This window comes from Mastigoproctus giganteus, chromosome 12, assembly GCF_048544385.1.
Source record: "Mastigoproctus giganteus isolate SK-2022 chromosome 12, ASM4854438v1, whole genome shotgun sequence".
NCBI lineage: Eukaryota > Metazoa > Arthropoda > Arachnida > Uropygi > Thelyphonidae > Mastigoproctus > Mastigoproctus giganteus.
Window position 1 is genome coordinate 164,351,381 of NC_143586.1, and position 121,896 is coordinate 164,473,276.

At 36.3% G+C, this 121,896-nt stretch overlaps 2 protein-coding genes across 3 annotated transcripts in view; one reads left to right on the plus strand and one right to left on the minus strand.

Annotated features, from left to right (window-relative positions):
• LOC150077566 (BBSome complex member BBS2-like) overlaps positions 1 to 21,019 on the minus strand; it is a 196,657-nt gene extending 175,638 nt beyond the window's left edge. Inside the window, exons 1-3 of the mRNA XM_090386874.1 lie at positions 20,903 to 21,019; positions 8,265 to 8,486; positions 4,449 to 4,574 (exon numbers count right to left, since the gene is read on the minus strand). Coding sequence (XP_090243000.1) covers positions 4,449 to 4,574; positions 8,265 to 8,486; positions 20,903 to 21,019 — 465 coding nt within the window. The remainder of the gene's footprint in view (positions 1 to 4,448; positions 4,575 to 8,264; positions 8,487 to 20,902) is intronic.
• Positions 21,020 to 32,158: 11,139 nt separating this feature from the next.
• On the plus strand, positions 32,159 to 119,176 carry LOC150077567 (F-box only protein 30-like). Of its 2 annotated transcripts, XM_090386128.1 has the most exons (10): positions 32,159 to 32,199; positions 47,311 to 47,493; positions 57,994 to 58,175; positions 66,635 to 66,928; positions 83,662 to 83,982; positions 92,976 to 93,380; positions 94,656 to 94,897; positions 105,550 to 105,694; positions 108,539 to 108,712; positions 118,931 to 119,176. In XM_090386128.1, the coding sequence occupies exons 3-10, from the start codon at positions 57,996 to 57,998 to the stop codon at positions 119,159 to 119,161; spliced, it is 1,992 nt and encodes a 663-aa protein (XP_090242254.1). In that variant the 5' UTR covers positions 32,159 to 32,199; positions 47,311 to 47,493; positions 57,994 to 57,995; the 3' UTR covers positions 119,162 to 119,176. The 2 variants fall into 2 exon arrangements, with proteins under 2 accessions (XP_090242254.1, XP_090242255.1); XM_090386129.1 differs by lacking the exon at positions 92,976 to 93,380.
• Positions 119,177 to 121,896: the final 2,720 nt, after the last annotated feature.

A 121,896-nucleotide genomic window follows, 5' to 3' on the forward strand; every position in this document is an offset into this window, starting at 1 on the left:
ACACCCTTTCAAGAAGCTTAATGTCTTTCTTTAGGTGCGATCTCCATACTTGAACACAGTATTCCAAGTGTGGTCTAACAAAAGTCTTATATAATGGGATTATCACATCCCTATCTCTACTTGCAAAAGTTCAATAGATCATCGATAGGACACCGTGGACCTTCCTTGCAACCTGTTACAATGCTCAGAGAATTTAATGTCTCACTGTATTGTAACACTCAAGTCCCTTTCCTCCAGTACTGGGTTTAGCTGAACTCCACCAAGTGAATAAGTTATTTTGGGATTACTGTTTCCCAGGTGTAATACCTTACACTTTGTTGGATTAAAGCATAGCTGCTATTTTTCTGACCATTCCTAAAGTCTATCTAGGTCTCTCTGAAGAAGCTCAGCTTGACAGTGATCATTAACTACTCTACCAATTTAACATCATCTGCAAATATAGACATCACGCCCTCTATCCCTTCATCAATGTTGTTTATGAAAATTAAAAACAACGGTGGTCCTAATACTGATCCTTGGGGAACCCCACTTCTTACATCAGCCCAATCTGAGGAATAGCCATTTATCACAACCCTCTGCTTCCTGCCCTGAAGCCATCCTGCTATCCATCTAAGGATTTTCCCAGTGATTCCAACCTGTTCCAGCTTATAATGCAACCGCTCATGTGGGACTGAGTCAAAAGCTTTGCTGAAATCTAAATAAACAATGTCAAAATTATTCCCTAAATCCAGCTCGTGAGTTACCCTTTCAAAATAGCAAACCAGATTTGTTAAACATGATTTTCCCTTTACAAAACCATGCTGAGTATCCTTGAGAATTTCAATTCGATCCAAATGATCCTGAATTCTACCCTTGATCATTGCCTCCATGATTTTCCCTACCACTGAAGTCAGACTGACAGGTCGATAATTTCCCACTTCACTCTTAGAACCACCCTTATATATGGGAGATACGTTGGCACTTTTCCAATCCAAGGCAATCTCCCCAGAGTCTAATGATGCTCACATAATTAGCCTCAATGGTTCAATGCACTCACTTGCCACCTCCCTTAAGATTATAGTGTATATTCCATCAACTCCAGGAGTCTTACTGGCCCTATAGGCTCAAAAGTTTTTTCATTAAACAATCTTGCGAAATTTCAATATCATTAATTTCATATTTTTCAACTTCACTCCCACAATTTCCCATTGCCACAAAAGGTTTTTCATTTGTAAATATTGATGCAAAATAACTGTTGAGTTCATCTGCAAATCTGCAATGGCAGCTGGTGTATTTAATACTATCCCCTTTCCCTTAAATAAAGGTCCGATCTGGTTTGTTCTGCTTTTCTTGGCATTTATATATGTGAAGAATTCCTTATCACCCCCCCCCCCCCTTTGCTCTGTTTGCTAGTGATTTCTCAGAAACTGCCTTTGCCTGTCAAACCTTTTCTGTGGCTCTATTACAGATCATCTTGTAGCTGTTATAGGCTTCAGTACTTTTTATTGATCTGTAAATGATCAACCGGTGAAATACCACCACTTTGCTTTTTGGAGGCTTGAAGTGGTGAAACCCATGTTTAGTCTCTAGAGCAAAGTTTCCGGCATCCCCTCTTCCCCCATACTTCTCCTCCAACCCATGCACGGTACTAAGTACTATAGGTTTTGATACCTTTCGTGTTTGGGGTTTTCATAAAAAAAAAAAAAAAAAACCTTTCCACGCCACCTTTTTCTGCTCAAGTAATGTAGCAACTTCACTATTCATCCAACTTGGAACCCTCCTCGTGGAGTATTTTTTTAATGGTAAATACGCATTCAAGGCATCTGTGATTAATGTTTTAAAAGCATACCACAGTTCAAATGTATTCATTCTCTGTGCGATATCTACCCAGTTAATAGAGGCCATGTAGTACCTTAAGGCATCGTAATTTCCTTTTCTGAAATTAAAATCCATTCCTTTGCCTTTTACTACTTGTACCTCTCTCATCATCATCCACCGTAGAACTCTGTGATCACTTCCTGATACTGGTTCCTCTACTCTCAGCCCTGTTGTGTCATCTGATTCATGGGTGATGATGAGGTCTAGGATATTCTTTTCTCTAGTACTTTCCCTGACATGTTGATACAAATAACAGTCATCTAGTTAATTTAAAAATTTTGTTCCCCATGCCGAGTTTCCTTCCCATTTCCTCCAATCAATTAGAGGCAAATTGAAATCACCCATAATAAGACATTGACGCTTACTCGCCCATTCCGTTTGCATGTAGAGGCTTTTGTCATAATCTTCACAATCACCTGGTCTGTAGATTACTCCTTACCCTTGGCGCATTATAGCCTTAGTTGCTAATGTGCCAATAAAACCCAACAACCAACCAACTCCTTACCCCCCTTAAAATCTGACAATCTGTTGGTGACATCATTAATAGTTGCTCCCGACAGACATACCATAAGTAGTGCAATACCTGCTATCTTGTTGTGAAGGCAGCCACAATATGAGATACAAATAAAACAATGGCTTTACATTACATACGCAGTTCAAATTTATGGGTAAACTATGGTGCATCTAAACCAATATTATATAGTTATACATGTGTATATATCATTTACATTATACAAACAATATATAAATATTGTATACACACACTCAAACATATATATATATACAGGGTGTCCCAGGAGGAAAGGTCAATATTCCAGAAGGTGAAAGGATAGGTCATTTTAAGCAAAAAAGTTCATATAAACATGTACCCTATCCCGAATGGTTTCCAAGATAGAGGCATTTGAATATTTATTTTTCAAGTGACAAATTTGGAACAGTTTATAATAAATTTTCAAAAATGCTACCATCAACTTCAATGCGCTTTTCGACTCTCATGAGAACATGGCGTGTTGCTTGTCTAAGTGTATCTTCACATTCCTTTATATGGGCAACAGCGTCTGTTATGCGAGCTAACAGATCATCTCTTGTATCCACTGTTCTTCTGTACACTTCACTCTTCATTCAACCCCATAAACAAAAATCTAATGGGGTTAGGTCTGGAGATCTTGGTGGCCAGTTAATGGCAATCCACCGATTAAGAAAAATTCAGTCCAGATGTTGCTTCACACATCTCGTAGAATGGAAAAGGGCTCCATCATGCTGAAAGTACATAGCACACCATGTGGCCAAAGGAACATCCTCTAGTTGTTCACCTAATATTTTGCAAAAATTGAAGGTAATTGTGTTGTGTCATTCAATGTTCTAAAATAACGGGACCTATTAACAGGTTATCAATCATACTGCACCACACATTGACTGAGAAACGAACTTGGAAATTTGTTTCCACTGTACCATGTGGATTCTCGTGCGACCATCGATGAGTATTACGTGTGTTGTTGATTCCATTCCGGGTAAACGTGGCTTCATCAGTAAATAGTATTGATGGAAGCACTTCACGATTCGCATTTAACCAATGACCAAATTCAAGATGCGTGACACTGTCTCCTATGTGAAGATTTTGCATATGCTGTGGGTGAAATGGGTACAAGCTCTCTTCGTGTAGTGTTCGTGAAACACCGAGACGTGCAGAAAGTCTTAGCATGCTAATTGTAGGACTACACTGGACCATGTTCAGAATGTGTTCCCATTCCTGCACATTTTCTTGACGTCCTGGTTCAAATGAAACATGAGCGCTGGGAAGTATACCACTTTCACGCAATGTGTTGAAAACACACTACAATCCAGAATTCGACATGTAGGAAAGTGCCGATGGTATTCTTCAACAGCAGCAGCAGCAGCAGCAGCAGCAGGGGCACTACCATCGCAGAAGCAGTAAACATACAGCATATCTGCATATTCGGCATTTTTAGCAAACACTTCTACAATTGAAACTGACAACTGACGCTACTCACTGATTCACTCGCAGTCTGATTCACTTCTACAGTCACAACAATCAACTGATAACTGGCAACTGACAATTAAATGGCGCAGTCTGATGGGAGGAAAGGAAAATATTGCGTGCCAATTTCAAAACAAATGTACATTAAAGTAGCTCTATCTCGGAAACCATTCGGGATAGGGCACATGTTTATATGAACTTTTTTGCTTAAAATGACCTATCCTTTCACCTCCTGGAATATTGACCTTTCCTCCTGGGACACTCTGTATATAATAAAATAAAATATAATATATATATATTTTTTTCTTTTAAATTAATTTAATAATACAGTACTTTAGAAAATTATTTAACTTAGTCTATCAATATGTGGCATTAATAATACTTGTATGAAATTTGATATTAAGTATAATTTTTAGATTAATGCATATTATGGGAATTACATGAGATCTGATGAATTGTTCAGTTGCATTCATTAATGAGTAACATATACACTTAATCTTCTTGTAATACAACTGAACAATTCATCTGATCCCACATAATATGCATTAATCTAAAAATTTTATATATATATATATTATCTTAAAAGGCTTACTGTCCAAAAGACATCATTGCCCTCATGATCAAATCCTTGCAGTGAGCAATTACCACCAACAAGAGCAAGTGGATTTTTCTTGATTCCTAGGTTGCCAACCAATACACAATTTGCACCATCTGGAACCTAAAGCAAATCCACATATCAGAATTTAAAAAATGAAGCTGAACACAGGGAATAATAAACAAGTAAGTTAATGCTATAATAGGTATTCTAAAAGTAGTGAAAAACACTTCTTACAGAAAATGATGTTTTTCCAGTTAGATTTCCTCAAAGTAATCTCTGCCCTCCTAAACAACTTCAGTATCAAATACCATGCCAAACTCATGTACAACTTCAGTCCCAAACATACAAGAAGCACCTGATATCATCAGTAGGCTAGTTTTATCGAATGGAGGTAAGGTAGCAATCTAAGACTCTTATTAATATGTTTTGTATTATTCAAAAAAAAAAAAAAATTGTGACCTACAAATGATTCCATCAACTTCTACACTGTTCATTAATATCCATTAACACAGCAAAAAGATGCACATTCTGCTAAATGGACTTCATCTACTTAGCCAAAGTATAACATGAAAATGAATCATGCAGTATGCTTCCTGCAAACCACAGTATCATTTGTTTGCATTTCATCTCCCCCCCCACGGCAAACTTCATAATCTATCTAAAAGCACTGATTTTGCCTTGTAAACATAGCTTTGTAACAATAAAATAAATGCATTATAATGTATCTTGACTTTAAAGAAATTAGCATCATTTAACACATATGTATCTAAGATAGTAAAGTCTAGATTGAAAAAAAAAAAAAAACTGGGATTGTTGAAACGAACACTAAGAAATTTTAACAATAATGGTTTACTTTAGTTCCTTTAACAAAAATCTATGTGACGTATTTTGTTTGCAGTCCAGTATTATTTTCTTAATTTTTTCCCATGCAATCCAGCTCTAAAATCCAAAAAACTGACTACCTGAAATGTGATATTCAAAAGATATTTGTTTTTGGGTTTGCATGATCTAAAATATAAAACTACACATAAACCATTTTAAAACTTTTTAGACATTTTAAATGTTAATTATTTGTGTGATTTTAGCATGTGGTATTTCTTGAACTTTCCAAATCCTGGTTTTTTGGAATGTATCCCACAATACCAAATTGTTTCTTTCCTCCCACTTCTACCACTACATAGCCTTTCTACTCAACTTGTATCATAATATAAGAGCAGATATTCAGTCTGTCTTCTGCAACTGAAATCAATAGCCTTTTTCTAAAAAAGAATGTTCTTATTTCAGACATGCCCTATTGAGCTTAATAGAGCAGCTTCTTTCAAACTCCTTGTAAAGGTTGTTTTGGGAAGAATCTGCATCTTAATCAAGATGAAACTGTTCATAATTGAGACTTCTAAAAAACAGAAAAACAACTTTGTCTACCAATTTATTGATTTTTAAACTGAATGAATAACTATCACAGTAATGATAGTCTCTGTCTACAGCCACCCCCCCCCCCACCAATATTTCTTGCATATTTACAAATGGCAAATGACTCCAATCCCAAATTTACTTTTCAAAAATTGTTACTTCAGTTTCAGAATATCTGAAACTGAAACCCCCCCAACCCCTTTAAGTCAACACATTTTTTGGCACGATCCACTAGCTTTCATAACCTGCTCTAATAAAATTCAGAAGATTCTGCCTGCCTCCATCACAGCACTGTCACTGTCAAATTTGTCCTTTTTGAGATTTGGAAATAGAAAACAGTCTGATGGAGCCAAATCTGATGAGCAGAGCAGATGCATAATGGCTCGAACCCAGTCACGCAGTGTTGCATGACTATGGGTTTGAGTCACAAACACTGTGTGCGTGCTGGTGCTTTGTCTATATGCAAGATGACTCCTTGGGCCAATTTTCTGTGGCTCTTGAGATTCGTTTCCTCATGAAAACATCTCAGTAGGTTAGAATAATATTCAGCATTGAGAGTGGTACCTCACTGCAGGAAATCAACCATGGTCACTCCTCATGCATCCCAGAAGATGGATGCCATGACTTTCCCAGCCGACTTCTGCCCTTGAAACTTCTTAGGAGAGGGAAAAAGAGGGATGCTTCCACTGTTTCAATTGTTCTTTTGTTTCAGGGTCAAAGTGTGCACCCATGTTTTGTCCATAGTGACATACCGTCCCCAAAACTTAGCTTCATCAGCTTCAAAATGCTGCATAATTTTATGACAACACCTCACTCTTTCCTGCTTCTGATTTGCATTCAGTGCTTTAGGGACCCACCTTGAAGAAAACTTCTTCGTTCCTAAAACATTCGCCACAATATCATGAGTAGGAGATGTTAAATGTTGTCTCAATGTGCTTCAGTGTTATTATGCAGTCTTGGATGATGAGGTCGTGAATGGCATCTACATTTGCAGGTGTTGACATAATAACAGGCCTTCCACTCTGCAGCGCATCTTCAACACTATTTCATCCATGTTTAAATTCTGCAACCCAGTTTTTGATAATGGCGTATGAAGGAAAAGATTCCCTAATGTTTTTTGCATGTCTTTGTGAATTTCTTCTGGCGACATTCCCTTCAAATTAAGGTAATCAATGACTGCATGATGGATCTTCATTTCATTTAGAAAATAATTGTAGGAGAAAGGAAGCTGAAAATTAATGTTTGTTAGTTGATGGAAGTCTACTTTGCATATTTTTTTTTTTTGAGTTTTACAATACAGTCTGATTTCTTATTTGTTGTTGTTGTCGTCAGTTATTGATGTCCATGGGCCCTTTAGTCTAGTTGAAGTACAGAAAATACAGTTAACAGATTTTACCATTAGAGGCAGACCTAATCATCTGATACCATACTTTATTCCATTGTTAACCATCTTCCTGGAATCCCAGTGTGATACAACAAAAAATAAAACAAAATAATAATTAAATAACTATTATCGATACCTAAGTGTGAATTTTGGTATTTCGCCAGTATGATATTTACTTTTGATCTTCATCATTATTACATTTTAAAGAAAAGTTTAGCTGTAAAAACAATTCTTTACAGCACCATCTACATCAAAAAACTATTGCTGTAGAAACCAACTTAATGTGGAGCTTTGATTTATCACAGAGTAACAACCTAGTAGGGGTCATCTCTTCTATCGACCCCTTACTTCTACTTCTACCTCCCAGTCTTCAGCCTCCCCTCCCACCCACTATTATTTTTCTTCTAGCGTATAGCCTCACACGTCTAAATTTAATAACATCAAAATTTTACCCGACCTCTTAGGCCTTTTAACACATCTCTCTAGCATTCAACTCCAACCAGCGATTTCCTAACAGCAATCTCATTAAGCATCAATGTCAAACGTGTGAAATATTTTTTTTTTTTTTTTTAGGTCCCAGCCACTGAAATCCCAAGAAACTAGGTGACAGGACCTGCCAGAGCAACTTGTTGTGATACTGAACACACCTGGCTAGCCTCCATGTGGCGAGGTATGTGTCGGGCCCCACTAGGGGCCCGACATTGCTCATACTGTCCTCGATACAGTGAACACATGCAAAGATGGGAGAAATCCTAGGTGCCATCTGACCCTAACATACCTTGTACCAGGTGTTCCACACACATGCTGTTAGTTTTTTTTGCACATCTGCTAGGTAGTTAAACCAATTTTACATAATAAATGTGCTGCTTTCCTATTTCATTTGAATCCTGACTAAAATTTGTGAAAAAGAAACCTTCCCATAAAAGGCAGAAAAGTTAGTCAGTACAGAAAAAACACCTCTCTCTCTCACTTTACTTTTGAATAAGAGAGTATGCCTGCCTATATTATTTACTTACATCTTTGTAGAAAATATCAGTGTTGTTTCCTACATCATATACCAAAAGATTAGTTGGAGTTCCCACAACGAGCATATGCTCCTGAGAACCAGGCTTCAGAGCTCCTGCTGTAACAGATGACACTGATTGATTGATGTTCAAAATACTTATATCTGCAGAAGTTCCAGTAGACCAACGACCACCTGAATGCACTGTAGAGGTATGAGGATTATGTATGAATATCTAGGGAGGAAAAAATCTTTAACAAATAGAAAAATGATAGAGATATGAAAAAGGATAATTTATTTTATACAAAAATATTAATTGGAATATAATATTGCTGGTACTATTGGAATACAAAAAAAAGTATATTTTGTTGAAAAGAATGTAACGCATGTCTTGAAAAATATGTTCATTCAAGTTAAAAACATAAGTTGACAAGCTTTTTTTTTCATGTTTCTCTTATTGCAGAAAAAGAGAAATAAGTTAAGGCTGCCGATGGACTTGAAGGTTAAACAATGAAAACAGTTGAAATCCATATACCCCTCTAAATTAGCATTAGCATTAGCATTAGTAGAGGCATTTGATGCAAGAAAGCAAGCTTATGCAGCATCAGCCAAAAAAAAAAAAAAAAAACCCACTTCCACTTCACCCCTCTGTTCGTTCCAAATACCTGTCCAGCTGAGCCTTAAACTTATTTAGGCTATCAACCTCCACCACAAGGGATGGAAGTCTGTTCCACCAACCAACCACCCGCTGGCTAAAGGCAAATTTCCTCACGTCTATCCTACATCTGTCTTTCCTCAATTTGAATTTATGCCCTCTCAGGTGATTTTTCTGAGCTAGAGGAAGAATCCCATCAGCATTGAGCATGCTTAAACCATTCAAGGCTTTATACACCTCTATCAGATCACCTCGCTGGTGCCTAGTCTCCAGACACTGTAATTTGCAAAACTTAAGCCTTTCTTCGTAAGAGCACCCCTTTGTTCCATTCACTAATCTTGTTGCCCTTCTCTGTACTCGTTCCAGCAGCTCTACATCCTTCTTGAAATGAGGCCTCCAGACCTGTATACAGTACTCTAGGTGTGGCCTGACCATTGCCTTATACAATGGAATAATCACCTCCTTATCCCTGCTGGAAAAATTCCTGTATATCATTGACAATACTCCATGAGCTACTCTTGCAGCCCGTCTGCACTGCTCAGAGAACTTCATATCTGCCTGCACAACCACCCCCAAGTCCCTTTCATTCTCTACCACTGTCAGTGTAGTACCACAGAGTTGATACGTTGCTCTGGGGTTGCTGTTTCCCATGTGTAGTACTTTACATTTGTCAATGTTAAACTTCATTTGCCACCTCTCAGCCCATCTGCTCAACCTTTCCAGATCCTGTTGCAGCAGCATAGTGTCAGTAGTGTCCTTGACAACCCTGCCAACCTTTGTATCATCTGCAAACTTGGACATTAAGCTTGATATACCATCATCAATATCATTTATAAATACAGAAAACAATAATGGACCCAACACTGAACCCTGAGGGACTCCACTAATAACATTAGTCCACAATGAGCAGTGTCCACTGATTACCACTCTCTGTCTTCTCCCCCTCAACCACCCCTTTATCCATAGCAGCAATTTGCCTCCAATGTCACACTGCTCCAATTTGTGTAGCAGTCTTCCATGTGCAACAGTATCAAAAGCCTTTCTAAGATCCAAGTATACAAAGTATAATATCAAAGTTATTCCCTGCATCCAGTTCTTTTGTGACTGCATCATAATATCCAATCAAGTTGGTCAGGCAAGACTTCCCCTTAACAAAACCATGCTGTGTCTGAGCTATAACTGAAGTCTTGTCTAAATGATCCTGCAGCGCTTCTTTAACCAGTGCCTCCATTAATTTTCCTGGAACAGAAGTTAAGCTCACAGGTCTATAATTACTTGTGTCAGCCTTTGATCCTCCTTTGTGAATTGGGGTCACATTTGCACATTTCCAGTCTATGGGTACCTCCCCTGAGTCCAAGGAAGTTCTCATAATTATGGCTAAGGGTTTGCTTACTTCCTTTGCTGCCTCCTTTAATATAACTGGAGTATGAATATAACTGGAATATAACTTTAATATAACTGGAGTAATATAACTGCCTCCTCTAATATAAATGCTGTATGAATATTTCATATAGCACGTAAGAGAAGTACATTACATTTACAACTGCTTGATCTAGAAACTCTGATCTGTCCAAGGCAAATCACGTCATCAGTAAGCTTGGTGGAAACATATCCTAGAATTAAGACAAGAGAAACTGTTCAAAAACATGATCATATACTGATTGATCACTGAATTATGACCATCCCTATGAAAACTGAATGCAACCCATTCACCACATGAGGTACGAGAGTGTGGAGTTAGTCAACCTATGTAGAATAGATAAGGTGTCAGTGGTGCAGCAGGTAGTAAAGTTCCGAGCATGATGGGGTAAAAGGAAGGATTTATCGAACGTTGATAAAGGACAGATTGTGGGTGCTTGACGGGCTGGTGCCTCGTTTTCCCAAATGGCTGAACTGGTGGGGTGTTCGAAAGCCACCATAGTTAAAGTGTACCATGACTGGTGTCAAAATGATCAAACAATGAACTGACGGCCAAATTGCAAAGGTCAGCAAAAGGTTGATGTTAGAGGTGAGTGCTGGGTCCGATGACTTGGACAGGAAAACAGGTGCAGCATTGTTGAAGAGTTGACTACCCAATACAACATGGGCCAACCCGGAACAATATCTGGCATAACCATGTGTCGCACACTCACACATATGGGCTATACCAACAGACGACCCCTACGGCATCCTGTCCTAACCAAGGTTCATAGGCGTAAAAGACTCGCCTGGTGCAAACAGCATGCAAGTTGGACGTTAGAAGACTGGAAGGTGTGCTGGTCAAATGAGTCACATTACTTACTCCACACCACGGATGGTCGTGTACAGATTTGGCATCAACAACATGAGGCTCTTCATCCATCATGCATGGTATCAAAAGTGCAGGCCGGTGGAGGCGGTTGTATGGTATAGAGCATGTTTCACTGGCAGGAACTTGGACCCCTGGTGCATATGTATCAGTGGTCTCCACTATCGTCAACTGCTTGCTGACTGTGTACACCCCGCAATGTTACACTTTTCCGTGAATGGCGATGGTGTCTTCCAAGATGACAGTGCGCCAAGCCATCGGGCACTTGTTGTGCAGGAATGGTTTGAGGAACACAGTTCTGACTTCCAGCATATCGATTGGCCTCCGAACTCCCCAGATATCAATCCCATAGAGCACTTGTGGGACACTATGGAAAGGCATATCAGGCATCTGGATACACCAATCACCTCCATATCTGCATTGCTGATCACATTACACACACAGCTTGGTTGGCCATACCTCCCAAATGCTTCTGATATCTTATTGAATCAATACCACGTCAGATAGCTGCTGTACTAAGGGCAAAAGGAGGACCTACAAAGTATTAGGTAGGTGGTCATAATTCAGTGATCACTCAGAGTAGTTTGCATTCTCCTTAACCACATACAATTCCCATTTGTTTCTCTCTCTCAGAACAAACTAAGTTTGTGAGCCCTTTGTGAAACAAACTGTATATAAAAAGCAATGGTCAGCTTTTAAGAAAAATCCATTACCTATGCTCAGTTGTAAGGAATCTACACTAAAAGTAACCTTGAAATTAAATGGTTTTGCTTTTCATATAGTAGTATATGAAAAGTACAAATTCACTCTGCAAAATGATACTGTCAGCAGCTGGATCAATTTAAGGCAAATGTTAAACATAAAATGACCTCTTGGTATATTGAAAGGACATAATGTTTCTCAAAATGATAATCTTCAGGTGAGAAGGGTTATGACTTTGCCTTAAAAATTTTAGATTTAACTACTATGCTCTTTAGGCCTTGTTCCATCTCATCCTCTAATCAGGTCTCTTCAGCACTTCCCAAATGGAATGAAGTTTAACTCCAATGCAGTCAAAACTGACAATTATTTTTTTCTTCAAAACCTGTTACAATTTAACAAGAGTATCCAGTTTAGTGAAACTATAGGACTTAATGATAAGAAAAAGGGAAGCTGTACTCTTCAGCGATGTTACTACTTTCAAATTCCCTTGTACACAGGTTACTTGAAATTAACCTGCCAGTGTCAATGTGGAGATAAAAACTGTCCTAGTAGGAAAAAAATGATTTTGTGTTAAAAAAACTCTCTCTCTTTCTTCAGTAGTCATCTGTGACAGCTATTCCCATCAACGTATGAAGAAATTTCTAGAATCCTCTTAAAAAAAGGATTCAAAAGTAGTGAGCCAATCTCAGGCAGAGGGTGTAAGGTTCTTAGTGTGAATTATTCTGGGTTTTTCTGCCCATAAAATATGCATTTTAGCACAAAAGCACACACTTGTACAGGCAGAATACAATTCACAGATATGAACAACAAGATTGAGTGCTATGTGAAAAAATAAAAATAATCTACCCTTTAAAGTAAACTCTGAAGCAGCAACAGGCAGCCCACAGAAATCTGTTGAAGAAATTAGTGCTAAACCTTAATTTTTTTATTCAGAAACAAAATTTTAACATTTTGTGATGAGTAGTGTGTGACTAATTCATGTTTTTTTCCCTAACTTTTCTCTGAATTTGGGAATGGGCCTATGTCCTCATATTCTACCTGCAGGTAACTGGTTACAACCATCATCTTAACACTGTATGGAAATAGATCTCTGCCAAGGAGGGAGGAAATTTTTATCACACTGTGACCAAGTTTGTCAGGCTCAGAAAAGGGTGGCATATTTTCCTCTCAAAAAACCATGTTTGTTTATTCAGCACAATTGAAAAATGAATCTCAGAATAATACAAACAAAATTCACAGATCTGAGAATTGTGTGCACCAGCATCTTATGGCCTTAGCTGCCTCTGCACTAATCATATTAGCCAAAATGATTTTAAATTCCATTAATATATCAGCTGTTTGCAGTCAATTTTTGTGTGTAGATTTCAAAATCTAATTCTTAAAATTTCACATAACTTCACATTTTCTACATATACAGGTTTCTGTACATGTAGAAAATGTTTACAATTTAGGGAAATAGTTATGAAACTGATGTGTTGTATTATCTGCAAATAGCAATTGCTTGCATGTGCTCATAGATGGCAGTAACATTGGGGAGCATTAACATGTTCATCCTTGCCTGTCTGCTTCCACCTCTCTTTCATTAATGGAAACAGTTTTACTGTGAATATGTATAATATGATACAGTTTATCTGCCTATCTATTGAATATTGTTTGTTTCTTATGTGTTTTGCTTAGCATTATGTTGTTAAAACGTTAAAACAGAAGCAAGAAAGAATCTGAATCATCCTGACAATTTCTGCTACATGTATGGACAGTTTAAACTCAGAGGAGAAAAACCCATATTACTAAATGAGCATATTCTTTGTATTTTGGTTGCAAGATTAGTCATCAGGATGAAACTTGGGGTCCACATACATGCTGTATTACCTGCACCACACATCTGGGGGATGTGGCTAACTATGAAAATAAAGTATGCCTTTTACTGTTCCTATTCTGCATGACAAAATTATCAAGGATGCCAAGAAAAAGCAAGGAGAGCATCAAATATCCAAATATATCATCTGCAATAAGGACTGTTCTGCATAATAAATACTTGCTGATACCAGAACATTATCCCCACAAAATTATGAGATAAAGGAAGAAGTGAGGAATATAGTGAGAATTCTTGTGTTACAGACTTTGTTGGGCTGTTCACTTCCTGCATTACCAAAAAAAAGTAATGCACACTAAATTTCAGAATGTTATTCTGAAATTACAATTCTGTGGGGGTGGGGGGACAGACAGTTGGTTGATCTATTTTATACATACCAGCCAGAATATTATATGTACTGATCCATGGTGATTTTTTTCTTTCTCTAATGAATTGTTTTTCGGGCAAACGTAGTAGGCAAGTGGCATTTCTTAGTAACAATACACATGCATGTGATAATGTATGGGATCATGTCAATTCATTGCAAGAGAATTTGCTGTACAACAGTTTGGTGCATGCAACAATTCAGTGCATGGCAGTTTGGCGTACAAGGCAATTTAGTGAAAGACAATTGATAGCTATGGCAAAGGAAAATAGAAAATGCCAAACTTTTAATATGCCACATTGTAAATTATGAATTTAGCGATCATGATATGGTTTTTGATATTTTATATTTTTGATGGTACACATTATCCACCTTTGTTTTTAATGTAAATTCTACTTTTTTTAGGAGATCCTATTAAAAAAGTGTCCTAGACAGATTAAAGATTCGGATAAAATAAATTTTGTTTGCACTTTACTTTCACTTCTGTACGTTGCACTTTTTAGGAAATACAAAAGGGAAGGGAGAGCTCCAGAGACCAAATGTAGAGATCATTAATGGATGCTGGCTGGGTAATGCAAATCTTATAAGGTTAGGTTTAGAACTTGTATTATAATTTTTATTGAAAGAAGTTAGTAGTAAGCTATTACCACAGATGGGTCAAGGGTAAGCTTCCCCGAAGACAGTGGTTAGAATTCGCGTTTGAGTTCCCTACATGAAACTCTCTGGCCCAGTGAGGTGTTTTAATCAGATCCGTGGACATTCTCAACTCTTCAGACCAATGATGGTATGCCAAAAGACTTCTTTATTAGTTAGCATGAAAGACGGTAGTTAAAAGGGTGCTTATTTTTGCACAAAACAACTAAGGTTGTCAAGTGTGTGTGTATAATGCCTATCAATTGCATATATTGTCTATTTGCCTTGTTTGCTTCATAAAAAATGTGTTACAAGGTGGGAAGGAAATCAAGCACCCACCCACCCATAAAAATTCCTCCTTTGTAATGGGATTTGAACCACCTCATTTTCTGCATAGCATGGATCCTAACCACAATGCTACCTGAAAGGCCATTAGTATGCAGACAAGTTGTAAAGAAATATTTAGTTTTTTCCTCCTAAGTCCCCAAAATTTCTCATTTCCTAAACCTTTTACTTCATTGATTCTGCTAATTTCTCATCTGTGTGATACAATGAATTGTCGTGCATACACCCAATTGCCGAATTCACCAAATTGCTGTCATTCAGTGAATTGTTGCATACAGAGAATTGTCATCAACCAAACTGTCATTCAATGAAATGTGATGCGACAAATTGATGTGGAGTTGTGACATATGGGGTATTCATAAGGAAAATAAAAGTATGATAAAAGATGGGCACACCAGCAACATGTTGTCATTATTTTTGTATTTCAGTTTTTCAGAATTTATGTAATAAACATCACAACAACCTTGGAAAAAGGATATAAATGATTTTATCATACCAATTAAGAAATACTGTTCAAGGTTTAGGCCTAAATGGATGTCAGTTGGACTAACAAGCCTGGTGGCAGAAAAGAAAAATGCATGGGATGCATATAAATTTCAGGTGACACAGAAGCCTATGGCAGATATAAGCTAGTCTGTAATCAAGTCATAAAGGAGGTTAGGCAAGCAAAGGCCGATTACAAGAAATCTTTGGCAAAGGATGCTAAGAAAAATAGCAAAGACTTCTTTTCTTATATAAACTCTAGAAGGAAGGGGATGAATCAGATTGGTCCACTTCATATAAATGGTTCAACTGTTGATGATCCTTCTCAGATAGCTAGTACTAAAAGTATTTTGCATCCGTTCACACGAGGTGTTATTAAGGGAGAAAAATGCCAGAAGTTTATCTAACTGTAACAGGATGTTTAATTTATTTATTTATTTCCTATGATGTGAGCAATACACGAAGGAACCAGTTTATACCTGCTTTCTTCGTGTATCATGGCCATGAAATCCAACCGTAACCGGAGGTGCGGCACCATCGTGATATCCAAGCCCGAGGTAGGATTCGAACTCGTGACCTTTGGGTTGCCAGGCAGGCACTTAACCTACGTGGCTAGCCCGGTCGGCAGGGTGCTTAATGATTTTGTAATAACTGAGAGCAAAGTGGAGGAGAAATTATTAAAGTTAAACATAAGAAAGTCACCTGAGGTGGACAGCATCTATCCAGTTATACTAAAGGAGGTGGCAATGGAAGTTAGCAAACCTTTAGTCAAAATTATGAGAGCATCCTTGAACTCAGGGGGAAGTCCCCACGGACTGAAGACGTATGAATGTAACCCCAATTCACAGAGAGGGATCTAAGGGTGACACAAGTAATTACAGACCAGTTAGTTTAACTTCTGTTCTGGGGAAAATAATGGAGTCACTGGTTAAAGATGCACTGCAGGATCATCCAGACAAGACTGCAGAAATAATTCAGCCAAATCATGGGTTTGTTAAGGGAAAGTCTTGTCTGACAAATTTGATTGGATACTATGTGGTTACAAAGGAACTGGATGCAAAAAATAATTTTGATATATACTTGGATTTCTGGAAAGCTTTTGACACTGTTGTGCATGGAAGGCTACTGTACAAATTTGATTAGTATGGAATTGAAGGCAAGTTGCTGCAATGGATAAAGGGGTGTTTAAGTGGGAGAAGGCAAAGAGTGGTAATCACTGCTCTTCATGGACTAACGTTATTTGTGGAGTTCAGTGTTGGTCTCACTGTTGTTTTGTATATTTATCAATGATATTAATGAAGGTATATCAAGTTGAATATCAACGTTTGCAGATGATACAAAGGTTGGCAGGATGCTACTGTAACAGGATCTAAAAAATTCGGGCAGATGGGCTGAGAAGTGACAACTGAATTTTAACATTCACAAATGCAAAGTACTGCATATGGGTAGAAGAAACCTCAGAGAAATGTACCAAATCTGTGGTACATTTCTGTGGTAATGTACACTTAGGGTAGTAGAAAATGAAAAAGATCTGGGAGTAATTGTGCAGTCAGATATGAAGTTTTCTGAACAATACAGACATGCTGCCAGAGCAGGTCATGGGGGTATTGTCAATGATATACAGGAATTTTGCTAGTAAGGTGATTATGCCTTTGTATAAGGCATTGGTCAGGCCACACCTTGAGTACTGCGTACAGGTCTGGATGCCTCATTTTAGGAAGGATATAGAGTTGCTCAAGTGTGTACAGAGAAGGGAACCAAGATTTGTGTTGGCAACGAAGGGGTCCACTTACCAAGAAATGCTTAATTTCTGCAAATTGCAGCAACTGCAAACTAGGCACCTGCAAGGTGATCTGATTGAGCTTTATAAGGCCTTGAATGGGTTGAGCATGCTGAATTCTGGCAGGATTCTTCCGCTTGCTCAGATTATGAACCTGAGGAGGCGTAAATTCAAATTGGGGAAAGATAGTTGTAGAACAGATGTCTGAAATTTGCTTTTAGCCAACTGGTGGTTAATTGCTGGAACAAACTTCCATTTGTTGTCGTGGAAGTTGATAGCTTAAATAAACAAAAAGGAGGAACTGGACAAACTTTTACAGGGAATGGATGTGTGAAATTGGTTTGTTTTTTTTTTTTTGGCTGATACTACATAAGCTCATATGCTTGCTTTCTTGCATCACACCTCCATTACTACTACTATGAGGTTTATAATATTCATTACATACACAGTCAGAATTAATATAATTAATTTTTTTATTTTTCTTTCACTGAAAAATGTTAATAATTTCAAAGAATTTTTCCAAAATATTGGCTTAATTTGTTATATTGGTAATGCTCAAGTTTCCTGCAATCAGCATGTACACAAATTTAAATCTGGCAAAGATTGTTTCATGTTTCTGCTTTATTACCAACATTTTCCTGAAAATTAAAGTATAATTATTATTATTTTTTTTATGAAAACCCCAAACAAGAGAGGTATTAGAACCGATAGTATTTAGTACCGTGCTTGGGTTAGAGGTTGAGAAGATGAAAGATATTTGTTGACATTAGACTTGAACTTCTGTAGACTGTAATTTTCAGGAAATACATAAAGGAAGGTTGTTCCATAAAACGGCAGTTGAAGAATAAACAAGGAAGATGAAAAGTTGGTTCTGTGAGTTTAAAGTTGGACAGTAAATGGATGTTGACTGGTGGTGGCAAGTGTTCGAACTATTTTGAAAAGACAGTGCCCATGGAAATATCTGTAGAAAAGCATGCAGCAGAAACAGTTTGTCTATGAGATAATGAGTGGAGAGACTGTTAGAGAGGAGTCATTAATTAACCTAACTGCCCTCTTCTGAATGGAATCTAGAAGCCTGAGAGAGGTTTTGGAGGCACCACCTCAGATGTGGGAACAATATTCCATGGCAGAGCGGATTTGCGATTTATACAGAGTGAGCAGCTGTTTGGAAGAAAAGTAACGCCGAGAGCGAAAGAGAAAACCAAGTTTTTTAGATGCAGAGGAAGCAATATTTGTAATGTGCTTGTGCCAAGAGAGATTAGAAGTCAAGGTAATCCCCAAAAGAGATATATCATCTTGACTAGAAATTGGAGTGTCACCAAAGATAAGAATAGGAGCAGAAGAATCCTTTTTGCGAGGTATAAGACAAGACTGAGTTTTAGAAGGGTTGAAATCAACTAAGTTGTCTTTGCCCCACTGGAGAATTACCTGAAGATCAGCATTTAAGGAATTGGTAGCAGATTTTCGAGAAATTGAAGCTGATTGAGCAGGGCAAAGTTTCTCAAAATGGAAAGTGGAATGCAATGTGCTATCGTTGGCAAAACTATGGATAGGATTTCCAGTCAATGGAAGAAGGTCATTAATATACAAGAGGAAAAGAATGGGGGAAAAAACTGAACCTTGGGGGACACCAGCATTAGTGGAGAAGTTAGAAGACAGAGAGCCATCTACCTTCACCCTCAATGAGCGATCAGAGAGCAAACTGGATAACCAATTACATAAAACAAGTTGGCAAACCATAAGATGGAAGCTTGTTTAGAAGACCTTTATGCCAAACAAGATCGAAAGCCTTTGAGATGTCAAGAGCAACTGCTTGTGTTTCACCAAACTTTTCCATTGAATTTATCCATAAGTGGGTAACATAAGCCAGAATATCACCAGTGGATCTGCGCTGACAGAATCCATACTGGCGATCGTTGATCAGACGAAAGGTTTCTAGGTAGTTTAAGAGTTGGCGGTTAATTGATTTCTCCATTACTTAAGAAAGACTAGAAGTAATTGCAATGAGACAATAATTGGATGGGAGGGATTTTTCACTTTTTAGGAACTGGATATGAGCAAATTTCCAAGTAGAAGGAAAAACACCTTTTGAATAAGAAAGTGTTAAAACGGCAGCAAAGAATAGGAGTAAGTTCAGGAGCACAGGTTTTGAGAACAAGAGGAGAAATACCATGATCAGGACCTGGAACTTTCTTAGCATCAAGATTCATCAAAATCGTTTTGACGGAAGACCACTTGAGGCACTGAATGGAGCGTGCTAGGAATGGTGAGAGGTGTTTTACCATTATCATTAATACTCAAATTAGGAGAAAAATGGGATGCTAGCAGGTCAGCTTTATCCTTGGCCGAAGTGACAACAGAACCATCTGGTTTGGACAGAGGTGGGAGCAGAGATGGTCAAAAGTTGCAGCCAATAGTTTGGCAAGAGACCAGAATGCTCAGTTACCATTAGGGCAAAAAGCAAGTTTTCTACTCTTAGTGTGTTCAAAATCTAGTTTGGACTAATTAATAACTGCTTTACAATTGTTGCGAGTTTTGGTGTAGGCAGAAAATGAAATTGAAGAATTGGAAACAAGCCAAGTATGATATGCAACATTCTTCTCTTGAACAGCCTTAGCATATTTATTGGAAAACCAAGGTTTAGATAAAGGACGAGATTTTAAAGTGGAGTGTGGAATAAAGGATTCCATTCCTACAAGAATAATTTCACTGACACGATCTGAGCAAACGTTGACATCAGAAGTTTTGAAACAGTAATCCAACCAAGGAAAAGAAGAAAAGAAATCTCCCAGGTCATCCCATTTTGAATTCTTGTAATGCCAAACAATACGAGGTTGTGAACAGCCATGAGATAAAGGCTCCATTGGAGAAGAAACAATCACCAAGTTGTGATCTGAGGTGCCTAAAGGACCTCTCACTTCGACCGTGTACTTAGAAGGGTTGTTTGTGAGAAAAAGAACAAGCATGTTGGCTGTATGGTTAAGGTTGTCCGGTATTCTTGTAGGTAAATGAACAATCTGTGCAAGTAATTGATTATTATGTTTTATTTAATGATTGGTTGTGTTGCCAAAACACAAACCAATATTAGAAAAATTTTCAATTACTCTTAAAAATGAAGAACAAAAGAGAAAAACAGAATAATCAGTTAGTCTTCAGAATCTGGTACCCCTTCCAATTGATTTTGCAAGTAGCAGTGATTGACATGCCTAGCATGCTATGGTTAGTCTTAGCTAGGGTGTTTATCCCTCCTTGCCCTCTTTTTAAATTTGGGAATGCATTTTCCGATTTTAAAACAGTGGTGGGGGGGGGGATATAAATACCCCATAACTAACCATAACTGGTTAGGCATGTCAATAACTGCTACTCGCAGCGTTCAATAGGAACAGATTATAAAGACTACCAACTAATCTTTCCTTAATATTAAAGAAAAAACATGGGGCCTGATAGGCTACGAGATATCACTTGTGTTACAAAACGGACTGTTATTACTGCTGGATTAAAAAAGAAAAATTTTCATTAATTAAATCACCTTATCAGATGCAGTAGCTGCAGTTAAACAGGGATGAAGCCCATCGTAATTTCCGATGGTGACTCTATGTGGTAATATTTTATGATTCAGGCTCAAAGTAAAAACAGGCATGAGCATTTTCAAAGGTAAATGAGGTAAATTCGTAAAATGAGGTAAATTCGTAAAATAATATATATAATACGAAAAGCAATTTGTATTTCGGCACTCTCCAGAAAAGCTTCAGGAAACTAAGTTGCAAAATAAGTTAATAAAAGAATAACACTAGTTAATCTTGCTGCACACAACTTTATTAAAAAAAAAACATGCAAAACAAAATTAAAAATTAAATAAGCGGGTGAACGTGAAATGAAATTTTACGGCTAATAATTTGAATATTTTTTTTTCTACAGCAAATAAAAAGATTATGCTGAACAACGTATCACAAACATAAAAAAAACACTATGAAAAAATATAAAACCAATGACTCTATAGAGAGAACGAAAAAATTCGCACAGCTCAAAATAATGAAATAAATAGCAGTGATTAAAACACTTTGACCCCCTAAAATGTATAGAACGAAATAATGAGTGAAATGCAAATACTATGGAAATATATAGCCAATAATTATTTAGTTCAACCCTAAAAAAGAAAAGAACACGCCACTAAAATTGGATAAGAACACAGATTATAATCACAAATTTGATGCAATTGCATTATTGCAGCAAAGCACGCTGTTTGAAATAACGCCCTCTAAAGGATAAGATGGATAAATATATTTTTTTTGAGAATTTTTATCTCAGTTTTCTGTTCGTCCGTGCATTTGATGCGGGAGCGAGGATTGTGGAGCCCTAAGCTTGCCATCTGTGTTCCTGTTTCATTCATAGAAGCTGGAAAAGATTTTTCAGTTCAAAGATAAAATATAAACATTTTATATAAAATTTTATTCAATTCATTTTATGAAATCTTAAAATAAAAGGCTATAATTTATAAATTTAAATTTAATAAACAAGTAACATTAATTATTATGGCCTCGTTAAAATTTCGGCTTCGAATATTAACTTTTCTCTCCCTTGAGAGCTGAAAATCTTTGAATCATTGCAACATGTTCAGTTGATAAAATAGATAAACCGATAAGTCGATCTTCTGTCACGATGGAATGTACATACATTGAGTGATCACTGAATTATGACCACCCCTATGAAAACTGAATGCAATCCGTTCACCACATGAGGTACGAGTGTGCGCAGTTAGTCGACCTACATAGCATAGATAAGGTGTCAGTGGTTCAGCAGGTAGTAAAGTTCTGAGCGTGATGGGGTAAAAGGAAGGATTTATCGGACGTTCATAAAGGACAGATGTGGGTGTTCGACGAGCTGGTGCCTCGATTTCCCAAACGACTGAACTGGTAGGGTGTTCGAAAGTATCTATAGTTAAAATGTACCAGGAATGGCGTCAAAATGGTAAAACACCAACCAACAATAGTAATATCAAAAAATATTTTTATTTCCGTCCCATATGTTGAACAGTGATACAAACAGCTTAACAGATTCTTTAAAGATACCGAATTTAAAATTGATTCCAGGCCAATACGGAAATTACACACTATTATTATTATTATTATTACAATTAGCCATATGGTGCAAGGAAGCCTTGAGGCTTTTGCTGTACCAGCCAAAAAAAAAAAATTTTCTGAGTTACCCTGAGAGAGAGAGAGAGAGAGAGAGAGAGAGAGAGAGAGAGAGAGAGAGAGAGAGAGAGAGAGAGAGAGAGAGAAAGAGAGAGAGAGAGAGAGCAAGTGTCAGAAGTAGAAGGGAATCACTAAGAAGAGAAAAATGATGATATCCAGCTAAGGACCTGGGTGTGCCAAACCCATACTCACCAGATGTGAGCCCCTGGGAATAAATATACTGAACAATCGCTCAGTCCGTTCCTCGTTCGCAACACAAATTAATGACATGGTATATAACATTTCTTGCGGTGATTGCGACCCGTCTTTACCAGGGTTCGACGCTCTTTCCTTTGAATATTCGTGTTAATCAACATGTTGCCTCATTTCGTGCTTCTCGTTCAGCAGCGTCAGAATTAGCCTTTCACGCCGTTAACGAAAAACATACTTTTTTATTTAACGAGGCCAAAATACTTAGTGTCCGACGTAATAATAAGCGACTATTAATTGCAGAAACTGTAGAAATTAAATTACACGAAAATTCTCTTAATGTTCGTCGGGCATATCTCATCTCCGATTCGTGGGCTTTTAGGCGAATACAAATAATTACAAACGTGAAGACAAATAATCACTATTTAAGTTTCATACTCACCCCTATTCCATAATTTTCATTCCTGTGATCAAGACAGCGTTGACAGCTTCAGGAAGGAAAACCGTTTCGCAATTTTTTTCGTTAAATTCTTTCAATTAATTTTCTTATTTTTAATTGCGTTAAATTGATTTTTAATTGTGTTAAATTGAGTTTTATTGTGTTGAATTGATTTTAATGATTTTTTAAATTATTTGTTACTATAATGTAAGTTTTTCGATTTTTTCGTTGTAATTTCTGGAGAGTATCATACGGAGGTGTTCTACATACTATATTTAGGCAAACTTCTCTTATTATTTTTTTATTTTATTTTTTTTCTTTTTAATACTTTTTTATTTTTTTATTTAATTTTTTTTTCTATTCTTATTTATAAATTTTTATCTTAGTTTCTTTTATTTTAACTAACTTTTTTTTAACTACCTTTTTTTGTTTGTTTTATTTTTTTTTAATTGTGATTTTATTTATTAATTTTTTCTCTATGCTGGTACCCTAAGTTTGGGTAGCTGTGGGTACGGGATTTGCTGGCACCCCCTGGTATAGCACTATCCCCAGTGGATGTGGGACTTTGCCCTCTTCAGGGCAGACAAAGATTGTAATGGTCTATCTCTACTTGGCTAAGGACATATCTAGTTGTGGCCCACCTCCTCGTGGTCTAGACTAGCACGCTTTCCAGGAGATTGCCTGCCCAGTGGCAAAGAGGCCAAAAACAACTGAATAACACAACAACACATAATATACACAAACATAACACTACACATTTCTGGCCGCTCTACAGAGTTTTGTATCATCACAGAGTAACACGGCGGAGATGAACTTATGTTCCTAGAGCCGCTATACAGAAGATACTATACATATGAGTTTATGTAGCATCAGCCCAAAAAAAAAAAAAAAAATCACACATCCATTCCATTTAAAAGTTTACCCAATAAACTTCCACAACAACAGATGGAGTTTGTTCCAGCAATTAACAATCCTCTGGCTAAATGCAAATTTCCGCACATCTATTCTACAATTGTCTTTCATCAATTTTAATTCATGGCTCCTCAGGTTTGTAATCTGAGCAAGAATAAGAATCCCATCATCATTGAGCCTGCTCAATCCATTCAAGGCCCTATACACCTAAATCAAATCACCTCGCAAGGGCCTAGTCTGCAGCCACTGCAAATTGCATAACTTAAGCTTTTCTTGTTAAGAGTACCCCGTTCATTCCCATCAGCAATCTTGTTGCCCTTCTCTGTACACGCTCAAGCAGCTCTACATCCTTCCTAAAATGAGGCCTCCAGAATAGGTGTGGCTTCACCATTGCCGTATACAAAGGGATAATCACCTCTTTTCCCTACTAGTAAAATTCTTGTTTATCATACCCATAACCTGCTCTAGCAGCCTGTCTGCATTGCTCAGAAAACTTGAAATCTCACTGCACAATTACTCTCATATTTTTTTTCATTTTCTACCACCCTAAGTGTAATACCACACAGTTGGTAATTTTCTTTGGGGTTACTTCTACCCATATGCAGTACTTTACAGTTGTCAATGTTAAACTTCAGTTGCCACTTCTCAGCCCACCAGCCCAAATTTTCTAGATCCTCTTGCAGTAGCACACTGTCATTAACAACCCAGTTCATCAATATCATTGATAAATATACGAAACAACAGTGGGCCCAACACCGAACCCTGGGGGACTTCACTAATAATATTAGTCCACGAAGTTAATTACTACTCTTTGTCCTCTCCCACTCAACCACCCTTTTATCCACTGTAGCAACTTACCCTTAATACCATACTGCTCCAGTTGCTGCAATTTGCAGAACTTAAGGCTTGAGAGGACTAGAAACGAGTGTTTTGTTCAGACGAGTCCAAATACCTGGTACAATACGTCGACAAACTCCTTCATATGTGGCGCAGGCAACACGAGTCCATAGATCTAGCGTGCATTGTGTCTCCACTTTTACGACATTATAAGTGCCACGACGCAGAATTTTGTGCGCGTTGAAACGGATAAGTATTTTAGAAATTAATCTTTTTGATTAATTAACATATTAAATTGTGTTTTACAAATAGTTAAAGTAGTCTTAAATTGTATTATTGAATTTAACTAGTGATTTTGTAACGACTTATTATTTGTACTGCAATTGTATAAGTGTTTTGGCGCGAACATCGTAGCATGCACATGTATCGCGTAGTGTAGCGAAATAGCAGAGTTTTAATTGTGATAAATAAGTTTTTTTTTTTTTTTTTGATTTGGTAGTTGTTGGCGCATCGGCTTCTGTGGCCATATTGCACCTCCCAAGGTTTTTGCAGTACTTTGATCCAAGCCCGAGGCGGGAATCGAACCCGCGACTTTGGGTTGATAAATAAGTGGCTCGGAGGTTGAAATCACTTGTTAGGCATATTTCTTTTTTGTGTTTAGTTAAGGAATTTTTACTTTTTAGCAAGGATATAATAACTAATTTAACATTGTAATTGTTACAGTGCAGCCAGTGGTGTACTAGAGCAAATTGGCCCCAATGCAAACACAGGTCCCCTGTCCTTCCCTGTTAACCCAACCCTAAAAAGTGAAGAGAAAATAAAAAGAAAAAATTCAACATATAACCCGTTGAAGGAGATGGTTATGTATGGGTACTGCACATACATCATTTCTACTACCCAGGTAGTATGAATACATCGTTTAATTATATCTCATATTGTGAATGAACCTTCACAACGACTAGCCAAGTTATTGCACTGCTTTGAATAAGTAACGCTTCACCCAGATTAAACCATGCACACCATCAAGCATCTATCATATTGTGGAGTTATATTTCATAACTGGGCTGTCACTATTGCAACAATAGGGTACCTGCTCACACACCGATGAATAAGCCAACAAGCTTCGAAACGGTGCCGTCTGTGAGGCGGTGCACGCCGAGAATAAATAACATTAGTCTTCTCTGCTGCTGAAGCGTTACTTATTCAAAGCAGTGCAATGCCTCGGCCACTCGTTGTGAGGGTTGATTCACAATATAAGATAATTTAACAATGCATTCATACTACCTGGGTAGTAGAAATGATGTATGTGCAGTACCCATGCATAAACCATCTCCTTCACACTGTTAGCATTTAGCCAAAAATACACATATTTTTAGATATTACCCGTTATTTATTTATTTATTTTTAAATTAATAGGTATTAAAGAAACGAGAAAAAATATTGAAATTGGTATGTTGATAATAATAATTTATTTAATAAATGAATTTTCTGTTTATACTCCGGAACTACCGAACGGTCAGATGAGTTCACAAGATAGACAGAATACAGAATAAAAGAACTCTTTGCTGTTTTAGAAATTTCAGCACACATTTCAAATTTCGCACATTTTTTGAGACTGTGATGCGTTGGAGAATCGCCCCCTTCATTTCTCCCCCGAGTCAGAACACTCTTGATAGTCTGTGATCTTTGCTTCGCCGCTCTAGTCTTGGTCATGATTTCCGCTTAAATACAGTTTAATTATGTTTTTTATTCCATTTAAATACAGTTTAATTAACAATGGAATTTAATAAGATCAATAAATATTTTTAATTGTTAATGTTATACTAAGCTAACAGATTAGCATTATCATTAACACGAGTAGGCATATGATGCAAGAAAGCAGGCTTATAAAGCATCAGCCAAAAAAAAAGAAAAAAAAACGCTCCGATTTCACCTCTCCATTCGTTCCAAATACCTGTCCAACTCAGCCTTAAATTTATTTAGGCTATAAACTTCCACAACAAAATATGGAAGTCTGTTCCATCAATCAACTACCCGCTGCAGGATTGAGGAACACTGGCTAAAGGCACATCTATCCTACAACTGTCTTTCCTCAGTTTCATTTTATGCCCTCTCAGGTGATTATTCCGAGCAAGAGAAAGAATCCCATCAGCATTGAGCATGCTCAAACCATTCAAAGCTTTATACACCTCAATCAGACCACCTCGCATAGCTGGCCAGGCTAGCCAGGTGGCTAAAGTGCTTGCGTAACAACCTAAGATTGCGGGTTCGAATCCCGCCTCTGGCGTGATCATAGTTAAAAATGCAAAAATTTTGCGAGGTGCATTATGGCCACAGAAGCCGATGCGCTAACAAAAAAAAAAACATCGCATATACTGCTGATTCTTAATATACCAAAATGGATTATTTTGTTATAGGTTTTCCTGTAACAGTTCGATTTTAATAATATTATAAATATAATTTTTTAAAGTTAATTTTCATTAATATTTAGCTAATTTTATAATGATAGTTACCAGATCTCCCTTAAATACGTCACAGGGTATCGTGACTCACACGGAAATAGCTGATGGCGATTTACGGGTGAGTCATGATTTAATCCGTTGCGAAACCTGTGATTGTTTTCCAAGGTCGACCTGGTGACTAATCATAGCTCACTGGGGGATTCTTTTCTTTGTGATCGATATAAGGAGTGCACCGATCTTAAATTACAATTTGGTGCACTGATGGCACAATTTTAGCCCCCTGAAAAAACGGGTGCTTTCCGTCGAGAATAATGCATCTGGGAGATCGTCAGGGACTCAAGATTCCAGCAATCTACCAAGTGATGCACACCCGATTCGGGCCTCAAAACAGAAAAACCAAGTGCAAACAATTCTTCTTAAAAAGGACATTGTTTTATTAGGAGACTCCATTGTCAGGGAAACGGGGAATATTTTTTGTAATAAGTATAGGTGAAGTAGAACCAGGGTATGTCTACCGGGAGAAACTATTAATGATGTCACCAACAGATTGTCAGATTTTAAGGGGAGTAAAGAGAATATTATTATTTATGTGGGGACTAATGACATTAAACGTACACGATCTGTTGGAAAAATACAGGACCATGCTGAGTAAATGCCGCCAGCTAGGCCACAATGTCTATGTGTCTGCAATTTTGCCCAGACACCATAGGAGGGATTATATGTTAAAAGCCTTGTGGTTTAACTCAAGACTTGAAGGACTCTGCAAGGCTTTAGGGGGGAAAATTTCTATCAGTTTAGCCCACACTTGTAGTTAGAAAGAATTTGTTTTGTAGAGACGGGATACACTTAAACAAAGGTGGTGCAAAAGTTTTTGCCAGTATTATTGAGGATACCTTAAGGGTTCAGGGAAACTGCTAGTTAGGGGGGATGTGGGTAATACTGACACGTTTATCTGATAATATTGGTCAAAGTAACTCTTGCACATACCTCAAGTGTTCTTATCTGTTACCCCAACTGGACATATTATCTAGATGTTCTGGGGGCAGAAACGTTTCAAGTGAGCGGGTAGCTAATGCTAGGGATGAGAGCCTAAAAAATTTCAAGGGTTGTGTTAGGATTTTTAAATGTACAAGAACAGTAAGTCTTAATTGTTTATATAGTAATATTAGAAGTGTTGTCAATAAAAATGAGCGAATTCGAACTGCTGGTTAAAACAAGTAACGCGGACATAATAGGGCTTACGGAGTCGTGGTGCCACCCGGAACCTCAAGTGCTCTTATCTGTTACCCCAACTGGACATATTATCTAGATGTTCTGGGGGCAGAAACGTTTATTCTTCATTTCTTCTTTCAGGTTATACCCGTACTTGCTACTGTTGAGCATGGTAGATAGCGGGTTAAGTGCTAGACAGAACCACAATGGACTCAGTTCATCTCCCTAACACATTCCTCTCCTGATGGTGATTGGTCTGGCTGTGATGCTTCCGACCTTAATGGTAGTACTGCATTTCGCCATCATTTCTCCTAGGGAGTTTGTCATTATCGGATTGACTTTGTAGATGTTCGGCGCCTCTATTAGCGAGCTATGAGGCACGGAGTCGAAGGCCTTTCGGTAATCGATGTAGGCTGTGTACAAGTAACGGTGCTTCTTGTAGGCTTGCTCCATAACCGCGGCATCTATGGTTAATTGCTCCTTGCATCCTTGCTCAGCTGCTTGTATCCTTTCTGCTGTTCGGCCATTGACATCTTCTTGGTTGTGCAGCTGGTCAGGATCTTGTATATTATTGGGAGGCAGGTGATTGTCCTATGTTTCGCCGGGTTTCTTGTATATTCGTCTTTAGGCTTCAGATATGTATTCCTTGAGTGAGAAACTCCGGATTGTCTCTGGGTGCCTTGTTATTCGGGTGAACTGCTCTGTCAGGTGGTTGTGTGTGCAAGTGAGCTTCTTGTACCAGTAGCTGTGGACGTTAGTTCCTGGAGTTTTCCGATTGTGAGAATTCTTGATTGTCTGTTTTACTTCTTCTTCCGGAATCTCCCACCCTCTCATATCTTGTACGACCTTGTGTTCTAGTTCTATCCAGGGGCTGTTATGTCTTTCTTCAGTGCTCTATATGGCTCCCTAGAACTCCTCAATTGCGTTCTGCTCAGTAGTCTGTTCCCTTCTTTCTCGTCTTCTCTTTGGTCCTCATCGAAGATTCGGTTGTTTATTTTCCTCTGGGAGCTCTCTTTGTATCGGTTTATTATCTTTCTGAGTGCAAGGAGGTTCTGCTTCAATGTGTCCAAGTACTCTCCTATTCTCTGATTTTTTTGTATCATGTTTGCTGTTGACCCTGTCTCTCTTGAGGATACTCTTCACTTTTCCAATTAATTTCTTACTCCTATTGCCCCGTTGGTAATGGGTCAATTGGCTTGTCTTGACTCTCAATTCTGCTATCTTCTGCTGAAATCTTCTTTCCCAAGTTAGTTCCTTCTGTTTTCGGTTCTTCTGCTGCTGGTCTCTCGTTTCTCTTCCATTAATCCTCGTGGCTGTTTCCGCAGCACAATGCACGGCTGTGTGGATGGCCTCCAGTATTGCACCATTGCTGTCGAGGTAATGCGGTATTATGTGCCGATTCATGTGGTCTGTGACTCTCCACAAGGTTCTATTCGGCCTCTGCTTCGGTATCACCTGGGTCTTTGTGGGGTCCATTCCTTCGAATTCTGTTACAGCCTTCTTACACTCGTCCTCTATCCTGGATATCATGACCTCATCTCCTTATACTTCATCTGCTGCGCGTTGTATTTCTTCCTGCTCTGGTCCGGTTGTGGTATGTTCTTCTTGCTCTGGTTCTGTATTCTTTATCCTTTGTAGTTAATCGCTCACGTCCTGCTTGATTTTTTCCAAGATGAAGGACTATCGTCAGGAAGAACCCGAAGATAGTCCTTCTCTGGTCCGCTATTCGCTGGGAATATCAGGGAATACTTCCTGCCACTTTGTATGTAGTCTCCCCTGTAAGTTGTTATAACGGTCTCCAGCTTCGTTATTTCGTAGTAAGCTTGCATGATGTACGTGTTCATTTCGATGCGCCACTTCATTCGTTGTCCTTTTCTCCTTTCCTGGGTTGTCACTAGCGCAGTTGTGCAGGAAGCACTTCCAGCTGGTGGGGCTGGATGGTCTTGCCTTTCTTTTGTGGTGGCCATACGGGGGACAGCTTCACTGTCTTTCTCTGGAGACCATCTCTGATTTTTCAAAACTGCTCTCCGACCACTCTGCCTAAGACCTGAACGCGAATGACTTTATTATGCGCCACACTCGATGGAATATGATTAATATTTCTCTGCGACATCATCCATCTATGGAGGTGGACCTGTTTAGCTTCGGCTTATATCCAGTGGTAGTCCTATGGAGTGACGGCAGATGGCGCCACCGTCTCCCTTAGCCGCACTCCGACCTTGGGGTAGGTAGGTCCCTTGGAGCAACTTTCACGATGTGTATTTATTTATTAATTTTTTATTACTATTAATTAATTTATTATTATTTTTATAATTTATTATTGCAAACTATAAAAAACAATAATAATTTTTTATTATTATGTATATGGTGCAAGGAAGACGGAGGCTTATGCTGCACCAGCCAAAAATAAAAAATTCCTGAGTTATCCTGAGAGAGAGAGAATTACCAAGAAAGAGAAGAATTGAGATATCAGGACCCTGGGTGTGCCAAGCCCATACTCACCAGATGAACAACCCCTGGATGTTCATTTACTCTATTTTTGTAATTTGAAATGTCAAATTAGCATTTATGACGCCATTATTTTAAAGCATGACTGAAGAATGGGAACGCGTACTGTGTATTGTGTAATTGCGATATTACCTGAGAATCGAGTAAAGGAAAAGGTGACTTTATTAAACAAACTGCAATAAAGAAGCGAGTTCAGCGCGGGAGGCAAAAGTAACAAACGGCCGAAATGATAAAATAATTTTTTTCTTGAAATCTCAAGGAAAAAATTATTGAAAACTAACTGTTTAAGACTTATCCCGTCGATGACGCGAGGAACTTTAGTGGTTTTTTTTTTTTTTTTTTTGACTCCGTGGCTGAGTTAGACAGTCTGTCTCAGGTCTGTCTCAGGCGCAGATAGCAAAATTTTTCTCCCCAGAAACTGGGGTTTTTTTCGTCCAGCAAATAGGCAAATCTACCTCAGAACCTGCAATTTACAGACAAAATAAATATATGGGTAGATGTAATATTTACAGCCGACCCTAATATCATAATATTTTTTATTTGTTTGTTGTTGTTTAAGGTTATTAAAAAATCACCAAATTCGGAAATTTGACACCATGATTTTCTAAAATTTATCGGGGGTGAGCCTCAGACTCCCCACCCCTTTTTATCTCACCGTTCGGAAGTCTATATTTTACAAAAAAAGACTGGTAAGAATCTGTGAATATAAGTTATTATATTCACATATTTCTTACTTTTTTCTTTTTTTAAATATTATGATTATTTTATTTTGTGTTTTGTCCGCCATCCATTCATCCATTACATCATGCAACACTGGGTGATGCGGAAAGTTGTCAGTGGAGTTCAATGGATTTTGAGAGTGGCACATTTTGTAGTGCTCCTAAAAGTCACGATAAAAAGTAAGAAAGAAAAGACATTTTTTTACTGCGATTTATGATTTTTCTCTTTATATATTTTTAGCAAACGATAAAGTGGGTGATATAAAAAGAGCGAGCAGGGGAGTGAGTGTTTTTTATTTATATATCTAAATAGAAGCAAAGTTGAATATCAGCTGATCATGAGAGAATATCAGGTGAGTTGAATGAAGGCTAATTGATTAGTTACTTGTCCAATATTGTAGGTTGGGTTTCATGATTTTTATGTATGTATAAATTTGAATTTACAATAATAATGGGTAATAAATAAAAAGATTAGATCGCTATAGTGACCATTTGCTTTTAGAAACAAAAGATCGAGGGAATACGTGCGTGCAGATAGGTTTAATGTACAAAGACAGCAGTATTCATTTTGCTTCACATTTTATAATATTGAAAGTGCATTAATTTGGTTTGAAGCTAGCTTCAGAAAATGTCAACTAATGAAAATATAAAATGAGGCCAGGCGCAATACTTCATTAATGATTAGTGATAATTAATTATTAAGTTTTAGCTAGAGCTTATGATTTTTACGTACTCACGAAGTGAATTAAAAATTGAAATTAAAAAAGAGGTGAACTACTCTTTTCTCAAGTTGTCATACGTAATTAAACTGTACATTAAATTGGTACTTGACCCATATTACAGTTTAATTATGTATGACAACCCTGAGAAAAAGAGTAGTGCACACCAATTTTCCTTGGGGAATTTTCAATTTTGAATTCACTTCGTTTCACTTTAAATTTGATGTGTTCAAACCACATGAACTACAAAGTGAGTATCGTAAAGAGCGTAAGCTCTAGCCAAAACTTAATGAAAATAATGGTACTATAAACAATAATATAGTATTGATTAGTGATAACTGTTGGATATCAAAAGATGTTAATTACAAAAACAGCATATTATAATTCGTTTTGACTATACATGGAATTTCAATCTGCCACTCTTTTTCGTTTTTTTTTTTTTCTTTTCTTTTTGGTTAATGCTAAAACTGGGCATAATTCAATATTGATTAATACATTTTTATAATCAGACAGGCATTGTGATTTCACATTTGCCAGATAAAATTTCCTATACTTATATATTTCTTATACTTTAAAAGATAGATGCATTTACTGTTGCATTGTGTTTGGCATTGGCTGTTACATTTGTATACGCTTAAAAATAGCATTTAGCATTAGTAGAGGCATTTGATGCAAGAAAGCAAGCTTATGCAGCATCAGCCAAAAAAAAAAAAAAAAAACCCACATCCACTTCACCCCTCTGTTCGTTCAAAATACCTGTCCAGCTGAGCCTTAAACTTATTTAGGCTATCAACCTCCACCACAAGGGATAGAAGTCTGTTCCACCAACCAACCACCCACTGGCTAAAGGCAAATTTCCGCACGTCTATCCTACATCTGTCTTTCCTCAATTTGAATTTATGCCCTCTCAGGTGATTTTTCTGAGCTAGAGGAAGAATCCCATCAGCATTGAGCATGCTTAAACCATTCAAGGCTTTACACACCTCTATCAGATCACCTCGCTGGTGCCTAGTCTCCAGACACTGTAATTTGCGAAACTTAAGCCTTTCTTCGTAAGAGCACCCCTGTGTTCCATTCACTAATCTTGCTGCCCTTCTCTGTACTCGTTCCAGCAGCTCTACATCCTTCTTGAAATGAGGCCTCCAGACCTGTATACAGTACTCTAGGTGTGGCCTGACCATTGCCTTATACAATGGAATAATCACCTCCTTATCCCTGCTAGAAAAATTCCTGTATATCATTGACAATACTCCATGAGCTACTCTTGCAGCCCATCTGCACTGCTCAGAGAACTTCATATCTGCCTGCGCACAACCACCCCCAAGTCCCTTTCATTCTCTACCACTGTCAGTGTAGTACCACAGAGTTGATACGTTGCTCTGGGGTTGCTGTTTCCCATGTGTAGTACTTTACATTTGTCAATGTTAAACTTCATTTGCCACCTCTCAGCCCATCTGCTCAACCTTTCCAGATCCTGTTGCAGCAGCATAGTGTCACTAGTGTCCTTGACAACCCTGCCAACCTTTGTATCGTCTGCAAACTTGGACATTAAGCTTGATATACCATCATCAATATCATTTATAAATACAGAAAACAATAATGGACCCAACACTGAGCCCTGAGGGACTGTTTCAAGTTGTTCTATTTAAAGTAATTTGATTCAGATAAAAAGTAATGTTACTTTTAAGTGGTAAATCAGAAACTTTTCATGTTGTAGGATGTAGTAGTAGAAGCATATAATACAAGAAAGCAAGCTTATGTAGCATCTGCCAAAAAGAAAAAAAAAAAAAAAAACATTTCACACATCCATTCCCTCTAAAAGTTTGTCCATTCAAGGCCTTATACGCTTCAATCAGATCACCTTGCAGGTGCCTCTTCTCCAGACTGCAATTTGTGGAACTTAAGCCTTTTTTGGTAATAGCAACCCTTTGTTCCCCTTACTAATCACCTCAAATTTATTTAAGCTATCAACTTCTGCAATGACAGATGGAAGTTTGTTCCAGCAATCAACTACTTACTGGCTAAAGGCCAATTTCTGCACATCTATTCTACAACTGTTTGAATTTTAATTTATGCCCCATAAGGTTCATAATCAACCCCATCTATTCTACAACTGTTTGAATTTTAATTTATGCCCCATAAGGTTCATAATCAACCCCAAGGGTTTGTTGAGTATGGGCTTGGCATACCCAGGGTCCTGAGTTGGATATCATCAAGCTTCTCTTTCTTGGTGATGCCTCTCTCTTTCTCTCTCTCTCAGGATAACACCTGCGAGGTGATATGATTGAGGTATATAAAGCCTTGAATGATTTGAGCATGCTCAGTGCTGATGGATTCTTCCTCTTGCTCAGAATAATCACTTAGGGCATAAATTCAAATTGAGGAAAGACAGTTATAGGATATATGTGCGGAAGTTTGCCTTTAGTCAGTGGGTAGTTGATTGGTGGAACAGACTTCCATCTTTTGTTGTGGAAGTTGATAGCCTAAATAAATTTAAGGGTGAGCTGGACAGGTATTTGGAATGAATGGAGGGGTGAAATGGGAGCGGGGTTTTTTTTTTTTTTTTTTTTTGGCTGATGCTGCATAGACTTGCTTTCTTGCATCGTATGCCTCTACTAATGCTGAATGCTAATCTCCCTCACCAATCTTGTAGCCCTTCTCCGTACTCAACTAAGCAACTCTACATCCTTCCTAAAATGAGGCCTCCAGACCTGTACACAGTACTCAAGGCAAGGCCTGACCATTGCATTATACAAAGAGGTAATTGCCTTCTTTTCCATACCATAAAAATTCCTCTATATCATTGACAACAACCCACGAGCCTGTCTGCACTGCTCAGAAAACTTCATATACGACTGCACAATTACTCCCAAGTCTCTTTTATTTTCTACCACTCTAAGTGTAGTGCCACCCAGTTGGTACGTTTCCCTTGGGATTCTTCTACCCATATGCAGTAATTTGCATTTGTCAATGTTGAACTTCAGTTGTCACAGACTAAAAGGTTAAAAGTAGCCACAGGCAGAGGTGTAGGTGATTCTTGCACTACTTTTATTAGAATAAGCAGTGGCCTGGAGTGTTGGGGGTTTTAGGGACTGATGGCAATCATCATGAAACAGGTGGGTATATGGGATATGTTAGAGTAACTAATAATAAGAATAGGTACATGTATACCAATGCTAGAAGTATAGTAAATAAATTTGATGAATTTGAAGTTTCGATGGTTCAACTGTTGATGATCCTCTCAGATAGTTGAGTACTATAGATCCTACAGTGGTCTATAGCTGCTCTTGGTGGACTAATGTTATTAGTGGAGTCCCACAGGGTTCGGTCCACTGTTGTTTTGTATATTTATCAATGATATTGATGAAGATATATCAGGCTTAGTATCGAAGTTTGCAGATGATACAAAGGTTGGCAGGGTTGTTAATGGCAGTAATGGCAGTGTTTTACTGCAAATCGATCTAGAAATTTTGGGCAGATGGGCTGAGAAGTGGCAACTGAAGTTTTAACGTGACAAATGCAAAGTACTGCATATGGGTAGAAGTAACCCCAGAGAAACGTACCAACTGTGTGGTACTACACTTAAGGTGGTAGAAAATGAAAAAGACCTGGGAGTACTTGTGCAGTCAGATATGAAGTTTTCTGAGCAATGCAGACAGGCAGCCAGGGCAGGTCATGGGGTGTTGTCAATAATATACAGGAATTTTGCTAGCAGGGAAAAGGAGGTGATTGTTCCCTCTGTATAAGGCAATGGTCAGGCCATGCCTTTAGTTCTGCTTGCAGGTTTGGGGGTCTCATTTTAGGAAGGATGTAGATTTGCTGGAGTGTGTACAGAGAAGGGCAACGAGATTGGTGAGGGGAATGAAGGGATACTCTTACCAGGAGAGGCTTAAGTTTTGCAAATTGCAGCAGCTGGAGACTAGGCACGTGCGAGGTGATCTGATTGAGGTGTATAAGGCCTTGAATGGGTTGAGCACGCTGAATTCTGATGGGATTCTTCCACTTGTACGAACCTAAGAGGGCTAAATTGAAATTGAGGAAGGATAGATGTAGAATAGGCGCCTCTGTAGCCAGGTGGGAAGGAGCAGCAGTGTGTAGCTCACGCTTCTTGATTAGACCAGGGTTCGAGCCCGTCACCACCAAATACAGAGGATGCGGAAAGGTCAGGGAATGACCACCTCGTATCCTGGAGCAATATGGCCTTAGTTGCTAATGCTCCTAAAAACCAAATAACAAACGAACGAACAGATGTAGAATAGATGTGTGGAAATTTGCCTTTAGCCAGCGGGTGGTTAATTGCTGGAACAAATTTCCATCTGCCGTTGTGGAAGTTGATAGGTTAAATAAATTTAAGGAGGAACTGGACAAACATTTAGAGGGGATTATTGTTTTGTAATTTTTTTTTTTTTGGCTGATGCTGCATAAGCTCATACACTTGCTTTCTTGCATCACATGCCACTACCACTACTTCTCAGCCCGTCTACCCAACTTTTCTAGATCATGTTGCAGTAGCACACTGCCATTAGTATCATTAACAACCCTGCCAACCTTAGTATCATCTGAAAACTTGGAAATTAAGCCTGATAGACTTTCATCAAAATCATTGATAAATATACAAAAGAACAGTCAGCCCAACACCGAACCCTGTGGGACTCCACTAATAACATAAGTCCACGAAGAGCAGCGTTCATTGATTACCACTCTGTCTTCTTACACTCAACCACCCTTTTATCCATTGTAGCAACTTAACCTTAATACCATACTGCTCCAATTTGTACAGTAATTTTCCATGCACAATAGTGTCAAACTTTCCTGAAATCCAAGTATATAATATCAAAATTCTTTTCTGCATCTAGTTCCTTTGTAACCACATCATAGTATCCAATGAAATTTGTCAGACAAAGACTTTCCCTTAACAAACCCATGCTGTCTGAATTATTGCTGCAGTCTTGTCCAGATTGATCCTGCAATGCATCTTTAATCAGTGACTCCATTTTTTCCCCCAGAACAGAAGTTAAACTGGTCTGTAATTACTTTTGTCATCCTTAGATCCCCCCCCCCACCTTTGTGAACTGGGGATACATTTGCACATCTCCAGTCAGTGAGGACTTCCACTAAGTCCCCATGGACTGGAGATTTGCAAATGAATGCAACTGTCATAGCATCTCAACTAGCTTGGTCTGTGTGTCCAGAAAAACAAGTAGCCAGCTGGAGTTGTGAACATTAAAATCACCAAGTAAAATTACCTCACTGTTAAGAAAGTTGGACTGAAGAAAGTCAAGTTGCAAAGAGAGGAAGTCAGAGCTCCAAGTGATTAGTGGAGTTGGGAGAATGGCAGAGACAACAGAGGAATTTGATAGAATGAGGTAGAAAGATTTTAAGCCAGAGAAGATCGAAAAGAGATTTCAGATTACTAAGTCTGTGGTAGGGAATATCAGAATGGATATATGCACAAGTACCACCTTTGAGGTGAAAGGAATCTTACAGTGAATAAATAGGACAACTCAGATGACCATTGGTTGAATTGATTGATAATTGGGGGGGGGGGATTCTCTCAAAAAGTGGGCTCAGCAGACTGTAAGTGGAAATGGACATGATTGAGATTGTAACTGAGGCCACCTATATTTTGGGAAATGAACAAGAAAGCATTTAGTCGATTGAGATCTTTTCACAGATAAGTGTTTTCTATTATGAGGGCTGTTCAATAAAGACTGATTATACTTTGTCATGAACAACCATACTACTTTCTATTTCTAGCTGAGCTGTGGAATTTAAGATCAAACCAAGCTGCATAACATAGCAATTGTGCAGTTGAGTCATGCATGGTGTGATTTTGGCGGTTGGTCGCATTCATGCCTGTTTAGTTCTGCCTATGTAACAATGGAAGTGACACATGAGGAATGGCATATTGCTTTTAAATTTTGTTTCCATCTCAAGGAAATATCAGCTAAATCATGAAATCTTAAGAGGCTTATGGTGAATCTGTGCTTCCATATAGTATAGCTCGCAGATGGTTTAGAATGTTGAAGGATGGACGTGATTCAATCACAAAAATTGGTGGTCCTGGAACACGAACCATTGCTGTCATCACAGAAACCATAAACTGCTTCTGTAATCATGAGAGATCATTGTGTAATAGTAAGGCAACTGGCAGAGTTGTTGAGAATATCAGTAGGAAGCATGCACATTATTTTCCATGACAATTTGCATATGACACATGTTTGTGCAGGCCAGGTTTCAAGCCTACTCACATCTGATCAACAACAACTTCTCTTGGAGTTTGTCAGGAGCTACAATGGATGGTTACTAAAGATAGTGAGGTTTTGTGTAAGGTGATAATGGTTGGTGAGACGTGGCTTCAACTTTTTGAACCAGAGAGTAATCAACAACGCTCTGTTTGGATGTCTATGTCATTGCCAACATCAAAAAAAGCAAAAGTTGTAGCTTCTGCTGGAAAGGTTATAGTTATCTCTTTTTTGACATTCAAGGAATGGTTTATCAGCATGTTTTGCCACGTTGTACGACTTTTATGGGACATTACTATAGAACTGTACTGCACACATTGTGTGATCACTTTTGTCACAAATGACCATAACTTCATGCAGGTTAGTGGGGATGCTGCATTACTGCAATGCAAGACCTCATGCTATTATTGAGTAAGTGCCAAATGTGTGTTCCTCTTCTTTCTACAGCCCTGACCTTGTACCCTGCAATTTTATTTCCAGAGTTAAAGATGGAGCCGTGAGGAAAATGTTTCTGGTTGTCAGCTGTACAGACATTGGAGGTGATTCTCAAAAATGGCTTAAAGCATGTTTTTGAAGAATGGCAGAAACGTTGGAGTAAATGCATTCCATAAAATGGGGACTACTTTGATAAGGAGATCATCAAAATATAGATGATAAGCGAAAAAAAAAAAAAATTGTGATCATTCTATATTGAACAGCTGTTGTAGCTTGACTATCCATGCTTCCATTTTAGTTATGGATTGGAAATTAGAATTTGAATGTGGGATGGAAATTTGATGCTACATCATTAAACCTTTATGTTGATATGACTGACATGTCTGAATATTCCCCAACCCAAAATTTATTGTGGTGTGTGTGTGTGTGTGTGTGTGTGTGTGTGTGTGTGTGTGTGTGTGTGTGTGTGTGTTACTGAAAGGTGTGAAAACAGTGAATAGTACTTCAATTAAAAGGTTTTGGAAGGCCTTACAAAGTCATGAAATTCTTTCAGTGGACCATATGACCATTTCGTTCCTGTTGCAAACACTTCAAACTACAACTCCACACTAAAAATTTATTTCATTTTTGCACCTCCTAGCAGAAATTGGCTGCCTCTAAATCAAGAGCTCTGTATGTTTTAGCTTGGCTTGTGTAAGAATGTAGTTAATATTTCATGCATTCATGGCACAGTCCCAAGAGGCCACAGAAAAAGTGTAGCACAGCTGTTCATACTCCTGATATTATGGTCACCAATGCAAAACAATGCCAAGTGGGGTCATTCCCAGTGTTCACAAATCTGAAAAGTAGAGATGTATGAAAAGATGAATATCACTTAACAATGTTTTATTGGGATAGATCTGGTTGAGTGTAGAGATTGTTTGCAGAGTGCTTCCTGTTAGAGTATATTGTCTCTAAGCAGGAAGTTTAGTGGATGTGGCCATGAAGCCTGGGGCTGTTTCAGCTGGATTGGACTTGGTCCATTGGTGGAAGTGTTTGAAATCATGAAGTCTATTCAGCAAGGGTTCATATAGGACTAGTTTGGGAACAGCAACATTAAAAAGTTGAACTGACTGGCTAAGAGCACAGACCTAAAAAAGCACTGAGTACCTGTGAAACAAATTGGAGTGCTGGATTAGACTATGGCCAGCATGGTTTTTAAATTCCCCCTGCTTAAGTTTGGAAGAACCTAAGCATAGTAGGAGGAATTTAAGCAAATTCTGGCTGGCATCTACTGGATGGTAGAAATTGGTAGAAAGTATTTTAGGTTTATTAGGTTTCTGTATATTAGGTTTTTGTATTAAAAGTGTCTTTTGCAACTTTCGGCGTGTGTGAATACTTTCATATAGAATATAATGCAAAGATAAATGACTGATATATGGCATGTGACAGTCAGACATTCTTGAAATTTCATAAGCCTTGCACTCCAACATATACTGGTTGTTTCTTAAGTGCAGACACCTTTATAGCTGTTTCTACTTTGCGTGTGGTTGGTCAGACCTGTTTCATTTAAATTGGAACTGTGGCCAAATACTTTTTAAAATGTAGTATAAAGGAATTGCAGATTAATTGCATTCTTTTTAAAACACAATTTGACAGATGTTTTTTTATTGATGAAATCATTTTTGTTAGCAAAAGCTATTAAACTTTTGAGTTATTCTGAGATGAATAATTTTTTATTGTACATTGAGATGATAAAAAGGATTTAAAAAAAAAATTTTTTTTTTTTTGGATTTCTTTATGATAAGTAAAATGAATAGTTTTTTACGGTTGTGCCTTATGAATAAGAATGCTGATTTAAATATAATCTTTATTGAATATTATTTTAAACAAATTAAAAATATTCAAAAGCAAACTTTCCCTTTTGTGTATACAAGTAATTGGTATTTTGAATGAGTGAAATAATTTATTCTGTAATTTAAAAATCATTTTACTGTTGAAATATTTTATATAATTTAAAAATGAAATGTAGTTTTTTATATATATATATATATATATATATATATATGGATGAAATATGTTTTGAAGACACTTTTAGCACAATTTATTGGTTCACTAGATTTACTTGAGGTCATATCTTCATGCTCTAAAAAAGTATGTCATAACAGCTGGCTAAGTTATATATTTAGCTTCTAAGGAAAGAAGCCTGAATATGTCATCAGAATATTTGGCAGTGTATCTGCTAGTCTTTAAATATAAATACTGTGGATGAAGACTTTCAGTCAATGTCATTTTCCAAGATACTGTTCATTGGTAAGTTGTCACATATTTATATAAACAAAAAGAAAACCCGTATTTTTCTGATAAAAGATTTTTATTTCTGAAGACATGAATGCTGTTAATTGCAATAGTAATTTACTCAATTTATCTTTCTCCTTAGAAAATTTTTTCTTAGGTTGTAATATGTGTATGTATTATATAATATAAATGTGATAGTAGCTATATTATTTGGTAAAGTTCTATAATATTTACAGCAGATTACTTGTAATGTAATCTGCTGTAAATATTATACTTAGTTTTAGTGCATATGAATCTTTGCTATCTTATACTATCAGTATGATTATTATGTTATAGAATTAGCTACTATTTTTGATTTGTATGTGGTAAAACTGACTTTAAAGCATTTTGTTTTTTTATTTTTATAATATATATATTAAATATTAAATGACTTCAGGGGTGTGTCAGTGTAGTAATATCAGGATTGTTGTCAATAAAATGACTTAATTTGATCTCCTTGTTTAGAACTAACAGAAATGGGGTGTCACCCAGAAATAGAGGATGATTAGTTTCACTGTGGTATGTAGTAGTAGTAGTAGTGACATGTGATGCAAGAAAGAAGTGTATGAGCTTATGCAGCATCAGCCAAAAAAAAAAAAAAAAATTCACACAACCATTTCCTCTAAATGTTTGTCCAGTTCCTCCTTAAATTTATTTAACCTATCAACTTCCACAACAGATGGAAGTTTGTTCCAGCAATTAATAACCACCTGCTGGCTAAAGGCAAAATTCTGTACATCTATTCTACATCTGTCTTTCCTTAATTTGAATTTATGTCCCCTTAGGTTTGTAATATGAACAAGTGGAAGAATCCCATCAGAATTCAGCATGCTCAACCTATTCAAGACCTTATACACCTCAATCAGATCACCGCACAGGTGCCTAGTCTCCAGCCATTGCAATTTGCAGAACTTAAGCCTCTCTTGGTAAGAGGATCCCTTCATTCCCCTCACCAATCTTGTTGCCCTTCTCTGTACATGCTCAAGCAAATCTACATCCTTCCTAAAATGAGGCCTCCAGATTTGTATGCCATACTTAAGGCATGCCTGACCATTGCCTTATACAGAGGGACAATCGCCTCCTTTTCCCTGCTAGCAAAATTCTTATATATCATTGACAAAACCCCATGACCTGCCCTGGCAGCCTGTTTGCATTTCTCAGAAAACTTCTTATCTGACTGCACAATTACTCTCAGATCTTTTTCATTTTCTATCACCTTAAGTGTAGTACCACACAGTTGGTACGTTTCTCTGGGGTTACTTCTACCCACAACAGTACTTTGTATTTGTCAAGGTTAAACTTCAGTTGCCACTTCTCAGCCCATCTGACCAAATTTTCTAGATCCTGTTTCAGTAGCACACTGCCAATACTGTCATTAACAACCCTGCCAACCTTTGTATCATCTGCAAACTTTGATACTAAGCCTGATATACCTTCATCAATATCATTGATAAATATACAAAACAACAGTGGACTCAACACCGAACCCTGTGGGACCCCACTAATAACATTAGTCCACAAAAAGCAGCACCCATAGATTACCACATTCTGTCTTCTCCCACTCAACCATCCTTTTATCCATTATAGCAATTTACTCTTAATACCATTCTGCTCCAATTTATAAAGTAGTCTTCCATGTGCAAGTGTCAAAAGCTTTCCTAAAATCCAAGTATATGATATCAAAATTATTTTCTGCATCCAGTTCCTTTGTAACCACATCATAATAACCAATCAAATTTGTTAGACAAGACTTTCCCTTAACAAACCCATGCTGTGTCTGAATTATTGCTGCAGTCTTGTCTAGATGATCCTGCAATGCATCTTTAACCAGTGACTCCATTATTTTACCTGGAACAGAAGTTAAACTAATGGTCTGTAATTACTCGTGTCACCCTTCGATCCCCCTTTGTGAATTGGGGATATATTTGCACAGTTCGTGGGGACCTCCCCTGAGTCCAAGGATGATTTCATAATTATGGCTAAGGGTTTGCTTACTTCCTTTCCCGCTTCTTTTAATATAACTGGATAGATCCCATCCACCCCAGGTGTCTTTCTTATGTTTAACTTCAACAATTTCTCCTCCACTTTGCTCTCAGTTATTACAAAATCATTAAGCACCCTGCTACAATTTGATAACCTTCTGGCATTTTCAAACCTTAACTCCTCATGTGTGAATGTAGATGCAAAATACTCATTCAGTTTGTTTGCTATCTGAGCAGGATCATCAACAGTCGAACCATCGATATCAACTGGACCAATCGATGTATAATGTATTTAGGAAGGATAGGCAAGAATAGAAGGGATGGGGAGGGTCATGCTTCTTATTAAAAGCAGCCTGAGTGTGACAAAGACTTTCTCAGAATCTGAACTTACAGTGGTTTGAGAACTTATGGTGGTGGGCTCTTTATGGTATGAGTTAGTTGGAAGCAAAGGTAAAATTAGAGTTATGGGGATTGAGCATTCTACACACCAGATGACAAGCAACTCTACGCACTTGTGGAATGGACAAGCAAGTGTAAGTATTTTATTATGGGTTATTTCATTTAGTTGCTGGAGAAAAATGCCTGTGGGAGTAGGTTCAGACTCTTGTGCTTTCTCAAAAGCAACACGGAGATTTATTCCTGCAGTTAATCATTGGTAAGCTACTCACCAGGAGTTTTGCAACTCCTCTGTGTCATCCAAACTGACTTACTCAATCCCTGCTATTGCCATATGGGTGATATCTTGAATTGTATTGAGTAACTCATTCTCAGAATGGAATTCTGTATGACTTCTGAGTATGGTTTTTTTTTTTTTTTTTGGCTGATGCTGAGTAAGCTTGCTTTCTTGCATCATATGCCTCTGCTAATGCTAATGCTAATGCTAATGGTCACTACAAGATAGCCTTTATAAGGAGAGAGACTTCATCTAGCCTCTTCAATGTTACAGATTGCCTTCATGATATGGAAATGTTATTCACCAGCCCCACATGCTTTGCCTATTCTGTCCATTAATGCTAAATTTAGTAGTGGAACTGTGTATATATACAGTTATTTCAGGACGGTATGAGAGACAACCTTCTGCCACATATACTTGACATGGAGGATAGTGTGAGGTTGTCTTTCATACTGTCCTGAAATGCAAAACAAGTATACATGCTTAGCCACAGTAGGATTACTCTCATCTGATACTTGTATCTATGGCTCCCTGCAAATTTTTCTTCATAAAAAATTTTGCATTTTTAATTTTTTGAAATATAAATAACACTATAATGAGTTCGTTTTGGCTGGGGTTGTACTAAGTCGGAATTGCCTACACTGCCCTACCATAATATCTGAACACTTCTCTGTTGATGGTTGGGTCACATCCTACCCAAGCACTACGTGCCAGACCCAACTATAAATATGCTTTTAGGTCTTTGGGTAGATAAGTATAATTGTTAATGTAAGATGTTAATGTAAGATGCTGCGATTAACAGTGCAGAATGGTAATAGGGCATGTCATATAATTAATTGGTTGGTATTATGTCAAAAAGACCTGGAAACCTCAGAAGCTGATGGAATGTGACAGAAGACCCGTGCAAAGAATTGTCTGCTTGGAATGTGTTGCAGCAGGCATGGGCACTCAGCAAGGTGATTAGGACACATGTCAAACCAATACAGTGTGCAGGATGTTGCATGATCTGGGTTACCAACTGTCACGTGCAGCCATCCACAAGCCACTACTCACCAACTCCTATCAGAATAAGGATCACCGTTCTTGGACCACATATCAGTGGAAAGCTGTTTTTGAGTGATGATGAATCACTGTACGTGATCTTTTCAATCTGATGATGTGTGGGTGTGATGGATGCCGAGATACGTATCATCCCAACAATGAAACTTGGCCTGGGACTATTGGCTGTTTTAGATAAAATCATGGATGCTGAGGTTCTGAATCTTTATGTCCTGTACAATGATGCATTACCTACACTGTAGCAGCATGTCAGGTACCGGTATCAGCAGGACAATACCCCATGTCATACTTTAATGTTAGGACAGACTGTTTTAAAGATGTCAGCATTAAAAAGTTGAATTAGCCAACCTAGAGTGCTGATTTCATTCTATAGAGAACCTCTGAGATGAGTTGGATTGCTAGGTACATTGTTAGGAGAGATTACCCCAAGTTAAAAAAAAAAAAAAAAAAACCCTGTTGAACTGGTTGCTACTTTGAAAGCTGAATGCAACTGTTATTATTTACATGTTTTTTTTTTTTTTAATTATTCTATTATTAGTTTCCCCTCTTTTCTTTATACCCATATAGTAACAATTATACTCTTACAGTAGTAATTATATATATGTATACGAAGTGCTACCCAAAAGTTCCCAAAATGTATTTATAAAATAAATTAGGCTCACCCTGGGTCTTTTCACCACCCTCAACTTCAAAGTAGTCCCCTTGAGAGCGTAAACACTGATCCCAGTGCTTCTCCCATGATTTGAATATGTCATGAAAGTCCTTTGTCATAGTGTTTAGCTCCACCTGTGATTCAGTTTGGATATCCTCTATGCTGTCAAATCTTCTACCCGTCATTTTGATTTTCATTCTTGGGATGAGGAAGAAGTTGCTGGGGGCTAAGTCTGGAAAATAAGTGGATGGGGATGATTGTCATGTTGTTGGATGCCAAAAACTGCTCCACAGCGAGAGATGTGTGGGTTGGCAAGTTGTCATTATGATGGACCCAGTTCTTTGTGTGCGTCACTTCTCTGGACATTTCCTCCTGATGGTTCCCCTTAACCGCCTCAGGACATCGCAGTAGAACTTTTTGTTGATGGTCTGGCCAGGAGGGATGAATTCCTTATGGATAATCTTGTCAGTGTACAAAATACAGATCAGCATGGACTTCACATTGCTCCTCACTTGTCAGGCTTTCTTTGGTCAGGGCGAAGATGGTCTCTTCCACTGGGATGATTATTGCTTGGTTTTGGTCTTCACTCAGAAACCATGGCAAGAACTTGGCCGCAATCCTTCTCATGTTCCACTCGTCTGACAAAATCTGCTGACATGCTGCCGTATGATAGGCCTGCAGTCTTCATGGATTGCCGCCTGAACTTTTGCAATATCTTCCGGGGTGGTGCTAGATGATAGACACCCAGAGCAATCGTCGTCATCAACCGACATTCGACTGTTTTTAAAACGATTAAACCAGTAGTAGGTCTGCATCTGGCCTAAAGCTTTTTCACCAAAAGCTTGTTTCGACTTATTATGGGTTTCTGCTGCTGTATTGTTAAGAAGGAAACAAAACTTGATGCAAGCACATTGCTCTCTCACATCAGCCATCGCAACAATTGCAAACTATGCAAAACACACCACCAAAGAACTGAGCATAAATATTCAGTTACTTTATCTAGCCCAATGGGACATGGCACACTGATTAACAAAGGATGCATGCAGTGTTACTTAGCTCCACAAGTCCATACTAGACGTAGTTCCTATGCAACATTCAAATTTTGGGAACATTTGGGTAGCACCTTGTATATGCTGGTGTCCAGATATTAATAGTAGGCCAGTGTATATTATTTAAAGAATACAAAGTTTGATTAGTTAGGAAACCTATGTCGTAATGTACTTCATTAAAATTTTATCTTCAAATACCACAAATTATATTTCGTAACTTTTCGTGATCAGCACGAAATAAGATGCTTTCTCAATATTAAATGAGATATTGAGAAAGCAGTTAGCTGTGCTATATTTTATGGAATATATGAGTTGCACTTTTTTTTTCTTCTAGAAAAAAATATCCTAATCTTTATAATATGAAGCTTGCCTCATCTCATGATTATTAATCTCTTAAATGGCAGTGAAGATAGTGTGAAGTATTGAGACACTGGAAATAGTAACATTGAAATGGCAATATTTTAGTGACAGTGAGTGAATAGCAGAGAATGCTATGCTTCGTTGCTGTTTTTGTTCTGTAAGTAAATACATTGAGTAAAATTACATTATTATTATTTTATTTTTATTTTTTATTTTTCTTTTATTATTCTTTGCTCTGATTACCATGCACCTGGATTTTTTCCAGCCATGTCTGAGATTTTTACCTGTCCCTTAAAAATCCAAGGAATGTCAGTTTTAACAAGGACACTTGCATGGTTTGTGTGATTTCCCCTTTTTGTTTTAATTATAAAAAATTAATTTTTAGCTTTTTTTACTGAACTGAAATGGTGATTTCTTAATTATAATTTGTTAAACCCAACTGAAAATATCAATGAAAATAAACAAGAGAAACCAATAATAATAATAATAATGAAGTTTTTGTTGAATTTTTTTAGAATTTTCAAAGTCACTGATACCTAGATTGAAACCCAGATTCTTGTATGGTATCTGGCAGATACAATGTGAACATCTGTATTTTTGTCAGCAGTTTGTGTTTAGCCAGTGAAATCTAAGCTCTACAGCAAGATTAGGCACCTGATGGTGGTGTCTGGGGTTACTCCTACCCATATACAGTACCTTGCTTTTGTCAATGCTAAACATCAACTGCCATTTCTCAGCCCATTGACACAATTTTCCTAGATCTTGTTGCAGTAGTTCATCCTGATGACTGTCGTTAACCACCCTGCCAACCTTTTTATCATCTGCAAACTTAGACATTAAGCCTGATTTACCTCCATCAGTATCATTGATAAATATTGAAAACAACAATGGCCTAGCACAGAACCCTGGGGAATGCCACTAATAACATTAGTCCATGAAGAGCAATGCCCATTGATAACTTCTCTCTGTCACTTACCCATCTTCTTCCACTTACCCATCCAATCCATAGCACTAACTTGCCTTTAATACCACTACTCTAATATGTACAGTAGTCTTTTTTTGTGCAACAGTATCAAAAGCCTTCTTGAAATCCAAGTATACGATGTCCAAATTATATTTTGCATCCAGTTCCTTGGTCACTGCATCATATTAACCTATCATATCAGCTAGACAAGTTTGCCCCTTAACAAATCCATGCTGTGATTGCAGTATAATTTTGTACCTGTCCAGATGGTTCTGCATTACTTCTTTAACCAGTGATTCCATTATTTTCCCTGGAACAGACATTAAGTAAACAGGTTTTTTTTTTGATGATCATCCTTTATGTACTGGGGATACATTTGCACATATCCAGTTCTTAGGGACCTCCCCCAAATCCAAGAATGCTCTCATAATTATGGCTAAGGGTTTGCTTACCTCCTTTACTGCTTTCCTTAATATAATTGAATGGATTCCATTCACCCAAGGTGCCCTTATGTCCATCTTCAACAATTTTCCTTTCAGTTATCACAAAGTCATATATATATATATATATTTTTTTTTTTTTTTTTTTGTTAGTTGTTGGTGCATTGGCTTCTGTGGCCATAATGCACCTCTCAAAGTTTTTGCATTTTACTGTGATCCAAGCCCTTGGCGGGATTCAAACCCACGACCTTTTGGGTTGCCGGGCGGGCACTTTACCCACCTATCTCGCCCAGTCAGCACAAAGTCATATAGCTCCTTGTTAGAGTTTGATAAACTCTTGACATCCCCTCCCATAAACAGTTCCTCATGTGTGAGAATATAGATGCAAAATACTTATTGAATTTGTCTGCAACCTGAGCACGGTCGTTAACAGTAAACCCATAGGCATCAAGTTGCCCAATGTGATTCAAACCCTTCCTTCTACTTAGAAAACAGCAAAGACATAGAAGTCTTTGCCGTTTTTCTTTGTCATAGACACTCCTACGCTCAATTTTGCTTTCCTAGAGCTTATATCCCACCAAACTGACTCAACATTGCACTCGTCAACATGTCAACTTCTTAACTATGTGCATAACCCCTCTCCTGTCCTGTCTGTCCCTGTATACATTGTACTAGTAGTAGTAGTAGTGGCACCTGATGCAAGAAAGCAAGTGTAGGAGCTTATGCAGCATCAGCCAAAAAAAAAAAAAAAAATCACACCATACCCTCCAATTGCCTGTCCAGTTCCTCCTTAAATTTATTTAACCTATCAACTTCCACAATGACAGATGGAAGTTTGTTCCAGCAATTAACCACCCGCTGGCTAAAGGCAAATTTCCGCACATCTATTCTACATCTATCCTTTCTTAATTTGAACTTATGTCCCCGTAGGTTCGTATTCTGAACAAGTGGGAGGATCCCATCAGAATTCAGCGTGCTCAACCCATTCAAGGCCTTATAGACCTCAATCAGATCACCGCGCAGGTGCCTAGTCTCCAGCCACTGCAATTTGCAGAACTTAAGCCTCTCTTGGTAAGAGGATCCCTTCATTCCCCTCACCAATCGTGTTGCTCTTCTCTGTACACACTCAAGCAAATCTACATCCTTCCTAAAATGAGGCCTCCAGACCTGTACGCAGTACTCAAGGCGTGACCTGACCATTGCCTTATACAGAGGGACAATCACCTCCTTTTCCCTGCTAGCAAAATTCCTATATATCATTGACAAAACCCCATGACCTGCCCTAGCAGCCTGTCTACATTGCTCAGAAAACTTCATATCTGACTGCACAATTACTCCCAGGTCTTTTTCATTTTCTACCACCTTAAGTGTAGTACCACACAGTTGGTACGTTTCTCTGGGGTTACTTCTACCCATATGCAGTACTTTGCATTTGTCAAGGTTAAACTTCAGTTGCCATTTCTTAGCCCATCTGCCCAAATTATCTAGATCCTGTTGCAGTAGCACACTGCCATTACTGTCATTAACAACCCTGCCAACCTTCGTGTCATCTGCAAACTTCGACATTAAGCCTGATATACCTTCATCAATATCATTGATAAATATACAAAACAACAGTGGACCCAACACCGAACCCTGTGGGACTCCACTAATAACATTAGTCCACGAAGAGCAGCACCCATTGATTACCACCCTCTGTCTTCTCCCACTTAACCATCCTTTTATCCATTGTAGCAACTTACCCTTAATACCATTCTGCTCCAATTTGTACAGTAGTCTTCCATGCGCAACAGTGTCAAAAGCTTTCCTGAAATCCAAGTATATGATATCAAAATTATTTTTTGCATCCAGTTCCTTTGTGACCACATCATAATAACCAATCAAATTTGTCAGACAAGACTTTCCCTTAACAAACCCATGCTGTGTCTGAATTATTGCTGCAGTCTTGTCTACTCCCCATACAACGTATACAGGAAGGACAGACAGGGCATATTGTACTCCTCATACTGAAATTCAGCATCACTTATGCCTGGGTGTTACAATGTTTCTGCTGTTCTTACAATGTCTGCATTTAATGACTTAATCAGTACTTCAAATTCATCATATTTATTTACAATGCTCATAGCATTAGTGTACATGCAAATATTCATGCACATGTTCTTACTTTTAGTTACCCTAGCCCAGCCCATGTATTTTTTTGTTCCATGATGATCCACAGCAGGGCCTGAAATCTTGTACACATTGTTTTCCACTTTCACCTCTGCCTACGGCTCTAGTTAAGCTCTTAGTCTGTGTATCTCCCCAAGCTAGCAGTTTTCCAACCCATCTATCACTGCCTCACTAGCATCAGCAAATATTCTTGCACCCCTTCTATTGAAGTGTATCCCCTCCCTGTAAAAACAATCTCTCCTGTTAACAAGCACAGACCAAGCTGGGAAAAATTCTATCCCATGAGCCTTGCACATTCTCTCCAGGGCCAAATTGATTGACGAAGCTCTCAACATGTACTCTTTATTGTGTCTGTGCAGAATTGCAGACACTTTCAAATTCAAAACCAACTTGCATCTTTTTCCCGACATTGCTTTGTACTTGTTAAGCAAGTCACCAGGTCTCCTACTCTTATATCATTAGTGCCAACGTGTAGAACAGTATCACTTTTTGTGCCATTAAAACATATATGCCCTACAATGTCATCTACTTATTGCCCCTGGCAGACATGCTCAGGTTCTGTTCCATCTATCCTTCTTGTGCAACATATTTCACTGACAATCACCACCTCCTTTGGGACCAGCACATTCTCTCTTTGAGATTGTCATTGTATTGCTCGAAGTACGTGTGACCTTTGTGCTGAGCTCGGCAGCTGAGCACTTGATACACCCCCCATTTTAATTCTTTTGAGGGTATCTACCCTTTTCTTTAAACTCTCCTAAATTTCCCAGAAAGCTGAGTTTGCACCTAATTTCTTCACACACTCTGCATCTAGCACAGACAGACATCTGTCTTGAGTGGATCATGTCCTGTTCCAGAAAGGTTTGCAAGCATTTCACAAGTTGCACATTTTGTTAGGCTGTGATATATTGGAGAATTGCCCCCTTTGGTTTCTCCCTCAAGCCATAGCTCTCCTGCTACTTTGTGTCCATTGCTTTGCTGCTCTTATCTGGGGCAAGATTTCAGTTTAAATGTAGTTTAATTGATGAATTGACAATACTACACTAAGTTAATAGATTCCTAAATGCAGTGATACATTTTGCACTGTCTAGTTTTATATTATACTTTATGCTATCAAGTTTAAGATATACGTTATGCTATACTGTTATGATTGCAGTGTTAAATTACTATTATGCCTATCAAAATGGAAAATTCCTTAGCTAAACACAAAAAGATATTTGCCGAACAAGTGATCAGTACCTTTTGAGTTACTTATTTATCATAATTAAAAGTCTACTATTTCACTGCGACTTTTTAAGGGCATTACCTCACTTGCCCTAAGCCATATGCCCTAATACCCTAAGCCCTATATTCAAGTTGCCCTAAACCATATGCCCTAACAGCTCTAAAATGGTGTTCGCAGGCCGGCTGCTAGTTAGTATACCAGACTGAACATATTGGTAACTTTTTAGGAGGCTTCTGGATCAGCTAGTATATAATCTTGCTACCTCAACTCTGCCAGATAGTGACTGGAGCGAGTCTGAGTAGTGTGTATGCTGGGGAGCATTGTTGAGGCTACGTTATGTAAAGGCTCTGGGTATATTCTTACCATGTGTACACCATATCCAAAAATTTCATTACTTCACACAGTATGTGTGAAGTCTCCCCCCCCCCCCAACTTTTTCTTACTATTGAATACACCATGAATTGTCAAACTAATAGAGTAAGCTTATCTGCAGAAAGATCTAAACCTCCCAAAACACTTTCCACTTGAAGTATGCCAAGTGCCATGTGCTTTTTCTGGCAGAATCTCAGTTATCAGTTGATTCAACTACTGCTCATCTCAGTTGTCCAAATTATTTACTGTATGATTCCTTTTGCCTCAAAGGTGGTATTTGTGCATATGTCCGTTCCGACATTCTCTGTCAGAGACTTGGTAATTTGGAATCTTCTCTGGCTTAAAATCTCTCTACCTCATTCTGTCAAATTCATCTATTGTCTCTACCATTCTCCCAACTCCACTAATCACTTGCAGCTCTTTGACTTCCTCTCTTTGTAACTTGACTTTCTGCAGTGAGGTAATTTTCCTTGGTGATTTTAATGTTCATAACTCCAGCTGGCTTCCGTTTTCCAGTCACACTGACCCAACTTGTCGAGGTGCTGAGGCTTTTGCAATTGCAAATTACCTTGCACAGATTGTTCATTTACCTACAAGAATACTGGACAATCCTAATCATACAGCCAACATGCTTGATCTTTTTCTCACAAACAACCCTTCTAAGTACACAATCGAAGTGAGTGGTCCTTTAGGCACCTCAGATCACATCTTGGTGATTGTCTCTTCTCCAATGGAGCCTTTATCTCATGGCTATTCACGACCTCATGTTTTGTCATTACAAGAATGCAAAATGGGATGACTTGCATGGTTTCTTTTCTTCTTTTCCTTGGTCGGATTACTGTTTAAAAACCTCTGATATCAACGTTTGCTCAGATCGTGTCAGTGAAATTATTCTTGTAGCAATGGAATCCTTTATCCCACACTCCACTTTAAAATCTCGTCCTTTATCTAAACCTTTTTTTCCAATAAATGTGCTAAGGCTGTTCAAGGGAAGAATGTTGCATATCACAATTGGCTTGTTTCCAATTCTTCAGTTTCATTTTCTGCCTACACCAAAGCTCACAACAATTGTAAAGCAGTTATTAATCAGTCCAAACTAGATTTTGAACAGGCTAAGAGTAGAAAACTTGCTTCTTGCCCTAATGGTAGCCGAACATACTGGTTTCTAGCCAAAGCTATTGGCCACAACTTTTGCCCATCTTTGCTCCCACCTCTGTCAAAACTAGATGGTTCTTTTGTCACTTCAGACAAGGATAAAGCTGACCTGCTAGCATCCCATTTTTCTTCCAACTCATGTATTAATGATCTTGGTAAAACAATTCCCAACATGCTCCATGCAATGCCTCCTGTGCTATTTCGTCAAAAGGACATCAGAAGGATTTTGACAAATCTTGATGCTAAGAAAGCTCCAGGTCCTGAAGGTATTTCTCCACTTGTTCTCCAAACCTGTGCATCTGAACTTACTCCTGTTCTTTGCCGCCTCTTTTCACTTTCTTATTCCAAAGGTGTTTTTCCTTTTGCTTGGAAATTTGCCCATATCCAGCCAGTTCCTGAAAAGGGTGACAAATCCTTCCCATCCAATTATCGTCCCATTTCAATTACTTCTACTCTTTCTAAAGTAATGGAGAAATCAATTAACGCCAACTCTTAAACTACCTAGAAATTTTCCGTCTGATCAACTATTGCTAGTATGGATTCCGTCAGTGTCAATCCACTGGGGATATTCTGGCTTATGTTACCCACTTATGGATAAATTCAATGGAAAAGTTTGGTGAAACACAAGTAGCTGCTCTTGACATCTCAAAAGCTTTCGATCGTGTTCGGCATAAAGGTCTTCTAAACAAGCTTCAATCTTATGGTTTGCCAACTTGTTTTATGCAATTGGTTATCCAGTTTACTCTCTGATTGCTCACTGAGGATGATGGTACATGGCTGTCTTCTCCACTAATGCTGGTATTCCCCAAGGTTCAGGTCCACTCTTTTTCTCTTATATATTAATGACCTTCTTCCATTGACTGGAAATCCTATCCATAGTTTTGCCCAAGATAGCACATTGCATTCCACTTTCCAGTTCAAGAAACCTTGCTCTACTTAAACAGCTTCAACTTCTTGAATATCTGCTACCAATTCCTTAAATGCCAATCTCCAGGTAATTCTCCAGTGGAGCAAAGACAACTTAGTTGATTTCAATCCTTCTAAAACTCAGTCTTGTCTTATACCTCGCAAAAAGGATTCTTCTGCTCCTATTCTTATCTTTGGTGACACTCCAATTTCTAGTCAAGATGATATATCTCTTTTGGGGATTACCTTGACTTCTAATCTCTCTTGGCACAAGCACATTACAAATATTGCTTCCTCTGCATCTAAAAAACTTAGTTTTCTCTTTTGCTCTCGGCGTTACTTTTCTTCCAAACAGCTGTTCTCTGTATAAATCGCTAATCCACCCTACCATGAAATATTTATTGTTCCCACATCTGGGGCAGTGTCATGGGCACTGTTCTTCTGAATTGGCTTCTATAATTCCCACTCTCTTTTTCAAAATAGTTCGAACACGTGCCGCTGCCAACCAACATCCATTTGCTGTCCAGCTTCAAATCACAGACCCAACTTTTCGTCTTCCTCGTTTATTCATTCAACTGCCGTTTTCTGGAACAACCTTCCTTCATACGTATTTCCTGAAAATTACAGTCTACAGAATTTAATCTAATGTCAACAGATATCCTTTTTTTTTTTCGTCTTCTCAACCTCCAACCCAAGCTGGTACTAAGTACTATAGGTTCTAATACCTGTCGTGTTTGGAGTTTTCATAAAAAAAAAAAAAATTTCCACTTAACCGAAACCATATGCCCTAATAGCTTAAGCCTTATATTCCACTTGGCCTAAAAGCATGTATTCTATGTCTTACTTGCTCTAATTGCATGGCCTATATCCTATTTGCCCTATTCCCACATTTCCAGTGTGTAACTATATTCTATTTTTTTCAGTGATAAAAAAAAAAAATGGACCTGAAAAACATAATGAAGAAAATAAACAAAAATAACAGCAAAATAAAAATACAGAAATAAAAAAGTTGTTTTGTTAATAAACAATTTATTTTTCTTTATGTATAAATGTTTTATATATAAAATAAAGAAATGAACATAAGTTTAAAATGCAAATTATTAAAGTTTAAATTATACTAATTATTTAGTGGAAGAAAGTAACCAACTGCTTTCACGAAAGTATGTAAATCGATGTTCCCGTTTTGTCTATCTTCTGTTAATTTCATTAAGTTCTTATTAATGTCCTCATATTTATGGTTTTTACAAGGTGGAAGATTTCCAACATTTACTAATCTTAGTATACTCTTAAGGTTGGCTTGTTGTTTTTTTAAATGGGTAATCACCTTTCCTATATTAACATGATGGTGCCCCCAAAGATTTATTTAAGACATAATGCCATTGTTCCGTATGATTTATTGTCCTAGGACAAAAAGTAGCATGCTGATTCAACAATGATGGCGGAAAGCGAGGTCTATTCCAATAAGCTCTTCACACTTTTCATATGAAGGATGTTTTGGTGGTGGAAGTTCTTGAATGATTCTTTTCAAGCATCCTATAGTTCATCTAATGACATCTAAATCCATTGCCTTCACTAACTTTCTGACAGTTTGTTCCTCGATTTATGTCAATTGTTGTACCAAATGTTATAAATGTTGTACTTTTCGCCAAATTGCTTGACCAAAATGAAATAAATAGCCCTTAATATCAGCATCAGAAAGTGTTTCTTCTGTGGATTTGATGATAGCACTTTCGTAATCTGTTTGCATCTCTGTCAAAACCAGATAACTCAGTCCTGTCATATCTTTCAAAAAGAATTATTCTGCTCCTATGCTTATCTTCAATGACACTGATTTCTAGGTAAGATCATATATATGTCTATTGGAGATTACCCTGACTTCTTATCTCTCTTGTGCATAAGCACATTACAAACATTTCTTCCTCTGCATGTAAAAAACTGTTTTCTCTTTCGCTCTTACCTTTAATTTTTTCCAAACAGCTGTTCACTCTGTACAAATTGCAAATCTGCCTTTCCATCGAATATTGTTTCCACATCTGGGGTGGTGCCCCCAAAACCTCTCTTAAGCTTCTAGATTCCATTGAAAAGAGGGCAGTTAGGTTAATTAATGACTCATCACTAACAGAGGCTCTCCACTCTGTCTCATAGATGTTTTGTTTCTGCTGAATGTTTTTTTTCTATGGCTACTTCTAAGGGCACTGTTCTTCTAAATTGGCATCTAATTCTCCATATCTCTCTTCCAAAGCAGTCTGAACACTTGCTGCAACCAGTCAACATCCTTTTACTATCCAACTTCAAACTCACAGAACCAACTTTTCTTCTTTCTTAACAATGGCTGCTGTTTTTTTTATATATATATATGAGGGGGGGGTATCAAAAAGGTCGTACCCTGACCTAGATAAAACATCAGTAGGAAAATGTTAGTTATTGAATATGTAGAAAACTTATATTAAAAACAACATGTGAAATTTCATACCCGTGGGTGATTGTACACCAGAGGTGGAGCCCGGAATCTGAGGAAGGATGCTATGGTTGACAAAGTGGAGTATCAAGCAGTGATCAAGTCCCTGCATTTGCAGGGCAAGAAAGCTCAGGAAATTGACAAAGAAATGAAAGCTGTGTATGGGCAGAATTATCCATCCTATGGCACTATAAAAAAGTGGAAACAGGAGTTCCAGTGCTCTGTTGTACAAGTGTCTTTGATGAGCCAAGAGAAGTAATGCCATCAACATCCACAGACAGTAAGACGGTTGCAAAGGTTGAGCAGCTGGTGCTCAGTGACAGACGTGTGACAATTCATTTCATTTCATTGCAAATGCAGTGGGAATTAGTTATGGGACTGCCCACAGCATTTTACATGACCATCTGCACGACGGGTTCCAAGATTGCTGATGCCTTTGCAGAATCAATGTTGAATGCAATGTTCTAGCCAACTTGATGTATGCCAACTGTTGTACCAAATGTTATAAATGTATAACATTTGGTACAACAATAATAAATTTGTAAAATGGTAAAATAAATTTGTGTAATGCAGATGTTGAAAACTTTTTTGAATGGTTGTTGACAAATGGCGAATGCTGGGTGTACCAGTATGATCCAGAGACTAAAGACATCAAAGCAGTGGAGGGAGGTTGTCTCATCAATGAAGTGGAATTGTGGTTTCAGGCAAAAAGTACAGACTTCTATGATTGAGGCATTAAACAATTGATTCATAGATGAGAGAAATGTGTTACTATACATCGAGAGTACATAGAAAAGGATTAAAGTTCCTGTGAAGTTTCACCTTTCTAGGGCTATTATTTCTAGGTAAGGGTAGTTTTGCTTTCTTGCATAATCTTGCAAGTACTAATTTTGTTTTAAAATAAATGTGCAAAATATTACGGTTCAGTTAATACTTTAAAATTGTGAAGTATTCTCTTGTTTGTTTAGAAATGGAAGGTATTGCTTTAGAAGTGCACCACCACTGTTTAGAATGCATAAAAATTGGGAAATGCACAGTTCGTCCTCAGCTTGGTCAAAGTTGTGCAGTTGTTTATTGTGATTTAGACTGTGGAGCCAGGTTTCACTACTGCAAGAAAGAGGAACACAAACTACTCTGCTGTAATGAGGTGGTAAGCATTTTGTGTTTATTGAAATAATAATGGCAAGAACAAGTTAACTATTCATAATGTTAACACTGTTTAACAAAAGTGTCCTCTCAGTCTACTATTTAAAGTTGGGGCACTGCTGTAAAAATGCCAGCTGTGCAATCAAATATGAATTTCTTTTTTAGTGTAACATTTCAAAAATCCAAAATTATCGGAAATCCAGCACTTTTTGAATATTTCTCCGAGAATAGCCAGTTATACAAGGACAGAGAGGAAAAGGCTGACTTTACTTATTTAAAAAAAAAAAAAAAGCAGCACAAACAGGTGCTGGATTTATGCATTTTGAAATTATTAAAATGTTTCAATATTAATTTCAACACCAATTTTTTTTCTGTTTTATATATTTCTTTTACCATGCATCATTTCTACTATGTATTTGCAACATATTTTTCACAAAAGAAAGATCCAGCACCAGTTCGCAGGCATTTTAGTTTTTTAGGTGATTTCATTGTCGAAATTATATCCCATTGCTTTTACTATATATTAAGAAATACTAGATATTTAAGTAATCTACAATTATCAAATTGAAATACTGGATAATCACAACATATACTGGAGGTGGGATTCAAACCTGCAACCTCTATTCCTTAGGCAAGCATACTGTCCTCCAGACCAAATCAGCAACATGGGTTCGTATCGTGGCTTAATGGTGGCAGTTGCTCTGTAGAGGTTATAGGGATGAAAGCTACTGTATTTTTAATAAAAATATTCAGTTTTAATTTCCTGAAATATTTTTATTATTTAGTTAGCAAAAAGTATACTTATTTATATGCAATTAAAAGCTCTCCACAAATTTATATTGGTAAAATTAAGACTTTGCTTCTGATCATGTCACTATTAAATTATGCTATCAGCTTACCTTAGATTTCAGAGTATAGAATATGTACATAATGCAACTTACTCCTGAATAGGTTATATGTATAATTAAAAAAAAAAAAAAAAATCCTCATAAATCTGGCATCCTCAAGGCATAGCACAAGCTAAATTTTCAAAAATACGGCATGTGCTGTGTCCTGAAATGGCAGATTCATGTGGTTCTTGTATTTTATTTTAAAATCTTAACAAAATTTATTTAAGTGCTAAATATAATTTACCAATTGAAAACCAGTATAATGTATTGCTGTAAATTGATGAATTAATGCATAATAAATCATTTGTCTTATTAATGAATCAAGAAGAATATTTTTATTATTGTTTTTGCAAGCACAACACCTTATGTGTTCATTATTATTACAGAAGTTTTCACAGTGCCTTGCAGTAAATCCATCACAGCCAATGGTTAGGAGTTTAATGAATAGGAATAAAATAAATAATAGGTGAATTGAGATTAATACCTTGCTTTGTTGATCTGAATCACATGATTACCCCTGCACAGTGCAGCAAACAAGTAATGAGACTGAACTAAAAAAAAAAAAAAAAAATCTAACTTGAGTAAATCTTCAGGAGAGAGCACTAGAGAAGCATAGATGTGTAACCATGACAGTCCACCAACTCAAAGCAGTTGCCCTTAAGTTGCTTTTTTCGTTTGGATCATCTTTGTGCATTGTGTGAGTAATGTCACTATCAGAAACCAAAGAATTGAAAGATGGAACATAAAGTTTTGTGCCAAGCTGGGGAAAACTGAAACACGTGAAGCGTTGAAACCAACTTATGGGGATGAGGTTCTGTCCCAAGCACAAACATTTTTATGGTTTAAGCATTTTAAAGAGGGCAAAGAGGATGTAGTAGATCTCAAAGTGGATGAACAAAAACAGCCTTGAATTGGTAGACAAAATGCAGTTTACTAGCAAAGGATTACCAATTGAATGAGAATGCTAGCAAGTGAGATAAATGTGATTAAGGAATCAATAAGGTTCATAATGTCCAAGATTTGGGAAAAAGAAAATTTGCATGGAGTTTGTTCCACACTGTTTGTGTGATGAGATAAAACTCAGATTTTGGATTCTTGCAAAGATTTTATTCAAATGGCTGATAATGAACCCGGTTTCCTGAATAGCATTATTACTGGAGTTGATACTTTCAGTATGATCCTGAGAACAAAAGACAAAGTGCAGATTGGCACATAGCTTGCCAAGACCAAAAAGGTTTGATTCCAGAAATCACTTATCAAAACTATGTTGATCGCATTATTCGATAAAAATTCGTTGCAGAAGGGAAGAACATGGCAGCAATAGTTTATCTGCTATATACAGTAAGAATGCTTTAAAAATATAAATTTGTTTGGAGGCAAGAAACTGTGAATGGTGTATTCTCATGATCATTTACTCTGCGAACATTGAAATATAAATCTCTTGTTACACAGTATTGGCAGTATTGTATTAGAATACTATTGTCATTTGAAATTCTGTATAATAGTCAGAGCAACTCATGGTAAGCAGGTTTTATGTTGCTTCATATAGTGATATATATTACTTAAGATGTGTCACTCTGAATTTTTGGGTTGATGAGAGGCTTTAATAACTTCAAAAAATTAGATATGGTGCATTTCCATTAGGACTCTGCTGGTTGGCAATATTGATTTTTGAATTGAGTTTGTATTGCTGTATCATTTAGTTGAAGTAAAAGTATTTCCTGCTACAAGTAGAACATTTAAAATTCAGCTGTACAAAACCTGGACATTTTTAACATTAGGGACCCTCTTTCCCCCCTTCATTCTTTGGTAGCATGAAACTGTTGAGTAGTGATGTTATGTGGCTAACTAGTTCTGATCAATTACATGTAAGTTAAATAATATCATAAAGTTCTTTTTGAAAATTCATTTGACAGCTTGCTTTCTCCCCTACTTTGAACATACTTTTAACTGTTGAAAGTACAGCAGACTCTCGATTTACCGGGATCGGATTAACCGGGACACTTCAAGACTCCAAATTAAAAAAATAATAATAAAATAAAATAAAATTCAAGTAATGACTGGAATACAGTAGTTATAAACAGATGTTTTGCAAGTTGGAAATAAGCGACAAGAAGCGGCATTATAAGTCGTCATTGGAAGATTAGTGTACCCATTATCTTGCAACCCTGCTGTCTTCACACCCGCCACTCAAAAAAAAAAAAAAAAAAAAAGAAAAAGAGAACAAATGTTTAGTTTGTTTTAGTGCGTCATGTTGATTGTTGTGTCTCGTTATGTCAGGGATGTTGAAATTTTTTTTATAGTAAATATGTATATATATATTTTTTTGTTTTAGAAATTGCGAAAATGATGGGTAAATGCAAAAGAGTTGCGCTTTCAGTTAAACAAAAACTTGAAATTATTCAAAAGTTTGAAAACGGTGCATTCATTAAATCTTTAATGAACCATTATAATGTTGGTGACCAAACTATACGCAACATTGTAAAAAATAAAGGGAAGCTATTTGATTTAAAATCAACATTGCAAAAAAGCATCATATTGGATAGGTGAGTAGTACGTGGTAAATTTTTTATCTATCGCCATATTTTTTACATAGATTGCTGAACATTTTTCGATACAGTAAGTCTCCAACTTATGCAACTAGGTAAATTTTTTTCACTATTTTTTTTTAGGATTGTAAAATTTAAAAAAAAAAATAATAATAAACAATCAATAACGACGAACACAGCATGCACAAATTGCACAAGTGAGGTACGGAGTAACAAGCAAAAAAATAGAAAAGAAGAGAAGATTCTTACAATTTATTTAAGATTTTTTTTTTTTTTTCATATGATTGAAGATTTCAGTGAAGGGGACACACACATTTCACCATAATAACGTAAAAACCCACAATTCCAGCTATCGGTATTTTCACAAATGCAATAAATTTACTATCCGTTTATAATTAGATGCAAATTATAATTAGAAACAAATAACACGGAAAGTGCAATTTGTTTTTATTGTTTTATGGTAGTGACCTCCAGAAATGTGTTTTAGTAAAATGTGAGCTTGTGTGGGGTGATAATAGTGAGATTTCGCCTTAACCCTGTGAAGTTCTTTACAGAAAATTTCATTTTGACAGTTATCATGTTGCCGACTAAGAGAATAAGTGACAGCGGTACTAGTAAATCTACCAAGAAAAGGAAAGTGATCGATTTGGATTAGAAAATTAAACTAATAAGAATGTATGAAAATGGTGAAAGATTGACAAATAACGTGCTGAATTCAGATTTGCCAATAATAATATAGTAGCAATTTGTTATTAGTCATTCCTGAGTTACGTAAAACTCGACGAGGTAAGAAGTTATGTCTTAGCTTAGGTATGTCGAGGACTTCTGTATTTTTGGATTAGCCAGGAAATCAATTATCCAGGATCTGTTTTTTTACCACCTATCCCGGAGTCTACTGTATGTTGAATGTATAGGTACTTGTTCAAGAATTTTGAACTCCTGGGAACTGATAAGCTTCTGAAAAATTTTGCTGTTTTATTGACCTGATTAGCATATTAAATCATATTTTATAAATAGCTTTATAGTCCTAATCACGTTCATGAGTTTATTTTTAAATTTAGCTAGAGATTTTGTAAGTTACTGCTTAATATACATATAACCTTTGTATCACTGATTTGGCATGAATATCGTATTGTGTAACTTTGTATTGTATTGTATTGCATGGTAGGGAAATTCTAATTGTGGTAAATAGGTATCTCAAAAGATTGAATCATGTAGGTTGGCTCGATACACAATTTTATCAGTTATTATAGTTTATCTGCTATTAACTAATAATAGCAGATAACCTTTACAAGGGTAATGGTATAGTGTAAACTTGATATGTAAATTCCACGAAGTAATACATATAATGAAAACTTGATAATGTAATACATATTATTATTGCTTTGAAGTGTTATTACTTTAGTGTAATATTCTCAGTTAAATTGAATTTAGATGGAAATCATGCCCCAGAGGAGCAAAGCAAAGGGCTCAGAGTAGCAGGAATGTTGTGACATAGGGAGCAGATATCATCTTTTAAGGGATGGTGATTGCCCTCTGAATCACAGCCTTATGAAATGTACAACTTGTTTTCATGTTTGTGGATCCATCTGGAATGGGACATGATACAGCCAAGGGGAGATGTAGAGTGTGAGAATATTAGTCATCAACTCAGCATTGTGATCGATGTTTATGAGAGCTTGAAGAACAGGGTGGATGCCCTCAAAAGAATTAAGTTGGGTCATCGGGCCCATCAAGCTCTCAGCTGCCCACCTCAAAGCCAGAGCTTGTGCTTTCGCATCAGGCGACATAGCATTCAATTCTTAGGCATTTTGAAATTTTTTTCAAAAGTAGTTAATTTGAAATACATTTTGATGCTACTGGCCCTTATAGAATACCCATCCATAAAGTAATATATGTCCATCCTGCAGAATGTGGAATGAGAATGTTATATGTTGACAAATCACAGTTAACTCTTGATTTTACAGAGTAATGGGGAAAGGTGGTGTCCATTTTGCTGAATGTCCATTAAATCAAAAGTATTTTTTTCTAGACCGTTTGTACACCACACAACTGAACTGAAATTTAAATAGTTTTGTTACTCTGTATTAGAAACACTGAAATAGTCACACTGAAACTGCCATAAACATTATCTTGACTTTGTTTGTTCATCAAACAAAGTCAAGATAATTGGCATAGTTAGAAGATAATTTACCATGACCATAAATATGGTATTTTGGTGCCAATGAAATTTGTCATCCATTAAATTCTAAGTCTGTTAAATGGAAGGTTTGCTGTGTAATTTGGTTCTCACTGAAATGTCTCAGATTAACACACAGTAGTCTACTTAAAAACAATTTATGGATTTGCAATTGATCTAAAATGTGCAACAATAGTAGCAATAGTAATAATAGTGCAACAAAATAACACTATCTAAAAGATATGAAAAAATTCCAGGCTATTAGATTATTAAAATATATATGTGAAAAAAAAAAATAAACAGAAATGGTATTGCCATGTTTTTTTCTGTCAGAGCTCGACGATTACAACAAGGTTAAAGAATTCCAAACTAAAACAGGTCTACAGTGATATTTTTTTTTTTTTTTTTTTTTTTATCAGTTCATTGATTCTGATGTAATTGGAGGATAGTGATGAGACCATTTTGAAAGTGGTACGAAAACATTCCTTTGCTAAAATTCTGTTTTATTACCACAAAAGTAAAAGAGAATGGTGGATCAAGCAGTCCTCTTGCCTGTCATGCCCCTTAGACAGTCAATTTTATTACCTATTTGGATACAGTATTTTATTACATATGCACTGGTAAGTACAGTGCTTTTGATTATGCTAATTAGAAATGTAAAAATGAATTTCATGCTAGAGTGGTGATAGAGCAGGCTGATGAAGCATTGGGTTACTTGGTGTGCTGACTTAAAATTCAAATAACCCAACAGCTGGTTACATAGTGCTTTGAAGTATTTATTTTTTTTCTTTTTGTTTCACTCCATTCCCCCACCCACTTCACAGACAGATAAACTTTAAATGATGTCTAGAGAGCAAAGGGAAGATATTCTCCCAATTTTTTAATCAAAATTTTTGTGATTGATTCAAAGTTAATTACCTATTTTATGCACCCCTAGAGGTGACTAACCACTGATAAGTTGCTCAGTTTTGGTGATATTTATCAGTCAGTTGAAATTTATCAAATTATAATTATAAACTTTATGAAATAAAAATTTTTCTAGTTTTTCATGCATGAACTTCAACTAATCTTAAGGGATGGGTAATGTTTTTTCTCTAAAGTCTGAAGTTTTTTCATAAAATATCTTATCACACATAGGTTGTCAAATGTGTGCTTATTACTGTCAGAGCAACAACATTAAAGCAAATATAACAAAAAAATCATATATAGACTATTAACAGAATTGAACAAATTTCTTAAAAATGTATTACGGTAGGCCCCTGAATTTCCGGGAGAGACGGTAAAAATAAAATCCCTCCCAGATAAGCAATTCTCCGGTTAATCCATAAATATCTAAAAATGTTCAGCAAAATACCTAAAAAAATATGGCGATTATATAAAAAAATTAAACTTACCATGCTTTGAATAATTTAAAGTTTTTGTTCAATTGAAAACACAACTCTTTTGCATTTACCCATCGTTTTTGTGATTTCTAAACAAAAAAAAAATTTACTATTAAAAAAAATTTCAATATTCCTGACATTAAATAATGAAAAAAAATTTGTATTTTTGCGGTGCAGCGGAACACAAAAATCCGTGTGACACATTAAAACAAACTAAACATTTCTTCTTTCTATTGTTTTTTTGAGCAGAGGGTGCAAAGACATGGGTTGTGGAATAATAGGTACATTCATCTCCCAATCACAACTTATAATGCTGCTTCTACTAAAATTAAAATTACAGTTGCTCAGAGCGAAACGGATACAAAAATATAGATTGTAACAGGTTTAATAAAAGGAAATTACATATATTAGATTAGATACATAAAGCTTTCGGTTATCTAGTTAACCTTCTTCAGTTGATATGAAATGACAGTTAGAATGGAGGCGTGTACTACTGCCAATCTGGTACGTGAAGCGCGTGGCTAATTGTTTGAGGTTGAAGCCTGTGGTGATGTATGTGGACATGGCCAGCGCTTGTCAATGGACAGGATCGTTGCTTTGGTGATAGGGTGGACTTGACAACCACTGTTCCTGTTCACTGAGGCGTTTTTTGAGCCGTCTCCCAGTTTCCCCGAAGTAGCAGCTAGTGCAGTCACGGCAAGAGATGCGGTAGACCAATCCGCTTTGTAGTAGGGTGGGGACAGGTGTTTTCACTTTGGAGATGAAGGATCGTAATTTCTTGCCTGGGAGTTGCACGCACTTTATCCCATGTGATTTTAAGATTCTACAGACGCCTTTCTGAACACAAAAGAGCGATCCACTTAGCGGATGTGGAGCACTCAGCTATTGCCGAGCACGTCTGGGCAACCCACCATGACATTGACCCACACCACAATGTCGTGATTGTGGATAAGTCCTGCCATTATCTGTGCTGCGCCTGGTTGGAATCGTTAAACATCAAATGCTCCAATACCTCAGTGAACAGGAACAGTGGTTGTCAAGTCCACCCTATCACCAAAGCAACGATCCTGTCCATTGACAAGCGCTGGCCATGTCCACATACATCACCACAGGCTTCAACCTCAAACAATTAGCCACGCGCTTCACGTACCAGATTGGCAGTACACGCCTCCATTCTAACTGTCATTTCATATCAACTGAAGAAGGTTAACTAGATAACCGAAAGCTTTATGTATCTAATCTAATATATGTAATTTCCTTTTATTAAACCTGTTACAATCTATATTTTTGTATCCGGAGTGCATAGGCCTCTTTAATCAAATGCTGCTTCTGATAAATGAAAAAAATGTATTGTTGGTTCAACAGACTTTACATGCCTAATTAAATAGCCAACTAAATTTTTTTTCAGGCTTAGCCCTTAAACACCTCTTAAAAACTGTTCCTGTTTCTTAATTTCTTATTAGGTACCCTGTATTAATGTTACTTATGGATGTCCTGCCTGGATGCAGAGAAAATATCAGGGGAGTCACTTACAGAAGTGCCCTGCTAGTGCAGTTCATTGTACAATGGAATGGAATCGTTGGCCAATTCATTCTCATGACAGACGCTTAATCAAGCATAATCACCATCAGACTTTACATCATCATACTCAACTCGATGTAGCACTTGCTCTACGAGACCAGCGTATGCTCAAGCAGTGGTGGCTTGCACCTTGTAAAACAAGATCAAGTGTCACAAATAGCTTGACAAGAAAAATTGTAAGTAACTATTGAATCTTGAAAAGCATATTATTCTGAATTCATATTATTTTTCTGGATTCTTATTCTGTTAATTTGAATTTACATAATATATGCATAAAAAAGTTTTTATACCCTAATACAATCAAGACAAGAATGGTAGAGTTTTAGGTATACAAGGATAAAATAAAAATTTCTAAGGATTTTATTCTCTTGGAAAATCTTTGTATTTTCCAGTAAGTGTGCTCTATAGAAGTTCAGGTTCCATGTCAACAGATACCTTCTGCTTTCTCAGCTTTTAACCCATTCAGAGTACGTACCGTAGGCGTTTGGGGTTTTCATTAAAAAAAAAAAAAAAACTTGTTTTGATTTGATCAAAACTTCTAAATCTAATTTCCTGAGAATTTATTTAATTTCAGCTTTTATGTGTGATTTTCTTCAGTTTCCACTATTTTTTTACTGACAGTTACTTTAAACTGTTTGCAATTAGTTGGAAATGTAGATAATCGATGTCAGCATGTAATGGAAGATTTTGAGAAAATTTGTACATAAATAGACACATTATTGAGAGGCAACTCCTTGAAAAAAAACAAAGAAACAAAAAAAAAAAAACAGCTCACATACACTTCAAGAATCTACATTTTACCAATGGATCCTAGGGAGCAAGCTTATTGATGTAGTTGCTAGTGTTGTCTGCTGGTGAAATTTGGAGAGTTTTTTTTTTTTTTATTTATTATAAATTTTAGTAAAGGAATAGTTTTAGTTGTGTTAATCATTTAGCTTTATTTTGGTGTTTATTCAAATATTTATGGATTAATAATTTTTTCATTCAAGTTTGGTACACTGTTGACCAAGCTTTTCTCTGATGAAAGCATTGCTTGAGCATTTAGCCTTTCCTGATTCATAGTTCTTAAAAATGTTTTTATTCTTTTTAATGTCGATTGGCAGCGTGCAGGCTCTGAAGTAGTCATCGGAATGGTCAAAAGAATTTTTGAGTTTTGTAAGTTCACCAAGAACTTCAGCTAGATTATTTTCTGAGATAAATTTCACCAAGTCAGTTAATTTGCAGTAATTGTGTAGATCATGTCTGCTAAAGAAAACATGTAATTCTGTTAGAAATTTTTTTAGAATTTACATTGGCATTTTAAAAAAAAATTTTAAATGTCCATGTAAGAGGTAAGTTTCCCTCTGGGCATTTTCTTATGAAAAATAGCAAAGTTCTCCTTTTTAAACAATTTAGCAGCAATTAATTGCTTTGTAAAAGACTATCATGCACCCATGTAAAGACTTACATAGTCGCATATTTCCTTCACTTCAATCACGAGTGGTTCTGAAGGATTTTCACAGTACTTTGAATTCCTGATTTTAAAATGCGTATTGGCAACTGACCGACCAGGCATTTGACTCAACCACTGGGAGCAAAATGTGTAACTGTCTAGCAAACAGTTCTGTCTACAGTTGAATTTCAAAGTTGAAAACAATTTCGTGTTTTCATTTGTTTATTATTGAAATGGTTATTGAAAATAGTTCTTTGAAAAGCTTTAGGCTATGGTTGGGCCTGGATGGCAAGGGCTCTTTTTAATACTTGTATTAAATCACTTCCTAGTTCATTTCACAAATATACGCGGTCTCAATTCTAATTTTAACATTCCATTTCCACTTGCAGTCTGCCAAACCGAATCTACTTTTTCTGACAGAATCTCAGTTATCGGTTGATTCAATCACTGCTCATCTCAGTTGCCCAAATTATTCGCTGTATGATTCCTTTTGCCTCAAAGGTGGTACTTGTACATATGTCCGTTCTGATATTCCCTGTCAGAGACTTGGTAAGCCTCTTTTCGATCTTCTCTGGCTTAAAATCTCTACCTCATTCTGTCAAATTCATCTTGTTGTCTCTACCGTTCTCCCAACTCCACTAATCACTTGGAGCTCTTTGACTTCCTCTCTTTGCAACTTTTACTTTCTCCAGTCCAACTTTCCTAACAGTGAGGTAATTTTCCTTGGTGATTTTAATGTTCAACAACTCCAGCTGGCTTCCGTTTTCTAGTCACACCAACCCAGCTGGTCGAGGTGCTGAGGCTTTTGCATGAGATTTTGAAATTTGCTGAATGAAATTAAAAAATTGTTGATCAAAGGGGAGATTAACAGCAGCTACAAGATATGGAGTGGTTGTGTGATCTGGCTTATTTGGCAGATTTTATCAGTAGATTAAGTGATTTGAATTTGAATTACAAGGAAAAAATAAATGTGGGTGACATGATTAGTAGTATTTCTGCATATAAATACAGCTAGGCCTCGCATAACGCGAGTTCGATTAACGCGATATTCAGTTAACGCTATTTGAAAAATGATACCGCTTTTCACTTTACACGATGCATATTTCCAGTTAACATGCTTTTCTTTTTTTTTTTTTTTATGCGATAGTTGAAAAAGATTTGAATCGCGTGTTAAGCTTACCGCGAGTTGTACGGTTAATAAACAAACGTTTGCCTGCTGCCCGCCTCGGTGTGTTCCATCAACCATCGGAAGAAGACGTGTTTTTCTCCTGCTAATAAAGTCAATGCAGATTTAAATTTAAAAATTCAAATTTTTAAATGAGCCAGATGAAAATGTTACCACGAAGGAGATAACGGTAAAAGAATTAGATGAAATCTTTCGTATCGCATAGAACCTCAAACAAAAGGTTTATTGTTCTCTGCGATATTTATTTCGCCAGGGCCCAGAGAAGATTGTTGTAGGCTATCGGAAATTAATTGATGAAAAGAGAAAGTCAACACTGTTCAAATATTTCTGCAACAGTACTTTCTTCATTGTGTATTTTATGTCAGAGGTTCCCAAAGTTTCTCGGTTCACGGCGCCTTTAATGTCTCAGTAATTTTTTCAAGGTGCACCCAGACCAAAAGAAATACCTAACAGTTTCGTTTAGTAGTTAGGTCCAAACAACTTAATAAGAAATGCTGAAACTGTGAACTACTTCGAGCTAGTAGTTCGCACGGTGTCCGACAGATGTCGAGTATTGCTGTATTTCCCTCGAAAATTTAAAATATTATGTGGTGCACAGTTTAAGAACCGCTGTTATGCAATAAACATTTAATTCCATAATTATTTTCATTATCTTTTACATTATATACAGTTAAAAAGTTATTTAAAAGGTATTTTTAAGATTCTTTATGGACATTCCCAGAAGGTCAAGGACCAATTATAATTTTTCTTATTGGTTATTATATTCGATTAATGTGTTTGCGCGATGCGCTCGCGGGACGAATTAATCGAGGCCCACCTGTATCAATTTTTGGCAATGGCTAAGAATCTGAAAGGAAAAAAAATTCTATCATTTTGCAAATATGCAAGATCATTTGCATTAACAGTGAGAAATATGTTTCTGAAATTGAGAAAGTTGTGGGTGATGTTGAAACCAGATTCAGTGATCCAATATATTTCTTATCCATTTAATGCTGAATTGCACACAAATTGCAGAAAAAATCGCAGAGATTTTTCGCACGGAGAAAATATTACTTGAAAATGAAATTATTACATTGTGAAACGATATCTTCTGGAAATATTCCGAAGACTTTTGGAAATATGTTTGCTAAGGAAAAGTACCCAAATGTAAAAAAATGCAGTGAACTTTTAAATTCCTGTTTTGGTTCCATGTATCTATGTGAATCAGCCTTTTCATATTTGAGTGATTCTTCGTCTTCAAACAATGACGAATTGCTGTACTCTTACGGATTTGCATACAGAAGATTCTTTACAGTTGGCTTTATCACAGTATATCCCCGATAGACCGGGGTTCAAGCCCCTGACTGCTAAATACGGTCGATCTGCCGACCTGCACTGGGCCAGCGTGGCAGATTATGGTCCATTTCCCTCAGCACGAATTGTTGAGGAGGCTTCCATCCTGCAGTGAGTTGATAATGGCTCAGTTTATCCCTTATTTTGAAAGCTTGGCAGATGACATGAAGACACAAACTTCGTATAAATTAAAAATTTAAATAAGTATGAGCTTAAAATAAGAATTCTGAATTGTATTTAATTTTAAAAGTTATAAACAACATTTTTCAATATGTGTTTAACTTTTTTTACCATATGCAATGAAATTCTTGAGATGGTAGATCGCAGCACATTTTGAAGAAAAAAAGTAGATCGCATCACAAAAAAAGTTACCCACCCCTGTTCTACATTAAAGTTTGAGAAGCCTTTTCCTGCATCTCAGCTTCTCTGATATCTACCATTATTTCCTTAATGCCAATCTTTGTATAATTCTCCAGTGGAACATCAAAACTTAGTTAGCTTAAATCCTTTGAAAATTCAGTCCTGTCTTATTTGTCACAAAAAGGAGTCTACTGCTGCTCCTATGCTCACTTTGAAGACACACAGGTTTCTGGACAAGATTACATATTTCTGTTAAGGATTTAAAGATCCTCAACTTATGTCGCTCTCTCTGTCTCTTGGCATAACCACATCACAAATCTTGTTTCTTCCGGATTAATAAGACTGTTTTCTTTTTTGCTCCTGGCATTACTTTTTTATAAACAACCAGTTATTTAGAAAAAAGTTCCCACAGCTGGGGGTAGTATTCCCAAAACCCATCTTAAGCTTCTTGACTCTCTTTAATAGAGGGCACAGTCAGGTTAATTAACTACCATCTCTTACAAAGTCTCTGCACTGTTTCATAAATGTTCAGTTTTTTCTGCTGCATGCTTTTTCCATAGATACTTCAATGTGCACTTTTCTTCTGAATTGGCATCTGTAATTCCACTCTCTCTCTCTCTTTTTCAAATCATTTTGTACACATGCAAAAAGCAATCTCAAAGCTTACAGAACCAACCTCATCCTTATTTATGTAACTTTTTCTCTTTCTGTCCATGTCTGTGTTCTGAAACAACCTTCCTTTGCATACAATTTCCTGAAAATTGCAATCTGTAGAAATTCATATCCAGAGTCAACAAAGTCTGCTGTCTCAGCCTTCAGTCCATACATGGTACTAAGTATTATATTTTAAAATACCTTTTTGTATTTTGCTTTTATTAAAAAAAAAAAAAAAAAACAAAACCTGAAAATGGAAGTGATCTAATATTGAATGTATGTAATTGTTTATTTTAATTTTTTTGGTAATATTTATATACATGAGGGGAAATATATTCACATGTATTGTATTTGAAAATTTGTACATCTAATGATCTTTATAACTGGAAGATGTAGGAGACTGATGTTTCTATATTATGTTTGAAACTTTTTTGACACAATAAATCATTGAAGTAATGCCACCCAGCGGTAAATTGAGGAACTATTTTGGAACTCTCTAAAATATATTTATTTTTTTTAAATAAAAAGTGCAGCAGCATGTTTTTAAATTTTTTATTCAAACTTAAAGTTACATGCAATAATTATTGCAGCCCATTAAGAAAAGATAAAATATTGGCATTTTTTAAGCAGAATAAAAAAAACAAACCCATTTTCTAGAAATTAAAAAGAAAATGGGCACCTAATCATGTGACCTAGCACCATCTTTGCTACGAGCTGGAGGTACCACCACTGCCTAGGATCTCTTCTCATTGAATAGTAATCATATTCACAGTTTTGCCCTGAGTACTATATTCTACTTTGTGGTTCAACAATCTGTTTCTACCATTTTAAAATCCATTATTAGTTTCTGAATTGATCTCTAGGTAATTCTCCAGTGGGTGCAGCATACCTAAGATCCATTCCTGCCTTATTTGTCACAAAATAATGTGTTCCTCCCATGATCGTCTTCAACAACCCTCAGATTTCTAGCTCTTCTGATGTTTTTGGCAGTACTTTATTACAAATATTGCTTTGTTTGTACTGATAAACATGGTTTTCTGTTTACACTGAAGAATAATTACACTACATACACTGAAGAATAATAATTCCAATCCCTTTTCACTGATCTAGTCTCCAGTTTCTGTTATTTAGACCAGTAGTTCTGACAGGTGAAAAGAATGCTAAAATATGATTATCAATACAAGAAATTATTTAGCTTGTTGGTGTTGCATTTGATTTTCTTTGACAAAGTGTTTCATAGTCTATACTAGTTTCTTTCTCACAGAGAACTTTTTACACTTGATGTAATTGTAATTTATGAATATTAATTGATAATTTATATTTATCCTATTTCAGTTATCTTTTCAGATACTACCTTCATCAAGTTTAGTTGTCATCCATTGTGGCATAAGACTGGAAAATAACTGACTCATTAGCATAGGCATTAAATTACAAAAAAAAAAAATCATTAAAGTATTATTTTTGTAGTCTGTGTGGTTGATGTTTCTTATTCACATGGTGTTGTATTAATATTTCTGAATGAAATTTTTTTCCTGGTTGTTAAACTAGAATAAAAAAAATTATTCCTTTAAAAATACATTGTCATGCTCACAGTTTCAGTAGTTTTATAAACACTTAAAAAAAAGTATGTGCGTATATATATATATATATATCCAATTTTTTAAATTAAATAAAATAAAACATAAGCCAGTAGTATGGTAAAAACTGTAGAGCGAAAATTAACATAAAAATAACCCAAATGAACAATCGAACGAAAAAAGGAATAGATATAATTAGTAGCCCAGAAACCTTTATATAATTTCGACCTTTAAATCCAATTAACAAAAACTATACAAAATTTAGGATAATGCAATTATTTATTAATTTAGCGGTACCCCCCTGAAAGGTACCAGTTCCGAAAGACGTGAAATGTCACCAAAAGAGGGACTACCAAAGGAACTACCAAATGATAACAAAATCAAATTAATAAATTAAAATAAGATAGACTGACCATCATGCCCCATCTCGACAGAGGACCACGAGGCCAATGATGGTCATGGAATCGCTGCATTTCAATCGCTATACAAATCATCGCCATGGTGAAAAGATCGAAGTACCAATTCACCCTCCCTCCTCCGATCGATTTTCCTTTTTCTTTTATATAAGCTGATTCAGCTTACAGTATGTCAGTGGTGTGGCTCTGCTCTAGAGTGCTGTCTGTTCTATACTTTATTTTTCGCTGCATAAGGACCACCACCGTGCAAATCCTCTGCATTGGTGGATCGATCGGAGGAGGGAGGGTGAATTGGTACTTCGATCTTTTCACCATGGCGATGATTTGTATAGCGATTGAAATGCAGCGATTCCATGACCATCATTGGCCTCGTGGTCCTTCGTCGAGATGGGGCATGATGGTCAGTCTATCTTATTTTAATTTATTAATTTGATTTTGTTATCGTTTGGTAGTTCCTTTAACCCTCTTTTGGTGACATTTCACGTCTTTCGGAACTGGTACCTTTCAGGGGGGTACCGCTAAATTAATAAATAATTGGCATTATCCTAAATTTTGTATAGTTTTTGTTAATTGGATTTAAAGATCGAAATTATATAAGGGTTTCTGGGCTACTAATTATATCTATTCCTTTTTTCGTTCGATTGTTCATTTGGGTTATTTTTATGTTAATTTTCGCTCTACAGTTTTTACCATACTACTGGCTTATGTTTTATTTTATTTAATTTAAAAAATTGGATGTATTTCAGCTTCCTATGGAGGAATTGCATGTCGCTGCCTCTAATGAATGCTTAAGGATTTATTTATTTATATATTTCATTATAATTTAACTTTATGTAATATAATTCAATGATAGTATATATATATATGTGTGTGTATATATATATATATATATACTAAATAGATACGTTATAGTGTAAAGTTAATATCTTTAAAGTTTGAAAATCCATATAGCCATAGTCCTGCCATATCTCCAGTATACATGAAAACCAAAATATAAATCATATTAAGTAAATTAATAAAATAATAAAATAGTAAGCCCAACACAGGAAAATTATTTTGCAAGGAACTTTGTCGAGGGCTAAACCCTTACAAAATAACCAACCCATGCTAGACTGAGCCATCGGTTTCTGTTATCATCTGCCTGTATACTAAAGCCAAAATAATATAATAGTGGAAATGTGGAATAATTTAGTATAACATTAACGTAAGATTTGAGACAAATGTAAGTCTAGAATGCCAAAACAACAAGTGTCGTACCGTAATACATAACAACAATTTATAAATGATACAGGCTGGATGATATTTAGCCCGACCGATCGCTACCACATTATAAGCACAACTGAGTAATTATTAAAATTTTTGCTGAACACAATTTAGCATAAAATTTGCAGAAAATAGCTAATAAAGCTAACAAAGCTAACCGAAGGAGAACGGAAAAATGTATAGTAGAGCAATAGTACCTCACTCCCCCTCGAATTACTCTAATAGTTCGCGAGGTATGAAAAATAAGGCAAGAGGAAAGCTAAAAGCAAAAAGAAAGAAAAGGTCAATTTATCGATAGTACATCGGATATTAACCGGGAGCGTAACTTCCCGACCCTAAAAGTAGGGATCCTGGTTAGGTAGTAAAGGCCTGTAAAAATATATCAATCGAATAAAAAGAAAAAGAAGAAAAAGAAAAAGGAAAAAACGGAATGGCTAATTCCTAATAAAGTTTACTTTAAGTAGGACATAAATAATGTCAGATAAAGTCAAATTGTCAGTAATGCTAAGAGAACGAAAGACGGAACCTGTCAGATAAGGTCGAATTGTCAGTAATGCTTAGAGAACAAAAGAGGGGACATGGTAAAAACCCCGTAAGGAATCTACCAAGCATACTTTACCGTAGCCCAAGGCGGGAAAAACAAGACGCCTGCAGCAACCTCACTAGACTTATATAACTACAAAGCGTCATGCGCCACCTAAGATTTGTCAAGAATTAGCCGGTGTTTTTTGGATGAACAAAAGCATAATAGCGCCCTCTATAATAGAGAAAACAAAACCAATAATACTCAGATGTAGAAGAGAAATCCTAGTATAATATAGAATTCATTCCTACTGTAAAGAACCCATATAGGTACCACTTTTCTAAGGCGTAAGCTATATATAGCGAGTTCAAAACAGCAGTCCCTAGTATGTACATGTATATACAAAGGCTAATTAGTACACCACTCGCTATATCTATACCCTATATTAAAAAACAATAATGATTACATTAAGACCACGGCAATATCCAAAATGTATATAACAGTTTAATAAACTGCCTGCCTAATATTTTCGATAATTTCCAACTGGTTTAAATTATCGTGGTACTTTTTTAGTGCTATGGATAAAGCAGTACTCATATGTTTCAAAATGAAATTATATGGGAAACCGTTATCCAATAATTTATGCTTAAGATCGATAAGCGCATATATAACATCACTTTTATTATTACAAATATATACTCTTCTGATAGTTTGTGTCACTATAATGTTTTTAAGTATACGTACAGAGATATTAGTACCCCAACGGGTTAAGTCTATAGTTTTGAAATTGAATTCTTTGCGTTTGTCAAATAGCTTGGTAGATAGTGTATTATTATTAATCTGAATATCTATGTCCAGATATGCTACTTTAAAAGGGTCACCGTTGTTAGTGACTTCTAGAACCAACTCCTGCGGGTAGTGTTTAACCGCTTCTGTAAGAAAGCTAGTATTGTTGAACACAATTAGGTCATCAATATATCTGAACATATGGATATCTTTAACAAAGTTGTTTTCAAAATGATGCAGATATAAGTTGGCGATGAGACACGAGCTACTCGCCCCCATGGCAATGCCAGCATGCTGTATGAAAATATTACTACCATTATAAATATAGCTGTTGGAAATACAAAGATTAATCAAGTTATCCCAATAATTACGTTGGCAGGGTAAAATTTGGCTATATTCTGTAAAATAATTATTTAACACCAATTTTAGACTATCATGTGGGATGCTAGTAAATAAATTTTTGAAATCATATGTATTTATATGTTTGATGCTATTCATATTGTTCTTTATAAAGGTTAAAATAGGTCTATTGTTATTAATAATTCTGGAGGAATCTATAGCCTTGAAAATCATGCTGAGCAATTCAACTAGCTTACTATGTGGGACTTTTGAGTAGCTATTTCTACAAGATGTAATAAATCTGAAACTAATAGGCGATTTGTGAAACTTGGGAATACCATACAAATACGGAAAATTAGTATTATAGTTACTAATTTTTAACCTTTTTTGTATAGCCAGTAGCTTTTTGGTAATAGTACCAAGGTTACAGTTAGATTTAGTATATGTAGCACTGCTATGTAGTTCATTGTATAATAGTGTGGCATAGAATTTTTTGCAGATGAAACTGTAATTATTAGCGGCCTTATCTATAGTTGTTATGATAAATATATCCTGTAACTCCTTTAAATGTCGTTTGATTAACTGCATATTATATCTTTTGCTATCTCTAATGGTATGATGCTTCCTATGTAAAAGCATACTAAATATATGTTGTTTAAAATCGCTATTAGTAAGAACTAGCCAATTATAGAAGGCCTCTAGTGGTAAATTAAACTTATAGGCCAATTTAAGGCAAAAATGCATAAGGTCAGAATGTATTAGTTTGGTTATAAGATTAGCATTAAGGCTAGTGTTAGGTCTGTATTTATATATATATATATATAAATATATATATATATATATATATATATATATATATATTTATTTATTTATTTATTTAGAGAATTACTGTTTTAGCTATTATAATGATATAAGAATCTTTAGAATTTGTTCTGGATGGTGAAAAGTTATGGTTTTGGTACAGTGAGACACCAGTGGACCTGCCTCAATGTAAAGAACCGTGGGGTTGAGGTAAAAAAAAATAATGTAAAAAAAACTAAAAATATTTTAAAAATATGACGAATACATAGAATGTATGAAACCTGCACTCAGAATGTTAAGTAGCTATAGCTAGTATAATAATATAAAATATGCATTATTATTATTTTATATTATTATTTACTTATTTATATTTGTATTTATTGTAATTTTTCTGCTCATTTAATTGTTTTCCTGACAAATAACTTTCAAATGAAATGAGCACCCCCCCCCCACACACACATAGAGCACTAGCTAACATAAATCTAAAGAAGAATTAAACACTGCTATTTGTAAATTTTAGTATTTTGCTTGTGAAATATGAAATTTCTGGCTTTATATCTTCCTGATCCCTGCATCTATTGGCCTTTGTTGTTGCTGGAAGCAGTGAACATAACTGCTGTAGATGATCTCATGCATTATGGATGGCATTGATAATCCTGTTCACCAAAAGTTATGCAGGTATATTTTTGATAAACAAAGTTCAGTAATAGTAGCTCTGTCTAATATATATAATATGTTAGACAGATCTACTGTTACTGAACTTTGTTTATGTTGAACTCTGAGCTCATTGCTATTGAACCCTTTTTCTTTAATAGAGTATAGTGGAATCAGAATTTTTTTTTTTTTTTTTTATATGGAATACAGTTTTGTGGCTGTGGAACTAAAATATCACCCCATGCTGCTACTAGATAGTTAAAAGCATGAAAAAAGGAAAGTTACTTTTAAAATTACTTCTTTGAACATTTTCTATTTAGTATTGTTAGATTTACCCAGTGTGGAGTTGATTTGTTAGATTTATCTACAACTATGTCTTATTGTATATTTTGACTATATTTGTGTTAGAGATTTTAAAATTTGGGAATTAGTTCAAAATCTGTTTAAAATTGAATTGTGAAACAATAGAGTACATTCAAAAAATGTTCCAGGAAGTTTATCATAAATCTCTGGAAATATTATGTGTGTTTAAAGTTGGACAGCCAGTTTAGTTCATGTCTAATTGTGCAAAGCAATATGTCACATTATGGTTTATGTATGTGATTATGACAAATTGCTGATGGTTGAGCAATTTGCAACAAGTTATGAGATTCAACAATTCCAGTTGTTGAATCTCTGGAAACTGGATAACCAATTGAACTTTGAATTTGTCTCAAAGCTGAAATCTGACCCTATATTAATTTCTCTGCGCTCCAGAGAAGCTTCCCCCTCCCATGGGAACCCCCAAACACATGAGGTATTAGAACCTATAGTACTTAGTACAATGCTTGGGTTGGAGGTTCAGAAAATGAAAGAAGATATTTGTTGACATTCGACTTGAACTTCTGTAGACTAATTTTCAGGAAATGCATATGAAAGAAGGTTGTTCCAGAAAACAGCAGTTGAATGAATAAATGCGGAAGATGAAAAGTTGGTTCTGTGAGTTTGAAATTGGACAGTAAACGGATGTTGGCTGGTGGCGGTATGAGTTCAGGTTGTTTTGAAAGAGAGGGGGGAATTATAGAAGCCAATTCAGAAGAACAGTGCCCATGGAAGTATCTGTAGAAAAGACATGCAGCAGAAACAGTATATCTATGAGACAGCGAGTGGAGAAACTCTGTTAGAAATGAGTCATTAATTAACCTAACTGCCCTCTTCTGAATGGAATATAGAAGCCTGAGTGAGGTTTTGGGAAATATTGTTCCCACATCTGGGCACTGCCCCAGATGTGGGAACAATATTTCATGGTAGGGCAGATTTGCAATTTGTACAGAGCTGTTTGGAAGAAAAGTAATGCCGAGAGCAAAAGAGAAAACTAAGTTTTTTAGATGCAGAGGAAGCAATATTTGTAATGTGCTTGTGCCAAGAGAGATTAGAAGTCAAGGTAATTCCCAAAAGAGATATATCATCTTGCCTAGAAATCAGAGTGTCACCAAAGATAAGCATAGGAGCAGAAGAATCCTTTTTGCGAGGTATAAGACAAGACTGAGTTTTGGAAGGATTGAAATCAACTAAGTTTTCTTTGCTCCACTGGAGAATTACCTGGAGATCGGCATTTAAGGAATTGGTAGCAGATATTCGAGAAGTTGAAGCTGTTTGAGTAGGGCAAGGTTTCTTGAACTGGAAAGTGGAATGCAATGTGCTATCTTGGGCAAAACTATGGATTCGATTTCCAGTCAATGGAAGAAAGTCATTAATATTCAAGAGGAAAAGAGTAGGGGAAAGAACTGAACTTTGGGGGACACCAGCATTAGTGGACAAGTTAAAGACAGAGCCATCACCCTCAGTGAGCGATCGGAGAGAAAACTGGATAACCAATTACTAAAAACAGTTGGCAAACTATAAGATGGAAGCTTGTTTAGAAGACCTTTATGCCAAACACGATCGAAAGCTTTTGAGATGTCAAGAGCAACTACTTGTGTTTCACCAAACTTTTCCATTGAATTTGTCCATAAGTGGGTAACATAAGCCAGAATATCCCCAGTGTATCGACACTGACGGAATCCATATTGGTGATTATTTATCAGATGGAAGGTTTCTAGGTAGTTAAGAGTTGGCGGTTGATTGATTTCTCCATTACTTTAGAAAGAGTAGAAGTAATTCTAATGGGACAATAATTGGATGGGAAGGATTTGTCACCCTTTTCAGGAACTAGCTGGATATGAGCAAATTTCCAAGCAGAAGGAAAAACACCTTTGGAAAAAAAAGTGAAAATAGGCAGCAAAGAACAGGGGTAAGTTCAGGTGCACAGGTTGAGAACAAGTGGAGAAACACATCAGGATCTGTAGCTTTCTTAGCATCAAGATTCGTCAAAATCCTTCTGATATCCTTCTGACAGAAGACAACAGGAGGCATTAAATGGAGTGTGTTGGAAATGGTGGGAAGTGTTTTACCAAGATCATTAATACAGGAGTTGGAAGAAAAATGGGATGCTAGCAGGTCAACTTTATCCTTGGCTGAAATGACAACAGAACCATCTAGTTTTGACAGAGTTGGGAGCAGAGTTGGGCAAACGTTGTGGCCAATAGCTTTGGCAAGAGACCAGAATGCTTGTCTACCATTAGGGCAAGAAGCGAGTGTTCTACTCTTAGTGTGTTCAAAATCTAGTTTGGACTGATTAATAACTGCTTCACAATTATTGCGAGCTCTGACGTAGGCAGAAAATGAAACAGTAATTGGAAATAAGCCAATTACGATATGCAACATTCTTCTCTTGAACAGCCTTAGCATATTTATTGGAAAACCAAGGTTTAGATAAAGGATGAGATTTTAAAGTGGAGTGTGGAATAAAGGATTTCATTCCTACAGGAATAATTTCACTGACACAAACTGAGCAAGCGTTGACATCAGAAGTTTTGAAACTGTAATCCGACCAAGAAAAGAAGAAATCTCGCAGGTCATCTCATTTTGCATTCTTGTAATGCTAAATGACACGAGGTTGGGATTAGCCATGGGATAAAGGCTCCAATGGAGAAGAGACATTCACCAAGTTGTGATCTGAGGTGCCTAAAGGACCACTCACTTCGACCGTGTACTTAGAAGGCTTGTTTGTGAGAAAAAGATCAAGCATATGTTGGCTGTGTGGTTAGGATTGTCCGGTATTCTTGTAGGTAAATGAACAGTCTGTGTAAGTTCATTAGTAATTGCAAAAGCCTCAGCATCTCAACTAACTAGGTCAGTGTGACTAGAAAACGGAAGCCAGCTGGAGTTGTGAAAATTAAAATCAACATGGAAAATTACCTCACTGTTTGGAATGTTGGACTGGAGAAAGTCAAGTTGCAAAGAAAGGAAATCAGAGCTTCAAGTGATGTGGAGTTTGGAGAACGGTAGAGACAATGTATGAATTTGACAGAATGAGGTAGAGAGATTTTAAGCCAGAGAAGATCGAAAAGGGAAGATTCCAAATTATCAAGTCTCTGACAAGGAATATTGGGACGGACATAATCACAAGTATCACCTTTGAGGCGAAAGGAATCATACCGCGAATAATTTGGGCAACTGAGATGAGCAGTAGTTGAATCAACCGATAACTGAGATTCTGTCAGAAAAAGTACATGGGGTTTGGCAGACTGCAAGTGGAAATGGACATCGCTGAGATTAGAACTGAGACCATGTATAATTTAGATCTTTTTACAGATAAGCTTACTCTATTTGTTTGACAATTCATGATGTATTCAATAGAGAGAAAAAGTGTGGGAGGCATGCTTTATGAAGTAACGAAATTATTGGATGTGGCGTACATATGGTAAGAATATACCCAGATCCTTGACATAACAGGCCTTCGACAATGCTCCCGCATACACACTACTCGGACTCTCTCCGGTCACTATCTGGCAGAGTAGAGGTAGCAAGACTAGCTGATCCAGAAGCCTTCTAGAGAGTTACCAATAGGTTCGGTCTGGTGTACTAACTAGCGGCTAGCCTGCGAACACCGTTTCAGAGCTGTACCCTCGAAATGTAATGAAGATTGGATCTCGCCATGATATGCATCATAATCTCGAAAGTCATCAGTCATACTGCATGATGGAAGAGATGGGGAAGGGTTGACCAGAACTTAGCTCCAGAGACTGAACATGGGTTCCACCACTTCAGGCCTCCAATAAGCAAAGTGGTGATATTGCACCAGTTGATGAGAGTCATCTATCACCTAGTATTGCCTGGTAACACAGAGGAGTGGCATTCCTCCAGGTGGTGGAGCAATGCAACACCTCGACTCCTGCTTACGTTGGTTCACACCCGGGTGGTCACCCACAGTGTGCTTACGCATGGGGGTTATACCCAGGATTACCAACAGTCCCATCATAGTGAAGGTGCAAGCAGAGGATTTGGCTGTCACAGACCGTCCAGACTTCACCGAAATTGGGTTCACTTGACTTGAGTGTCACCTGAATATCAGTTCCATCAGCATTTTAGAATCCCAGGTCGCAAGTACAACTTGTCTGGCATATCTGAGAGAATGTCTGTGACAACCTCAAGGACCACGCTTCATTATCATAGAAATTCAAATTGGAAAAAAAAAAGGCTGGCAGAAAAGGGTTCAAGGAGACTAGATTTTGTTGCACTATAATTACCTGTACACGGTATATTTTAGTTAAACAGTAACTCACTTAACGTGGCATAACATCATTAGATAGACAATTCACCTTACTCTCTAGGTCTCACACTATGCAGATATTTCACCTTTCTGAGGGTAAAACAATTTCTAAAATGTCATTTCAGAAATTGTAGCACATTCTGAAAACTTTAAAGCAGGCGATATACAAAAATGTATATCGCCTGCTTTAAAGGAAAACAAAATAGATTCTTTAATTGTCAGTTTCATAATCTACAATTGCTGGCAAAATTATATGGTGTCATATACATTTCTCTAAGGAAAAATTCTTTAATCATGTGGAATATTTATACTCCACCCATTAACTCCATTTCCAAACCCTTCAAAAATTTTTTCCCCAGTTTGTCTAGTAAAAATTTGAGAAGTTGGGAGCAGAAATTGTTGAAAGTTCTTTAAAAAAGGACAAAAATGACCAGACACAACTAGCACCTGTAAGAATGTTTGCTAAGGGGTTGAAGGAATATACATTTATTCATTTTCAGGGGTTGGGGGATGGTAGACATTCTGAGACCCAGACCACACATTGGGGGTGGGGGATATTCCGAGAATCTGACCACGGCTACATTAGGCCTGACGTAGCCGAGTGGCCAGGAGCGCGAGTGCAGTAGCACACGCTATTTGAGTGGACCTGTGTTCAAGCCCGTGACTACTAAATACGAGTAAAATTTGTATTGATTGATTTATTGTAAACTTCACTGACCTGGTTGTCATGTCGGAGTTTAAATATTGAATATATTTTTACTCCATTAATAAGAACATTTTAATGTATTGTGGAATGTGTGATCTTTTGTGAAAGCCATATTTAGGAGAAAGTGCAATATAATTTTAAGGGTTTCCCATTTAGTAAACGGAGATGAAATTATGTTAGATAACTTTGTTTGAAAAAGAAAAATGTATTTTGTATATAAATATTTATTGTGAAATAAAATTATTAGCCTTGCAGAGGAATCGTTGAATCTGAAAGCACAGAGGACAGCACTCGCACATTATGCAATATGTCTAGTAATGACGATGATGATACACCATGGGAAATGAGGAAAGCACCACCTGGATTGCAGAGAAGTGTATGTGGAGAGTTGTATAGAGCTAGTCGACAAGCAACAGAAACATTAAGTGCTGCTCTTAGTCTTTTAGCTAACCCTTTGTGTGATGGATATCATGTGCCAGATGATGATGTGCAAAATGGTTATAACAGCAAAGGAAGTGAAGGAAGCAAAGAGAATCATAATGCACATCATAAAATTTCTGCAAAGAAGGTTTGTTGATTGTTATTATTTTAATTTCTTTTGTCATTTAATAGATTAACAGTGATCATTGAATATAAAGTGTGTATACTAGAAAGAAGAGTCACCTGTGCATATTCACCCCCCCCAAATATCAGTTATAGTGTGCAATTGTCTAAAATGTCTGTGGTGGGGGGATATGTGCACATTTAGGTTTCATTAGTATTAGTAACAGCTGCATGGTGCAAGAAAGCCTATGGCTTATGCTGCACCAGCCAGAAAAAAAAAAAAAAAAATCCGAACAAAACTGATAAAAACAATAAATAACTAAATAATAATAATTAATAAATAAAAAATAAATAAAATAAAAAATAAATAAAAAGGAAATTAAACCTATCATCCTATGCGCTTCCCTTACCCGAAAGTACTATCCAGATGACCTTTGAATTTCCCCAAACTGTCGGCCTCTACAACCCATGAAGGCAACTTATTCCAGTAATTTATAACTCGCTGGCTAAAATAAAACTTCCTGCAGTCCAATCTAAACATTTCCCCCATAACTTAAATGTATGATTTGCTAGCACAGATAAAATAAAGTAGATTAATTTTACACAAGAGTTTAGGAAACACAAATTTTTGACAAACCATATTTTTGATAATTGCAGTGCATAGAAATTAAAGTATAATTTCTGGAGTAATTTTCTGGAATAATATAATTTTCCAGTACCAGAAATCTCATTAATTGGTTGCATGATATTTTTTTTTTTTACAAAAAAAAAAAAAAGATAATTCTACAACCAGCATATTTTGTTTAAGATGGAGATATATTTGTAAAAAATTGTGGTAGATCAGTCTCAGACTTTGTTTATTATTTTAAGTAGCTCATGTGGTGGAAGAGGTTGCTAGCCCCTGACTTACCTTTCTTATTTAGTATACATTAATCCCCCACTGTAGTATAGTTCATTCAGTGCTTGTTTGCCAGCACTCCACACTTTTTGATACCCAAACTCAAAAGAGTGTGGGTGTGGGTATCAAAAAATGCTGTTTCCCAGAATAGCACTGTTCACTCCCAAAGACTTGTCTTACCCATTGAAAATTCTTGAAAATTTCCCTATGTCCATTTATTGCTTAGGAAGGGTAACAGATCCTTGACATCCAGTTATTGTTCTATTGATCTTACTTTAACTCTTCAACCCTTTACACACATAATGTCCCCCCCCCTCCTCCTTTGGCATACAGTACTTGAGCACCCTGACAAGGGAGATTAACTTTTGAAACAAGATGGCCATCATTTAAGTGTCATAACACCAGCAAATTTTTCTCTATTCATTTAATCATGGTATTTTCAAAAAAAAAAATTTCTAAATGCTGGTTGGTTTATGAGATTGTAATGTGTATCTATTTACCCCATCCCCCCCACCATAATAACATTTCTGCTTACACTAATCTAAATAAATTTTATTACACACATAATGTCCCCCCCCTCCTCCTTTGGCATACAGTACTTGAGCACCCTGACAAGGGAGATTAACTTTTGAAACAAGATGGCCATCATTTAAGTGTCATTTATTATAACTCATTTGTTTACAGTCTGAACCAAACCAAATTTGCAATACTTGTAGCCAGTGAGAAGCACCCTGATGGGGGAGGGGGGGGGGGTTCTTTTATTTCAATCCATCATTTTAAACAAAATGACTACCACTTGAAATGCACTTGAAACAAATGTTTGAAATTCTTTTGTTTATGGTCTGATTGAAACAATTTAAAATACAAAATTGCATGAAAATCATCTTCATTGTTATCATCTGAACTAGTATTGTCTGATAAATTGGAAATTTATTGGGTAATGACCCAGAACCTGATGCACTAATTAAACTTCAATATCTGAATTGCTGTTATTAGCCATTTTCATTTATGAAAGTCAGTGCAATGTAAAAGTAACTATGATAACTAATCTCAAAGGAAAAGCTAAAATGCATTACATTACTTTTCATTATATTTAGAGTAATAAAAGGGTGAAAGCCAAACACCCTAACATTAATCAAAATGTTCACATGGGCATTCTTGTGAAAAGCAACACATTGATATTATTGAACTGATGAAAGTAGAGCTAAATGTACAGTAGCCAAATTATAATAAAAATGACATCAGTTTTATTATAATCATAATTTATTTTTAGAAATACAAATGATTTTTAGTATTCTGAAGAATTGCTTGCAAGGTAGGTAGCAGCCACTATTTTTGTAATGCTAAGATAGTTTAGTAAATGTTTGCATTCAAAGTAAAACTAAGACATTGGCACTATATCCAGATAGCAGTTCTATTTCTGATTAGGCCAGAAGATGGGGTTCAGAATAACCTCAATGTCTCCAAAAAGGTTTTAAACGTCTAATGAGGAGGTATAATTTCAATACATATCTTAAAATCAATCTCATTTAGTAAAACAGTGTGCTTGTAATTATTATATATTTTTATGACACACCACATAACACTCCTTTCACTTAATCTTTGTCTTTTAACATTACATTTGTGAACATCTGATTCCTGAGATTCCTCAACTTATGAGAGCCTTAGTTGAGACAGAGTTGTATTTGGTAGTATACTCGCAAGTAACAGAGGTGTATTTGTATTTGCTGATAACATTTTTATTCATTTATTTATTCTAATTAAATGATTACCATTTTAAATTACTACCAGAATTTGCAAAAATACTTGTATTGTTTTGCAACTAATATGATTATCTCCAACAAAAAGGAGAAAGAACTTTATGCAGCATTATCTCCTAATCATCACCATCAGCCATTTTCAATCCACTGCAGGATGAAGGCCTCTCCAGAAACTTTCCAGTTTCTTCTGTTTTGTGCAATGGTCATCCATTTACTACCCACGAACTCATGAATTTCATCTGTCCACCTCCATTGTTGTCTTCCAGGTTTTCTTTTAGCTCCTCTTGGGTACCATTCTGTTATTTTCTTAGTCCATCTGTCATCATGTCTTTGAGCTATGTGTCCTGCCCAAGTCCATTTCAGTTCTTTGATAAGAATGTCCTTTATTTGTGTTTGCTGTCTGATCCATGTGTTTCTCTTCTAGTCTAACAGTCTTGATTCCTAATATGATTCAATCTATTCTTTGCTATGTAGTTTTCAGCTTCTCTTCCATTCTTGTGGTGAGTGCCCAAGTTTCACGTTTCACTTCCGTAAGTCATGATGGGGAGTATACGTTGGTTCATTATTTTATGTTTCAGATAAATTGGGATATTGTTTCTCAGTGTGTGACTATATTTCCTGAATGCTATCCATCTGAAATTTATCATTCTCTTTACTTCCAGCCATTTATCATTATTACAGCTAATGACTTGTCCCAGATATATATATATATATATATATATATATATATATATATATATATATATCCCTTTCTGTGGCATATTTGTTCATCATTACTTGCCATATTCATCATCAGTCCGAAATCCTTACTAACTCTGCATAACTGATTAAAATTTCCCTCCGATTCTTTGGGATCATGGCTTATCATCACAATGTGATCTGCAAATTGTAAATGGTTTAGATACTTTCCATTGCCAACCGGGCTAGCCAGGTGGGTAAAGTGCCTGCCTGGCAACCCAAAGGTCGTGGGGTCGAATCACGCCTCGGGCTTGGATCAGAGTAGAAAATGCAAAAACCTTGGGATGTGCAATATGGCCACAAAAGCTGATGTGCCAATAACTAACAAAAAAAAAAACCTTTCCATTCACATTGACTCCTTTCTGCAACCAGTGTGATCTTCTGAAAGATTCCTCAAGGGCAGCAGTAAACAACTTTGGAGATATTGTGTCTCCTTTTGAACTCCTTTCTCGGTTTTATATTTGTACTATCTTTGTCTAGTCTAATAAAGGAGGTGGTATTCTCATATATTTTCTTCAATATTATGATGTACGGGGTACCTATGTCTTGTCTTTCCAGTGCCCGAAACCTTGCCTTATGCTGTATGGAGTCAAATGCCTTTTCATAATCCCCAACTGCCAGGCATAATGGTGTTTTATATTCATTTTCTTTCTCCATTAGCTGTGATATTATGTGAAGGTGATCCATAGTTGAGAATCCTGTCCTAAAGCCAGTTGCTTTTTTGGATTCTCATCAAGTATTCTTTCTAATCTGTTTGTAATGACTCTTGTGTACAACTTGTAGATGTGAGACAACTAGCTAATTGGTCTATAATTTCCAATTTCTGATTTATCTCTTTTCTTATGCAGCAAAATTATGATTGCATTATTCCACTCCTTGGATGTCAATCCTTCCTAATGTATTTTGTGAAGTCTTTCCAGTTTCTGTGTCATGTCTCTTTTCCCAATTTTAACAATTCTACAGTAACTTCATCTTCACCCAGGGTGTTCTGATTCTTCATTTTCTTCAGTGCATCTTCTACCTCATCAGGAAGGATATCAGGTACATTATATGTGTTGCTAATTTGTGATTCATCTTCCCCACTTCTGGCCTCATTCCCTTGCTCTATATATAATACTTTATAATAGTCTTCTGCTATTTGAATTATGCCTTCTCTGTTATTTATAAATACACCATCACTATTCTTCAGTTTCAGTATCATTTGTCTTTCTGTATTACTGCTCATGGCTGCTGATTTAAGTCCTTTGTTTTCACTTAATGCTTGCTTTAATTTTTTTGTGTTAAATCTTACATCCTCTTCCAGTCTTTCTAATGGCTTTGCATAACTCAGTATACTCAATTTTGTCCTTGTCAGTGTTTATCTTGCTCTTCTTTTGTCGTCTTTGGTTCATCATGACAAATGTTTCTTGACAATTTTTTTTTTTCGTTTGGATTTCTTTTTACCTTTAGGTTTCTCACTTTCAGAAAGTTGTATTCCTTGTCTGATATCCCAATTCTGAAAGGTCTGCAGAAGCTCAAACTTGTTTTTAAGTTCCAGTACATACTGCTTTTTCTCCTCTTCTGTCATCTCAAACCTTCATAATCAAGTCAGTTTTTTTCCTTTCTTTTCTTACATCTCTATCAAGTGTACATCTTACCATTCTGTGATCACTTCCAACATTTACCTTGTTCAGGATGGCAACATCATTCACAATATATCTTCTGTTAGTGAGGATGAAGTCTATTTCATTAGTTGTTAATCCATTTGGGCTCTTCCATGTCCACTTCCTGCTCACCCTTTTCTTGAAAAAAGTGTTCATTACTGACATACCTCAAGATTCTGCAAATTCAACAAGTCTTTCATTTCTTTCATCAATCCCAAAATGTCCTATAGTTTCCCTTTCTGCACTGTTTTTCTCTTTCCAACCTTAGCATTGAAGTCCCCCATAATAATGGCGTAGTAAGTTTTCTGTTCATCTAGAATTCTCAATTTCAATGTACATTTCTTCAACCTCTTCATTATCATGGCTCGATGTTGATGCATATATCATTATAACCTTTAGTTTGTACTTCTTAGACATCTTGAGTAGCAGTCTTGACTCCCTTGGTGATGTACTTTTGAATTCCAAAATGTTGTTTTTTATATCTTTATGGATCAGAAAGTGAACTTCACCTTCACTCTATTCACTGTTTCCATTGGTGTACAGAAGATTTCCACTTTATAAACTTATAAGTGATTCATTTCTTCTTGTTTCAGCCAAGCCGATGACATTCCAAATCACATTTTCCAATTCCTTTTTCAGTTCTAATATCCCATCTTCACTGATGAGTGATCTTATGTTGTAACAGGCCAAGTTCAGTTTCCGTGCATGGCAGCCTGGTCATACCCAGAGATTCTTAGCACCCTCTGCTTCCAGTCTGATCCTCTCGCTGCCACAAGAGGAGGAAGAGGAGGAGTGAATCTGCTGGGGACTGAGAGCCATTTGTTTCGTCGTGTCATGTGCTGGAGGGTTTGGTCTTTTTCTCTTCACGCTGACCAGGTGTCTTGAAGAGAACCACTCTACATGTTCGTTGCCGCCAAAGTGAAGTAACAGGGTTTACCATCGAGAAGGTGGAGTGGATTTTAGGGTTTGTTTGTTATTTGGTTTTTAGGAGCATTAGCAACTAAGGAGGGGCGCCTTCATAGCCAGGTGGGGAAGGAGCAGCAGTGTGTAGCACACGCTTCTTGATTAGACCGGGGTTTGAGCCGTCGCCACCAAATACGGAGGATGTGGAAAGGTCAGGGAATGACCACCGCATATCCCGGAGCAATATGGCCTTAGTTGTTAATGCTCCTAAAAACCAAATAACAGCAACTACAGCTCCTAAAAATGTGGTGGTCATTCCCTGACCTTTCCGCATCCTCCGTATTTGGTGGTCATAGGCTCGAACCCCGGTCTAATCAAGAAGAATGTGCTATGCACTGCTGCTCCTGGCCACCTGGCTACGGAGGCACAGGATTTTAGGGAGGCAGGTCAACTGGACCTCTCCTCCATAAAATAGAAAGATATTGGATCCATCAGTGTTTGACTGAGTGTCTAATACACTCAGAATGCCTGCTTCCTCTAAGCCCCTTATCTCTAATACTTCACTTTAAAATAGAGAAAAGGCTCAGAATAGTTGCCTCATAATTTCCTCTCAAATCATGTTTTCATGTTATGCAACAGTTCAGTAGAACACAGTGCATATGTAAATTTCAAGTTGCAAATACACTGGCCAAGAAAAAAACAATTGTTTTTTCATACCTCTGAAAAAAAAAGTTGCAGATTATAAAGACTGCAACTAAGATTCCAAAGATACCAAAATTGCATTTCTATTATATTGTCATTAATACATATACTGAAATTTTTTGGTAGCTTAATGTAAAACTAATTGTATAATACATTTGCTATCTTAAAAATGAATCTTATTCATTTTACAATATTTTAATAATACATATAATATATTAAAAACATTGTTTCCATAAATATGTTTACAACTCAGTTTTATTATAGTCCCTTTTTCATTTGAGAAGGGAGCAGTCATCTCCCATCTCGGCAGTATCCCAGCAATCTTGCTGCTTTTCACTCGTGGATATGCCCTGATGACACATTCCTTGACAGCATTTCATCACTTACATTTCTCAAATTCTGAAATAAAAATCTGATATGCAAATGAAGAAAATGAATTTTCAAAGATATTCAATATCCTTTAATACTATTTCAGTAAAATTAACACCATATGTTTATAACTGCTTGCAAAACTGCTTTAAATGATTGCCACGCTGTTAATTCACTATTCTGTAGCTTTGTTTCAAATAAATCATCTTTGAGGAGTTTCTTTATTTGAAGCCCAAATAAAAATTCCTTTCTTTGCTTTTGCATCTGTTAAATTGGGAAACATTTCCTAAAGTAGCAAATCGACTTTCTTCTTTATCCACGGCCTTAACAGAATTCTTCATTAATCAAAGCTTTATGCAAAAGCAGAAGCAGAACCTTTTTTCGGTTCAACCGGAGAAATATTTTGTTACTTTATTACTTCTCTCTTCTAAAAATTCCTCCCTTTTTTTCCCTATTGCTGCACAATATGTTTTTCTTTTGCACAGCTGTCACATATACACAGGAAAATAACAGTATTTTCTGAATATTGTTATTTTCCATGTAAACTAGTGGGTATTCCATGTTATTTTCCATGTAAACTAGTGGGTAATTACTTTAAGATCATCATAGACATTCCAAGAAAAGTCAGTGTTTTTTTGCACTCAGGATTTTGGATGTACTCTCATATGTTTTTCAAGCCTGCAGCATAAATTTGAGAAAATGATGGGAATGCATTTCCAGAAACGCGTATCATCTTCCACAATGAAATATTTTGAAAATGCTGACTTTTTTTGATATATTATAATTTTAGTTCTTGCTTCAAGTAACTAACACTGTAACTGTGAACCAAGGAGTTCTACTTTCTCTTTATATACATTTAAATTATGTACTAAGTGAGTCAAACTCTTCTTGCTAATTAAGTGTAGCATGTTGTAATTTTTTGGTTGGTAGCCCATGTCTGTTGAAGTGGTTAGGATATTTGATGCTGTGCATGCATTGTTCTGAAAATTCCTGATTTTTTTTTTTTTTTTTTTTTTTTTTTTGTCAGTGTGGTTGCTGTTCTCACCACACATCATAGGAACAGCAAAAGGTATATTTTTAATTTTCCCAATTAGCCACATCCTCAGATTTGTGATGCAGCAGATGTGGAGCCAAGTTTTGATCACCAATCTTGCCTCCGTAGCTGAGTGGTCAGGAGCGGGAGTGCAGTACACACGCTCTTTGAGTAGACTGGGGTTCAAGCCCCTGACTGCTAAATATGGTCGATCTGCCAACCTGCACTGGACCAGCATGGCAGATTATGGTCCATTTCCTTCAGCACGAATTGTTGAGGAGGCTTCCATCCTGCAGTAGGTTGATAATGGCTGCAGTTTACTTTTTTTACATACAACTAAAGTACAAACAATTTAGTAATACTGTAGATTTTCTTCCTCTGACTGTCCACGCACACAGCAGAAATTGTCAGGGTGATTTAAACACTCCCTTTTTTCTGTTTAAACATTTTAACAGTAGAGTGCTAAGCAAAACACAGAAGAGACAAACAATATGCAATAGATATACAGATTAACCGTACATCTACCCACAACTTTTTTCATTACTGAAAGAGAGAGGTGAAGGCATTTGGACAAGGTCAAAGGTGTTAATCTCCCCCCCCCCAGGATTATTGCCATCTCTGAGTGCATGCAAACACTATTATTTATGGGTAATACAATAGATCTACTTACCTAAATTGTAAGATATACATATTATGGGTAAACACAAAATCTTGTACATATGTAGAAATTGTAATGTGATATTAAATATTAAGAAAATTTCAAAATCTGCACATAAAAATTGACTTTAAAACATCTGGTATTTTAGTGGAGGGTAGAAATCCTGTTGGTCAGTGTTGTTGTATTTTATATTATTTATTATTAATGTCAAGAACTATAAAATCATTTCTTGGTTTATTTTGTATTAACTAAAGTTTCAGTTTTGGTTTTCAGGTATATTTTATTTAATAACTTATCTGCATGCTTTTCTATAGACTAAAAGTGAAATTTCCTATCTGCCAAATGACTGTGATTCCCCTGTTTGGATTAGTGTCTGTTACGATGAGAGAGAGACAGAAAAATTAGCTAACGGAGGTTCCTTACTGGACGGCAAAAATGCAGATTTTACTGTACAAGACATTTTAGATCCTAGAAATGGTTGTAATGTTTTGTTTATTGAAGAGGCCATAGTTAGTGATATCTCTTCAGCATCAATGTTAGATCATGCTAGAAAGGATGTTAATCCTCCTCCCCACCCTTATTTGTTTTTTCCTGCCTCAGTTCCTGAGAGCCCTTCTACTCCGCCATGGTGTGTTTCTCTAGGGCTGGACCTTAATTTGGAATCCATAACTCGATATCAGGCAAAACCAAAGTCTATGTATACATTTCTGTGTGCACAGGTTAGTACTGTCTTTATTTGTTTTTCTAGAAACATAGTTTTCAGTAATTGAAATTAATAATAATTCGTGTGTAGGTATATAGTAATTATCCTATTTTACTTGTGTGATACAACTCTGAATTAATAATAATAATTTGTGTGTAATTGTAAAGTATATAGTAATTATCCTATTTTACTCGTGTGATACAACTCTGAAAACCTGATCAGGCAAAATAATGATATATGTTAAGCATATTATAATTACAGTACAACCCATTTATTTTACTACATGCTTTTCTGTTATGAAGTGATTAAAATCAAAATAAAATAGAAAAGGAAATAAAGTAGAATAAAATAAATCTCCCAAGAAAAGAGGTTCTTTTATTTTATTTTATATTAGAATATCCTTTAATACTAACGTGAAAGGCATTAGAATCTGTAGTACTTAGTACTACCGTGAATGGGTTGAATGCTGAGAAGATGAAAGAAGATACTTGTTGGCATTAGACTTGAATTTCTGTATATTGAAATATAATGGGTGGCACTAACAATTAAAAAAACTTTAATTCCTTGAGCAGTGCAAACAGGCTGCTAGAACAGCTCGTAGAGTTCTTTCCATAATATACAGGAACTTTGCCAGCAGGGACAAAGTGGTGATCATTGTATGAGGTGATGATTAGGCAACATCTGGAATACTCCATACAGGTTTGGAAACCTAATTTCAGGAGGCATATAGATCTGTTGGAAAGGGTGCAGAAAGACTAATTGAGGATCTAGTTTCAACAAAAGGATATTCTTATCGGGAAAACTGGTGTTCTGTAAATTAGTCTCTGAAACTAGGCATGGTGACCTTATTTAAGTGTATAAGGCTTTAATAGGGTTGATTTAGCTAAATGCTGATGGTATGTTGAAATATACAAGGGGTATAAATTTAAATTGCAAGAGAATGGTTAAGATTAGATGTATGTAAATTTTCATTCAGCCAAAGCATAGTTGATTGTTGGAATAATCTTCTGCTGTTGGAGGTGGATAATCTGAGTAAATTTAAGGAATGTTTAGACAAATTTTTGGAAGGGATGGGAAAATGATTTTTTTTTTTTTTTTTTTGCTGGTGTTGTGTAAGCTTTTTCTTATATCATATTGCCATTACTACTAGTATTAATAGTGACAAATGATGCAAGAAATCAAGCTTATACAGCATTAGCAAAGAAAAAAAAAACACTAATAAGATATAACCTCTTATGTACAGTCAACATTGTTAATAATATGCTTTTATTTTCTTTGATTTATACTGTAGGATTTCAGGCGTGATGAATATGCTTGGCATTATAAAAATGTTCATAGTGAAATACATGGGGGTTTAAATGGCTGGCTGGAACAGCGTTGTCCCCTCGCTCAGTATGGCTGCATGTTTTCAAGACGTAGATTTTATCCGGCTCCTGAAGGATCTACTATAGTTCACAGTGATATTTTGGGAAGTTTTGGTGTGCAACCTCCTCTCCAGCCTCATCTGTCTGGAGAAAAAGTGCAGCTTAAAAGGTATATCATAAATGGTTTTATTTTGTTATATATGTTACAGTAAAAACTCAAAACCCATTACTGCCAGTTCTTACAAGTAAAAACAAGAAGCTAATAACACATTAAAGAAAACTAGATTTTACTCATAAGAACTAGAAACCACTGTTCCTGCTGGTAAAAACCCAAATCCAAAGTGTAACTCCTAGTATTTACTGACTATTTTTAGTAAAAATAGTCCTTACCGCTTACCTTTTAGTAAAAACTAGTTCCTTCAAAATTTCAATTAGCGGAAACTGTGAGAACACTGTAAAACGTAATAGAGAAGAAGAAGAAGATTAAACTTTAGAATGACTCCTACTCAGGGATCTTTGCAACAGCAAATAATGGCCATATATAGCTCCGCCCACTGCTTTGTGCTGATTCTGCTGCTAATCACCACAATTTTGCATTAGAATGAATGCTATTTTGCAAGCGATAGTCTACACCGCCAAATTTGGGACAGATTTTAGCAAAACATGGTGTCCATAATATTTAGCATGCAATATTTTTCATTTGAATCGCCGACCGGGCTAGCCGAGTGGGTAAAGTACCTGCCCGGCAATCCAAAGGTCGCGGGTTCGATTCCCGCCTCGGGCTTGGATCAAAGTACTGCAAAAACCTTGGGAGGTGCAATATGGCCACAGAAGCCGATGCGCCAACAACTACCAAATCAAAAAAAATCATTTGAATCTGTCCCAAATAATTTGGTGGCTTAAACTAACCTGACACTTTTTTTTTCACTAGTGGAAATGAGTCTGTTAAGAAAACTCCTACTACAAACGAAGGGGTAACACAGTGCAACTTATTTTGTTGCCAGGCCTGTGTGAACTGTCCACATTGGATAAAATAATTTTATATTTAATTGAAAGAAAAAGAATTTCTTTTCATAAAATAAAAGTATATAAATTTTAGATATACTTTTTTTTTTTTTTTTTTTTTTTTTTTGGGACATGGATTGGCTTTTGCTGATCAATGCCAGGTCATTTTCAATACACTGGGGAGGAGCATTCCCAGATTAATATAGTTTCAAAGGGTGCCATTGTAAAGGAAGTAATATTTGCTTATACATGTTGACATCAGGTTTGCAAAGCTCTTCATCTCTGTATACAAGGGTGGAGAGGAAGTAATTGCTGCTCGACACTACCATTTAGTTTGTAGCTGTTCTGTTGTAACTTCTCTCAAAGAAATTACTCCTGTGGAGATTTTTGCACATCTTAATGAGATCACATGTCTAGAGTCCATCCCTTTCCGCATACTCACTTGTAACAATACTGATTGAGAGCAGTGATGGACCCCCCCTTTTGTTTATGCCACTGGTAATAAAATGTTTTATAACCATCCAACAAAGAATAAATATACTGTATGTATATGGGTTACCCAATAAGTTCTGTTATTTTTATTTATTATTATTTTTTTTAATTTCCCTTTTATTTTATTTTTTAATAGCTGAGTATCCTCTTGGGTTGTTAGTCAAAATTCATAGCTATGACAATGCAATAATATCAGTCATGAGAAAATGCAGCCAACTTTCTTGCACACATAAAACAGCTCTGATCAAAATTACAGTTCCTGCTTGGAAAATTTTTAACAACTCAAGGGGATGAACACTAGGGAAACAAATTAAAAGCCAGATATCCCTTATGCTGTTTTTAAAAAAAAAAAAAAAAAAAAATTGATTTTCAAAATCAATTTTTTTGAAAATTAATTTTTATGCATGATGCATACTGTATTTGACAGCATATAAGATGCATAGGCATATAGGAGATGCACCCCAATCTTAGAAAGGAAAATTAAGGAAAAAAGTTTGTGTATTTAGGCATTTAATATTTATTCTAATATGTATAGTATAAAAAAGTTTATCCTGAACATGTGATCAGAACAGCAAGAAAAATGGTAGTACTGTATAACAGTGAGGGAATGGTAAAAAACAGTGTTCTGCAAAGGACTGAAGTTGCAAAGAAACTTGAGCAAAAATCCTCTAAGATTAACTAAATATCATTTTGCTTCTGCTGTGCTTAGGACTCCATGTAAGAAAAATGTAATATGGTACTGCCATGTTTATACACATACCAAAAGAGGACAAAAGAAGAGAACTAAAATTTGTTCTGAATGTGATGTGCAACCACGCATTGATCCAACTTTAGATTGTAACATACTATACACCAAACTTTTTTTCTGTAATTTTGTATTATACAAGCAGTAAAATATTTCTTAAGTTATAATAAAAGTTCCACTTACCATATTTGACGGAATATAAGACGCACATTTTTTCTGAAAAATTACCCTGCGTCCTATGTGCGGAAGTGAGCCCTTCCTCATCAGTGTCGGGACGAGCGGGCAGGTTGTATTTTGCCGTTCGGTCAATATTTTCATTTCTGAAGGATAGTGGGGCACCTCAGGGTACTTTTGGACTTGTAGAGGTGTTTGGAATCAGTTCCAAGAAGTTTCGAAAGCCAGGGAACACAGGAAAAGCCTTAGAAGGCGATGGAAGCTTTGAGATTTTTCTCTAGGTTTCTCAATAGTTCATCGATCCTTTAAAAGGTGGTACGACTAGCAGGCCAGTTAGTTCTGTGTGGGCTAAATGTGTCTCTGTGTACGGTAGTATACTTTAATTGTGTGTGAAGTGACTATAATCACATTTTTTTTTGGTATAATCACGATAATGAATTGTAATCATTGAGTGACTGAAATAAAATTAAGTGTTAATTGTATACCAGTTGTTTTTAATCAGAACCCCATTTTGTAACAATATTGTTTAATCTTGGTGTTTGACATTATTTTAAAGTATTTTACCCTCAGGAAATGGTTGCAGGAGAAAAGAGGTTGAGTTACGCTATCAGATCTAAACTAAATATAATGGATCACACTTAAAAACATGATAACAGACTCGGGAAAGGTTTTTTAGGCCACCACCACCTAAGGAAAAAAAATGATATGTGTCTGGCAGAAGCAAGAAAAAGAACTTCAAGGTTCTTTTTCTTACTTCAAGGTAGTGGATGAAAGGAATTTAGGAAGAAATGTTTCTACCAAAATGATTATGCATAAGGCCAGGATATCAACAGAAGGACGAGGAATTCTGAATTTTTCTGGAACAGAAGAAGGCTGGTGTTACTGATTCATGCAAAGGCATGGTTTATCAATATGTACAAAAACATCAATTGCACAAAAATTACCAGCAGGTTATGAAGAAAAAATACTGGAATTCCATAAATTTGTAATAAAGGCACGAAAATGAACTTCTTTTGAATTTGGCCAAATAGGAAATATGGATGAGGTCCCACTAACTTTTGATGCACCATCCAACAAAACTGAATATCAAAAGGTCTAAAACAGTGTCAATAAAAACTGGGCATGAGAAAGCACATTACACAGTACTTTTGGCCTGCTGTGCTGATGGGACAAAACTATCACCATTTTTAATATTTAAAGAAAAATTCCGCCTGGGTAAAAAATTCCAGGTGTATTTGTTCATGTTCATCCAGAAGGATGGATGGATGGATGAAACTGGAATGAATTTATGGCTCCAAAAAATATGGGCAAGGTGTCTGGTGGTCTCTTAAGGAAACCATCTCTTCTCATTTGGGACCAGTTCAGAGCCATAAAACTGAAACTGTTCTAGCTGTGAGCTGTTTTAGCAACCTGTTAGAACTGAAGTCATTAAAAAGAGGGTGAGGGAATTGAATACACAGGTAGTTGTCATTCCTTGTGAACTGACAAGCCAATTGCAGCCTTTGAATGTGTCCATAAACTAGCCATTTAAGCAAAATATGAGGGAACAGTGTAACAAATGGATGGGAGAACCCGATCATGATCTCACACCCGGAAGTATGAAGAGGCCCACCATTGCACAGGTGTGTAAATGGGTTAAGGAATCTTGGAAAAATATAAATGCTAAAATAATTATAAAGTCATTCAAGAAGACTGGAATTAGTAATGTCTTTGATGGCACTGAAGACACTGCTTTATTTGAAGACAGTGATACCAACATTAGCGAGGAAGAGTTTTTGGGATTTGAAGATGATGAATTTTTTTGGTTTTCACAATGGCTGAACTTCCCTGTCTGAAAGTATGTATGGTGGTGTTTTAAAATTTGTTTTATTGCAGATTACTGAAAATTTTGTTTTGTGATGGGAATTTTTTTTTACCATTGTGCTCTTGGTAAAGAGCATAGGCTCTCAGTAAGCATACATCCACAAAATGCAAAACATTTTTTGTACCACTTTGCAATTTTGTGAACACACCTTACTGAACTCGGCAGCATATCAGATCTGTCCACTGAACCCTTCTTTTTGTTATATGCATTTATACATTTTGGCTTCATTATTTTTTTTCTCTTTGTTTTCATGGCAACTTTGCCAGTGTCCATCGTCTTGTCTGGCTGAAGTGCTATCAACATTTTAACTTCTCTTTTGTCCATTAAATGCATTGCCATCATGATTTCTGCACAGAATGATGATACTGTTGCACCTTTTGGCATGTGTATTGTTTTATGCTAGGTATGCCGCTGAAGAAATGAAGAGTACCACAAGAATTAGTTTTGTTTTCATGCAGTTTCTTGAAAAGTAGCAGCCTTATATATCGTTTGGCTGTATACAGACTGTGACCTTTATCAAGTATGGCTAAAGTCAGATTGAGATGTAAACTGTTAGGTTAAGGATATATATATCCATCATTACATCACATAAAATGAACTGTTTTGAATTAAATTTATCTTGTTTTGTATGAATATGCACTGTTTTATGCTGTCATCCTTTGAACAGCTCAGATTTATCATCAATGGATAAAAAATATCCCAAAAATTTTTTTTCTTAGAATACTCAGGACAGATCTCAGCTTGTGCATATTAGTATTAATAGCGGAAAATGCCACAAAAAAAGCAAGCTTATACAGCATTAGCAAAATAAAATAAAAAAAAAAATTAATTTATTCAATCTAGCCACCTCTACAACATCAAATGGGTGTTTGCTTGAACAGCTGACCACCCACTGGCTGAAGAAATATTTTCACACGTCTGTCCTGCAACCATTCTTCCTCAGTTTGAATTTATTGCTTCCTCCTGAATAGATTCCATTCTTCTTCTTTTGATGCTGTCTGCTATTGGAGGTTGCGATCACCACGCCGTACTTCTCTGTGTCTTGGGCGAGATGAAAAAGATCCTCGGCTGGTCTGCCAGTCCAGTTGCAGACCTAGCCACATTTGCCACATTTACTTGGATAATTTTCCAGTTTCCCAGCTTCATATAAGGTTCTAACGTTCCATGTTCCTATTTTTCCTAATGAAAGTTTTTGCCACCCGGGGATTCTTAGCATCCCTGTCCCATTTAAAGGATGCCTGGGACTCGGGGCCATCTCCCTTGTTGTACTAGCCATGGTGATCATTCTTAGGAAGCATAGTGCAGTAGTTTAGTTTCCCCTTGCTTTCTGCACCAGTACTTCAGTTGTATCTGTTGGTTCGACTACGCCCGATTAATCCGAAAACGAGAGAATGAAGCTCAGAATATATACACATAAGTATTATTCAATTAGTTTTGCCCTGTTTATTTATTTATGTTTTTGTAATATTCAGTGAGATGGCACTATTATCCCTCTTCCTCTCTCAATCTCTAGCTAATAATGTCCAATATATTAATGATTTTTGAATTTTCTTAAGCATATTTTTGTGGTGGTTTGTATAGGCTTAGTCCCGATGAATAAATTTTAAATTATAGCCAGATAAAATGTTAAATATTTATGCTATGCTGTAACATAGGCAAACAATCAGTGGACTGTTAGAACTAAGAATGTTCCAACTGTAAAATAAACATGTCTATAAGTAGTTGAATACTACCTGATATGGTGCAAAAACACTCAACCCTAACTACAATGCAACTCGTTAACAAGGTGATCACTAAGAAAATCAAAACTCTTTTTAATGTCACATTTTCAATTCAGGATTCCATTAGCATTGAGTCACCAGGCACTGTAGTTTCAGAACTGAAGCCCTTCCTGGTGAGAGCACCTTTTTGTTCTTCTCAGTAATCTCGTTGCTCTTCTCTACACCCATTTCTAACAGATCCACATCCTTCCTAAACTGAGGCTCTAGACCTGTATGCAGTACTCAAGATGCCACCTGACCATTGCCTTATACAATGGGATAATCACTTTCTGCTGGCAAAATTCTTGTATATATCATGAACTGCTGTCTTGACAGCCTGTTTTCACTGCTCAGAGAACTTCATATCTGACTTGCCGACCGGGCTAGCCAGGTGGATAAAGTGCCTGCCTGGCAACCCAAAGGTCGCGGGTTCGAATTCCGCCTCAGGCTTGGATCAGAGTAGTGCAAAAATCTTGGAAGGTGCATTATGGCCACAGAAGCCGATACGCCAACAACTAACAAAAAAAAAAAAAAAAAAATATATATATATATATATATATCTGACTTCACAATTATCCTCCAGGTCTTTTTCATTCTCCACTACTCCGAGTGTGGTACTACACAGTTTATACATTAATCTGGGATTAATGGCTCCATTATTTTCCCCTGCAACAGAAGTCAAGCTTACTGATCTGTAATTACTCATGCACCCTTTGATTCCCCTTTGTGGTTTGGGGATATATTCAGTCCATAGGGGACCTCTTCTGAATCCAAGAAGTCTCTCATATCATATAGCTAGAATGACAAGAGAAAATCCTCAATTTAGTCCTCACTTTTAGTTTACTAACAATCTATCTGTGTTAATCTCTGTTATCATATCTTTACTTGAGCAACCAGACAGTTTAACAAGGTTAATGGTGACTTAATCTTGGATAAATGGAAATCGAAACAAGTTAATGTATGCAGTGTGTTACATTTCAGGTGCATTTGATTTTTTTATTAAATTAATTGAAAATTTAATTTAAGAAAATTATCTCCTTATCAATTAATTATTAAGATTATAACTTTATAGAATACTTAATAAAACTGTAGTTTTACATTTTCCAAACTTAACTGTTCATTTTAATTATAGCTGTATAATATTTATTACTTTTCTCCCATATACTTTTTAAATTCTCTTTTCTCACCTCCCTCCCCAATCCAAAGTGATACCATGTTCATGAGTGTTGCATGCATGTGCTGCCCAAAGCTAAAAAAATTGCATTAAAACTGCATTTAATCTATGAATTTCTTTTTTAAATACAAATTATATAGTAAAAAGGAATAATAAATGGCAAATTTCTATTTGTCTGATATTTTAATGAAAGTAATTTGGAATTATTTAAATTTTTTTAGTGGTCTTGTGAAAATCCGTCCACTTTAAAGCTGTTACATGTAGACAGATGGACGGACAGACGTGGTGAAATAATAGGGGGTGTGTGTGCATTCATGTGCAGATGCTTCTAAAATTGCTTATGGCTAATTATGGTCTTTGTGTTTGAGTGTTACAATTAGTGTCATTGATACTTATGAGTTTTAATGTAATTTATTTATATTATTTATGTGTAACTCATTTAACTTATTTAATTCTACATCAAGTATACAATGAGATTTTATTTATCAGTTTATGCAATAAAATTTTTTAGCAAAGGCTTATTTACCACTACTTGCCTTCAAGATGAGTACTGGTAAATAAGCCTTTGCTAAAAAATTTTAATGAGTAAATTTACAGTTGTTAACTTTACTTTAAGCTTTTTTACTTTACTTTAAGCTCTAGCTATACAATTATATAACTGTCAGTTTATGTTAACTATTTTTTTACTTCATAAATTAATATTTTAAAATAGTATTAAAACTACTGACAAAAGATTTGTGGTACATATAGATCAAATGCACTTATATAGATTATACAGTAATACATATAATTGTATTCCTTATATTACTATTCTCTCTCTCAACTCTGCAGTAGTAAGTCACCCCCCCCACATTTTTGTAACACAAGTGATATTGGTTCCCTGGGAGGCCTCAGATTTGATTTGACTTTAATATTTGAAAAAGCATTTGGTTTTTGAACTGTGCTTTAGTTTACTAATTCTTGACTTTTTATCAATAGATTGCAAAGTGTATTAATATCAGTTCTCAATTTTTTTAATAATTGAAAATTTCAAAAATATTTGTTTTTTGGCACTAAAAACATGCATTTGTTTTAATGAAATTGAAAGTTTTATTGATTGTATTAAATTTTCAGAAAAATGTTGGTAACATAAAATAGAAACATGCCAATTAATCTCTGCCAAATTTAAGTTTTTGTAGGCATTAATTGCTTGAAACTTCAGCATTACTCCAGTGCAACAAATTAAGCAATATTTTACAAAAAAACACTTTGAAATTAACGAATGTCAATGAAAAAAAATCAGTTTCTATTAATTTTGCCTGTATATGTATTAAATATTATAAATATGAAATCATTCATATCCATTTTTTTTTTCCCAAGGTTCTTGTGACAGTCACTGTATAAAAATTTGGCATAGTTGAAATACAGAAACAATTACATTACATCACTTCTGCCCATTTTTTTTGCAACTGATTTTTATTCTTCTTGTGAACAGCCAGCCTTTCACTCGTATTATCACCTGAATGTCACTTGTCAGTTCCCCTGCCATTTTCATAGAATTTTAAAATGTTGTGAGCCATGGCTTTTTTTTTTTTTTTTACCCTCTCCCATTGAAGCATCAGTTTTACTGCCACGATGACACTACCTGTTACAATTATGTTCTGGCCTTTTTTTTGGGGTAATGTAGGATACTTTTGTGATATCTTTATAGACTGCAAATATCACTTGCAGATTAATCCTTCCTAAATTCATTAGGAAAGGAGAAAGTCACGAGGGACCAGTGTGTAGTATTCAGGCTAATATCATACATAAACCACAACTTGACCAGTTTACTGTTTGTGGTCACTAACTCTACTGGAATTTCTTTTATTTTCAATGATAATTCTCACATTGTTGAGTGGTGAACTTTGAGAAGCCTTTAGATAGTGAAAAACATGCCATTGTGATGAAAAGCAGTGTTTTGTACACAATGAAGTAAAATCAACATTATTGCCTACCCTCTCATCTTTCATGAAACAAAAAACAGTATAAGGGGTTAAAAAATGCAGTATATATGAGACTAAAGGCACTATTAAAAATGTACAAAAAGAATCAACTTATCCACAACCATTGGGTTACCAGAATTAAATATTACCTGCTGGCCTCTTTCAGAGGACCTGTTTTATCAATAGGTTAGTCTTAAATTGGCTTTCTTCTTTTATTATCATTGTGTTTTTAAACTATATATTTTTTTATTTATTTATTTTCTTTAGTTTATTTATTTATTTCATTCACATGTAAAACATATGTTCAGTTTTATGTTAATATTTATGCATGATTCTGCATGACTCAGGCAGGCATACTGCTGCAATGGAAGGACAAATCAATAAAATGAAAAAAAAAAAAAAAAAAAAAAACCAAGAGGAAGTATAAGTGTTAATTTCTTTTTAAACAATTTATACAAGCCAGGTTTTCTGCTTTACCTTGAATTCATCGCAGCAAAAGGTGAATACAGTAGTAATTGTATTATTCAACTTTTAGTGTGAATAATGAAATAATAACAATTTTTAGTGGAAAGGATGGGCTTGTTTTATTGAATAAAAGAACTGAGAGTTGCCATTTCTAAAATTAAACTATCCTTTTCATTGGACATTGCTACTGTCTAGTTCCCATGCTGTTCCATTATTCTTTGGTTACTACTGTAACCAGTGAATTTCAACAGTTAAATTATTTTAATTTATTATTCCCTTAAGGTATGTTAATCACTTGTTTTATTACATTTTATTGATTTAAAATTTCTACAGAATTAGAGTTAAAAAGAATAATGCTTCTGGAATAGATATTTTTATTGGCCTAGTAGTCCTTTTAGTTTATGGGAAAGCAATTATGCATAAGTTAAGTGCAAATGCATCATTAATACATAGCCAATTCTAAATTAGCAAAATATATAGGGAAAGCAATTTTTAAGTCAGAGGTGTCATCATATTAAAAGTTCAAAAGGAGGAAAAATTTTGAGAAACATTGCAATATAAGAAAATTACTTTTGTTACTATTCACCTTGAATTTTGTTGGCCAAGTGAATGAAATACCTTTTGAGTTAGTGTTTATCATTCTTCAATCCAACTCCTTTAGGTTAAAAGGATTCCATTAATTTTTTGAAATTTCTTAACTGTCACATTAAGGGTCAGTCTTCCATTCACAATTAACCATGTTTAATACATGTAATGCTGTTCAATGATATATACCAATGTTGTCAGTAGGTCTACAAATGTTGAGTTTATTTAATTTTATGCCGTTTTATCCATAGTTCAGTGGCTCTAGTTTTATATATTGGAGAACTTTGTACTGGATTAGAACAGTTATCAAGATTTAGTGTATTATCCAAAATGGAATTAAGTCTCTCTCTCTCTCTCTCTCTCTCTCTCTCTCTCTCTCTCTCTCTCTCTCTCTCTCTCTCTCTCTCTCTCTCTCTCTCTCTCTCTCTCTGTTATTGGCTAATTTGAGTTTTCTGATTTGCTTAGTCAAAATAAAATAGTTGGTTTTATTAATGTGCACAAATATGTACAGTCTTCAGATTTGTGTTTTTAATGGAAAAATTAAATGTTATTATGAGCTGAAGTTTGAAAGTTTTGTTTCTTATTTCTTTCAGACCTTCAGCTGGGCTGGAGAATTCATCTTTCTCCTCACTCTTAGGGAGACAGGAGACAACTGTAAAAGAGAGCACTCTTACTGCAAAAGATCCATGTCTTGAAAGTTCAAGAAGCAGCGTAAACATTAATGATCTGCCATTTGAGGTAAATTTTTCCTAGCACTGAATTTTTATATTATTTACTTTCATTTTAACAGGGCAACCCTCCCCCCCACCACTTTAAATAAGAAAATGTGGTAAAATAAAAGTACAGCCAACTTTGTTATTCATAAGCTGAGATTTTCCTATTCTAATGCAAAGCATGTGGTTATAAATAATGTTAAAAAGTTTTCATGCGGCTAAATTGACAATTCCTTTTTTCAGATCAGTCAGCAGAAGCACATAACACACCCTTCAACCAATATGAGCTTTTGTTTTTATACTTTATTTGATTAATAAAAGAAGCAATTTTTGATAAATGCTGAACACTAAATGCAATATTGGTGGCATTCTGCATTTATGTGCTGCAGAGTGCTGCCAATATGTTTATGCTCGTTGAATTTTCCTCTTCTATAGAAATGTGCAGATAATCCTGTCTTGTTCACATAAGATAGCATTATCTGCACAGGATATTAGTTTAAGGATTTGCGTAAAGAATATGTGAATTCTTAAACTGAAAAAGCAATTGTACAAGAGGATTCTCAAACTGATTTTTACTTCATTAAACCATAAGGAAAGTGGAATCTGTATTGTTTGCTAACCATTAATATAAGTGGCTTACTGATAGAAGCATATTGTTAAATATGTTAAATAAATTAATATATTTATCAGGTGTAAGCCAGATTGTAGAGAATTTGGTATTGAAATTAGTTAGACAAAAACCAGTTATAAAAGTTGGGATAAACAAGTAAAATTTAGATTGCAGACTAACCGAATTTACGTATCTAGGAACAGGAAGATGGAAGATTAGACATGGAAATAAACAACAGAATATATAGGCAGTGAAGTGTAGGAAGCCAGTTAAACCAAGTTAATTAAACTATTTCATTACATTAAATTATTCATTACATTCATGCAACAATATCCAGTGCTTCAGCTAAAATGTATATGATATATGGAGAGCCTATGTGATACATATGAAAAAACAAAAAAAAAAAATAATAATAATAATAATTGCCATATTTCTGTTATTCAGTTTGCCTGATTTAAATTTGGGAAGTGGCTTAACAAATAATTCTAAAAGAGAGAGGTATAAAATTTCATTAAAACCCATCCATTTAGAAGTTAATTATTATATGTAGGCAGATGTGATGAAGACAACACACACACACTTTACATATACATGTAACATGGCTAATTTTTAGCAACATTATATGTATCATCATTGGCCATTTTCAATCCATTGCAGGGTGAAGGCCTCCCAGCAACTTTTCAGTTCCCTCTATTTTGTGCAATGGCCATCCATACGTTTCAGACAAATTGAGATGTTGCTTCAAACAAATTGGGATATTGCTGAGTATGTGACTATATTTCCTGAATACTATCCATCCAAGATTTATTCTTCTCTTGATTTTCAGCCATTTATCATTATTACAGATAATGACTTGTCCAAGATAAATATATGAATCCGCCTTTTCAATGATTATATCTCTTTCTGTGGCATACTTGCTCATCTTTAGTCCAAAATCCTTACTAACTGTATATAATTGATTAATATTTTCCTCTAATTCTTTGTGATCATGGTTTACGATCATACTGTCATCTGCAAATCATAAATGGTTTAGGTACTCTCCATTCACGTTGACCCCTTTCTGTGACCAGTCAGTCGGCGCCTCCGTAGCCAGGTGGGCAGAAGCAGCAGTGCGTAGCACATGCTTCTTGATTAGACCGGGGTTCGAGCCCGTGACCACCAAATACGGAGGATGCGGAACGGTCAGGAATGACCACCGCATATCCCCAGAGAAATATGGCCTTAGTTGCTAATAATGCTCCTAAAAACCAAATAACAACAACAACTGTGACCAGTCCAATCTTCTGAAAGCTTCTTCAAGCGCAGCAGTAAACAACTTTGGAGATATTGTCTCCCCTTGTCGAATTCCTTTCTCAATTTTAAATTTGTTAGTCTTTGTCTAGTCTAATAAAGGAGATAGTGTTCTCATATATTTTCTTCAAAATTCTAATGTATGGGATGTCTATGCTGTCTTTCCAGTACCAGAAACATTGTCTTATGCTTTGTGGAGTCAGATGTGTTTCATAATCCACAAATGCTAGGCATAATGGCATTTTATATTCATTTGCTTTCTCCATCAGCTGTGATATTGCGTGAAGGTGATCCATAGTTGAGAATCCTGTCTTAAAGCCAGCTCGCTCTTTCTGTTTATTTTCTATGGAGAAATTCAGTTGAATTTCTCCCTAGTACATTATTAAAAGCAAAATGTCACAATCTCATTATTATAATTATTTCTCAGGGTGAATAGTAAATTTTTTTGTTGTCCTTTGTGAAAGTACTTTTCCCCCTTAGGAAAATGGAAACCCAGAATATGGATGTGTTCCTCAGGGGAAAAAAAAAAAAAAAAAAAAGATATTCTGGCAACATTTATTATCATTTGTTCATAAGTAGCAAATTGAAGTGTTATTTACATTTTAATCACTAGTACTATCTTTTAGTCAATATAAATGTTTATAAATGTGAATAAATTCAGTTGTTAGTCTTTAATATTTATTGAAATGTTGATTTCCAAAACTTTTCAACCATTAGGTATACCTCTCTAAAATCCAGAATGGTGTATCTCTCTCTCTCTCTCTCTCTCTCTCTCTCTCTCTTGCTTTCTCCCCCTCCCCACACAAGGGTGCTGGATTTTAGAGTGTTTACTGTATATAGGTAGAGTGTGGTCATGATTACTCCCATAATTTTATTTTTCAAACAAAGTTATTGTAGATTTCAAATAAATATGGTATTGAATTCCAGCTGTTATGGAGTACTGATATTAGCAATAATAACTTTTTAAAGATATTACAACACATTGCTCGATTCCTGGATAGTTTTAGCCTTTGCAACCTATCTCTAACATCTCGCTTGTTGAGGGAAGTTTGCCGTTCTTTGCTAGAAGAGAGAGGAATTGTTGTTTTGCAGTGGGAATGTAAGGAGGAGTTAGGCAAGCATGTATGGAGAGTGGCTTACAAGGTATGTAAATAACTAATGTAATAACACTATGTAACAAATTTTTAAAAAAGATCTGTTTACCAGTTTGTTAAAAGTGTGTTTCTTTATAAATTTGGGTGTACAGTCAGTCCTCGTATAGCACGATAGTTATACCTAGAAACCCTCGTGCAATGCAAAATTGTGCAATATAAACAACAGGCCCTATGGGAAAAATAGGGTCAGGCGCCAACCACCCAAGATTGAACACACATCTGTAATCAAAACATTACCAAACGTATTTTATTACGACTATTAATAAAATATTGCTAATGCTTTTGCTTCTGTCGTAAGCAAACTTGTTTTTTGTTTGATTTTCTATCCAAACAGATGACAGCCGTTCCATCTCTTCCAATTCTTTGTGTCTTAATCTAATGGATTTTAATTACACTTTGAGTTGTTCCTGCTATAAAAGTTGTTTTTATTTTCGCTGCATTCTTTGTAATTCTCGGCATTGCCTCATTTAGGCCTGTAGCACGTGCAATATCACATGGTCTTTCATTTCGCTCAAAGCATTTCACAATTTCATATTTTTTCTCTATCGACAGAAGCGGACTGGCCATAAGCCTTATGGGGGAAACCACGGTGGGCCGGAGGCCGGTGTGATTTTGGCCATAAACTGGAGTATGAGGCCACTACAAATTTTCCCGGGTAAGAATTTTTGACCAGTCCGCCTCTGTTTATCAATATTGCTTTTCTTTTTCTCTCTGAAGGTATAGTGTCTTCACCAGGATGCTTCCTTTTCACACCTTAAGTATTTTACTCATTTTTAGGGAATAAAGCACAATTACAAAATGAGGAAGCACACCTGATACACATAAACAAAGCTGTGCGCATGTAGCAACTGAATAAGCAACACCGTAAAGGCAAAGACAACTCTACCTCACTAGCTCACATTTCTGTGGGTTACTACCATAAAACAATAAAAACAATTTCCAGTTGCATTCCTGCTAGTGGAATCTGTTATAAACTGGTAGTAAACTCGATCTAATTGCATTTGCGATAATACCAATAGCTGGAATTTTACGTTATTATGGCAAAATGCATTTCCCCTTCACTGATATAAAAAACATAAATACATTTTCAGAATCTTCTCTTCATTCCTATCGTGTTGCGTTCAGTTGGGGTGATTCCGGTCCGACTGCCATTTCTTGTAAACACAAAGGTGAATCGTGCATAAGCGAATTCGGTTTGTGTTATGTACGATATTGTTCCCCTATTTATAAATCGTGTATGATTGAATTCACGTAGTGTAAACACGTGTTATACGAGGACTGACTGTACTGATCCTGAATATGAAATTAGGTTTTGCATAGCACCAATGTTTTTTCCAGAAATGAAATAAAAGTAAATATGCAATAATACTATATTAGATTTATTAATAATGTACAGAACAGAGTATTGATCTTTGCTCATAGTAAACAACTGAAAAGTAGAAACCATTCTTGAGTTAATGGGAAAAAAAAAAAAAAAATATATATATATATATATATATATATATATATATATGAAATACAACAGGTGACACTAATCTAGCTCCTGTAATGATTAAGCTCGTTTATTAAAAATGTTACAAGTTAATTTAACACACTTGATAGAAAATCTGGTGACAGTTTGAGAAGTTACTATAATAACAATGTAATAATCTAATAATAATGTAGTAATAAAGGGTGATTTCAAATTAAGTATACACGTTTTAACAGTCCATTTGTGAATTTGATAATAAATTTAAATACTTTTTTTTATTTAATAGCTGAATTACATGTTTGGGAGCTATTGGGTGGAGTGGGGGAGAACATACACGACGTTCAATATGTCCTCCGACATAACGTATGCATAAATGACATCTTTTTATTCAATACTCCTTCAAAAGGTCTTTCGAGTATCCCCATGCAAAAGAAAAAAAATATATATGTATATAAGAGACTGAGTTCTGGAGACCTTGAAGTATTCAGACACCCCCCCCCCCCCCGCGACCTATGCATTGATCATGAAATTACCTGTACAGATAGTCATGGACTGCAGTATGAAAATGTGGCAGTATGCCGTCATATTTAAGAAACACTATCATATTTGAAAACATGCTTTTCACATTGGTACTGCATAATTCCTTAACATTTCAAGATAATTTCCCTTAGTTGCAGTGCCATTGAATCTGTACTTACTTACTTGACAGCATTAGGTCATTGTAGAATCTTGACCTTCTCAGTGGTTTTCCTCTAGCTGTCTCTTTCCCTGGCCATTGTTCCACCCTAAGTTGTTGTAGGTCGTTCTCCATGTCATTCACCCAGCTCCACGCCTGGTTGCCCTTCCATTGCTTTCCTTGGCCATCTGTTTTCCTCCATTCGTATCACTTGGTCTGCCCATCTAAGTCTTAAGCACTTTATCATATCCAGTTCTCTATACAGTTCCTTCAGCTCTTGGTTTGTCCTTATTTTCCTGTCTTCCCTGACTTTTACGGGGCCAAAGATTTACCTTAATATCTTCCTTTCCCACACATTTAAAGATTTTTTGTGCTTCTTTTTAAGCAGCCATGTTTCACTAACATAAGTCATGACAGGTTGTACCACCGTTTTGTATAACAGTAATTTCTTTCTTCTAGAGAGCACTTTTGATTGAAAGTGTTTCTGCAGGGAAAAATAGCATATATTACCAGCATGAAGACAAGCCTGAATTTCTGGGGTGTTACTACTATCATGTTGAATCATAGCTTCCAGATATTTGAAGGATTCTGTTCTATTGAAACTATGCTTCGCTATTTGCCAGATCTGTTGGGTACTTTGTCTCTCCCTCCCACCTGTAATCATAAACTTTGTTTTATTTTCATTTACTTTCAAACCAACCCTTTCTACGTCTTTCTCCAACTCTTAAAAAGCTGTCCTCAGAATATGTTGGTTTCTTGCAGTCATCACTACATCTGCATAGGCTAAGTGCTGGTAGAGTCTGTTATATATATGAGCCCATTGGAGGTGGTGGCAGCCAATACTTTCCTTATAACCCTCTCCAATACCAAGTTAAAAAGGACTGGTAACAAAGGGTCTCCTTGTATCAGCCCTCTCCTCACTTTGAAGGACTCAGAGAAATTATTTTGCACATTAACCTTGCACTTACTTTTTTCCAGGGCGCCTCCGTAGCCAGGTGGGAAGGAGCAGCAGTGCGTAGCACACGCTTCTTGATTAGACCGGGGTTCGAACCCGTCACCACCAAATACGGACGATGCGGAAAGGTCAGGGAATGACCACCGCATATCCCGGAGCAATATGGCCTTAGTTGCTAATGCTCCTAAAAATGAAAATAACAACAACTTTCTTCCAGCATGATCTTCGTCAACGTTTACAAGCTTTTTTCGTATGTCCAGGCTTCCCCTCATTTTCAATATTATTCACTTTATTCACACTATCATGTCATGCTGAAATCAATAAAGAGATGGTGCAGATCTACGTTATATTCGTAGCACTTCTCCAAGATCTGTCTGGTGGAAATATGGTCAACAGTTGACCTGCACAGAACCCACTTTGATATTTACTAACTATTCCTTCTGCTAGTCTTGATATTTTTCTAGTCAGAATGAAGGATAAAATCTTATATGTTGCACTAAGTAGGATAACTCCTCTGTAATTCCCACAAATTAGTTTCTCTCTCTTGTGGATTGAGATGATTACTGCTGTCTGTCTTCCAGTCATTTGGCAATTCTTCTTTTTCCCATATGTCCAGTATAAGTTGATGTAATTTTTGAATCAGTTTCTCGCCACCTGCCTTTATGAGATCTGCTGGGATATTATCTTCTCAGGGTGCTTTGTTATTTTTAGACCTTTGAACTACATCCCATTCCTCTTCTATTGTTGGGCCCAAGATACCTTCAACATTATCTGCTTCTTTCTCTTTTACAGTTTCTTCTGAGCGTGCCTGTTCTCTATTAAGTAAGGAATTAAAATGCTCCTTCCAAACTTCTGGATCTCTGCCACCCCCAGCCCCGAGTGCCAAGCGATAGTGTCCAAGCGATTTTCCTAAGTGATATATAGTGCTCTTTCTAAGTGATTTCGTTATATTTTCTTTCCAGTGCTTTCCTCATCCTTATTTCTTTATAAGTGGTTCTGTACTTAACAGATCCTAAGTAAGAACCCAGAAAGGAAAATTACCTTTCTTTTCCTAGTATATTTATTAATTTTCGCACTAACAAACTAACCTCTCCAACCGCTTGGCCACTAGGTGGCACCGCTCCTGCCTCCACGTGGCGGGGCTGGAAGTCTGGGAGAAGAAATCCACTCTCCCAGGGCTAAAAGGAGCAACGATGGACAAAAATAAACAATCCTCGTGTGGATCTTATGATTCAGAACTGGACAAACATAATCCAGATCATGACGACACAAATGTATCCCATGCTAAGAGACAAAAAAAAGAAGGAATGGATAAGACCACACCACTCTTTCTAATACTACACTCCTCCACCGACCAACCATTGAGTAAGCTGTCCCCATTTTTGATACAGAAATGTCTCGAAAATGTGGCTGGCCCTCCAAAAATGGTTCGGCGATTAAGATCCGGAGATTTATTGATCGAAATGACAGAACATAGACATGCTGAGAGGCTATTGAAAATATCTACTTTCGGTGGAATTCCCACGAAGGTTACCCCACATGCCACCTTAAACTCCTCTAAAGGGGTAATATCAGAGTGGGATCTATTAAACGTATCAGAGGATGAACTTGTGCATGAACTAAGAGATCAAAACGTGGTACAAGCCAAAAGAATTGTTATTAAAAGAGATGGAGAACCTGCTCCCACACGGACGGTGATTCTAACATTCGAAACACCAAATCTACCTACTTATATTAAAGCTGGTTATCTTAGATGCCAAGTAAGACCATACATTCCAAATCCGGTCCGGTGCTTTAAGTGCCAAAAATTTGGTCATTCCCAAGCTGTCTGCAGAAGCGTAGCCACTTGTGCTAATTGCGGATCAAAAGAGCATACACACACAAACTGTAACACTGAAGTGCAAATTTGTCCTAACTGCCATGGTAACCACTCTGCCTTCTCTAAGGAATGCCCTCAATGGAAAAGAGAAAAGAATATTCAAAAATATAAGATTGAGCAGAAAGTATCCTATCAAGAAGCTAAAAAACATTTTGCAGTACCTGCTAAGTCACCTACATACGCTTCAGTTACCCAACGGCTATGCTCAGTAGAAACTCAGACAGATTGCTCAGTCCCTCCAAATATCTCAATATCTGGTTGGGCTAAATCGCTCCTCTCCTCATCAAAGGAAAAACCTATTCCTAAATATGCTACTCGAGAAGCAAATACTCCTGTAACAATACCTCCGGATAAGAAGCCTAATGAGAAACCAAATGAACAAGCCAAGACCCCTGCTAACACTACTAAATTTATATCCGATACCATGGATATTGATGAAAAGATAGATGAAGATGACTCAATTCTTGAGATTCATCCAGAGGATGACATTGACACCGGTAGGCCAGTCTTCCCAAAAAAAGAAAAGGCAAAAGTAGACAAGCGCAAACAAAAAAATCCGCCGTAAGAAACCAAACCCTCCTTTTAAAACCAAACAATGCAGACAGTGATTCAATGGAATTGTCACGGATTTCGTGCTAATTTAGATGACCTCTACGATCTGCTAAGTGAATATAAGCCCGTCGCAGCATGCATACAAGAAACAAACCTGACGAATGCAGTATCTATAACAGTTAAACGCTTCACCATGTATAGAAAAGATAGAAACTGCTCTAATGCAGCACACGGAGGAGTAGCACTGTTAGTAAACTCTTCAATTCCCTCCAGACCTGTTCCCTTGCAAACACCGTTGGAGGCAGTTGCAGCCCGTATCACCATTGGCATAACGATAACATTAGTCTCATTGTATCTGTCACCAAACCACGCTTTCACCCTTGCTGATTTAGATGACCTAGTAGGACAAATACCCGCTCCTTTCTGTATTCTGGGTGACTGGAATGGCCATAACCCTCTATGGGGTTCTCAACAACTTGACTGCAGAGGGAAAATAATTGAGAAATTCTTGGATAAACACAATCTAACTATTTTAAACACAGGTGATCACACATATGTTCATGTACCATCTGGCTCAAGCTCTGCCATTGACCTAACAGTATGTTCTCCAACAATATTTCCTCTCATAGACTGGACAGTTACTGACAACCCTCTTGGTAGTGATCACTTTCCGATCATCTGTAATTTCTGTACAAGTTCTCCTCCGATCAACAGAATTAGAACAATTTGGAAATTTGACAAGGCCAACTGGGCTAAATATCAAGAAATAGCTCATTTAGATTCCACTATCATTACTACTGACAAGATCGATTCTGCAGTAAGCTATATCACAGAACAAATAATGACAGCAGCTGAATCCGCTATCCCGAAATCATCATTTAAAATCCGACTCCATCCAAAAATGTGGTGGAACGAAGCATGTAGCATTGCTAAAAGAGAAAGAAATAAATCCTGGAATCAGTTTAGAAAACATCCAACCACAGCCAGCCTCCTACAGTTTAAAAGAGCAAGGGCTAAGGCTCGTTATATAAGACGGATAAGTAAAAAAGAAGCATGGGCACGCTATGCTGCCACAATAAACAGATTCACAGATACTGCTACAGTCTGGAAAAAAATCAAACGTATCAATGGCAAATACCCACTTGTCACTTCCCCAATTCTATTTCTGAAAGGAAAGGAAATTTCTGAACCCGAAGAACTTGCTAATGCATTTGGCTCGTCTTTTGAATCACTCTCAGCCGTTTCCGCTTATGAACCAGCCTTTCAGATCCTAAAACGTGATACTGAAAAGTATAAACTGAATTTTAATACCGCTCTCCAACATTCATACAATCTGCCATTGACCATGACTGAATTGCTTAATGCGCTCACAAAAGTAAAAAATAGTGCTCCAGGTCCTGATGGAATTTATTACTCAATGATTTCCCATTTAAGTGAAAGATCATTAAGTGCTCTCTTACTACTCTATAATAGAATTTTCTTAGAGGAATATTACCCCACCAGCTGGTGCCATTCTTATGTGCTAGCCTTCCCGAAACCAGGAAAAGACCACACAGATCCAACAAACTATCGACCTATCTCCTTAACAAGTTGCCTGGGAAAAACAATGGAAAAAATACTTAACACCCGACTAACGTGGTATTTGGAGACTCAAAACATTCTGAGTCCAAGCCAGTATGGTTTTCGGAGAAGTAGATCGACGCTCGATCTCATTATCAAAGCAGAAGCAAATATTCGGAACGCCTTTCTAAGAAATGAGCACTTTGTTATGATATGCATTGACATCGAGAAAGCATTTGATACAACTTGGCGTTATGGGATTCTTCGGGACTTACATAAATCTGGTCTTCGGGGTCATCTCCCGAGATTCATTCAGAACTTCCTATCTAACAGATCCTTCCAAGTCCTCTACCACTCGTCACTTTCTGGCATATATGTTCAAGAAGAGGGAGTTCCCCAGGGCTCAGTGCTGAGTGCAACACTTTTTGCCATCAGGATCGATTCTATAACTAATAGTATACCTAACACAGTTGATGCATACCTGTATGCTGATGACCTTGCCATCTCATGTCATTCTCAAAATATGCGACTCATTGAGAGACAACTACAAGTCACCATTAATAGAATAGTCTCTTGGGCCGAAAACAACTGCAGTACACTTCTGTCGTAAACGTACATTGCATCCTGATCCAAACCTCCAGTTAGACTCCCATTGTATTACATTTCAACCAAGCACTCGTTTTCTTGGTATAATACTTGATAAAAAACTAAACTTCCTTGAACATATAAAATATATTCGTACCAGCTGTCTTAAGAAACTAAATATTCTCAGAGTAATCTCCTCTATGTCATGGGGTGCAGATCGGTACATGTTGCTACATTTATACCGCTCATTAATTAGATCCCGCTTAGACTATGCATCTCCTGCATACGCCTCAGCCAGGCCAAGTGTACTGAAATGGCTTGATCCCATTCATCATAGTGCACTTCGAATAGCACTGGGTGCCTTTCGTACATCTCCCATATTAAGTCTATATACGGAAGCCAATGAACCGCCGCTAGACCTTCGGCGACAAATTCTTCTCCTAAATTATGCCGCAAAAATCAGCAGCTTTCCACATCATCCGATATGGCAATATCTCTTCAGACCAAAATGGGAAAACCTCTATCGTACTAAATCACGTCTCAACAAACCATCTGGCATTAGGCTTCAAGCTCTAAACACTAGCTGGGGACTCAACATGAATAACATAATGCAGGATACTAGCATGCAAATCCAGCCATGGCAAATACCCACGATAGATATTGAAAAATGCTATCAGAAATGGGGAAAGAATAATCTTCCAGATATTAACATCAGACAATTACATCTGGCCCACTCAGTTCAGTTTAGCAGTTACGTGCAGCTATATACAGATGGATCCAAGACTGCTAGTAAAGTTGGTACAGCTGTAGTCTTGCCAGATGCTATCATCGCCAAACAGCTCCCCTCAGAATGTAGTAATTATACTGCGGAGTTGTATGGTATTTTACTAGCCCTGGAGAAAATAAAAGAAGCCTCATATACTCAATCCATAATATATACCGATTCATTAAGTGCCGTGAATTGTATGCAATGTAAACGCCCCAACAGTCATCCTCTGGTACAACAAATCTGGACTCAGTTAATGGCAATTCATGCACGTGGTCACCGCATAATTTTTTGTTGGATTCCTGGTCACTCTGGAATCCCAGGAAATGAACAGGCAGATTTAGCCGCCAAAAATGCTTCAAATCCTATTTCTTCCAATTTCAGGACACCTTATGTTGACTTTAAATCCATTATACAGCAGACCTCTAAAGAACAGTGGAAACATATATGGGAAAAAGAAATAAATAATAAACTTTTTGAAATAAAGAAAGAACCCAAACAGTGGCGATCCAGTCTAAGGGAAAATAGAAAAGAAGAAACTGTACTAGCGCGACTGCGCATTGGTCACACATACCTCACTCACAGTTATTTATTAAGAAAGGAAGATGCCCCACAATGCAGTAACTGTTCATGTCCACTCACTGTAAAGCATATCATTATTGAATGCCCAATATATATAAGAGAACGAAAAACTGCTTTCTCCTTACTTTTCAAAAATTGCAATCAATTAACACTACGTAATGTTCTAGAAGATCGTCAAAATATGGATGACGTATTTATTTTCCTAAAATTGATTGATAAATATCACCTTGTTTAAATTTTTATCAGAATCAGCCTCAACAACAAAGATATACTAGTTAGAAATCAGTGCATTATAGCCACAGTTGCTGATGCACCAACAAACCTAACAACAACAACTGCCACCCCCCCCCCCACATATGAGAGGAAATTCCCATCCATACATATATCTCTGGCAGGGTAACACATTTCTGCAAGGTGAGGTGAGAGTTTTCACTAGCCCAGTAAACACAGTTGTGACGATTTAAATATCCATTCCGTTTGATGTCCATTTAATTTGAATATCGCGTTATCTGACCATACAGTTACCTTTTAAAGAGCTGAATCCATCATTTTAAGAAAATATTGCTCACAAAATTGTGTTCATTGATATGGATATTAGTTATCTTCAGTAATTGGTCTAAAATGTTTCAGATTTGTCTTTTAAGATTCTTGCCATCCCTAGATGTGTGGTTTTCAGTTAGTGGGTTGCAACTCTGAGTATCTTGAAGGTCATCCTCCAGTACGAAAAATGGGCTTGATGGTCTTCAAGTAAGTACCATAACAAATCAAAATGCACAAGGGGATTGTGGAAGAACGATTGCTGATTTCAGTATTCAAGAAGGGGGGGGGGATCACGAGAAGCAAAAGTTGAAAAATACAGCCTTTAGATGTTTTGAATTGTTTTCTTATTAACATACTAATTATCAGCAATTTAATACTGGTTAATTTGCAAGTAAAAACCTAAGTACTATCCAGTGAATATTGACAATTGCTGCAACTTATTTAGCAAAAATATATGGTGTATAGCAGTATGAGCATTTAAAAAAATAAAAATAAGTTTCACTCTCACATTACTTTTTGATTTTATCCTTAATTAAACTTCAGCTTTTTTGCAATGAACTGCTTCTTTTTTTTTTGTTTGTTATTATTTTGATTAAATTTTAATTTCATTTGTTTAGAATTTTTGTTTTTGTGTTTTTCAGCGTTGGTTTTTCAGTACAGCTTTTGCTCCTATTCAGCGTTGGTATTATGAAGATAGTCAGAACATGTCAAACCACTTACAGTCTTGCTTTTATTTTCACCGCAACGTTAAGACTGAACCTTTCTTTTTCCCAATGGGTGCAAAGCGTAATAATGTGCTATATCAGAAACTTAAGGATGGAATAGGACAATCTTTGCCTGGAATATGTGAAAATATTATTACTAAACTTTGATTGTTAAAATCAATAGTGCATTATAATTGAAATATTTAAAACATATATAATATTCTCTGAAACCTGTAATGTGTACAGGCTAGAGATAAGTTGTCTCTTTTACTTGAAAGAAGAAGATAACTGATGGAAAGGGTATTTCCGTTATGACATTCATTTACCCTGTAACATCTGAGATATTTATAATTATCTTAATAATATTTTACTTAATCTTTTTGTACGTTTTAATATGAGCAGTATTTATTCATGCATTAAAAAATTATGATAATGTTAATATTGAGACAAAAAGGATAAAATTCTCAAAAAAAAAAGATGATTTTCATATTTTGATGTAAGAGTAATACCAGTGAGTATTTCCATACTGTATGGAAATATTAACAGTAATATTTACTTTCAGAAAAATAAAAATAACACTGTAACATGAAAAGTAACCAATAAAAATGAACAAGCTATTTTCTTTTTATAAAGAAGTGTTAATTAAAAGTCAAGAATGCAATTTGAATAATACAGAGCAATGGTTTGAAGATAAATTTTGGTATACAGCAGGGGTGATATCTAAAGGGGATAACACCAGAATTTCAATAAATTCATAAATTATACAAATGTGTCTGTTGTCAAGAGATTTTGTTGTATTCTACCAAAGGTTGTATGATAATTAGTACAGAGACACTCTATTATAGCATAAATCTTAGTGATCAATGGGTAAAGGGAACCTGATGAGATATTTTGCATTATATATCTCATTTGATAATGCTTGTGTACAAGTTCCTTTTTTTTTTTTTTATATAAACCCCAAACACTAGAGATATTAGAAACTGTAGTATTTAGTACCATGCATGGGTTGAAGGTTGAGAAGATAAAAGAAGATACTTGTTGACATCAGACTTGAATTTCTTTAGATTGTAATTTTCAGGAAATACATAAGAAAGGTTGTTCCAGAAAATGGCAGTTGAATGAATAAACGAGGAAGAAGAAAAGTGGGTTCTGTGAGTTTGAAGTTGGACAGTAAAAGAATGTTGACTGATAGCAGCACACATCTTGACTGCTTTGGAAGAGAGAGTGGGAATTATAGAAGTCAATTCAGAAGAACAGTGCTTATGGTAGTATCTATAAAAAAGGCATGAAACAGGATTTCTAAGACAAAGTGGAGAGGCTCTGTTTCGAGATGAGCCATTAATTAACCTCCTCTGAATGAAGTCTAGAACCCTGCGAGAGGTTTTGGTGGCACCATCCTCAGATGATGGAACAAAATTCAGTGGTAGGGTGAATTTGAGATTTGTACGGAGTGAACAGCTGTTTGGAAGAAAAAATAACACAGAACAAAGGAGAAAACCCTGTTTTTTAGATGCAGAGGAAGCAATATGTGTGATATGCTTATACAAAGAGAGATTAGAAGTCAGGGTAATCCCCAATAGATATATAATCTTGCCTTGAAATAAGAGTGCTGTCGAAGATAAGTGTAGAAGCAGAAGAATCCCTTTTGCATGATATAAGACAGGACTGAGTTTTAGAAGGAGTGAAATTGACTGTTATCTTTGTCCCCACAGAGAATTACCTGTAGATCAGCATTTAAGGAATTGGTAGTAAATATTTGAGAAGTTGAAGCTGTTTTTGCAAAGCAATGTTTCTCAAACTAAATGGTGAGATGTAATGTGCTATCATCAGCAAAACTATGGATAGGATTTCCGGTCAATGGAAGGAGATTATTAATATGCAAGAGGAAAACAGTGGGAGAAAGAACTGAACCTTGGGGAAACACAACAGATTACAATGCATTGCAGGATCATCTAGACAAGGCTGCAGCAATAATTCAGACACAGCATGGGTTTGTTAAGGGAAAGTCTTGTCTGACAAATTTGATAGGATATTATGATGTGGTTACAAAGGAACTGGATGCAAAAAATAATTTTGATATCATATATTTGGATTTCAGGAAAGCTTTTGACACTGTTGTGCATGGAAGACTATTGTACAAATTGGAGCAGAATGGTATTAAGGGTAAGTTGCTACAATGGATAAAAGGATGGTTAAGTGGGAGAAGACAGAGGGTGGTAATCAATGGGTGCTGCTCTTCGTGGACTAATGTTATTAGTGAAGTCCCACAGGGTTCGGTTTTGGATCCACTGTTGTTTTGTATATTTATCAATGATATTGATGAAGGTATATCAGGCTTAATGTCGAAGTTTGCAGATGATACAAAGGTTGGCAGGGTTGTTAATGACAGTAATGGCAGTGTGCTACTGCAACAGGATCTAGATAATTTGGGCAGATCGACCAAGAAGTGGCAACTGAAGTTTAACCTTGACAAATGCAAAGTACTGCATATGGGTAGAAGTAACCCCAGAGAAACGTACCAACTGTGTGGTACTACACTTAAGGTGGTAGAAAATGAAAAAGACCTGGGAGTAATTGTGCAGGCAGATATGAAGTTTTCTGAGCAATGCAGACAGGCTGCCAGGGCAGGTCATGGGGTTTTGTCAATGATATATAGGAATTTTGCTAGCAGGGAAAAGGAGGTGATTATCCCTCTGTATAAGGCAATGGTCAGGCTACGCCTTGAGTACTGCGTACAGGTCTGGAGGCCTCATTTTAGGAAGGATGTAGATTTACTTGAGCATGTACAGAGAAGGGCAACAAGATTGGTGAGGGGAATGAAGGGATCCTCTTACCAAGAGAGGCTTAAATTCTGCAAATTACAGTGGCTGGAGACTAGGCACCTGCGCGGTGATCTGATTGAG

Excerpts from the sequence above, each read along its gene's own strand:
- LOC150077567 (XM_090386128.1), top strand. The coding sequence starts at position 57,996 with ATGGAAGGTATTGCTTTAGAAGTGCACCACCACTGTTTAGAATGCATA. Across the intron at positions 105,695-108,538 it reads TTAATGATCTGCCATTTGAG|ATATTACAACACATTGCTCG; the intron begins GTAAATTTTTCC and ends AACTTTTTAAAG. Across the intron at positions 108,713-118,930 it reads TATGGAGAGTGGCTTACAAG|CGTTGGTTTTTCAGTACAGC; the intron begins GTATGTAAATAA and ends TGTGTTTTTCAG.